The 121,896-nt window shown below is 40.3% G+C and overlaps 5 protein-coding genes across 6 annotated transcripts; 3 read left to right on the forward strand and 2 right to left on the reverse strand.

The window, feature by feature from the left end:
* Window positions 1-17,257: 17,257 nt before the first annotated feature.
* Window positions 17,258-29,345, reverse strand: prodhb (proline dehydrogenase (oxidase) 1b). The gene is made up of 14 exons (XM_058636468.1): window positions 28,960-29,345; window positions 27,780-27,982; window positions 25,284-25,318; window positions 25,058-25,195; window positions 24,047-24,111; window positions 23,811-23,927; window positions 23,641-23,714; window positions 22,924-23,005; window positions 22,473-22,565; window positions 21,437-21,583; window positions 20,111-20,286; window positions 18,864-18,962; window positions 18,668-18,756; window positions 17,258-17,448 (listed from the first exon to the last, which is right to left on the reverse strand). Exons 1-14 carry the CDS (start codon window positions 29,332-29,334, stop codon window positions 17,258-17,260), a joined length of 1,884 nt encoding a protein of 627 aa, XP_058492451.1. The 5' UTR covers window positions 29,335-29,345.
* Window positions 29,346-30,757: 1,412 nt separating this feature from the next.
* scarf2 (scavenger receptor class F, member 2) lies at window positions 30,758-50,294 on the forward strand. 2 transcript variants are annotated; one of them, XM_058636466.1, is made up of 11 exons: window positions 30,758-31,470; window positions 33,871-33,929; window positions 34,016-34,117; window positions 34,852-35,371; window positions 35,917-36,135; window positions 36,689-36,817; window positions 37,161-37,264; window positions 38,921-39,035; window positions 39,266-39,363; window positions 45,334-45,483; window positions 46,768-50,294. In XM_058636466.1, the coding sequence occupies exons 1-11, from the start codon at window positions 31,361-31,363 to the stop codon at window positions 48,006-48,008; spliced, it is 2,847 nt and encodes a 948-aa protein (XP_058492449.1). In that variant the 5' UTR covers window positions 30,758-31,360; the 3' UTR covers window positions 48,009-50,294. The 2 variants fall into 2 exon arrangements, with proteins under 2 accessions (XP_058492449.1, XP_058492448.1); XM_058636465.1 differs by having other exon boundaries at window positions 30,761-31,470; window positions 45,331-45,483.
* A 9,059-nt stretch (window positions 50,295-59,353) lies between these two features.
* Window positions 59,354-61,961, forward strand: selenoe (selenoprotein e). The gene is made up of 4 exons (XM_058635285.1): window positions 59,354-59,848; window positions 60,280-60,356; window positions 60,774-60,852; window positions 61,609-61,961. Exons 1-4 carry the CDS (start codon window positions 59,738-59,740, stop codon window positions 61,750-61,752), a joined length of 411 nt encoding a protein of 136 aa, XP_058491268.1. The 5' UTR covers window positions 59,354-59,737; the 3' UTR covers window positions 61,753-61,961.
* Window positions 61,962-62,066: 105 nt separating this feature from the next.
* zgc:112294 (transmembrane protein 17A) lies at window positions 62,067-65,755 on the forward strand. Its single transcript, XM_058635286.1, has 4 exons — window positions 62,067-63,014; window positions 63,486-63,592; window positions 63,822-63,935; window positions 64,129-65,755. Exons 1-4 carry the CDS (start codon window positions 62,867-62,869, stop codon window positions 64,447-64,449), a joined length of 690 nt encoding a protein of 229 aa, XP_058491269.1. The 5' UTR covers window positions 62,067-62,866; the 3' UTR covers window positions 64,450-65,755.
* A 13,248-nt stretch (window positions 65,756-79,003) lies between these two features.
* LOC131463938 (calcium-binding protein 7) lies at window positions 79,004-121,105 on the reverse strand. The gene is made up of 5 exons (XM_058636096.1): window positions 120,174-121,105; window positions 83,242-83,385; window positions 83,019-83,131; window positions 81,708-81,858; window positions 79,004-79,219 (listed from the first exon to the last, which is right to left on the reverse strand). The coding sequence occupies exons 1-5, from the start codon at window positions 120,277-120,279 to the stop codon at window positions 79,089-79,091; spliced, it is 645 nt and encodes a 214-aa protein (XP_058492079.1). The 5' UTR covers window positions 120,280-121,105; the 3' UTR covers window positions 79,004-79,088.
* Between the last annotated feature and the right edge of the window lie 791 nt (window positions 121,106-121,896).

Here is a 121,896-nt window from a genome sequence, read left to right on the forward strand (position 1 = left end):
ACTCCACACATTTGGAGAATCTCTGTCCATGATATTAATTGGACACCAAGGTGCCAACAAAACTGGAAATTAAATTAGAAATTTACTTTCAGCCTGACAAATTAAAAAGTAGAAGTTATGTTCTCAATGGATGGAACCTTTGAATCTTTATTGTTCATTTCTCTGGCAAGCTGTGCACTCATTTAGTGTGTTTGGCATCCATAAAGTCCTTGTCCTCAATGCACCCGTACAGCCTAAGTAATCACATGTGGCGTGATGTGATACAGTATGTATAGTACAGCGTTGGCAGATTATGCATGTTAGCATGTCATACTTCCTCTGCGAAGGCACTAAAGAGAGGCGAGCACAGCTGCACAGCACTAATATGGTAATCGCTTCCAGCCACCCGGAACACTCAAACACTCCACCACCTGCCATTATTGACAGAGATGTGATGAGCCTGCAAGCATCTAAAGTGTTAACTCAACCAAAAGGTTTTGAATTGCATGTAACATTCCATCAGTTTAATCTGACATTGCATTCCTTTATTAATAAGCTAGACTAGAAATATATTACATTTGGGGCGGATATGTTTAACAATTACAATTAATGGATAATTATCTATCAAAAATGCTGAATCAAAGAAATGTGTTTGTGTGTCGGATGTAAGAGGATTTGCCTTCCCAAAAGGGAAAAGAATACATCAAAAATAAAGTCTGTGTAATTAGCATATCATTGATTTTTCTTTCCATTTTTTAATATAAAATATTAAATTGCTAAATGAGCCTCTGAAGTAGTCAGTGTATTTAATATGGCAGTGATTTGGTGAGCTGTAGATGTAAGGAACCATGAAGAGTTGCCCTTCTGATACAGATGTGTGACTATACTTTCGCCCCATCCATCCGTCCATTTTCTACCGTTTTATCCTCCACATGAGGCTCGCGGTGGCCAATCTCAGCTGACACAGGGTCACATAGAGACAAACAACCATTCATTCTCGCACTCACACCTACGGTCTATTTAGAGCACAGGTGTTGAGCTGGCGGCCCGCGGGCCATGTGGCTCCCAATCAATTACATGCAGCCCATCACTTAATATCATGTTATAATGAAAACATAGCCCGCGACCTCCTCAGAATGTAATACTAACTATATTGGCCAGCAATATTTTCACAATTGTTAAATGTATTACATTCAGCAGTAAATGACATACAGTAAGCTTATTTAGTGTTTTAATTACAGTAGTCCATGTTGTTATTTACTTCATTTCACCTTGACTAACATTTCATAGTTTTTCATCATAAAAGATTTATTTTATTTATTTCAGATATGTTTTTATCGCGAAGTATGCATCATTCCACATCAAACCAAAGACCTTTGCTTTGAAATATATCTTTAATGCGATATCATGATGGAATGTTGCGTTATACTTTTACGATTATATTGCTTATTCGCTACCCAACAGCTTTTTTTTCCCACTTTTTTTCTCCAGACCGGCCCCCTCTTGACCAGACTAAGTCCAGTCCAATTTACCTAATCCCCATATTGCATGTTTTTGGACTGTAGGAGGAAGCTGGAGAACCCGGAGAAAACCCATGCACACATGGGGAGAACATGCAAACTCCATGCAGGCCATTGTTTCGACCAGATCTCTAACCCAGGTCTTCTTGCTGCAATGGCAAGAGTGCTAACCACTACACCCACCGTGTGGCCTGCTATACTTCCATGTTATATATTATTTTATTTTAGGCAAGCACATATTTTAAAGCAGGTAGCACGGTAGTGGGGTGATTGATACTGTTTTCCCACAGCAAAAAAGCAACGTAAAGCAATCCTGCCACAGGTTTCTTATATTTTAATAAAACCTTAGTTCTGGCCATATTATTGTATTTTCTTATATTAACTTTTATTCCGTCTTTACAAATTCAACAGGGATTTTCTTTTCATGCAACAAAATGTGAATAAGAGTGCATTGTTCCCTGTCCACAGAGAGTTATATTCCTACTAAAATCAGCATATGCATGCGTACCTGATCCCACATTCTACTGTATTTTCCTCAGACATGGATGGATGACAACATTTACGTGACTATTACGTGACACGCCATACATTCAAAGGTTTTTCAGATATTTATCTCTCCCTGGACGCACATGTATTCATTTGTTCATGTATTTGCGCAGCTTTGAGGTGCAATTTGAGGAGTGCAACATGTGAATCCCAACACTGTGCTTTATGTGCCCACTCATGTATTCTCAGTGTGAAGTCGTTGGCGTGTGAGGAGGATGTCATGCTTCCTGTATTGGTTCACAGCTAAATATATTTGGTACAGAAAATAAACAGCACAAAAGCAAATAAAGAAGGAAGTGTTTTGAACGTATACTCCGGGAATTAACATTCAGTAAAAATGTGGAAGATCACGTGTTTTCAAAGTACACACATTTTCAATAAATAAAAGTCAGTGTCTCTGGCCTGTCAGATGTTTAACAGCTGCAGATCAACCATTTAATTTGTCATTCGGATGTTTGATGGGCCAGCCATTCATGTTATTGGGAGGTGGGGCACTGTGTGTTAAAGCAGTACTAAATTGCTGCTCTTGGGCTTCTCCTGCTGTTGCCTGGATCATTTGAGTGTCACATGTGGTTGTTCTGATTCTCATTCAACAAAGGGACAGATAGAGATGGTTTGTGGGGGTTTGTTTGAGAAAGGAGAGAGAGAGTAAAAGAGAAGGAAGAGGAATTATACACCAATCAGTCACAAAATTAAACCCAGTGACTGGTTTAAATGTTGCGGCTAATCATACTGAGGGTTTATTCAGTACATAAACTAAATTAAGGAAGCGGAAGTATAATAAAACCAAAATGATTAAAGGAATGAAATCAAAGAATGAACACAGGGTGAGGATTTGATAGAGCTGGCCACACGTTATGCAACACACACTAATGCAGATCAGATGGAGTGCAGATGTGCGTGGGTGTGGGTATTATGTCGTAATGTGGCCATTAGATAGATTTAATCACACGTTGCTGTGTCAATTAAAACTTTTCATGAAGATATATTTAAAAGCAAAAGTGCATGAAGTGTGGTTAGTGAAGTGGTTAGTGAACCAAGTGTGTCGGGGCAGGGGGTTCAAAGTCCCTTGAAACATCTTATAGAAAAGAAAACCCATCTTTACACAAGTCTTCAATTAAAGTTGGTCACAGGACCCAAACCCAGCATAATGAAAATGCCACCAGTGTCTCACGAACAGGCCACAACAGAATACTGTAAGAACATGGAAGTAATGATGAAAATTAGCCTCCAGCTACCCTGTAGGCAGGAACATCAGACACTGCATCTCCTCTATTTCTGCCATTTCTTCTCTCTACTGAGACTAGAAAAGGTCAGAATGGTGTCGGGAGGAAAGCAGTTAGATGCCTCTGTTGAATCAACACTGATTGACTGACTCATATGTGGGTGATTGCTTGGATGGTTAATTCATGGGGAAATTGAATAATTGATTTGAGGAGTAATTAGTTCATACATTCATTAATGCCGTGATTTTCCTCCCCCCTGACTATCATGGAGTCAGAAATATTTACAAGCCTTTCCGGTGTTTACTTACACACAGAAGAATGATGTTCAAAATGCTGTACTGTGCGTGTGATTGTGGTCTCTAAAACAAGAAAGCGTGTCTTTGCATGCTGTCAGTAGCAACATTACATTTTTTTTATTTTTTTTATTTAACTACAGCTAGCAAAATGATGATGCACGACTTTTCAGAATTTAAGCTGGTATTTGTACACTAAACTTTGCCAGTATGTGGCCTGGTAGTGGGCCAGCTGTGCTGTATACAGACAGTTTGAGCCTGAGGTTGGTAAGGAGTTAGTAGGCAGCGGAAGTGTCATCGGACAACAAGATGGAGATTAATCTCTGGACTTCCACGCAGCTGCTGGATAAACCTGGCCTTGGTGAAACTGAAAAGACCCACACACATCTGTACCATCTGCTTTGTGGCTCAACCCCCACCACTTGCCCTCTCACACAAACACATCCACCCTTATCCCTCACTCAGCCTCCTCTCTTGCCCAGGCTTGCATATTCGCACACTCCCGATTCTCAAATGCCAGTGATGTTGTCAAACATTTAAATGTCAGGCCATCTTCTACCAATACCAGCTGCATCCTGCATGTGGAGTAAATAATAGGAACACAGATAGGCCATAACCTAAACACACACTCTCTCATGCAAGCACAGTATCTGATGTCCTGAGAGGGTTAATCCCTTCCTCAGCTCTGATTATTTTTTCAGCGGGTTCTACTTCGCTGACGTTGAGGCAACAGATGACCTTTTAATCTGTGTCATTTTTTTGTCATGTTTTCCAACACGCCACAGCTAAGTTCAGCATTTTATACATGTGACCTCTTCAGAGCTCACATGAATTGTCCAGGATTTCACTGAATGCAAGGACTCCGTTTTTTAGTTATTGAAGTACATTTTTCTGTATTTAATGTTGTAATTTCCCAGCGCATCATCACCTGCATCAGCTATGAAGAAGAAATACAGTGTTCCCTGTACAGTGTGCACTTGCTTTTAGTAATAGTCAGAACTCAAAAATATGATTTAATTTATATATATATATATATATATATATATATATATATATATATATATATATATAAAACAAGCCAGGCACACTTTGAACTTTGAACTATGTAGTTAGTTGGCTTTTTAATCAGAATGCCTATAGGTTGTGCTGAAAAAAAGAATATAGGACACTCTATGTTGCATATTCATATAGCCTGTCTACGTTTAATATAGTAATGGAAAAAAAGCAGCCCAAATGCTCTGTGTTCTTAATACAAAAATTGTTAAATAAAACAAATATGCATCTCTGAATGAAATTAGCCAAAATAAAATTGGAAATACATAATGTTTAATATGTATAGTTTATCCAAAGATTCAAAAATTCAAAATCATACTCTATGAAAAATGTATTATATAAGGGAAAATTAAAACTGATGCACTTCTCACAAACAGTTATCCATACATGTACATAAAAAGTATGGTGGTTATTGGTGTAGCCATTTTTATTTTTGTATTAATGTGAATATTGTTTATATTGTTAGGGTAGCTGAGCCATTTCACTTTCTGCACATGGAGCTCATTTCTCTGTCTGTTGCTTCTGTAAACAGCAGGTGCATCACTTTTCAACACCTGATTCAGCACTGCACCATTTCACCATGGACAAAAAGTGTTCAAATCAATGTCACGCATTCTTCCTCCGAGTGACAACCTGCCACCTACATCACCCACAATCCAACTCAACTACTGACATTTTGGACAGAGAGTCCGAGTGTGTTGTGCTAGTAGCAAGTATTGTAGCCTCAAGGCGCTGGTCTCAAACTGTGGTAAGGGTTGGGCCACAGAAATTGTAAGCTCCCTTAATCTTCCGTTCTTGTGTAGCAATCACATTTTGCTTGCACATTGCTTGATTAGAAAAAAATGTCATCACAATTGTGACATCACCTATTGCTGCATTACAATGAGCCATTGTTTCACCATAATTACCCATTATGACATCACTAAATATTGCACCAGTCACTTTGTGACATCATGCAACCTACTGCAGCCGACCTTCAGTGATTGTTCATTAAAGGGTCAGTGTATATTAATTTGAATTAGTGACATCTAATGGTGAGACTTCAGAGTGCCTCACTCCTCCCTCCCTCCCCTGAGCTTGCCAGGGAAACGTGTTGGCGTTGGAACAGAAAGTATCAAACACACTCACGTTTATGTGAGTGAAAGCATTTACCATCATCTGTGTAGTAAACTCCTGCGTCAAACAAAGCATAAGTCATCACTCACACGACATCACGTGCCTTTAAGTGATATCTCCAGAGGCATCAGCTTTACTCAGGTCCAGTTCAACAATGGCACTGCAGCAAAACCACAGACTCACAGTCCCTGGAATAAAGTGCTTCTCATTCTGTTACGATATTTCAACCGTGGAACATTTCAAATATTTCCCACAACTATTCCTGGAGCATGAAAGAGTGTTACTGTATCTGAATATGGGACTCGCCAGCGTCCTCAGGGACTGAGTCACCGATTCATGTGTGATGGGGCAAATAACAATAAATCAGGAGAAACACTCTTTTGGCATCTGCCCCTACATTGGCAGATTTCATTGGGAAAAAAAAAGCATGAACCCTCCTGGAAACCATCCAGTCCTCATGCTAGATCAAACAAAATTTGGTTTAAGGTTAAGTACATGATGTGACTTGATTCACTGGTCAAGGATTCATGTTCCAAATTTGAGATTCTGGCTTCTCACTGGGTACAAATGGAACAGGCTTATATGGGGCCAGGTGATACTTGAGTACAGAAATGTTGAAATGCATGCCTGTGGTTTAGTTCATACGTCATGCTGACTCAAACTGGAGGTGTGCATGTTTCACCAGAAATAGGCAGATGATGAACAGACCTCTGCTGACAGGTGGACGTGGGAAATATGAGCGTTTATATGTTTTTGCTCTGTATAGCTGTGGTTTTCTTTATCTTTACTTGTCATAGATTTGAATGTTGTGGCAGATTGATGTATAACAATTAGCAAGTGATGAATGCAAAGTCAATTTTAATTATTAATAAAGGAAGGAATTATGCATATTAGACTGTGGAACATGTGCAGCTGGTAATGACAGGGATGGACTTGTTTCCACAAGGTGTTAAATGATGATAATAGTGTGACAAGTGTGTGTATGTGTGTATACCTTTAGGTGTGATAGAGTTAAGGGAGGAAAATTGTAAAACAAGTATAGGTGAGGTGTGTGTGTGTGTGTGTGAGTGTGTGTGTGTGCGTGCGTGTGTGTGTGTGTGTGTGTGTTTTATTAGTATGCGAAAGAGAGAAGGAGCGAGACAGGGGGAACCTTCCTGAACTAGTCAGGCAGAGAGATTTCTAAAGCTCCCTCTAAAACCAACTCAAGGTCATCTCAGGTTGTTAGAGCAGAGACTGTTATCTGCATCAACTACTGCCTAGCCAATATCTGCTCTGCCTTCTGTTTTGTACACATATATATGCATATATATATATATACATATATATATATACATGTACATACATATAGTTTTTTAATCAGTGCTGTGTCCCACAATCCTCCGCAGTGATGAAACAACTAAAAGGAAGCATGAATTGGGATGATGGGTTAGAGCCAGATTCATTTATGTGTGAGCGTCCCTGTCAGTGAATATTTCTGGGGTTAGGATTATGTGTGGAGAAGAAAAAAAAAAGAAGACAGAGCGAGATGTGCAGATACAGACAGATGCAACTCAGTGTTCATGATTTACATTTAGAAATAGCCACATCTCATTGCTGCTTCTCACTGTAGCTGTGCCAGCTGCAGGAGAAATTCCTAGCGCCGGTTCTTTTTCAAGCAGAACTAAGGAACAGTACTTAAATACATCCTATCCAAAAGCATCTATATGGCAATGTCAAATAAACTGAGATAATGACTATTGTGGCGTCCTTCTCTTTGCCTTTTTGGTTTCATTTTCCATTAGCATTTAAAGACCCAAGAAAATATTGTTCATACATTTTTGTTTTTCTTGTTTGCTTTTAAAAGGAGAGCAGGGCCAGCAAATGAGAAAGTATCCCCAGGAGCATGTGTTTCCACAATGACGTTACCGAACCCGTGATTAAAATTCATCCATTAGACTCCTTGCATTAAAGTAAAAGGCGGTCTAAAAAAAATGTCCTCAGCAACACGTCAGGATGTAAAAAACAATATGTTTAGCAGCTCATTATGCTGTGTTTGAAAGCACATGAAAAGCATTAGTCGTGTTTCTCTGTCGGGCTCATGTGGGCTGGTGGATCTCATTATTCTCTGGACCGCTTGCAACAAGATAATCAGACCTACGACTCTTAAAGATGACATTATTCAAAACCCACCATTTTCCCTCTGTCGACATTAAAATGTTGGTGAAACGTGTTTGGATGTCACTCATGATTAATATTGCTCTTGTACTTTTAGAGGATGTTTCAGTTTGATCTGCACTAGAAAACAGCAAAATTAAATTTTAACAAATCGTGAAAAAAAGGGGGAGAATATTAACGTTCTTGGTGTGACAAAAGCCTTGCTTTGTCTCTGTGTGACTTCATTGATGAAGCACTGCATTAGTAACGCCCTAGCTTCAATCAGTTAACAGCCACATGACCACAATCTTTTAGTCAAGTTACAATAGGCACTCTTTCACACCACTGTCACTGGCCGCCAACATGGTTCAAATTACAAGGAAGCAAAGGGGAGCTCTCCTGAAAGCCTACTTTGAGACATTAAGGGGGGCCTCTAAAACATCGTTCATTTTTGTGTCACGGGTGACAGACTTTGATTTTCTGTACGACGAGGTTCCTGAAATAAATAGTAAAACATATCAATATGTGTTATCAATATCTGCACTCAGATGACCAAATCACCCGTTGAGCACAGGCCGAGCTGACAGACACACGGGTGTCGTGGTTGTAAATGACAGCAGAGCAGAGCCATCAGGACCAAGTCTATCTGTGTTTTTACATTTGTTTTTTTTTTGTTTTTTTAAATATGATAAAAATGTTTTTTTATGGTATTTGTCCTCTTCAATGCAGATTTGTATAAATCAAACTAAGCCAGGAAGTCCTAATCCATATTTCTGGCAGAGACATGTAAGAGTCATTAAATGTGTAGCTTTATGCAGCAGGCAGGACAACAACTTTGGCAATCACTTCTAGAAAACAGGTATCATGTGTGCAGTCAGGGATTGCTATAACAGGGAATCTTTTGATCACCAGCCACAAATAAGATGGTAATGTGGATGCAAAGCACGGTACAACATTTTTTATCTCCTCTAAGGAATAAGAAGGCTCTGTGGCTAAAAAGCCTTGGTGTCTATGTCTGTCCATTTCACTTTGTTGAAAATAAACCTTCAGAAGACCATCTGGTACCAGAGAAGTGACGCTGCTTTGGGACACAGGTGAAGTTGAGGCTGAGCTGGCATCCTAATTAAGTTAAAACCGGGTTTTATGGCCAACTTTTATTGATTTATTATTGAACAAGTTATTATATATTATTTAATCTCATTTGTTCATTCAACCCGAGTGACAGTGCACAATGATATAGTTGTGTAATTAAAACAGGGCTATATTATCCCATGATTGGCACTAGCAGCCCCATGATCCTCTTATGGAGGATAAAGTGGTAGTGTTATTATATATTGCCCATATCCATTTATTATTGCATTTTATTCATCTATCCTCACCAAGTAGCACAAAGTAATAAACCAAAAAATCATCATCATGTCATCTTCCCACTCCATAATATTACATGTCTGTGGAACTGATCTGACGAGTGTTTCCATTAAGCAGATTTGATCTGATCACCGTTACGTGGAGTTGTGCCACACATAAACAAGAAGTTGGACCAAGCTTAGTTACTTCCACATTCAAAAATAAGGTCGATAGTGGCCCGAATAAAACAGGACACAGGGCACCACAAACTCATCAGGAACTTCTATTCATTACTGATGGTATGAATAGAAGTCAAAGCAGGGTTATTTTGATATGTGCAAACAAATGGCACATAGGAACTTCCGCATTAGAGTCACCAACTCAGTGACTCTTACTGCTATTTACACTACATACAGCCTATGCTTGTAAGCTTTCACTTTCAATGAATGGTTGTGTTTCCCTTGCAACTCATGTGTATGTGTTCGTATCTTATTTTTCTCCAAAAAATGGAGCCTCATTTTATGTACAGTGTGTCCGTTGCTGCTTGATGCAGCCCACAGTGTGCTGTGTTGTGCAGTGAGTTTCTGGACGAAGGTAGGAAAGCCAAGTGGGGCAAATAGAGTTATGATGATCTTTACCATGAGTGATAATAAGCACTAAGCAAAGCCTCGCCTGGGACCATGCACAAGAATACAAACTAACAGTTCCACATGCTCACGCAGACACACACACACGGTCACAAAGCAAAATGCCAGCAGATAACAACACGCTGCCTGTGTGTTATCAGTCCAAGCGTTCAGGGAAATCAGCACACAATCCTACCCCCAGGAGCCACATTTGTGAACCCTCATAGGCTGTTATGACGATACTAGAGCGAGTCCTCCTCCTCTCTCTCTCTAACTGCTCTATTCTTTTATCAGAAACTCAGATAGATATTTGTGCTCTGAAACCTTTCCTGCGGCTCAGAGACGGGGGCTATGGACCGAGGACTGCACTGGTGCTAAGGCACCGTCCCCACCACCCCCACCACCCTGTGGTTGTTAGCTGAAGCCATCTCGCAGAGAGAAGGAATAGGAAGACCAAAGAAGAGTAGGAAAGAGAGAGAGGGAAGATGAGGGCTGAAGCAATGCATGTGTGTGTGTGTAAAGAGTCGACAAAGTTGAACAGTAGAGTGTGAGTGAAGTTTTTACAACCATGTATGTGTGTGTGTGTATATATATTTATATGTGTGTGTGTAGAGAAGAAAGACAGTTGTACTTCCACAGATGAAAGGAAGGAAATGTGACTCTCTCTCTCCCATGTGTCATAACTCTGTCTTTTTGAATGAGGGTTAAATCCATCAAGTCAAAGTGGAAGAGCAGTCTCTTTTTCTCTCTGTATCCCCTCCCCCTCTGTCCCTTACCACCCCACACTCCCATCCAACCATATGCAACTATTTTCTTGCTTATTCTCTCTGCTTCTCTCTCTCTCTCTCTCTCTCTGTAGCGTCCTCTTTGATCTGATTGTTTCTCTCCCTCTCGCTGGACAAAATCAATCTGCCACCGGCAGATCATCGCGGAAACGACACGTGGACACGTGTGTCTCAGCCGGCCCGCATGACACATGATGGTTGTTTGTGCATGCCTGTGTCAGTGCTCCTTAACAACAGTGGCAGCAGTCTCCATACCACACTTATGAATAAAGATGATATTAATCCTTTAAACACGAAGGGGGGGATTACTGTGTTTACCACGGTGCATGTCTGTGGAAATGGGGCACTCTCACCCAGTGATGGTGGAATGTCCGGACTTCCAAGACACTTTGTGAAATGGTAGAAGAGAGAAAGAAAGAAGTGCTTCTGTGTGTGTGTGTGTGTGTGTGTGTGTGTGTGCATGCTGACTGAGTATGGATGTAAGCCTGCAAGACGTTCTCTTATGGAAAATAAGAATATATTTTGAGGATTCTATTTTTAGCACAGGCTCTGTCAAACCATTGCATGTGGCTTAAATCTGCCCCCAAACAACATGCCAATATGTCCTCTGTCTTCTTAAAATCCTCATCCCTATAAGGCAGTATATGGGAAGGAAATTAGAAATAAATTAAGTGGAGCCAGGCAAGCAATCTCCTAAAAAATAGGTCAGTTTGAAAAGCATGATGAATTTTCATACAGCTTTTTAAAAGAGCTTTTTAGGACCGAGGATTGTGGAGGAGAAGACACTGCTGAGGATCTTTTTCTCACACACTTTGATACACAGCTGGGTAGAGGTTCATTGAAAGGCCACAAAGAATAATACTGCCCCCCAGTGTTTGCCACTGGGACATGTGTATTTTATTTATACCTACAGGCTTGTGTCCAGAGACTCACCTACTGAACATTTGGCAAGGCAGAAACACGTGGGTTCCCTTTCTTCGTATAAAAACTGTGATCGTGGCCTGTAGGTGTACAAAACAGGAGACGAGCCTGGATGAGATATCACCCCACCTTCCGACACCTTCTTTCAGTAGTCCTGAGAGTCACAGCCTACACAAACACAAGGGAGCGGGAGAAAGTGAAGATGTAAGCTCCCTTACCCAGAAAATTAGTACTCCGCCGCTTCACGTCCAGCCTGAGGTTGTGTAAGAACGGGGAGGCGTTTTCTGACTCATCATCCCAGAATAAAACAAGGATTTATTCATATCCTGTTTGGAGAAGGATCAAATAAGTTACTACTGCTGACACGGCTTTCGTTCTATAGCTCTTCTTTTAAACTCTATAGTTTAGCCCCCTATAATCTACTACTCTACATATTTGGTAACAGGTGGTGTTATTTAAGTGCCAAAATAGTCTCATTTACAAAAAAAAAAAAAAAACACAACTTGTTTCATTTACAGTATTTGTCCACTGTCCACAGAAGAAGAAATGCCCCACCCGGGTGCTGTGGTCTCACTCTGCTTTCATCTCAGCACCGATGGTTGAGTTGATGTTCCTCCTGCTGTTTCTGGCATGACAATTAGATCCCTAAACCAAGGAGAACCATGCTGCGTTTGCCTGATAGCATGAGCTCTTCTACAGGCATTCACAGACATTGAATAACACCTGCAAAGAAAAAGACAGAAAGCCTCAGGCAGGCACACTTGGTGGTATTACCAACCAGACAAATGCTCACACCACTCAGCATTGTGGGGTTGCTTGTGGAAATCTTTTTTTTAAACAATTGAATCCAACAAATCCAAGTTGTCATGTATGCATGATGAAATAATCACACATGTGTGCATTTTCTGACCTGCCATTGATACTGTGTTACTACAGTCATGCTACGCATCTTGCATGTCAGGTCAATTTCTCCTCAGCTGTAACTCTGAAAAACAAACCTTGACGGCGTTTGGCGTGGACATAGAGACCTGCACTTCACTACCTGATATATGCACACATATCATAGGATGTGATCTTTGTGCTCCTCCAGTAGGATTTACTGTATGTCTTACCTTTATACCAGGCTTTAATGTCTATATACAGTATATATCCACTCCCACAACAGACATGGCAGGATAGAATTCAGTCGTGTACACATTCAGGAACAAATAAACACTCAGCCGCACACAGTAACAGGATGTTCTTACTCGTAGACCAAGTAGCCAATCTATCCTGTGATAGAGGATTGTTCTCTTTCTTATTAAAAGAACAGGTGGCCATGAGATAGCAGTCTCATTTTTCACTGCTGCTGCACTCCGTGATTCCAAACTAATGATCAAAATATTGAGCCGCTTCAAATCATCTCTCACCCCAGTCTGATAGATATGAGAAGTGATGGGTGTAGGAGAGAGTGTGTGTGTGTGTGTGTATGTGAGTGTGTGTCAGCAGGTGTGTTTGTGTGTGTGCGTGTGTGCATGTTGCACATTAACATGATTTCCCCGGGCTGTGTTTGCATGTTCTCATACGGTTATGCATGTGTATGCCTTCATACGTGTGTGTGTGTCGCGGCTAAAGTGGGAAGCCTTGAGGGGGAATATAAGGACAAGGTTGCTGAGGCAGAAGACGTGACAAACCCAATCATTTGTTCTGCTCTTTTCTAGTGACATTCTCTGAGTTGTTTCCTTTTTTTTTTTTTTTTTTTCACACTGAGAAAGCCCCATCTTTTTTTTTTATATCCATTTGTGCTGCACCAAGCCTATCACTTTCAAAGGGGGAACACTGTGAATCTCAAAGAGATGAGATGAAAGCAGTATCATGATCTATAATACATGGGTGCCATTCATTGCCACAGAACAAAAGGTTCGCTCTATGTGTTGAGGGGTAACAGAAGAAATCAAGTCATCCACCTCAAGGATTGGGAGTGCGCCATCATGGCCATTCTGCTTTAAATTCCCCTTCGACAGGTTTCCTCACCTCCAAATTGGTGCGATTGCTAAAACACAAACCAGTCACCGATGACACACTGACTGGAGGAAAAAGAAAATAATTCAAGGACGTGTGACAACTGTGATATATGGTATTTGGACTCCTTTTATCTGTCACAAAACCTGCGATAACTGACATACACATGGATTCAGAAGATTTGGCAGATTATTTTAGTGATTTGCTTTTGATGACACAGCGATGACACATAAAGGTGGCACAATGTGACACTTTGGTGTGGGGAACAGAAGTGTCTTTCCTCATGCTCACTTGACAGTGTGTTCCGACTGGAAAATAGAAACTTTCTAGCTCCCTATGTCTCGCCTTCCCTCCCATGCATTTTTGATAATTTATGCTACCTTCATCTGCACTATTGGGACAGATGAGATTAGTCATCGCCTGTCCCATCTGTTGTGTTTACGACTCATTTGTTTACTCGCTGGTTCAGAGGGATTTTCCTTCATTGCGGAACTGCATCCAGACTCTGAGGTCGTCTAAACTGAATGATTAATTTAATTGCTCACTAAGTACCTATGATGAGCAACACACATTCTCCCTCATAGTGAAATACAAATTCATGGAAAAAGGTCATATGTCAGAGCCAAAGGCAGAAAAAGTTTGGTTGTGTGAATTTGAAAAACAATAACAAAAACAAAAACAAAACAGGATTAACAAGTCTGAAAATTCATTCAACGTGTTTTCTAGTTTCAGTTCTGAGAACAGTATCTGCAAAAATGACACATGGCTTGATAGGACAGGTGGTTATGTGAAGACACGACTGCAAGAGTTTCACATTATTTACACAAGTAGTGCAGACGCAGCTGTGGAGACATTCACAGTCAAATGAAACTGATGAAATGCAAAGTTGTCCACAAAGATTTTCGACAAATGCCAGCAGTAGTCGTTTTTGCAAACTTCCATCAAGTTGTCTTCCACAGACTCATGATTCACAACCCACGCATGCATCAGTTTTCTTATACCAGCTTGTACTAATTCTGGGTCACAGCGAGGACGCTTCGATTTATATATTGTCTTATATAATCTTGTAATCTTCTATAATGTTGTATTATGATGATATCTTGTCCCCAGAAACCTAAGACTGGTGTTGTTTACGTCTACTTTTTAAGACTTTAAACTTGAAAATGTATTGAGCTTGTGTTGACCTTTGGAGATCAATCAACCTCAAATCTGGCACAAGGAAGCAGACGGTACAACAATGTTAATATGTATTAGTCATTCCGGCAGAACTTTTACAAAGGATTGCTAATTAGTTTACTTGGGTAGTTGCTGTGTCTTGCACTAATTTCACAGTCATTTCTCCTTATTTTACACCAGAGCAAAGATAGCCCCAGGTGTTGTTATAAAATATTGACATGAGTTGCAGCATTTATGATGCAAACTGACTGAGTGCATTTGAGTCCCAGTGTCGAAATGATGTTGAGAGGGTGCTGCAATGTCAGCAAATGCAGTCTATTGTCGAAGTGTTTTTCCCCCTATCTCAAGATATATAACCTACTTACATTTGCCACAGCATGTAACTAATGGACTATTCAGTCAATGGTTCAAGTTCCAACTAAAGTGAATGAAAACTTCACTTATGACTTCATGTTTACTTGGGAGGAAAGACATTACTGACAGATAAAAACTCCATTTACGTCTTTGCAAGAAGTTTTATTATTATTTTATTTTTTATTTTTCTAACCTGGCTTCACCCTTCTGGCATGAAATAAAGGTTTAGCATTATCACATATGAAGGATTTGATTCCAGGCACAGCATTGTTTTCTTTTTATTTGCCACTATGAGCCACTAATCTCTCAATTTGCTATCAAAAGATAAAAACACACAATAGTCCTGGCTGCCTCAAAGACATTGTACTCCTTATTGTAGGTTTGTCTACAGGCGCACAAACACTGGTTGCAGATTAAATAGCTGCTGGATTACAACAGCTGCAAGGCAATCCATTCTATGCGCCGCAGTAAAAATTACAAAACCTGAAAAACAATGCTTTGAAAAGCTGCTTCCCTGGTCTCACTGAAATCACAAGGACCCAAAAAGAAATAATAAATCCATACCAGGTGGAGCCAGCAGCAAAGGAGCCCAGGACAAATCTATAATCCATGCTCTCCTTCCCATCTTCCATAATATAATGTCAGTATTATTTCCATAAAGTCAATTTGCCTCAGCTGTGTGGTATATTGAGGTAAGAAGTAATAATAAGGGCTCAAAGAATATGAGCCCATGCTGGTTTGGTCAAACATCTTGAGGAATCTGGACGAACAGTTCCACAGTGTAACATGTCCTCTAAATCACATTTGTGGCTGAAGTTAACCACAGAAACTTTCACGCCTTTAAGAAGAAACATGTTGGCAAACGTATACTCAAAGGCACATCTTTTATCAAAAGTAGACTTCGTTCTTAATTAAGCTCAGCTCTGTGGTGCATGCTTTGCCTCAGTAGAACATAACAGCCACTAAAGTTTCTTCTGAGTAATGATTAATGCATCCAATTTCTGTGATCTGCACTGAGCGCAGCATCATGGGTAATTAAATGATGGTCGACAGAGCACTCACTGCTCTCATAAAATGACAAGCCCGTAATTATCACGAAGCTTGGTTGCCCTCTGCCTCAAATACTAATTGTGTATCAATAATCAAGTGGAATGTCACAAAATTAAAACCCCGAAACAACCTGAGCTGTGCAAACCGCTCGCAGCTACAATGTCGTTGTCAATAACATCTAGCCCTTCTCCTTTTCTAAACTATATTTTCACTTTACATTTGGCTATTAATACAATATTCTATTTCTTTATTCATCAATAGAACAGGTCTATAAATTGATAAACAAGGATTACCTGCTTTGAACATTAATATTAAAATTAACAATTTGCATAATGTTCACCCATCAGTATGCAGGACCAAAAGGCAACCCACTAATTTATTATCCTCTTGCAGATTGTGTTATTAATAAACAACATTCCTGACTTACAGGCAGCTGGGAAAGAAAAAATGTGATTCATTCGCTGACTACTCAACACTGTATTCTCTCTTGTAACACTTCAGTGACCATTAATATAACTTCCCCCGGCGAATACAATAACAAAGAAAACGCATTTTTGGAAGAATAGGGATGTGCTGAGAGGAAACCATTCATATTCCTTTCTCACTGATTCACAAATGGGCACGTCTGCCACAGCAACGTCAAAGACATCACACAAATGTACAGGGTAGTGTCTAAAAAAACAGCAACATCGGAGGTGGAATATTGATGTTTCCTTTACTGCTTTTTAAATCAAGCTCTTATTTTTATTATTGTTGCCCCTCTCCATGATAAATAGGGTGATAAAAACAGATGCCCACCCAAGTCTTGTTGACATTTTAGTGAGTCCTTTTGGAGCCGTTAAGATGCCCAGTTGAGGGACACCACAGTTAGATAAAGGGAGTGATGCTTATGGATACAGAGGCAGAAGGGGAAAATAAGTGAGAGTGCATGGACAGTGTATGTAGGCAGGGGTAGACGTGCAGGTGGATTGTATCAGTGAGGAACAAGAGGAACAAAGTGTGGCAAACAAAAAGGTGCATGTCCGGGAAGAGCCGTAGCACAGAAGAGACGGAACAGACATCAACCGGTAAAGATTTTGAAAAATCTACATGCTAACAGTCTGTCCTCTCAGTCTCTCTTCTTCTGTGTTGTCAGTACACAGGTCTGTAGAGAAGCTCCCCAGAGGTGAGCCTGCGTTTCAGCTCCTTCCACAGCAGCTCTCTCTCCTTTTGGGTGCCTTTCATGAAGCCTCTGTTCTCCTGGGCTCTCCGTGACAGGTAAGGCATGACCTCATTTATCGGCCCATAGGGGACATACTTGTAGACGGGGAAGCCTTTCTGGCCTAGGGGTGAAGTGGACGGGATGGGAGACAACGCATAAAGAAACGGTAGTTTTGTAGAATGGCATGAGGACGATAAACATAGACAACATACTTGCACTTTTCTAGTCGTCTGCAAAAAATAAATAAATACGAGTCATGATGTTAAAATGTGACATTTGATTGACAAGGCTAATTACAGGTGCTGCATAAAAACTTATACACTCTGGACAAACTCCTGCGAGCACATCACAACTGGACATCTATTTGATTGGCTTCCACCATTCTCATCAGCCAGTTTTCAGCACCCTCAGTTTAGCTTATTCTTATCACGTCCTCTGTCCCCAACTGGAGTCAAAACTTCTGAATTCTGATTAATTAAATTGAAATCGCTAAGAGATTTTGTTTTCATCTATGCAATTTTGAAACAAATCGTGAAACTGAATGAACACTCAAGACATAATAGCGATGCTTGTTCTGTACAATGAAGCTCGAACTGCTGCATCGCCTGAGTAAACGACAAAGAAACACATGTCTATTTACATCAAAAGTGGTTTTGTTGGTTTTAACTTGAGTCTCTCATTGACAGATAAACACCTGCAGCTGCTGTCTTTAGCCGACAAACCAAGTGGCAGGAGCCGGCAGCAGTGCTTTGTGAAGACAGCTTGTCAATACCAAGGTGTCTCAGTTCATATGTCACATCATGGGCTGCAAACTGACTTGTACATGTACACCTCAAAGACTCCAGTTGGCCCGTGTTTCGCCTGTGTAACTCAAAGGTTCAAGGGGACTCAGCTGAGAGATGTGGAGGAGGATAATGAACACTGATTCTGACTGTCTAATCACCAGTAGGATGGGAAATATTGTAGCTGTGTCCCAATCCAGGGGTAGTTTCCTTCTTAGGACATGGTGTATGCGGCTTACCGAAGCAGTGGGCTTCATTGGCTGCAGAGACAGAAATGAGATGGTCTGGTCTATGGAGGAATTAACTATGGTGTCACCAGCTTGCCCCACCTTTACTACTGTCACTTAGCAACAGAGCTGCAGCCAGATGCATTTCAGACTACTAATAACACTCGATGCATAACGATTTTAACAAAGATTCACATTTTAAGGGGCCTTTGAAGTGGAATAGATGAAGCGAGGTTCTGTGGTATGACCCCTGAATTGGGAAACTTGGGCTAAAATTGGGCTACTGTGTGTGTGTGCATGTGTGTGTGTGTGTGTGTGTTGTGTTTCTTACCCAATGGGAAGCTGATCTGATCACACATGCCCAGCAGCTGAGCAAAGTACACCTTGTTCTCCGTGGGTACGAGACCCAGCTCATTCATTCTATATGAGAGGGGGATACAATTAAATCCTAGTTTATACGGATCCAAATCTCTATAGAAAATCAATAGTGTTTTCGACACTGTCCTTGGATAGAAAAGAAGTGGTACCTCCTTAAGGTGTGTTTCACTGTGTCTTCATTATGGGAAGCAACCATGACATTGGCATTTCTGCGGTGTGCAATCTCATCCAGCACATAATCTAGACACCTTACACAAGCAAAGACACACAAGGAAAACACTTTGTGAACTTTTTCTATAACGTTCACAAAAGTTAACTAACTATTTTGATAACCGATCAATGGGAAATTTGTGGACCAAACAACACATGTGAGACCTTTGCATTTTGAAGTTTGATAACACAATTCTCTGCATTAAACAACAGTTCATCCAGACAGTAAGTGACATATTAATTGATCATTAAAATAATTGATACTTTAGTTGTAGTTGCATACAGTAGTTATATATTTTATAGAAAAATATAAACTGTATAAGATATGGTGTATTGTATGCACATTGTGTTTTGCATTGTTTTCAAAAGGCTTTAGTATAAATTGCTCTCATTAGTATGGGACATATTGTTTGGTGGGGGGACTACCGTTCACAAAACTAAACTGTAAAAGTATCCCTAAACACCACACACATTTTTCAATGGAACCAATCCATTCTCGAAGGGACCTCAGCAGGAGTTAATATGCATGCACTTTACTCCTCCACCGTCAGCAGATTTTGAATCAGACTTCATGCTGGACTGTATCAGCCGAACTTTGTATCTGTCCTATGTTGATATTTACTTCTGAAATCTGATCGAGTGCTTGAGGAGCTTAGCCTTTCCTCCCTTTTGTGCAAAACATGTCGATATCCACAGGGTGAGGCCTTTGATGTTGCCTTACTGTAGATGTGTCAGAAAAAAAAATGGGAGCAACCCTTGAGCTAGATGATTTCTGCAACTTGCACACAGGTGACTCAATGGCGTGGAAGCTTGCTGACACAAGATGATAAACCTGAGAAACTTCAATTGAAGGACCACTTCCTTAAACTTAAATCCCTGTTCGGTTCACTGCAGCAGAATTGTGCCTGTAAGGAGGCTGGTTTAGGTGTACATGGGAAAACCAGAGAGAAGAGAAAGTGTTTGGAGTGAGTTCAAGAAAGTAAACTTCAAAAGTGTTTTCTATCAGTAGCAAAAGTCTATATGGAGGACAGTTTAAGACTTACTAAGGGGTGGAACTTGCAGGGTAGCTCATGATACAATAGAAGGGCCATAATAATGATAATGATACGGCCTTTCAGAGGTGATTGGTGTATCATTTCCAGATTTGGACACCATCAGCACCAATAAGCAAAGTCCTTGCTCCTACCTGTGGTACATTCTATTAGTAGACTCATAATCCGGGTTGATTGGGTCTTCATAGCCAATCTTTCGGGCCCTTTCTCGCTCCAGATACATGTAGGCTCCACGTACCAGCTTGGCAGCAAAACGCCAACGCTCACGCCGTGACAGTTCTACATCCATAGTCACGTTATGATAGGCTTCCTGTGAAACAGCCAATGCTTGGTCAAAACCTAGTATATGTGTATATATATATATATATATATATATATATATACAAAAACTGTATATAGTGAGTGTGTTAAAGACTCCAAACTGTTCAACACCATAGCATATTAGTGATATCATGCCCTCTTCAACTCAATCAGACATGATACAGACTGTGCTGATGACTTTGTTAAGTGCAACACTGGCGACAGCCGTCTGTGTTTGTTGAGAGAAAAGTGCTAGATCTGTCACGAGGTGATTTTTTAAAAAAAGAAAACAACTGTCAGTACATCATGGATAACACGGACTTGTTTAGCAAAAGGTTAATTGGAAACATTTTTTACACAAAGTTTCACGGCGGTAAATGAAATGAAGAAGCACCAATCAGGTCAATCAACACCCGATCTGTTCTCCCTGACTTAGAACACCAAGCATAAAACAATCAAAGCAAAAACCGGAACAACGGCAATATAAGGCAAAGTCTCTGTGATATGTAAAAACATTAGTAACTGTATGTTGTACTTCCACTGTCAGTCAAACAGGACTGTGTTGACATTGGTTTGTGTTTGTTTCTGCTTACATGATTATGAATGAAAAAAAAAGCATTCACAACAACTTGTCTCGATTAATTACATCGGCGGCGAACCAGCAGTGCATCTGTTATCACAGCAACTAATTATGAGAAATATAGGACACACAAGCCTTGTCTCATTGTCTTTTATATGAGCATTCAATAGGAAATGTAATAAGAGGAACAAGGGCCTTTCTACATGGAGTTTGCATGTTCTCCAGCTTTCTCCCACAGTCCAAAAACATGCAATTGGACACTGTAAATTGACCCAGGTGTGAGGATGAGAGGGAATGGTTGTTTGTCTCTGTGTGGCCTTGTGCTCGACTGCGACCTGTGTCACCAGTGGCCCTGTAACCCTCATGTGGAGGATAAAGCAGTAGAGTTTAGTTTTCTCTTGAATATTAACCAGTATTAATCTCCTCTTGGCCTGTTGCTGTTCTGATAATGTTTAAAAGCCCCACTACTTTTTTACATTTATATAAGTGTTATGACTGTTGTAGCTGCAAGATTTGTGTGCACATTTGAAGACAGAAACATTTGAACATCTAGTTGTGTTTGCCAGCTGTGAGCTCTTACCTTCAGGTAGCATTGGTACGTGTTAAAGACGACAGCCTTTTCTCGGTTATAAATCCTCTGCATATCTAATGTCAGTTTGCCGATGGCTGGCTGGAAGTAAGTTTGCTCTGCGTCTGCCAGCAAGCAAACACCTTTCCCTACGGCATGCTGAGACACAAAACATCTGATTCATTTGTATAATAACACCTAGCAGTGCTCACAACATTGTTTAATTAATGGTAGAATTCAACATATGCAATTTTTTTTTGTTTACAAGACAAATACAGGCTGAGGAACCATTCAGATGCAGTGCTGTACGGATCTCCTGCTGAGGCTGGCTACTGCTGGCTGGAGGCTCCTTGGCTACACACCTGCAACTTATCATCTTAAAACCATACCAGCACTCCTTTGTTTGATGACCACATGCCTCCAGAGCTTCTGCACCAGTGCCACGCCATCGACAAAGTCTGAATTTGAATAAATCTTACTGAACCATTTCACTGTCACGGTGTCCTCTTCAGGCTTACAAGCCACTCACTTTTTTTTGGGGGGGTGGGGCTGCAACAATTCATCTGTTAATTATTCATCAATTACTAAATAAAATGTCAACTATTTTGAAAATAGATGAATCACTTATACTGGGTTAAAACATTGAGCCTATTTCGTAAAGATAGATATGTTGTGGTTTATTGCGTCTATACGACAGTAAACAAAACAAAATATTCGAGAACACTGTCTTTTTGACATTTCAGCAACATAGTTTTTCACACGTTTATGATGCTTTTTGTGCCAAACTACATACATATTAATTAGACAGTTTGAATGAACTCACTCACTTTTTCGCTGTGTGCGCTGAATGAGGCCAGAAAAACAAGTGTGTCACAACAAACCAGTACAAAACTGCTCTTCCTCTCATTTGTAAGCTCTTATTACATGTCTCCATTAAAAATAATGCTCAGGCAAAAGGTGTTGCATCTGAATGGCCCCTATTTGTTTTCTGCAGATAGAAAATGTCACATTAGTATGTATATTAGCATACAGCAATTTTTCTTTTTACCTTAGCTAAGATGTCCATCCGCTGCACCGTCCTCTTCAACTGTTCCTCCTCCTCTGTGGTGAAATTCTGCAGCAAAGGCTCCAGCATCCTTAGCTGAGTGAGCAACCAGGAGGAATACACACCATGAGACACCAATGATCCAAAAATCACACAGCATGAAACCTATTAATATATCTTTACTTGTCTGTAATCTTGGGTCAACAGACGTGTAATTAACACAGGCCTTGTGTTAAACCCAGCACTGTTATTAGCCAATATCTACCATTACTTAGCATCACTGTTATCCATCATTGGGAAATGAGGTGCTGCTGAATCCTCACATCTCCCACCTGCTTTTTCACTGCATAATGTTGTCCTTTCCACTGTGTTTAATTCATAGTGGATCTATATGGGTCTATTGTTAACTTCAGCTCAGTTGTTTCCACTTAAATCAGTGTGTAATGTGACTGACCTTTAGATTTGGAACAACCAGGAGGTCCGGCACCTTTGCTCTGTGATCTAATAAGCTGTTCCAGTCAAGCACGTCAATGATTCTGTCGGTGAAAGGACACAACGGTATCATAGCAACAAAGGAATACACCCTGTATGATCACTCTGCAGCATCAAATGTCCTTAAAAACAAACTTTAAAATATGTAATGTTGCAAAAAATATTTGTGTTCTTCCCTTAGTGTCAGAGCGACTAAACAGCCAAAGTTTGTTTATAAAAAAAACTTGCATTAACATATTTTCTAAGTCTCTTGATATTTTTTTTCCTTAAAAAAGCAATATTGTTTATTTTGTTTCCGTGGTGGACAAATAATGGAGAAAAAAAAAAGATACTTTAATATATTTCCAAGATGTGCAACACTGAAATTATTTACTTACATGATTACACTATACTCATAGATTTGATTGTATGGGTGGGCAATGAAACAATAACAATATTTATTTCAGTATAATCTTGACAAAAGTAAAAGTTAAATATATGTATCAATATCATGTGTATACATTGGGGTTATTTTCTGTCTAATGTTTCTTTTCTCCTCATAAAGAAGTTTAAGAGGTTTCTGCAACTTTAATTCAGGAGCTAAAATAGTTATTTGATTATCAAACTAATTACTGAGTCATGATTACCTTCTTGGCAATATAACTCAGCCCTACATGCTTATATGAGTTGTTTTTTTTACCGTGAGTTTTCCTCTTTCCTGCTAGAAAACCAGCCATAGAAGTCACCTTTTGCACCCAGTTTGGTCAATAATTCCTGGATAGACATTAAAATTAAATTTAAAAATGTTGCATACAATAGCAAATACTTTATTGTGTGTAGTTAGGTCTATAACACTGTATTTAACTGTACCTGTAGTTGGTTTAGGTCCACCCTCTGCTCCAAGACTTCCATACCATATTTCCCCTGCTGCAATGCCAGGAAGTTGAAAAATCGCTGCCATTTCACAAGGACCTCTGACAATTTGATCTGTTACATAAAATACAAGTATAAATAATAATAATAATAAGTGTAAGTCTGTCTTCTCAACATCGTCCACAAGAGTACCAGCTGCTACATGGACCATTTAATCCAAAGTTACAGCATACCAGAACCTGAGGTTGACCTAGAGCAGTCATTTTGATGGCAGAGAAAGCGTCCATTGAACTCTCACCTACAAGTCAATCAGATAAAAACATTAGCATGATTATAAATACATGTCTAGGGATTGCATGGAATTGCAATACACAACCAGTCCACATGACCAGCGGTTGACGGAAAACAATGTTTTCAATAGTTATGTAGCAAACTATATACATATCTAGCTTGTTAAAGGTTTTAATTCTGTAAAAGGTATTGCTAGAAAAGAATGCTTAGGGATCAAGGCTCTCTGTCCTGAGCACACCCTTCTTACGCCAAAAGAATGACTTCCTTTTTTAGGTTGCGTTGCACCATTTAGCAGGGGTGAGCATACACAGACATTTGGGGCAAAAATTAAAAGGGCACCCTGTGGCAGACGCCACTAGTACACTTAAGGCAGGCATGGCCAAAGTGTGGTCTGGGGCCAAAAGCAGCCCGGCCCTGGGGAATGAATTTCAGGTGGACCTTTACATGGACCTCCACACATTATTGTTTAATTAATTTATACAGCAAAAATATAATTTCCTCTATGGACACCCTTTGGGACACTGTCATATAGAACATAACAGCATCCTTTTTGATGGGAAGGACACCCATGGGAACCGAAGTTACAAGGGCATCTTATAGCACACTGCATCACTTTTCTCTCCTAGAAAGGCACTCCTCTTGAAACAAAGCATTTTTTTTGCACCCTGTGCACACCACTGTCATTTAGGTATTAGTTACAAATACTGGAATAGTGACCATTCCCCCCACAGGCACATGTATGGGCAGCTGCTAAATAGAACAGCCAATAGGAGCTCCCTCTCTTTCTAAATTGCCTAGTCTATGAACCTTAAGTCTCTCTCACATCACTTGATATACACTAAGGGGTTATCAGGGAGTTACTGATCAGTTGCACCAAAAATTCATTGCTGACTGCCAATCCAGACACGATGTACAAATGTATGAACAATTTAGTTTGATTCTTCTTTACTTACTAGAGGCGCTGATGCATTTGATGAAGATTTCCATATTCTGGTCACATTTGCCCTCATTGCTGCATACTCCAGTCACTCCTCCACGACGGTCCCCAGATTGTTTATGCTCTTTAAAATCTATCTCTCTGTTGTTTTTGCCTGAAGGTGAAAACACATTTCCGCACCTATTACTTCGACTTACATCATACACTGAGTACACAAATGAGAACAAAACAAGGCAGCTTACCTATGCTCTCGTTTGCTGCAGAGGACTCACACGAGCTAAATTAAAGGGAATACAGGACGATGAAATTAGTGAACACGCTGCGCTTGAGCAATATTATAACTGTACAGACCTTTGCATCACGATTTCAGCAAGATGTTAACAGTTTAGAGTTCAACTTCAAAACTAGGTTATGTCAGAGGCTCATATTGTGTATAGCAAACCTATACATAAGGATCAGCCACTGCATTAAACAAAGGTGACTGGAGTTAGTGTTGCAGCTGAACTGCACTGCTGTCAGTCTGCTGACCCTACAGCGAGGGCAGCTGTAGCTTCACTCAACACATGAATAAGTCACGCTGAGGACGCTCATGTAACTGAGCAGATGACTGAACAGTGAGTATGCAGGACATCAGAGATGCCACCGGGCTTCAGAGCTGGGGAAACACAATGTTCTCTTAACATGCCATGCCATTTGGCAGAAGTGCAGATCAAACTATAATGTGGTTTTTGACAGAAAACTAATACCCATTTTTTGGATTACCATAATCTAAAGCTGCCATCAGCAGAGCCACTGTTTGGCCATGTGCGTCATTCTTTACAAACAGCCTACCTCACCAGCAGCCTTTGCGTAGTTCAGTCTGTTGCTTTTTACTATTGTCTTGAATTAAAAATCAATGAAATGTTAAAACATGCATATTAGTCACCAATTATCTTACCACATTTCAGAGTTCTATCCTCACGTGTAAGAAATGCATTATTGTTATTATTGGCAGCTTGCTCACAATAATGTCAGAACAGAGGCTTGCATTATTCAAATCCAAACTGTAAAATGTGTATTATTTATAGCCTGTGTATCTGAAGGCTGGCATGCGAATACCCTGCTCTCAACATCAAACCAGGACTTGCCTCTTGTTCCTGATCTCTTCATTCTGTTACAAGGAAATGACTTATGGTGTTGTTGCCATCTTGACAGATCAGTAGAGAGGCCTGTCAGACCCTCTGCTGCCTGAACTCAAGCTGTCTTAATGCACCTTGTCCTCCATCCTCACGGTGTGTAGGTGCATGTCTGCCAAATAAAAGCTCTCTAGCCTGAGGTTTGATGCCTGTTTTGATGAGCAGGAGGCGCCATGACAATCTAAAGCTTCGAAGTGATATCTTAGTTGGAAAACAAACAAACTCCACTGAGTTAAAGTAGTTGTAGAAAAATAGTTGATTGTTGATGTGACAAATGACCAGAGGCAGTTCCTCACAACACATCATCTCAAGGGACATGTATGTGCAGTTGCTAAGTCTAAAAGCCAATAAGAGCCCCATTACTATCGAAGCTGCCCTGTGATTGGTCAAAATCGATCATCATGGGCCAAATTTCCTGAGGGCTAGAAATGAAGCCGGGGTGCAGAAGTCTATTTCCCTCTCACATCACTTGACCACATCATGTTGAAAGACTATATTTGCATTATAGATCAATAACGCTGGAGGCTCCATCACCTTATAGAATTTAAACAGACATAGAGTGACCTTTCAGGCATAATGTGACATTGCAATCAGGTGTCACTCTGCATCATCTAACTCAAAACTTGATTCTTAAATACCCGCTAAAAGATTTTATGCACTACATCTGGTCTTAAGAGAAATAGAATTGTGTGAGACACCAAATGTCAGTATTTGTGTCTCTTTTTACATAATATGCTAAACATATCTGACAAAAACACTTTGCTTTACTCTGCAACTTGGCTGTGAGGCAGCCTCAGAGTGTCCACATTTAATTTTGGACTACATTATGTCCCAGTTGCTCATCACGCATGGATGCCCACAGCCAAACAATAGCTGCCCAGTGACGTTGCTTGCTTCAGGTTGGTGCTATTATCCAAGTTTGCATGAGCTCATGGGACAGACACCCACAGCCTTTTGCTTCCCATGTGACAGGATTCCTGACAAGTGAGAAATTCTCTCCAGCCAGCAGCGCCTGAAAGGGCAGCCATGACTGAGCCAACAAATCATGTTGTGATGAGTGTTTATTTCGTGGCTGTTACAAAATAAATCTATTTTTGACATCAAACAAGAGCAAAGTATTGAAGCTTATATATTTTTTTTAACTTAAACACTAGGCATGGGAAGAAATACAATTTTAATTTAAAGATTTTCCTAAAAAACTAAAACAAAAAAAAAAATCACTTTATCTTGCACTTGGGTAAAGAAAAACAATATTTTGTGTTGCACGTAGGACACATTTGAAATTGAAAAACAAGAGTCATGAAAAAGATAATTATAAATCAAGACATCCTGAATGACTGGAACGATGCAGGTACTCTTTTGTGGCACTTCAAAATAAATCCATAGGAATAGGATTTTCAAGTTAAATATTAAAACATTCCTTCCATTCACGGTTCTTCAAATCACCAGAATACAGCTACTGTGGGTGTTTTTTTATCACAATGCTTGATAAACCCAAACTCAAAACTGAAATGCATGCAGTAATCATCATCTACTGAAATGATAATGCTGTGACTTTCATACTTGCTCATTTCTGGCTTCTCCTGGCTGATATCTTTCTCCACACAATAGTCCAGTATGGAGCCAACACGGAAGGCCTGATTCTTCTGGATCAGTGGCCTGACAGCCTTCTCGTCTTCACCAGCCACAAACTGACCATAAAATGTTATTTTCATGAATTGGTTGAAGGCTCTCTGGCCCAGAAGCTTTTTACATAGATCCATTATCTGAACAGAAAAGAAGAAGAAGACATTACACCCACATTAGATGATAATTAATAATTCAAATGTATTCCATGTATAATTTAATGAATCATAATGTCCACAGAAAGTGCATGTTTAGAAAACGATATATGAAGGACAACAGGTAAGAAACTAAACGTGATGTTTCACAAGCAAATAAATTCAGATAAACCACATTTAAACAACTAGAACTGGCAAAAAGTGAAATAATTGAATTGAAGAGCTGTTGAGTGTTCATCACGTTTGCTTTCAAAACAAAGCTTTACACTCATGTCATCATTAATATTACAACGCAGAGAGAACACAGAATTACACGTCAGGTGTAGCACTGTAACTTTGATGCATCACACCTTATCCTGAATAGAAATTGACTGTTAAATTATGAAGAGTGCGCTGTGCCGCTCCACGTGCTCAATGTATTGATACTGCATGTAACTGTAAGGGTTGCGTACAACAGTGATGGTTGCTGGTCTTTGAAACAGAGAAAAGCTTATTTTAGGCCCAGTTATTTATACATGAATTCTGCCCTCTGAATAAAATTGCATCAGACAATAATATTTCATCTCATATTATGAGATAACAAACTTGTGTAGTTGATCACGTTCCAGTGCACTTTTAGTCGTGAAATGTAAATTCAACAGTGACAGTACAAATTGCACAATGTATTTTATTAATTAAATTTTGTCCTATGTTTTATGTCAATTGCAAAAATATAATACATGTTATAAGTATTTATTATTATACTTATTCCGGCATTATAGTACAAAAATGAATAATTGAATGCTGTCTCATTTAATTTTATTTTACCTCTATAACGTGGTAAATATTGAACTGGAGATTCACTTGAAGAATTATATCATAACTCAATCCACAGTCCCGATAGCAGTTCGATATTTTCCCAAACCATTCAGCCCGAACAGACAGACAGACAGAATAAAGTTTATGGTAAACGCCTCATTTACCTCTTGATTCTTATCTACCATGCTGTCATAGGAGCAGACTTTAAAAACCACCAAACCTCTGAGCAGCTCTAATGAGTCTTTGCTTTTATAAGACTCTCGGGTCAGGTCAAAGTCCACAGAGATCTCATTAGGAGCTGTGGTGGTGGAGGTGGAGGAGGTGGAGGAGGTGCTGAGGTTTCTGCTTTCACTCCCCGGTTGTTTTGGACAGTCCAGTCGTGCTGAATCCCGCTGAGTGTGGCTGCGGCTGCTGACATGGTCCCTCCGCTCTGTGTGGGACTGTGCAGTGAAGCAGAGCCTCCATCTGATCAGCAGCCAAGTACGGGGAATGTCCACCCCAGGCCGCGTCAGTGCCCGAGCGGCTTTGACAGAAAACATCAGCCAGGAGGAGGAGGTCGTTGTCTGCAGTGAAAAACACAGACGCCCGGACCCGGAGTCGTTGTTGGCCGTGAGCGACACTGTGTGAAACGGCAAGTGAGCGACTGTCACTCAAATTTGCATCAGGTGGTTGGTGGATCAGCTGTGATGTAATAACACACACACACACCCAGACACCCTGCACAGGTGCTGCTACTTCAAACACACTAACCTCTTGACTGAGTTAGTCTAAGCTGCAGATCACACAATTTCATTTCAAATACTCAACCACAGTGGCGTGCACAGACATTTGGAAGAGCAGGGGCAAACATTAAAAGGGCAACCACTGGGGCAGGCGTCACTAGTATATCATTTCATACATTTCCACACACCTGTGTATCTGTACAAGGACATCCTTTACAGTGCAGCATCATGTTCTATCACAGAGATTGGACATGCATATTCTGTATTTTGCTATCTAATACTTTACTTTTACTTGTGTGACCTTTTTGCCTTTACTAGAACGTGTATCTATTTTGCCACTATAGTACTCAAAGGACCCACGTTCAATTGAAAAAGGTATCTTAAAAGGAAAAGTGTTCTTAGCGGAGCAGACGGACTAGCGTTCAGCTCCATTGTTTTGCCTTCACATGTTGGCACACAAATAAGTATGGAAATGACTCTCTGAGTATGTTTACCTTTCAGCAGATGCCAACAATCTTATGCTTGAATAACTATTTTCGTTTTCGGCACTGCACATTCAATTATCTGTCCATTTTGTGTAAATTCATTTCATTCACAACATCAAAAAGCACCATTTATTCACAGAATTGTGAGACTGTGGTCAGAGCATTTGTGTTTTAATGGATTCTGGGAGTGACGTTTGTAGAGCCATTAATCACAGATTACATGAGTAGAACTAAATCGCAAACCTGTCATTTCATTGTGTAGATGTTTACTAATGAGTCAGCATTGCTCTAATAATAAAGTCATCGCATGTATTTTTGGTTCATAAGCATTAGCAGGATTTAAAACAGGAGGCGTCACATGCCAGCATTACTTTGTTCCTTCTAACAGATGGGGGAGCCATTGTTTCACGTGTAGATGCGCCTCCTTTATCACCTACACTCACAATCCTCCCTTTGTATCCATTAACCTAAAGCTTGATATAGTGTTTTAAATATAAATAAAAGGCACAACTTTTCACATAATAGTATCTAAGATGTCCAACAATAAATCCCAGAGGTGTAAAAATGCGCAGCTCTTTATGATGAAAATTGGAAGTATCATTACATAAAATAGCAATATTCTTTATTCTGATAATTAACCCCATTACTTTTTGTTTGTGTGTAAAGGACAGTTAGGCCACATCATCATCATAACCAAGGCCATCGCTGTGGACCTTGCTGCTGCTCACACAGGCGTATGCAAATTTGGTGGCGCACACATGGCGCACAAAGCCAAAGATAGAGTAACAAATCAGGAATTTCCCTCCTGCCACTCCTGAGAGCGCAGCAGAGGACAGAAGTTACGAGTTAAGCGCTTTTCCTCCGAGAGGACAAAGCAAGAAGGCAGATAATTTGCCTGTTTTATTATTAATAATAATATTTTAATTAATAATAATATTATAATAATCATCATCATCATCATTAGATCGTCTTGTAAGTATTACCACATAGTTTCCCGGGTGTCCACCAGGACATTACAACGTGATTTACGTCTGCGTAATCCTGGAGCCATCAACTTTTAGAAACTTTCATGGAATAAATGGCGCACTACAGGAGAACGACGCACACGAAGAAAAGTGTCATTTTCGAGTTTTGCCTTGGTGACTTCGCAGCTGAAGGGATACCGTTTTCTTTTTCTTGTTTAAGCTGCTGTTGAGGGCTTTTCGACGACCACAAGGATGTTGAGTCCATAAAGAAGCTGCATCTGGATTATGTGCGTGGAAACACAGTGAAAATCCCAGCGTCAGGACTTTTTTTTTTGGTGGAGGAACGAAATGCGGAGAGAAAACGGCGTCTAGAAGGATGCTGCTGCTTGTACAATGGAAGTGAAGGACTCTTTTGCCGTCGTTGCGGTGGTTTGTCTCTTCTTTTGCTCCAGTTTCTGCCAAGAACTCAACCCCAAAGGCAAGAATGTATGCAAAGCACCGGGGTAAGCATCTCTGCAGGAGAAAACGGGATTTATTACACATGGTTGAAAATAGAAATCAGTTCTGTGAGTAAGTTTTCCGCATACCACTCTTTCATCATTCCGTTTTATTTCAAGGTAGGACATTTTAAAAGTCAACAACGGAGTTGTATTTACATTAAAATAAGTTGTGTCATCTCTGTTCTTTATTTCTCTGGCTCAAGGAAATCGTGCTTTAAAAAGAACAAGAGATCATTATAATTGCACTATTGGCACGAATAGGTTGAGTCGAACTTAACCACTGATGTTCACTCTTCACGAGTGTTATAGTTACACTGTAATATCATTATATACATATATACTTTACTTTGACCTACTTTTCCTACAGTATCATTGTATAGCATGCATGCATGCAGGAGAAGGAGGAGGAGGAGGAGTCCATTGAAGAAAGCAGCCATACAGATGTGTACATCTGGAACTAGAGTGTTTTATCCTTCTGTAGGGGGCGCACCAGTTGACCTTCACAGCTCTGGAGGCACCATTTGGTGACACTGAGGTTTTTTGGAGAGCTTTCTGGAAGTTTATAAAACGTTCATTTCTACACATTCAAAATTCAAGGGCATCTGAAACGCAACACACACACACACACACACAGTCAATGAATGGTGAATGAGATGTGGTTGTTTTTGTTTAGAGGAAATCTATTTGCCTCTTTATTCTTTTTGTACATCATGTTTTTGATATTTTATGGTGTATATTGATATGTTGACAGTTTGTGTTGCTGTTGTTTTGAAATATGATTACCTTCGTCTCAGTGGGACTTCCTTCCTTGTTTGTTTGTTTGTTTGTTAGTAAACAGATTATAATTATGCATACATTTAAAGTGAACAGGTATTGACAGTCTCTGACTGATCATAGTGTAAGTTATCCAAAGAGTATTGCTAATATAGTCGAGCCTGTGTGTGGATGTCTGGTCACTATAGTTTAAAAAGGAAAACAGCCAAGGCAACAATTGCTGACTGACTAGAAATGGTTGGAGAGAAGCAGCAGAAATAGTCAAAGGGATTGTTTTTCAGGAACAGTTGTGTGTTAAAAAAACAAATACTGTCCTCACAGTTTGTCAAAGTATATTATGTTATACTACAGTGTGACCTCCATTGCACACAGTTGAAAATAAAAAAGAGCTATTTATGCTCTGTAGTCAAAAAAGCCGCTTACCTTTGACACAAAAGATGAAGCTGCCATGTCATAGATAAATTGTCAAAGAAAGCTGTATGTTTGTGCACTGTGGAGCTTTCAGTGTAATATTTTTAGCAGTTACTTCCACTGGTCTACAGGTTTGACATTTTGCCCTCTTTCCATTATTCAGCATCCACTGCAGTGCTTGTTTTCCCCTTTATGGCCATTGTGTTTTTATTTTTGTGTTTTGTATTGTGTTTATAGTCAGAATGAATAGGAGGAAGTAGTTCACAATTGATCATCACTACTCAGCTTTTCCAACATGTTTCGCTTTGCAAAATCAGCTGCTGAAATCTAGCTGGAATGGAGGCATATGTCCCGACTCAACCTCTTGACAGTGATTTCCTCAACAGTGATTGTTTTTAGTCTTGAATGTTCCCAAAAACATCTGGGTACAAAAAAAGGTGACGCTTAGAGCTGTGATGCAGAAAATACGCAGCTGAATAAGTATAAAAAGCCACCCTTGAAGTGAGTGCTGACATGATTTGCTGCCTGTTAAAGGTCAACAAGGATCAACTCAATACTTTCAACTGGAGTTCGTCAAAATATGAAGCCACATAGTTAAGTCCCGGTACATTTTATGTGTTAAAATTTGTCTAAAGGCTTATTTGCGCTCTCATTACAAGTGAAAACATGCAGAGGTTAAGCCTGTGACATCTTCCACGTGCCCATTTTAGAATAAAAAAGCTCCCTGTTCATTGACAGAAGACAACCTTCCTTCTCCAGATGCTGCAAGGGAGGCAGATGTAAAGCAGAGGCCCCCATACAGGTCATAGGAGTGGGAGTAAGAAGAGACACATCCATCCTTTCCTGACAGGCCGCAAACTTAACTGCAAAATGTCTCCTATGAATATTAATGCTCCTTTCTTAAATTTTCCTAAAAGGCTGGAGGGGCTGATAAACTGCATATGTGGAGGGTTCAGGGCCTTTTAAAGTGGCTACCAGTCACAGTTAGTTGTAAATGAACCCTGCTCACAAAATGTGTTAAGCACATGCGTCTTGTACGATTCTCTGCACACGTTTGCCAAATTTGGCAGAAACCACATCAATAAGAACTGTGAGATGAAGTGAGCATGAGCTGGGTGTGGATGTTGCCGCCTCGATATGTTTGTTTTGACCGTGTTTTAGTCCGGTGCTTTATCTTCTGCCCTCTCATTTTGGATATCATAATAATTTCTCTCCTAGGTCGTCAGGATTGCTGTGTTGCAGCGGCTGGGGGCAGCTAGGGGACGAATGCCTGACACGTATGTAACCATTACAGATCGCTAACGTCACACTGCTCATTGTGCAAGCCAGTTGAATAATGTGGCCTGTTCTTGTTCGCCCCCAGCGCTCTGTGAAGGCAACTTCACCTGCAAGGAAAATGAGGTGTGTGTCAGGCCAAATGAATGTCGCTGTCGCCATGGATACTTTGGAGCTAGCTGTGACACCAGTAAGAGATTGTTGATGTTGTTTTCTTTTACTATTACATTCACAATTCTCTCCTTTGCCTTTTAAATATGGTGTTGAAATGTCAAGTTGTTACAGACCTAAATTTCAACTTTACAGAAAGTAGCTTTTACTGGGGGTTTTCAGTCATGCGAGCAGCATAGTCCTGTCAAAGCCACTTTTCTACAATTAGCTTTTGTCTGCAGTGGGAATGGATACAATTTGAATTCGCTTCCAGGTCTAATGACTTCTGCAATAGACAGATTTTTATCAGCTCCAATTGGCAGTGATGCGTGACACCATGATGAACTTGAACTTGAATTTGTTTTTCTACTATTTCGTCTAAGTTGGCAGTCCAAATGCTGTCTCTGAGCTTTTACTGGCGTGATGTCATAACATCCATTATACTGTGTTCTAAAATCATTCAGTTGGTGCGGAGTTAAAAGTGTAACTACTGTAACGTTATCACTGGTCTTCATCATTTTTTCTACTCTGTTTTGTGTGTTCTGATTCTGCCCTGCAGGATTTGCACTGTGAGAGATGCAGACATCTCCACTGCATTTACCAAGTTTAATGTTCTTCAAAAAACATCATATACTTGTGAAAACGTGTTAGAATGGCATGTTTTTGACCAGTATTTATAGTGCCCACAAGATGAATTCACTCTCCTTTGCTGTAACATGCTCTCCAGTGCCACCAGTTGATGTTGACACTAATTTTGACACTCTCTTTTCATAGAGTGTCCCGCACAGTTCTGGGGTCCTGACTGCAAAGGGAAATGTATTTGCTACCCAAACGGCCAGTGCGATGACTTGACCGGCCAGTGTACCTGCAACCACAACCGCTGGGGACCCAACTGCGAGAATGTGTGCCTGTGCCAAAAGGGCAAATGTGATCAAGAGACAGGCAAATGCACATGCCACCCTGGCGCCTGGGGTCCCCAGTGCAACAACAACTGCTACTGCAGCATCAACTCCGTCTGTGATGCGATGACAGGTCGCTGCCAGTGCAACCCCGGCTGGACGGGGAGGAACTGTGCAATCCAGTGTAGTTGTAACAACTCACCGTGCGAGCAGTTCACGGGACGTTGCCAGTGCCGTGAGAGGCTGTGGGGCCAACGGTGTGAGCGATACTGCCAGTGTGTGCACGGTAAATGCAACCAAGCCGATGGCTCATGTACGTGCACTCCAGGCTACCGTGGAAAGTTCTGCAGGGAACCTTGTCCTGCTGGATTCTATGGACAGAACTGCAGGAACAGGTGGGGGGAAATTGGCAGAGAGCAAATGTACCATTTCAAAAACACAGGAAACATGCAGTTTTACAGATGCCTTACATTAAGGTCCCTTCTCTGATCCATATTATGGTGCAATTATGTGGTTTTGATATGAAGATTTAAGATTTAATACAAACTGCAGCTGATAACCATTAGAATATCTGAACATGTTACTTAAATGTAGCAATAAAACATTGAGATTTGGGAGTTGGTATTCACATTATCCCATAATCATCCAACATAAAAGTGATTCAAGTTAAGTACTTTACCTTCCATGGACCTGGAACATTCTGACATGATACAGTTTTTATATACCCAAAGAGAACAAAGTTAGAGTTCAGTGTTGTTTATCTCCCTCTTTAAATGGTCATTAGAGCAGCGATACAAAACATGCAAATACAGATGTCCTCCATCACGTTAAATTGTTTTATTACACGCAGATGAGCTAGAAGAATTTTTGTGTGAACAAACAAGACAAATCCTTGTCTGTTTTTTTTTCTTTTTGTTTTTTTGTATTTGGCTCACCACAGATGTGGACACTGCAAGGGCCAGCAGCCTTGTAAAGTTACAGAGGGACGCTGCATCACCTGTGACAGAGGCTGGAACGGGACACGGTGTGATCAGCTCTGCTCCAAGGGCTTCTTTGGCGAAAATTGCCAGGAAGTGTGTCCCACCTGTAAGGACGGTCACCACTGTGACCCCATTCATGGCAAGTGCTCCCACTGTAACCCTGGCTGGATTGGGGACAGGTAAGAAAACACACACTCAAACACAGTACATTTTCAGAAAGAAGCATGCAAACATGAATTGGTGTGAGACTCTTTTTTTGTGGAGCTATGTCATTTCAAAAGAAGATAAAGGCAGCTGTCAGGGGTGTTTAAAGGACCTGGGGGGGTACAATTATCCAGACCACCACAACACCCTGAAACACCAAACCAAACATTGAAAGTGATAGCATCTGCCATTAATGCATTAAGATTAATTGCTAAATTGCTAATCCATTTTTATACTGCTTAAAACTTATTTATTCAACATAACACAATCTGAACCACCACTGTCCTGTTTTAAAAACTTATATTGATAAAGGTTTTTTTGGTACAGTTAGAGGCCATGTAATAATGTAAAGTGTTTTTGTATGATCATGTAATCTCAGGGGCCCCCACTCAACATTTGGCCCCCCGGTAAATGCCTGCTTTGCCTACTTTCTTGCAACACAGATAGTCAGTGCCTCTATTTAGTACCTACTGTGACAGCGTTTTTTGTAAAAGACTGTGATTATGACGTTCCTCTCATGTGTCGTAGGTGCGAGGTGCGCTGCCCCAACGGCACATATGGAGAGAACTGTGAGAACAACTGCAGTCACTGTTATAATGGCATCTGTCACGTTGTCACCGGAGAGTGCCTCTGTGACCCGGGGTTTTATGGCACCTAGTAAGTCACAGAACCTTCTAAAATCTTTCTGTCTTTGCAGCACACTGTGTAGAGTAAAAAGGATCGAAGCCTTTCATGTTACATTCATCACACACTTAGATGTTTTGAAGGCGTGAGCTTGTGTCTTCAGGAATATCTTTACATAACTGGTAAAGCATGGTCTTAGAGTACAAAGTGTTAAATTCCCTAAGGCTTCCATCAGAGAGTAAAAAAAAAATGTTTGAAACACTGATGTGACCCTACTTATCCCCCATTCTTTCCCTCAGTGTCTCTCATTTGACACATCTGTCGCTTGGAACAGACATAAAACAGATGTTGTTTTTGTCTCTTCTCTGTATTCAAGCTGCAATATGACCTGTCAACCTGGCCAGTACGGAGTGAACTGCAATCAAACTTGCTCTTGCCATGACAGGGACTGTGATCCTGTGTCTGGGGCCTGCTATCTTCGTAAGAAAACATTTTTATATTAAGAGCCAGCACATGCTTTGTGGTCACGATGTTTTTCAGGGTTTTTTTGTGAACAGAAACAGGACCCAGTCTTTTTCTAAGACAAAACAGATCTGTTTTACAGAAACAGTCCGAACCCTCTGAATGTGTTTGTCCAAAAAGCCAGACAGCACCAGTGCAGTTTGTGTATTAAATGTCTAATAGTTGGCCGTGTACACCGAGTACCCACAAACACATCTATTCAGGTCAGTGTGTGTAGTGGGAAAGTTAACGTAGCGGGTCCTTGATACTGTTTCCAGACCCAGACCGGCGTTCTTTTTATGGCTGTGTTTGTTGGCTCTATTCCTGTCCAGCTAGAGGGAGAGAGGGGAGGGAAGAGAAAGAAAGAGAGAGAGAGAAGGAAAGGAAGGAAGAAGAAAGAAGAGGGGGAAGGAGAAAATGGAGAGAAAAAGAGACCTTGGAAGGGAGACAAAGAAGAAAGAAAAAAGTGGATGGCTTGGAAATAGATGACTGGAGGCAGCCAGGCAGGAAGAATATGATTTTGGAGGATGCAGAGGTAGCAGGGATTTTTTGTACGAGGACATAATGAGGAGGTGGTTCAATGATATTTCAAGGCCTCATCACTTTTAGCTTACCACATTTACAAAACTCACCATGCAACAATCCATCTCAGTGGATCATCTCTGTGAGCCTCCACTACTTGCCCAATTGAAAGTGGGTAGGAAACATTATTTTGAGCAATAATTTCATTATAATCTTCCAACACAATGTAAATCAAGTGATCTGAGAGAGGACTTATCCATAGCCTCTCTTTACGTCCTTGAGGAAATCCAGCCCATGATAGAGGACTTTAAAGATAGCATCGATTTCTAGTGTTGATGCATCTTAATGGGTACTGATGTATAACTGATGATGAAATAACTAGTTTAATTTGGGATCTGATGTAAAATAAATAAATAAATAAATAAAATGGCAACACAACTTGTCAACGTGCAGAGGGTTTCAGAGATGGACAGATTGCCTGGCGTCATCTGCCGTACATGAGATTTGTGGGTCTGTCCATGCTTGTGGGACGGACTAAGGACAGGGGGCCCCCATCCCAAAATGTTAGTATTTACAACCTGAGACTTGGTAGACTCACCATGTTCAATGTTTCTTTAAAATCCACCATCTCCAGTTGTATGCCATGGTTCTTTTCTTCTCCAGTATCTTGCAAGCACTTAATATCATTTAGCAATGCTGCACTTTTTATCTGGGGTGTATCTCACTCGAAGTGGGAGGGGAGCTATTAAATCATGGACTTATGGTGAAGGGTGTGTAGTAATGAGGGGTTTGAGGGGAGGAAGTTGCTTGCAAGAAATCAGTAATGAAAGGGTAAGCGGTCTTATGTCTTGTGAGAGATAAGATTAATAGTGAATTATCTGAAGTGAATTTCAGCCTGTTGAAACCAAGAAATCACTTCCCCCCTGAGATGCCTCGTGTCGTAGCAGCTTCTGTAAATCAGGTATTATTTTAGCTCTACGCTTCATAATATGAGCTAACTTTCACATTTACAAAAACAAGTAATCCGAATGTATTTTCAGTGACGGGGGGTGGGGGGGTCGCTTCCCTGTGCCAATGTGGCACACCCAGAATTCTCAACATCTCATTTTTTAGAGCCCAACCAGCGGATGGGTGTGATCGCGGCTGGAACGCTGGTCTCGTTTTTACTGATTGTCCTGCTCTCGCTGCTGTGCTGCTGCTGCCTGTGTCGACACAAAGATGACCACAAGTAAGTGACGGATACCGTTGAATAAATCATTTTAAAAATTTGTAGAAAATATATTTCTTTCTTTTTTTTTTAAGTTTGAAGTAAATATTGACATTGAGTGGCAATGTGATGTAGCCAGCAAGCCCTCAAAGGAGGCACCGGGCCAGGTTTAATATCCCTCTTTGTGAATCATTTGGATTTCCATAGCATCATCTCTTTTACAGTCCTAACCAAGACAACTCTACCAACAGCAAAAAAGCCAAGCGGATCCTGTGTGGACGATTCAGCCGAATCAGCACTAAACTTCCCCGTATTCCACTGAGGCGACAGAAACTGCCCAAAGTAGTCGGTAAGCCCCTAAACTCTTTCTCATGCCCCACCGCAGTGCTGCTGGATGCTGCTTTCGTTTATGTGATCTGTCTCTTGGGTGCGTGCAACATGGGCTGCTGGAGTCCAAATCCCTGAGTTAACTTTTTTAAAAGCTGACGCATTAACAACAGATGATGACATCACAGTGGGGTATGTCGTCGAATATGACAACAGTGAATTCAGTGTGTGACACAGACGGATGGCAATCAGAGTGAGCATTTTTACTCTAGTGCTACCTTTGTCTGCCTCTTAGATGATGAATAATGTTGAAAAGTGTATGGTGGCTGCCAGGCGAGTGTGGGGTTTCATTTGAAAGGAATGCACTGGTTTTAGAGCCCCTTATTATTCTTGGCACCCTCAAATGTCATGTGTTCATGTTATTACAACCCCAAACTGGGGCTTTTTTCTTCCCATTTTCTTTGCTCATTTCCATCATCTTTTCTGGGGCTAAGGAGGAGGCTGTGTTATTAAAAGAAGCCCAGTGGTTGTCAAAGGGGCCTCGGGTGGTGGTGAGTGATGTGCTATCAAAGGCAGCACTGTTTGGGTAGACACTGCAGCCCTCCTGCCCCATTTGGAGGACTCGTGGTGTGTGACAGATCTGTCTGTGACCTCAGTCATTACAATTTTTTTCGAGTAGTATAGTAGACAGAAAGACAGAAAAAAACTATATGTTGATCTTTTTAAACCCCACTGCACGTGATTATACAAACAAATCAATTATGTTATTATTACTGTATCTCTTTAATCTCTGTACAGTAGAATAAATCTTCTTATTTGAATAGTGCATGCAGTTGAAGGCTAAATGCACAATATTTTGAGCACATGCAATTCTTATTCTTATTGTACAAGAAAGAGCATATAAGAGCTTAGAGGACGATGGTGCAAAATATACAATACAATGTAACAAAGTGCTTAACAATAACAAGAAGAAATAGATAGCCAGACAAGGAATTGGATTAAAAGGGCATATAAGAGTACAGTCAACATCAATTAAAAAAAGAATGCTGCATATTTTCTGGTTTTAACTTCTCAGACATGACTGAGTGTCATTGTAAACTGAATGTCTTAAGGCAAAACAAGCAACATGAAATTGAGTGTGGTGTGGAAGGAGACATGGTTTATTTTCCTTGCATGAGCAGCACGTGGCTCTCAGTTGTCCAATTTAATATTTAAGCTAGAGTCTGTCTCCATTATACCTCACTGCAAACTACAACACTTGTAAGAGCCTGACCATGTGAATAGATGTGTCAGCCAGAGGCACAAAGTCAAACTCACTTTTTTGTTTTGCATTTACAATGCAAGTAAATTATAATATTAAGTCAAAATTGACAGATAACGAAGAAGACACTTAGACACAATAGAGCTGAAATCCAGCTTTTTTTTCCTATAACAAATTATTTACTGCCTCTTCTATTTCCTGGTTTTCCTTAGATACATGTTTGCTACTTTGTTTTTCTGTTGGTTTATCCACAGTAGGTCTGCCAGTTTTAAGAAAGTCTAAATCTGACCGGGGATACTCACTCCTGCGCACAGACACACATTCCAGAGGGGGCCCGATGGGGCTGGAAACAGGAAATGGTCAAATTTACCCCAGCCAATGATGATTTATCCACACCAGGGTCAGTGGCAGCAGATGTGGCAAGACCAAATGAAAAAAAAAAGAAGAAAAAACGAAAAAAAAAAACAATACGGAGGGAGGCGTGTGAGGATTCTGACAATGTTTGCCCTTTTGTCAGCATAGTTAGCCTCCAAACAAAAACAAAGTCACCAACTCACCTTTTAGCAGAACTATGACTGTGTGTAGTCTGGCATTCCATGCTAAACATATTTACTACATGTCCTACAATGTCTGTCATGTCTGTTCTGCATTCCTTGCATCCGGTGAATCCAAATGCTTGCCCCTGGGTCAGCACTAAGAGCACACCACCTGCCTTTTTTGTCCTTATTTATCCATGGGGGAAAGTTGGCTGGCTCGACAAACATATTTGCTATAACAACACTGAAAAAGACAAAACCCTTCTCACACAATAATGAACTAAAGAGTTGTTCAATAGTGTGTAGAGTTCAGTCATAAAACAATAACAATAATATATAAATATATGATGATGTTTATGAGTACACTTAACCTAATTAGTGCCTGTTGTTACTGTGCTAGTATCCAGCTAATAGCTTGGTTATGATTATTACTCTTGGCTATTAGATTATGTCCCACTGACACTTTAGATGTTTCCCTACTGCAACACACCTGATTCAAATAAATGGGTCATTATTGTTGATTAGCTGACCATTAGAATCAGGTGTGTTGGGGCAGGAAAACATCAAAAACATGGAGGGCAGTGGATCCCCAGGACCAGGATTCCTTGTACAGAAATCTTTATGAACTACCATAGTATTACTTTCCTATAACAAAATTGTTCCCACACTATATCTATATTGTTATTGTAATTATTCGTATAACCTCTGAGCTAGCCATATTGATTGTGTGATGCTTTTGTTTAAATTGTGTTTAAACAGGCAAACTAATAACACTGCTATTTCAGGCCTTGTAACCGGAAGGTTGCCGGTTCAAGTCCCCACCAGGTCGAAAAGGGCTGGGGTACCCCTGAGCAAGGTACCCAACCCCCATTGCTCCCCGGGCGCTACTCAGTGTGGCAGCCCACTGCTCCTAATTCTAGGATGGGTCAAATGCAGAGAATAATTTCCTCTAAGGGGGATTAATAAAGATAAATGATAAATTATAATTATAATTACTATTGACAACTAATATCCCCTACTCAGTGCCCATGACTTCCAGTGCTGGACCAGACATTTGAACAAGCAGCCTTTTCGTTGCAGCTGAGCTCTTAAACCTGTAGACTTCCACTGCCCCAGGTCTGTAAATGCAGTTGCTTCCCCAACCCCCACCAAGCAACTGTGGCGGTAGAGTTCTGCAGCTGGGACGTGTCAATAATGCCCTGTTGTGCTGTGGCCTCCAAGTAGGAATGGATCACAGTGGCATCCAGTCTGCAGTGCAATCTGCAATCTGTGCTAGACCTGCAGTCCGGAGGGAGCTGCTTTCAAGGATAACAGTTGTCCATCACTGCATACACATAATGCTGCAAAATGCCCATGTGTTAGCTTGTCGACTAACTTAACTTAACAAAGGTCAGATGCTCTACATTCCTGCATTGCTCAGCGCAGCCATGCAGCAGCAGCTTAGTTTAGTAGTTTACTTGCTTTGGAACGCACTGTATATCATCACTGTGTTCATTGTATGGTAAACACAACATCTTAAAATGATCAACACATAAATGGGGGTGCCCTTAAATGTAACAACCCTCCACATACAAATCCAGCACACTTGTCATGGTAGTTGTTTCCTTTTTCACACACTGTGCTGTGCAAAAAAAAGCAGAGACATGTTAGATCAGTGTTGACATTATCCACCCTGCAAGAAGCACAATTTTCAACAGGCCAACACTTCAGAGAGACAAAAAATCTCAAGAGACAAAATCTATTTACTGGCATATGGTGTTAGGCAGAAAGCTGGGCAAGGGAATCGAGAGAGAGAAAACAAAAATCAGAGCGTTTATGATGAAAAAAGTCGGTCTTGTTCAGTCTTAATGATGAGCGGAACCAGAGAGGAAATAGGTCATCTGCTAATGATACACAGTATGGTTTGAATGTTCTTGTTCTGGAGCACTTCAGAAGTGCATGGCTATCAAACACAAATAAGGAAAGATGCCTTATGTAGAATGAGATTACTGATGAAATACCAATACATATCCATAATTCCATATAAGATCACCAAAATCTGCAAAAACCGTGCCTCTGATCTCCTAAAGTATCTCAGTAACAGTCAACAACACCTGAGGAGCAAGATGTTGTTCCCAGCCAGGTCACTGCCACAGCTAGAGGATTCCTTGCATGGAGAGTTTATCTGAGGTCTAAACTAACGGATGGACCCATGTGTCTTCGGCCATATAGAATTATCTGATGTGGTCGGTCAACTCAAGGTAATGGCTTTTAGAGTTTGGGCGAGAACTGTTCATGCCAGATGGAAAGATAAACCATGTGTGTCCGTCAGAGACCACAGCTGTTGCAGGACTGACAGGTCAGCAGAATGCTGCTGTGTCTGAAGGTGGGGGGAGGAAGATGGAGAGAGCCGGAGAGAGCAAATGAGGGAGAAAAATGACTTGACCTACATTTAACTGCAAAAGAAGATGGCGAAAAAAAATAATTTTGTGTCCCAGTTTCCTAAACATCTGCATCCTAGAGAAGACCAAAATAACGATGAGATAATCATATCCTTATTAGCTTAGTCTACAAAGCCGACATTTTATTAGCCTCATTTTTAAAGCTGAAATACACAACCTTTTATAAAACTGTGTAATGGTGTATGCACTGTATATATTATATACAATTTCTGATTATTGTGACCCAATGACTTCTGACCTTGCTGTGTTTTTATGATAGTCACAAAACAACAGTACCACCTGGAACCGCTATAGAGACACACAAGTTGTTTGATGTGTCTTTAATGCAAACAGCTGAGTTGTTATAAATCTTCTCATGTCATTCAATGAAGTATATACATATATGTATATATATATATATATATATATATATATATATATAAAACATAAATATCAACAGGAAAGAAACAACTGCTAGCCTCAGTTTTCCAGTGTGCTTCAATCAATGTCAAGTGAATTTCTACTAGAGGACTTGAACTCAGCACTGCTAACTTTCCCTACTGACAACATCACTGAGACCAATAAGCTGATATATGCAGCAGCAGCATCCGTGATTATCTTGATGCTTGGCTACAAGATGAACAGCATAAGGAGCAATACCCTCCATGGAGAATAAGGCTAGAAGCTAAAAACGGTTTTATCCAACTACTGACCTATATCCTGCCACAGCACAACATGAGAGCTCCTGTCAGGCATTGTTACAACTAAGGTGACTAGGCACATGGTTCAATACATGAGCAGAGCCCAAAAAGGAATTGTCAGTAACACCAGGGGAGCCAAGCACCAACTACTAGTTGACAGGGCAGTCACAACGGCTGTGACTTAATGACCTGATGACTCTAGAGGCCAACTCAAAGCCCATCACACAAGTGAGCATCAAATGTGGAATATACCATCCCTGCTGTTCTGCATAGGCCTGAACCCCCTCAGCCAGATTATCACAAAGAGTGGCTTTGGATAGCGACAGCAACATTAACAAGAAGGAACATGAGAAGCTTGAGAAATACCAAGGACTGATAGAGGAGCTAGAGAAGATGTGGCAACTGTTGTCCCAGTAGCGATAGGGCTGTAAACTGCAAACCTGGAGAATGACTGGCTCCAACAGATTCCAGGAACAACATTTGAGATCTCTGTCCTGAAGAGTGCATTCATAGGAACAGCTAAGATACTGTGTGGAACCCCTGGGCTCACAGGCCACTGGTAGAGGACCTGAGCTTGGAGGATACACAATTTTTGTGTTTTTTTTTTTTTTATTATTTTAATAATTTGTATGTCATTTAATGCAATACCATTGTATCTATTACAATTTCATATATTGTGAAAGCAATGACATATCATAGCTAAGACTGTTTTTTTTGAACATGAATACAATATTTTGTAAATTACCAACCACATCTTGGCATCCTGCAATTTTTAAAGGACTAATTTGCATACTGTATCTCTTGGTTTACTGCTAGTTTGGGACACAATGAGCACTTGGTCCATTAAAACAATGCTGTTGATCTTTTGTTAATTGAGAATGTCTGTCTCATATGATGATCAGCTGTTTCTTTTCTACCGTTTAGCCTTACAGGATGAAACTAAATGACTCACTTAAACCAACATTTCTGCAGCAGTTGTGAGAATGAATGAGGACAGACTGTTATTCTTGTTACATTGTTCAATAGCCTCTAGCTGACCGTTTAGCTTCTGAATTTGTTTTCTGTTCTCAGTAGCCCACCATGATCCAGACACCTTTAACTGCAGCTTCATCGAACCCCCTTCAGTGGCCGAGCAGCCCTCCCCTACCTCCTGGTCATCCCAGGAGTCCTTCTCTTCCTTTGACAGTAGAGATGAGGGGCCAGTTTACTCTCTACCCCATGAAGGTGGGTCACTGTGAACAATAAATAAACAATTTAATTGACACGCAAGATCCACAAAATGCTGTACAATGACATCATCTGTAATCACAGAGATAGCTGAACTTGTATCATGCCATCTAGAAACATGTTTTGCTTGGAGAACACACAGAGTATAAACAGGAAATGGAATAGTCAAGTCAGCATATGAAACAAATCCAAACACTGACTAACTCCTTGAAGTTGGGTGGGAAACGCCCATTTGAACAGTTTCTAGTCTGAAAGACTGCAAGTGAGGTTTTGTTTGTGGATTTTCTTTTTGAAAATGTGTTTGATTGATGTATTTTTAGCAGTGTGATTATGTTTTCCCAGCCCTATGAGTGGTTCAAGGACTTTGAAACAATTAACTTTCAGCAAAACGCCTCTGGCACAAAATAATTACTCTGACATTATGAAAGGGTTTGGGATTTACAAAGATAGGATCCTTTTGAATTGGAACCTCTCCAGCTCTTAAGAATGTGTATTTAAATTAAATTAAGTGATACAGATATTATATTTTCAATAGCACATGTGTATTATTTTCTGGTGGGAATAAAATAATGTCTCATAGCTGTGAGGACCAAATGTATGACTGTATTGTTATACAGTAGGTTTCATCTAGGTTTTATCTCTTACTATTTTATTTACTAGAACAATACATGGTAAATACAAGTACATTACTTGTATTCAACAGTCAATAATTATACACTGCAGAATTAAAAACAATCTGTATAGCATCCAACATGTTTCAGTTAGAAAATAGGTGACCATGGACCATGCACCATAACAGTAACACAAATAGAGAGGGCAATTTCCCTACTGCTCTCCGCCATAACTCAACTTTCAATCTGCCCTCACCGTATTTTAGCAACAATCACTACTTACTCACTGGGATACACGTACATTTAAAAATGCTCATTAGCCGTTAGCTTATCAATGATGGCTCCTTCCTCTCTATCTTATGTCTCTGAAGTCAAACACAACTGTGAAAGTAAACGACATAATACAGCTTACAGACACTGTTACACAGAGGGAAAACTGGGTTATTAAAAAAGGACTTGTGACACACAATCTATTATGTCCTAAATAGGTTGAATCTTAACTGTCACTGTGTGGTAATTTATTATGTATTTTAATATATAATTTGAATATTTATCTGTTATCATGTCTGACGTTCTATTTCTTTATAAAGGTCAATTAATTTGACTTTAATTTTGAATATTGGATAGATAATCTTTGACTAATACCAAATGATCTACCAATAACCAACAGAATCTGTGAATGAAAGCAAAGAGAAGTGCAGCCCCAGCCCAGCAATGGATAAGCCAGAAGCCATCACCAATGAGGATGATGCAGGAGAGTATACCTCTCTGAAAGACACCAGTATCACAAAGCCAGAGGGCAATGAGCAGCCCCCGATCAAGTCATCTGACAGTGAAGGGTCCACCAGTGGTTCTGAGTCCACAACTGCAGCGCTCTATGCCCGCATAGCTCGCCTCTCCAAGCAGTCCAAAGAGGATGATGGAAGTGGAAAGAATTGGGATGGAACTCCTACACCAGAGGCCAAGCGCAATGGAAAACCACCACCTTCACCTGGTAAGCCAAAACCACGTCCACCAGACCCATCCACCAAGCCCAAGATATCATGGATACATGGAAATACTCCAGGGTCTCCACAGCCAGAACAGCAGGGGCAGGGGTGCATGAAGGCACTTGCAGTGCCTAAGGAGAAAAAGAGAAGCTCAAGTGATGGCTCAGCCAAGAGTGAGGAGCGTCAGAAAATGGAGGAAAGAAACCGTGAGCAACAGAAGAAACAGGAAGGAAAGGCACCAGATGCCAATGACTCCCCCAGTAAACATAAATCTCTGAGAAGTAAGAAGTCAGGGGACGAACACAGCAGTCCCAGTCACATGGAACACATTAATGGTGTAGTTCAGAATGCCCTGAAGAAGATTAGTAATTTCCACAGTTCCTCATCCGAGAAGAAAAGTTCAAATGACAATCCAAAAGAGACCTCTAAGGAGCCACCCAAGAGCCCCAAGGTAATCCATCCCCATATGAACTCTGAGGCTGCCACACTGCTGGCTGCTCAGCTCAAGGAGAAAACCCAAAGTATCAACAGGAACGAGGGGACAGGCTTGACAAAGACCAATGGTTTCTCAACACCAAAGGGAGCCCGGGAGAAGCCAACACCTCCACAGAAAGCCAAGAGGAACCCTTCCAGTGGATTGAGCCAACAGGGCTCCTCCAAGCCCCTGCTGCCCACCTCAAACAGCCTCCAGAAAATGGTGACGCCTGTTTCTTCTGACATGGGGACTGCTGAAACCAAGAGCCCAGAGAAGCAGGACTTGAATGGCTCAAGGTCAGGCGACCCTACGTTGGATACTACACCAAAGAAAACCCCAATGAAAAAGCCCCCACGGAAGAAAGGCAAGGAGGGTACTTTGGATACACCTGAAATCAAAACGCCACAGCAAAAGACAGCCATCATGCCACCACAAATAGTGAAGTAGGTGTTTTTAACAATAAACGGCACGAAGATTGTGACAAATTTCAAAAAAAACTTTAATGGATTTGTTGGAATTCGTCGTTTTTCAGACAAGGAATTTAAACTTTTCCTATGCGAGTGTGCTGTGACTTCAAGACCACTCAAGAGTGACAGATGATTTTAAATTGATGGCATATGGGTGAGTTGTATTATAATGACCTCTATACACAATTATATTACATTTCAAGAATTCATTTCTTCTTTTTTTTTACTATGTATCAATTTCACATCACAACCTGTGGCCAAGCCGGACACAACTGTGAAAACAGTGGCACTTATACATTTTTCATTATTCTTCTCCATCCCGCTGCAGTATGTCCACCACTATATTTATATATGAATTGCTTTTGAGGTTGCATACATATGATTTTCTATGCAGGAGTCAGAAGAAAATAGCTATTTTTATGAATGCTCTCCACAGGTACTACTAAAGGTACTAAAAGTAACAAGAACATTTGTATCCTCTAAGGATTGCAAGCTACTTTCACTTTTTTTTATTGCATTGGACCAAAATGCAGCGTCCGTTTTTTTGTTGTCAAGGTCATTCTTTTCAGATGAAGGATTTCTTAAATATTGTCAGTTGAGCTCAACACATTCACACTTTCATTGTGATTTGTTGGAGAACTTTGTCTTTAGCAAATAAAACACATTTTATCCCCTTCTCCCTGTTGCTAGCACAACAGCTTTTCAAAATTCTCAGAATCTCAGAAATGTTCTTCAATCAACGTAATTTTAAATCCCAAACTGCAGAAGTTATGTTCTTTGATTTTTCAGCTTCATTGGTATGTTCAAGGATCTTCCATACACTAAAATAGCATTTTGGTTCTAAGGTCTTAGGTCTCTGTTGTTTAGTTCCATCGCACATTTTATGTTGAAGGCCAAACAAGCTTTTTCATGTTTTTGCAGAAAATGGCTATTTGAAACCACTTCCATACTTTTGCTAACACCAAATCCCCAGAAAGTGCTCTTACTGTATGTTTTTACTCAGTCAGCTAAACCACTAAGCCAAAAATGATACCCACGCTATCCATGCCCTCACTTAATGTCATGCTAATGAATCACTTTGAAGTTACATAATTTCTCTCAATTACAGCCAAATCTGCAGTTTCCCTGCGCTGCATATAAGAAAAAAAATGGTACAGGTCATTATAATCCAGTAGTGGCTGTTTTAGTGTTGTTCTGTACAGGTGAGGAGGAGACCACCGTCTTTTGTTTTGCTATTTTAACTTAGAAAAGAAAGTAGGTCAGTACATATGAGCTGTGTTATCATTTCACATGTATTTGTATATGCAAATAGACTTTTAAGTGAAAAAAGAAATGTCAAAGATGTATGTCCAATAATGATCACATTACCTTAAGCTAATGTAACAAGGTGCTTTAATCTCAATGTTGTTCTTCTAGGTTATGAGACAATATGGTACTGTGCATTGAGTGTTAAAATCTGCCTCAACTGTGGACCAGTTTAAGTGGAGTTGACCTAAATGTTGTTACCAACTTTTATTCAAGTGATTATTCTAATACCAGTCAGCCAAAAAAGGTAAGCCTTTAAGTGGGACAAAGCTATTTTAAAAGTAGCACTTAAAACATGAGCTTTGGCAATGTGCCAGGAGGTTAAACATACATGAAGGTAATATTTTGGACAAATTTATATTTTACATTCAAGGCTGATTTGAACTAAATAAACCGTGGTTTTATATAATTTTATCAAGGTACATCACATTCATCACATTTCTTAGTGTTGTGTTGTTTTTCAACTTGTTCTACTTGTATACATTGTGTACTTTTTATTGTCCTTGTAAGCTGTGCTTATATGACTTTTTTGGTCCCATTGTTTTCTCTTTTTTTTGTTTTGTTTTGGTGTCATTGAACTGGCCTTCTTTTGCATTTGCTTTTTGTTTGGTATGTCACTTATTTTGGAGTCTGTAGCAAACCTACAGTATGAGTACCTTCCTCCTGTGAAGTTTACAGCAGCTTTGTCATTTTTTTCTCTGTTGATGCAATTGTTTGTGTAACACTTAACTCCATGATGCAGAGTGTAATTATATGGAATTAATTGCTGCGCAGGAATTCTGTAATCCTCTTGTCTTGTTTTGTTTTTTTTTGGTTGTTATTGCCTCACATTAAAAAAACAGTTCATACAGAAAGAATTGCACAGTACTACTATGATACCACTGTTGAAACCTTTGCATAATATACGTAAAACCATAACATTGTGTAGTTACAGTATGAAGAGGAAACTTTTTCTATCTGACTGGCCTGTGCATTTTTTCATAGGCTTATGGAGCATTTTTATAAAGAGGGGCCTGCTGCAAAACTAACTGTAAGGTATATTTTGTTTGTATTGGTTTGTTTTCTGCAACTTTTATTTCCATTTGTGTATGGTCATTTAATTAATATTTCCTTATTTACCTCTTTGGAATAAAAAAAAAAAACGCAATACATGTAGCTGTAGTCAAATCAGAATTTAACAATTACTCCTGGATATACAGTGACAGCCATAATGTTTGTGCCCATGGGGTCATAACCTCTTGTTGGCTCCTCACAATGTCTTATTCCTGTGTACATTAACACAAATAGAAATAAGGTTAATGGAAATATATTTTATAATACACCACACACATGTATTCTCTCAATATATTCATACAGATTTGCCTTTTCATTCAACATTTGGCTTCTGAACTGTTGGACAAGGCCGGAGTCCTATGGAGGTGTTTTGTCAAAGAACCTGAAGGAACCAGGAGACTGTTGATTTGTAGGGGGCAATGATGACAAGAGCCCCTTTCATAGGAGGAAAACATTGGTAACTCTGTGCTGAGGAGTAAATCACATGCCACATATGCATCCTCTTTTAGCGGAAAAGAGGTATATAGCCAGGATCAGGCCACAAGGCTGTGAAGGCGGATGAATGGAAGTAAGGATGGCTGGATGGGTCATGTGATGGTAATTGGAAGCAGACAACAAAGCTTTGTTTTGGATTGTACTCTCTCTCTACACGGTATTCTACGTGTGTAACGAACGCATGCATGTTCGATGAGGTCTTGAGTTAAGTTTTTGAGTCTGGTTTTAAATTCATTCAACATGCCTACTTTGATGCAGTCTTTTATTAAGATTGACAATTCTAATATTTGTTTTTCATAACACACAAGACTAAAATATTATCAACATGTTAAGGCGTGGAAGTAACACTTTGCAGTATTGAAACAGAGCAGATTTCTGGACCCAAATGTCTGGGTATTCACATATGATGAATGCGGTTGTATATTGTATATATTACAGGATATTTTATATTGCAGGAGCGCTTGGCTTGAACATGCTGGGGGCAGGACGCTTGTCCACGTGGTTGCTGTGAATTTTCTGGATTTGCCACTGCATGGTTCTCATATTGGCTCATGGCAGAACACGTCGCAGACAATTTGGTCTCTCATACACAGTGCTTAACAAATGTGTTAGACCACCACCCAAAGCCAAAGCTGCTCTAAATTAATGGCATTGGTAATTATCAAAATGTTTTTTTTTTATGTTTCTGTAATGATTAATACACCAGCATATAGAAGTTCTTTAACCTAAATTATATATTTTTTTAATGCTAAAACATAATTGTTCTTTCAAATTTCAAATGTACTGTTTTACAAAAAAATGAAAAATAGTAAAGCACTTGATTGATTAAGATGTACAATTATAGTTATTTGCACTTCTCTCTTGTTTTTATGACAGGTGGTCTAATAAATGTGTTAAGTGCTGTATATTGTGTCCTGACAATTTTAGGATTGTCTCAATGAGAGACAGTAGTGTGCTCCTACTTTTATGTTATTTTGTAAATACTTCAATTAATGTGTATAACATTTTTTAGTCGAATATTTTATAGTTATTTTACCTCTTTGAAGCTATATTCCATCACAGGTTTCCTCAGACCTCACACACAATCCTATTGTTTAGTTTTTAGGTTTTTTTTTCAACCAAATCCATATTCAAAGCTCAACATCTCATTTTGAGTACAGGACAATGACTTGAGGTCTGACTCATTGCCAGGACGTAGAGGAATGTTGACACAACTGCCTTCATCTGCCCATCCTCAGCTCACAGATGGAGAAGATCCTACCAACACATGCTCTTTTTTTAATCCCTGACATGTTGTTGGAAAGTCACAGCTTGGAAATGAGCATTGCGTGTCAACACTGCGCAACATTTCAGGATAAACTGTGCTGATTGATCATGTGTGTCATTGCTTGTGATGGATTTATGTGCCTGCTGCTTTTAAATTGTTCTAAATGGAAGAGGTCTGTGTGTATTTTTGGAACTTGGCCTTTTCATATCCCCTCCCATCCCCCTGCCGTTTTCTGAGTGTCATATTTTGCTCATTTTATTGACTTGGTATTGCACATTGACGTGTGAAACGTAAAATTGCTCTGACATGGTGGCACAAAAGAACACAAAGAAGTGACTGTACAATATAACGCAATGCATGTTGAAGAAGTCAGGGTGAGTAGTGTGGGAAGGGGTTTCAGTGACATCTCAACTGCCAGTCTAAACATAACTTGGAGCGGGGGCACCCTGGTTGTGCCAAATCTATAGAAACTGCAAGGCTTTAAAACCGAGGCCCTATGAGTCAGCCAAAAGCTCTGGACTCCAAAACCCGACTCCATTCCATGTGTTTCCATGGCAACATGAACAGATTGGAACCACATCTGGTAGCCATTTCAGTCCCTGCGAGGAGAGGAAGAAAGAAATTTATGAGTGAGGGGGAAAAAGACAAATATTTTCTGCAATGCAAAGCAGAAAGAAATCGGAGTCGAGTTACACTTAAAAGAGCTTGAAAATATTGATTCCTCTGTGGACTGACTTGACAACAATTTTTCAGTGCCCACGTGAATTCAGCATTGTGGATTAAGCTTATTTAAACAGATATTCAGGAAATAACAACTTCTATTAGCATATTTGATGCAGCAATAAGGTAATGGGTAATGTGGTAAAAGTAAAAGTCTGAGGTTTTCATAAGAAAAATTAAATATCTTTTGTTCTAATCGTTTTACTGTCTGACATACATGTGTGTCTGTTCTGGCCAAGATTTCCTGAAATGCTGTCATTTCCCTGGTTGATTCATTGCACCAGACATGGCCAGGCGAGATTAGAAAATGCTGTTTTCTTCTGTTATCCGCGTCGACGCGCTGTCTACGAAGAACACTGTCTAATTGCAGTTCCCCTTACACGTTCAGTGTTGTTTCTCAGCCCTTTGGAAATGCCAGCATCGAATGGAACTATGAAATGACATTTACTGGAAATGGAACTGGTGCTTTTCTCAAGCCAAAACCGCTGAGAACTGAGGTCAGTGCGCAACCAGAAGACGGGGGAAACGCCAGCATCAAATGTGTGTTTATAGATTTCCAGTGACATCTACTCACTCTGTGATTTAAGACTGTCATTATAATAGAGACACAAAAGTCCTTTTGCAGTTGCACAGAGTTACAATGTGTAAATGGACAAGTTAGAAGTAAATCCACCTCGAATCCAAAAAAAGATGCTCAGAAGAACAATTGAAAGGATGAAATTAAAAAAGAAAAACATTAAATCCACTTCATGTAACAGTCACATGAAGTCAAAAATAGACATATTTGCAAAGGGAGGTCCAACCTGTGCACTCTGGTGTAACTTCACTGGTTGGAAAAATAAGTTGCTTGATTGTCAGACCGTGAGAAAATGACTTTGAAATGAGAAATCCATTAGCTCAATAATTAGTTTCAGGTTTTCGCCCAATGCAGTATGATGTCAGATGTATTCAGTGTTTTGAGTCATATAGACAATATGCATATGAATTACCGCATCATGCAATAGGTACATGATTGACCCGAGTCGCTTTGAGGACAACAGCCAGAAGTAAAAAAAAGAAGTAAGTTAAAAAAGAAGGAAGAAGGAAAACAAAGGGCAGATCTCGTTCCCAGTTCCACCGCAGACAATGACTTTCAATGTTTTGCTGGGTGAAGCTTTGAAAGCAGGGCTGTCAAAAGAGGATGGGACGTATTGGTTGCATTTTTTTCAAAGTGCAGTATGCTGCAGATAGCTTCTTGAGACTTACAGAGCCTGTTTTTAAAGTTGGCGTATGAGACTAAAACCTACTATTAACTTTACTTTTTGCTGCATCCGTCACATCCCCAACTATACTTTGAGCCAGACTGACATATTATTATTCCAGCAGTGTTCAAACACAACGCTTCTCAAAGACACATACACACATGTTCAGTAGTTTCATAAATGTGAAAATACAAATCAATATAAATAGACAGAAATGTAATTAAGTCACATTTGCTCTTTTTGTCCAGATGGAGTTGTTTTCTTTTCTTTTCCCTCTCTTCTTGCACATTGAGGGGTGTGCAAGCCGTTGTCTGGGACTTCAAATTGCCCTGAAATGTTCCCTCTTTGTCAGCATAATTTTATGGAACGAGCGTATTAGGGGAGAAGATTTGGATGGCTAATAGGAAGCAGATCAGATGCTGTTTTTTCTTTTCTTTTTTTTCCTGTCTTTCTTTCTCTCTCTGCCTCTCTCTACTTTTCTTTCTTTCTTTCTTTTAAACCTCTCATTCTTTAGTTTTTCTCTGTAGCCCACTTATCTTCCCTCGTCTTTCATTCCCTCACACACCCATCCATCCGCTATCTGTGCAGTAAAGTGGGACTTCAGACTTCATAATGTGGCTTGAGGTTTCAGCTTTCACATAATTCCACAGGCTGACCCAAAGTTTTTTTTCTTCTTTCTGCTTCTCACTCTAACCTGGAACACTAGAGAGTGCGAGGGAGCGCGAGAGAGAGCTGCTTTATTATTCCACATTGTGGGATGGAAAATGAAAACGATCACAAGAGTAAATATGTCTGCACAAACCCAGGGAAAATACACAGATGGCTTGTGTTTTTATGCGCTGAACCCCAAATGTCCCGACAATCAGTCCTGTCTGTGGCCATCAAACTGTGTCAGCTTTGTTGTTAGAGATGTAACCGTTCATTCTTTTTTTTCTTTTTGCTTTGGCCTGTTACAGAAATACATGTGGATGCAGGATTACACATCTTTATCGTGCAAGAACATCTAACCTCTTTACAGATCCGCCTCTATTGCATTCCTGTGACTCAGACGCCTGGGTCAGGATTATTGACACTCTTCTTATCAGCGGTTTATTTGGTTGTTTTGGTTCGCTGTATGTGGGTGTAGTGCAGCAGCGTGTGTAGGGAAGTGTTAGCTATTCCGCTTGACTGTGGCTGTGAGTTGGTGTGTACATGACCCTCGCAGCCCTGTTCTACTTTGCAAGACAACACTTGAGTCATTATGGGGAGCCATGTGTTTCTGATTACCCCAGCACAGATTAGAGGGAGGGGAGCAGCGGCTGCTGTCTGCTTGCCCCTCAGCTACTCTGATGTGGCCAGCAACTGGACAACCATCGGGTGAACATTCCTCCACTTTTTTCACCCTCTTCCCACCTCCACATCCGCCATGATGTCACGATACCGAGCCAATCGCATCACCTTATCCTGTTCCCCATCGAAAACATGTAAACACTGAAATCTTTGTTACTCAGATTAGTCGTACTTGACCTACAAATCACGCTACATGCACCAGACTGTCACAGCTGCATTCTTCAAAATGTGACCACGGACAACTGTAAACACAGTTGTGGCTCTGCAGTGTGACTGTTAAAAAAAACAAGGAGTTTAGAAAAGTATGGTTTCTGTTGTTACTTCAACCATGTGATACTTATTTTACCTCCACAGGAAGAGTGTCGTTTGATCCCCTCCCTCCAGGCGAGGTCAAATGTCAACGACGGCTGCAGAGCAGCTGTCCCACAGAGTGTGAGGACAGTAACACTTTTGGAAATTAGCATTTTAAAGTTAGCGGTTCAATATAAATGTTTTGGTTTGTGTAATTGTATGTGTTTAAGTTTTAAATTAGTCAGATGAGAGTCAGCAGACTAGATGAGAATAGATGTTTACATGAAAGGGTCACTGGAATCTTTTCATGAGGTCAACAAACACACACACACACACACACAATGTAGATTGGAGATTAACAAATAATAATATATTTTTTTTTGAGGTGACTATAGTGCCTGTAGTGCCTACTGCATAATATACAGGTTTGAATAATGTCACCATGATAAGTGAATTGTGGTCCTTCTCTCTCACATTCACTGTCAACACAAAAAAGCTAATAAAGTGACTTGCAGTGACTCATTTTTGTCATATTTGCCTGTACATCACAGATCATCATCCGTGGGCAGCAGTGTTGCACAGCTCTCTGTGGCCCTGCATGGGGATAAGTAGAGCTCCATCATTTTAGGTCATAGGTTCAAGCTAACCACAAGCTGAATCAAATTCAGTACCGTTGTTGTACTTCATGAACACTATATTTGTAAATGTTACCAAGAGGCCCTGTTTTTTTGTTGCCTTAAACTATTTTTTTAATTTACATACAGCTTTTTTTGATCTAACCAATCATTTTTTTTTGTTTATCTTAACTATGATTTGTTGTTTTGTCATTCATTCATTTAACCTTTAAGCCCATTTTGAAGATCTGGCCAGGAAAATGAGTATAATGGTATTTGTAGTGGTCCAGGACCTTTTTTTTTTACATGAAATAAATTATCCATTATTAGTTATTCCATATTTAAAACAAAGAAGAGAAGAGTTTGCTTGGTTATTAAAACACGAAAGCTCTGAAGAAAAGCTAACAAAAATGAAAAATGAATATAGTTTTCTTAAATGAATATAGTTTTCCAGTTGGGGCCAGTATACTGAATAACCACCAGGGTGTGACTTATGTTTAACAATGTCAGTAAACAATTTCCTGAGGAGTCAGTGGTCTCAATCGGTAATATTTGTAAATTATGATGCACGGCACATATGAATAGACACCAGTGGCATGGGTGCCATTGATGTCTTTGAGCTTGAACCTTGAAACCTTGAAAACAGGAGTTCAGATTATTATGAGTGACAAGCTAAACCCAGTCTACTTACTGTAGAGTGGAGAAGCCTAATTGGCATTATATTGTTAATGAATGGAGCCTTCCACATGGCCTTCACCTTCCTCAGTGCGGCCTCTCTTTATGAGCAAACTAGAGCACAGCAGACAGACATGCAGCAGACTTCCCCACGTGCTCCTTGAGGCTCCTGACAGAAAAACACACACACACACACACATAAAAAAAATAACTTATATTGAGATTGTTCACCTATCCTCCTCTTGAATTGTGCAAACAACCATTCACTAGTGAAATTCCTCATTAGAGCCTTTTTTTCTGTCTCACTAATGTCTGTGGACTCCATAGCAGAGCAGACACACACACACACATACACACACACACTAATGTCCTGCTGGTAGGCTGCATCTGGAGTTTTGCAAAGACAGGAAGTGTGTGTGTGTGTGTGTGTGTGTGTGTGTGTGTGTCTGTCCTTATAGTAAGCTCTCAGAAGGAGGCATGATAACAGAGACGTGTTTCATTGTTTGATCTTTCGCCAAATGCAAGTGTTGCTTTTGGCAAAAAAAAAAAAAAGAAAAGAAAAGAAAAAGCTCAGCATATGCATGTTTTGCGAATGTTTTTAAAAATGGTCGCGTTTTCCCCCTCTGTCAGCGAATTATAACAGCATCCTATTTTTGACAGGCACCCTGTGATGTAAGCTGAAACATGCTGATGCCGAACACATATGGTGTACATGTAGACATACACACACACAACTGACTGTGGAGTCAGGCACAGCAAGATCACCCCACCCCCATCTGCTCATTGCGATTTCTCCTCTACCTCATCAGCTTTCTCTTTCTCTTTTTCTTTTTTCCTAACTCAGATATTTCAGCGCTGTTTTGCTTCTGGGTCAGAGATACATTGTGAGAAACAGGAGTGAACCTGTAAAACTTACAGATGCAAACGCACAATCGTACAGGCCCACGGATTTACGATGGCTGCCAGGGGGAGGAAACCCTGTTAAAAACAGGGGACTGTTTTACTGCCATTTGACACATTATCTCAAACAGCAGAGTGCAGGACTGTGAGCAGCAGAGCTGCTGGGTCTGGAACAGACAGAGACAGAGAGATGGCTTTGCTGCAGCATTCCAGGCAGGAATGGTTTATTTTTGTTGGAAAAATAATTGTCTGTGGCTAAGATTTGGATGTACATTTTACCCGCCAAACTGCCAGGAAGTGCACATGTGGCCGTTACGCCCTCTTGTGGTGACCTTCTTACAAGACAACTTCCATAGAGTGTACATGTTGAAAATCACAAAGGAATTAAACACTACATGTTTTGCAACTATGGCGATGGGGGCGGGCGGGCGGAGGCACGAAGCATTTATATACTGCTAAACAACCTTTCTGAGCACTGGAATTCACCTCTGGAACTTTTTGTAGGTGCTTCATTGTGCTTACAGTCTTTCAACCGTTTTTGCTGCTGACTCATTTTACTTGAGCAATGTTGCTGTTGCCCATCTTGACATAAAACAAACCACTTCCTATTGTGGCAACCCCTACAGGGGCATCAGCGAGGTCTGCGTTCACAAAACTTAAAAGACTTAAAAGAACTGTTTTGGTGGAAGCTTATTTACTTCTCTGGTGAGGGTTAGATTGTTAAAGGCCAGTTTGTAAGTCTTGAAAACACTTGCAATAACAGACTGCTTTTGAAGTACAAACATTACATCCAACCCTCTCCTGTCAGCCCTCTTGTCCAGAAATATGCCCTCTTTTCTGTAGCTGCCCCTAAACTTTGGAACGAGTCCCCACTATTGACCATTTTATCGCTTTTAAAGACCCACCTCTTCTACTTCGCCTTCACTGCACGATAGAAAGTCAACCCAGACACTTCTGTGTAGCTTATACCATTTTACTGTTCTGTTTTACTTCTATTTTTATTGATTTGATGTTGCTGTGTCTTAACATCTTAAATCTTTGGTTGTTGTTTTTTAAATGTGGTCTAGAAATAAAGTTGACTTGACTTGATCCTAAACACTGGAAGCTGTTGTATGTGAAAGTCGGAGTTTTGGCTGAACTTGCTATTCTTGCTATTATCTGTACATATACATATAAAAAAGTATATATACACACATATATATATATATATATATATATATATATATATATATATACTTATTTTCACTCTGTGTCCATTGTTACAGTATATGTTTCAAATCGAAGAAGAATTCAAGTTGACTCTCCATACTTTGTTTTTAATACACAAAGTCAATAGACATGTCTCTAAAGAAATGTACCTTCAGGTTTATGAAGCTGAATTCTGTGTGTCAGCAGCATGAGCGTGGGTGGCTCTCAGTGGCCATCAAGTACCAGCAGGTTTATTGTATGGGAAAAAGTGATAAGAGCCCAGATGCTGTGCAATTTGTGTGGACCCCCAATGACATCTAATGTGGAAGAAACTATAAACCATAAGGCAGGGGGCCCCTGCATGGCTTATGGAAATCAAAAACAGCCTATACAACAATGAGAGCTGACAAAAGAATAAAGAGCATGCGGGCCAGTTTTCTTGAGTGCAGAGATTAACAGGTATTTTAAAAGAGTAAGGAGAAAAACAACTGAAAGAAAAAATGGAACCCAGGTGTTCACTGCTCCCCTGCTGGAATATGTCATGGTCTTGTCCACTCTGAGAAATTGTCCAAGTGTGTGAAAGAGTCACATATTGTTGGAAAAAACTTTGGCAAAAGAAGTGAAAGATACCATGTGGCCCATTCTGGTGCTTACATTTACCCTCACTGTTTATGCAACAGAATCTAAGAATGACACTGCAATGGTTGAGGAAACGCTTGTTATAGCCAGAGGTAAACTGCTGGTGAGTACAGACTGAAATCCACACAACATAAATATCTGTAACGTTATCTGGATTAGATAGACAGACAAACTAGTACCAGATCCTTATGAGGGATTTTAAAGAACTTATTTATTATTAGGTTGTGTTTTTTTTTTACTTTTACAGTACATTGACAAACTGTTTGGTTAACACTTGGTTAACTGGTTAAAACAGGCAAGAGGGACCGGGTTTTTTTCCACATGTTAAGTCAAAAGGGGAAACAATATAACAACAACCAGCATGTGGGGAAATTGGTAAGATGAGGGATAAGCCACATGCTGTCGTATCAGAGTATACTGTATTCTGCAGAGATATAAAACCGATTTGTGGCAGCTTTGATTACATGCAGAACAAAGCGTGCACAAAGCCATTTGTCATGCTGTTTTAACAACTATCTGCTGTCGTCCTAACAGGCTCCCAGCGTGGTTGGATGAGGCATAAAGAAAATGCCCGAGCTTCATCTTTTTCTCATGGAGCGATGGGCTCTGTAGTATCCTTGTGCTCTTTGCAGTTTCCTCAGGCGTCCTGGTGAGGCATTGGTGACATTTCCTAAAAAAAGCAGTACAACGATTCTCTCGTGACCTTTTCTTGCAAAACTGGCAAGTTCCCTGTCAGCAGAAAAAAAATCAGCTTTTCCAGGCAGTAATGTTAAGTGTGTCTAATGATGTGACTCAAAGTTGGTCGTGTGTGTTAGCAGCTCAGACAATATTAGGTTTCCACTCTCAGTTTTAGGAAAGCCAGGGTCGGGCTATTGTTTAAATGTAAGGTTAGGTCACACTAAATGTTTGACACTTTTTTTCTGAAAGTTTTTGTTATTTTAAAAGTGCATACATGTTTAGTCTAGCCTATGACTTTTGCACAGCACTTCCTTCCGGTTTTTTCCCTTGATCCCTTGCTTCCTTTGTAGCCACAACTTGGAGTATGATTCATCAGAGGAGAAGAATCCACGTCTGATATTGTACAATGACAAGGACGAGGTTGTAAAGGTGAGTTGTGGAACAACCTGGTGATGGGGGTTTATGGAAAGTGCTATAGTCCAGAACACTGAGACATATTCATGTAAGTTTTAAGACCGCCGTATCTGATATCAGATCCTCCCTCACCCCGAGAAAGAGTGTTTGAAAGAGCTGCAAAAAACACGTAATGGCAAAAAAAAGAGGGAGGATAAAAGTCTATGCATGAAAATTTTGACAGCTGAGTATTAACTTTTATACTGAAACAGGATACATGGTCCCAATGTTGATATACATTTAATGCCCTGAAATTACTACAGTTCAGTGTTTCCCACAGACTTTTATTTTTATCAGTGTGGAAAAGCCCTTGAATCCACATTTAGGGCAGTACGGGACAATAAAACTCTCCACTGAAACCAATGATAATGAAGTTCTCCCTGCTGTGATTGAAAAGTGAACTGTTCGTTTTATAGCTTTCTTGAGTTGAATTTAGAGCATTTACTTTCCCCATAAAGCTTATGTGGGAGTTTTTCATTCTTTTTTTGTGTGTGTCTTTGGAAGACTATGTGTTATTACTATGTGTTTTTATTCGTTGCTTCATAATGTGGGCGGGAGCCCTTTGAAATGTTATAATTTGAATATGAATGAAGAGTGCTATCAACTTGCTGAACATATAAATGTAACTAAAAGTGCAGGAGGTAGTGGGGGGGAAAAAGAAACAAACATATGCTTTTCACCATAATGTGTGTCAGCTCTTGTGCATGTATTTTTTCCCCCCCGACACGTCAGACTGTTCCAGTGAAGAAAATGAAGGCAGATGAGATCAGCAGCCTGTTAGACTCACTGGGTTTCTACAAGAGGTCCCAGAAAGGGGAAGAGGTGCCTGAGGAGTTCCAACATTTCCCCCTGCCAGCCCCACGGGATGAGCTGTGATGACATCTTGTGGCCAAACTCTGCAGCTGCACCTGGTCTCATTAATGACGTGTGGGACCCCAAGGTTTAAAAAAAACCAGGCTCCATTCTGAAGACTTGCTGGCTAGGTGCTTTGTGTAGGGTCTAACAACCTGTGTCGTTCTCCTCTGGAAATAATTTGAATACTAACAACTAAGAATAAAAACAGCTGTAAAGCACCTCAACAATTATTTGAATGAGATTTTAATTGGTGCCTGCTTGGCAATGTAATGCATTTGTTTTGTATTATTGTGTTATGCAAACGATGTGTCCTTCCAAAACAGGATTTCAAGATACCATAACAAATATTCTTCTTAACTCATGACTAGGGTGATACAAAAATAAAATGCAGTTCACTCATTGTATTCGAGACGTCCTTTTCATAGCTGTAAGCGGCAAGAGAAATAATAGAAGATACAATACAGAGCTCTTTAGGCCATGGAGAATTGTGCGATTTACTTTAAATAAAGACATTGTTAAGGATCTTATAAATAATTTATATATTTTATTGAACCTGTATCGCCTCTGAATTTCTAAAGTAGGAACAGGGTTATAAGTCTAAAAGTCACATATATCCCCGAAGCATGGGTTCATTCATTGTATTCAAGTGTGTCTGCTTCATGTCACTTTATATTAAACAAGGGTATACTAAGAGAAGAAGGGTTTATAGAAAACACAGTGCTACCATACTGAAAACAGACATTTGACCTAGTTTTATCAGCATGCTAGACAAAATATATCCCTGTGTAAAATTCAGATTTTCATTCACGCATTATCCAGAGTTTAGTTTTCATCCACATTTTGTCTTCATATATAAATGTAAACTAAATGTTAAATTAGATGAATGCATTTAGTGAGAATAAGTGGCCACTAAATGACTGGCTGACAGCCACGCTGCTGTTCCGGCCTAATCCTAAACCCGCCTCCCTCATCATAATCTGATTAGCTGCAGTGTCTGCCAGCGAGTCTGTGCATATGTCCATTTGTGTCTCTTTGTGCCTGCAACTGTGCATGTGTGACACGCGAGACAAGCGGGATTAGCAGAAGACACTGAAACGCAAACACAGTTTAGGTCTTTAGTTAGGCTTGGTAACGGATGAGCAGATCTGTATCCACAATGCCTGTGTTTTATTCACCTGTCCATGAGAACATGCAGGTGGGCCTGGCCTACATGGGAGGCTCAGTGTTCACCAACAACAGGACAGCAGATAGTGACTTCACCCGGGAGCAGGAGGACACATTTGGTCAGTCACTGATTATAGTGCTGCTGTCTAGTTGCATAGGATGCATTTGTGTGTGTTGCTAATGCACCAGACAACTAGACATGTATGTAAAGCTGTAGTTTGTGGACTTTTGTTATTATTATGTACTTTTGTACCATACATTTAAAACTGGTAAGTTCCATTGCTGAAGCCGATCTGAGAAATTATCTCAGCCAAGCCATGAATCCATGGATGAAAGTTGCAAATCACATTATTGATGAATGATTTCAAATTCACTGCATTTCAGTCTGCCACAACAATAACACTGTGCAGTTTCAATGTCCTGGCTGATAGGTGCACATTTCACCGAGTTCACCATGCAGAGAATAAAATGTGCATTTCTCTTTTAATGCAGCTGTGTCCTGTGATTGTGCTGTAAAATGTCTGACTATAGAGAATATGGATCATGGATGCAATAGAGTTAAGTGTTTGTTGATGATATTTGTGTTGCAGGAGTGAATGAGTCAGTCTCTCACCTTCCCCTGCAGATGCTTCTGTACTTTAACATGTTTTACTTCCCCTGTTGGTGGTTCTCTGCTGTGTTCATGCTGGAAGTAAAGGTCAGTTGATGAAAGTTAGTCTGTTAGTTTGTCACACCACCAAAAAAACATTGGAAATGCTTATGTTTTACTGTATTTTAGTAGGAATTGTATTAATTTCTGGTGAATCCAGTTGTGTGAAATTGGAAAATTAAAACTGAATGACTTTGGTGCCACCTATTGATGAATTCTTACTAAAAAAAATAAAAATAAAAATAGAATTTGCTGTACTTGTGCGCTTTATTTGCAGTTCTATCATCTGCCGGGATATTACCAGGCTCTGCTTATAACTGGGATGATCCTCCTCACAGTGATTGAAGTTGTCCGACTTTATCTGGGCTTCATTGGCAACCTTAAGGAAAAGGTGAATCAAGCCAACATTTTCTCTGAACTACACCACAGAGCTCTTTTATCGTCTTGTCTCAGAGGAAGTGGCTCCTGCAAAGAATGCTGTGTAATCTAGCGTCTAGAGTTTGTGTGTGTGTGCCTGACTGCTATATATTTGCATTGCCTTCTACCAATCCAAATTCTCTCTCTGTTTCCCTGTTTGTCATCAGGTGCCAGAGCTCGCAGCCTTCTGGCTTCTGTCTTTCATGTTCCAGCTGCCAGTGCTGCTCTTCTTCCTGACTGATGAAGGAATTATCATCCTGCCTCTGGAGAGAGCTCTCCACTCGCTGTACCTCCTCTTCCTCCTTGCTCAGATCTTGGCTTCCTTCCTGGCACTCAGGACTATGACCCGAAAGCTCACCCTCCTCTTCCATCTGCGCGAGTTTGGCAAGGTGGAGAGTTTCCGCCACGCAGGAATGAGCCCTGTCTACGGGTTGCCCTACCATCGAAGTGTGCTGCCTGTGTCACCGACCCATCATACATTTCACTAAAAAAAAAAAAAAATCAGTCTTATTTTAAGATGTTTTTTTTATTATTTGGCATAGCTCTACACGATGGCTGTGAGACAGATCTGAAGATGCTGAGATTTTTGTTGGGAGTGAACAGGATGGACAGGATTAGAAATGAGCATATTTGAGGGACAGCTCGGGTTGAACAGTTTGGAGATGAAGTAAGAGAGGCAAGGTTGAGATGGTTTGGTCACGTGCAGAGAAGGGATAGAGATTATAATGGACTAAGGATGTTGAAGAAGGAGCTGCCGGGCAAGAGGGAAAAGAGACGGTTCATGGGTGTTGTGAAGGAGGACATGAGGAGAGAATACACCTCCATGAGTTGGAGGCAGATGATTCTCTGTGGCAAACTCTAAAGAGAGAAGCCGAAAGAAGATTTGCTTTGTTAAGAGCAAACAGTTCCTGTTCCTAAAACGTACGTATATATGTATATGTAATATGTACTTAAACTTTCACAGTTTGGGTTACTAATTAAATAGAAACATTCAAACTCACTGTCACACCTATGGGAAATGTAGTCCCTCCAAATTAAAGCTGCAGCAATGTCATCCTTTGTTTAAGTCTCAAACACTCAAGATCAGAGATAATCACAATATTCTCATATTTGGGCCAAATCTTCTCATATAAATCCAGATCCGGACATCCTCAGGAAGAAGCTTTTATTATTTGATATACAAAAGAATAAGGAAAACAATGATGCCAGACTTGCTGTTGTTGTTACTCAACAAAAGATGACATTTTTAACCCAAATGCAGCAGACTCTGTGAAATATTTATGACCACACAGTGGCAGTCAGTGACCATAGGAAGGATGGGGAGCATTTCACAGTGCTGCATAGTCCAATGAGAATAGATTATCATGCAGCACATGTCCTGATCAGGGAACCCTCTGACAGAGGAATAAAGGTTACGCATGTTCTCACTTGAACGCAATACATTATTTGGTAATCTATAGGTCCAGTCTGCATGGAAATCAAGTTTTGTCGTCTACACCTTTTTCTTTTTTTAATTCTTTCTTGACTTAAAATGATTTCTCACATGTTAAATGACACGTCTGTAGGCAGCATTTGTTGGTCTGTTTATTGTGTCTTTGTTAATGAGAAATTATTTGTGTCATATGAGGTTGTGCGAGAGACAGTGACTGTGATTCTCTTTCGACTCCACTTTCCACTCAGGAAACAACAGGCTGCAGTGGCTGCTGCTCTGCTCGTGGAAAAAAGAGGATGGTTATAGTGGTGGATGTGATGTCATTTACTGGATAAAAATGAAATGAACATCAGTTGATTTTTGACTTTTTTCCTTAACATCTGAAGAGAGGGGTTCAAATGTGTCTACGATTTGAGAGACGGACCAAACTAGTTTTAAATGATGCCAGTATTCTCTCACTTCAGTTTCAGATGCCCCATTTGTCTTGGATTCTGCCAACCTTGCAGAATGGAAGAAACTGCCACTATAGGCTTGGTTTTGGTTTGATGAAATACAATAAACCCGTAGGCAAAGACCAGGAGGAAAAAGAAAAGTTTACTCAGTTTTCAATTAAAAATAAATTAAGAATCTTGTATGTCAGCTAAATACTGCACCAAATTATTTGCAGTTCTCAAATAAATTAAATGGATCAGAGCGTAAAAGAAAAAAATCTATGTCCAAAGCTTGCACAAATACAAATGAGTTTTCTATGGAAAACATAGATTGTGTTTGGTTTTATTTAGAGCTTTACTGCATGGTGTGACACTGTATGCTAGATTAGTAAATGCATAATATACATGGTGCTCAACAAGGCAGGTGTGTTTGAACAGGGTTTCTCAATCCTGGTCCTGGAGACCCAGTGGCCTGCATGTTTTAGAAGTTTCCTTGCTCCAACACAGGTGATTCAAATAAATGGGTCATTATCAGGCTTCTGCAGCTTGCTGATGAGCTGGCCATTTGAATCAGGTGTGTTGGAGCAGGGAAACATCTAAAACATGTAGGGTCCCTAGGACCAGGATTGAGAAACCCTGTGTTAGAACGTGTCAGTTTTCTCCTCCTCGATTTTCTCCCTCCCCATTTAATGACCTGATTTGGTTCACCTGCTGACCCAGCTGCACCATGTCACTCATCATAGCCACACAGGTTGGAAAGATGAAGGTCTATTAAAACTGGGTCAGAAATGTGAAATAATACTTGAAGCAAGTGAAAGAGAAAGGCAGAAAAATTTAATTTTGGCCCATGTAGATGAACGACAACAACTCCCAGCATGCACTGCACTTGCTGCCCCACGATAGTCTCGCTGTCTCAAGCTTTGAAGCAGACAGCGCTATAGTTGTGTAAACACACAAATCCCCATGAGGAATTAAATATATAATAAATATAAAAATATAAAACAAAATACTCGCCGCCCGCGACCGGCGGCCGATGCTGGCCGCCATGCAGGCTTCTAGTTTTCACCCAGATGCAGGTCTTTTCCCTTGCAGCCTTATCAGTTTGAAAACTACATTCGATCATCGTCATTCTCAGTTTACTCTGCAGAGCAAGAGCCGGTTAGCATAACTGTTAGCAAAGATGGCAGACACTGTGTTTACATTCTGGGAATGAAGTCTTGTCCCCCTATGGGTGAGTCTAAATAGTGCAGAGCTGGCGTGGTAGTTTCAAACCTTGAACTGACGTTTAAGTCACGCGAATCGCATCATTTGACTCAGCGTAGGGCAAAATTGGAAAGAGAAAACATTTTTTTACAACTCAGTGGAAAACTGAGGGAGGGAAGCACAATTTAAAAAAAAAATACTCCTGCTATTCTAGCAATACAAAGCCACATGCAAATCGGTGAAGTATTCCTTTAAGGTCAGTTTCCAGTTGCTCCTGTTCCGACTGATCATTGTGTTTGTGTGCTCCTGTGTTGCCTGATTATTGATAGTGAAGACTGGTCTTATGTAACTATGCAAAGACTAACAAAGACTTTCCTCATCTAAGTGTGGTTTCAACATCAGAAGCCTTTTTTAGCAAATGTTTGAGTGCAAACCAGGGGCAAAGCTGCATCCTCATCATGGCAGCTGCTTCGATGAGTGAATTGCTTATGGAAAAAAATCACTTTCAGCATGTTTTCTTTCTCTTTGGCAAAGAAATAAAAGTGCATAAAGTAAATGTGAGAAACAGTGGCTCTATTAAAACTGCAGGCATCGTGTACAGCTGCGATCCTCTCAACCATGCTCTTGTTTGTTGACAGTAATTATACCATTAATCACTATTAATCTTAGCGTCACATTAATGTTTGGTCTAAACGCTCCTTGGACTTTGTTTATTTTCTCCTCAAAGAAATGTAAATTTGTGTTTATTTGTTTTTCAGGTTAACAGAAATATAGTGTTAAAATGTCAAATCATGTAAGTCCCTGCATCTTACGTACTTACATCTCTGTACTTTCAAGTCAAAGACGTTTCGTGTGGTCAGGTCTTGCTTTCACACTCCCATTCTACAGTGTGTACATTCATCAAGAGGCTCTGACCCATTCAGCTTCATTCTGGACAGGATTAACTAAAAAAGAATAGAAATCCACCCCTGGAGACTCTTTGGTTACATCTGAAGTACCTCATCACACCCAGTATCTCATCACATTGCCTCTCTTGTGCTGAACAATAGCCTTGTATAATCTGGGGACATAATGTTCTCTCTCAAGTTTAGTGAGAAACATACTGTTGCTTTCTAGCATCCCTTCTTGAAAGTGTTCTTTCAACTTGTGTTTCTTCTTCGGCACTATTACCTTTAAAATTAATGGGTGCAGCCCAGTGATTCACATTAAATGTGACTGATAAGCCACCATAATCGCTCATAGGAGGAAATATCCAAATGGCACAGCTACATTCTCATTTATGATGTTTTTCCTTTTTTATTTCGGTAATACCTTGAAATGGAGAGTGCTCACCAGACCTGCCAAGAAGCCTGGACGTGTTCCCATCCTCTTAGTTCCAGGTAGTTATATAATTAACCATTACCCTCACAAACTGTTGTGGTTCGGATTAAATTAACGTTGATGACAAGTACATGTCATGAGTATAGATTTAAGTCATGTCAGTCAAAGGACACATTATACAAACATGTTCTTCTTCAAGGAATGTAAAACAAATGTTCACATATTTTTTTTAAATCTCAACAATTATCTTAAAAGTCCACACTAATATACTGAAGTATATACTATAAATTGAGATTATGATTCCTGTGATATACCGTGTTCCTTTTGTTCCACAGACGTCGGTTGTTGTCCACAGATCATTTCTCTTATGGAGACCAGTTCCTTCCTCGTGCTGAACATGGAATGTACAGTTGTATTTTGACTCCCACACATACTCCTGCTGCTGTAAATACTCACTGGCCTACAGAGGAAGTGCTGCCAGATCACACCAGAAAGACACACTTTTTTCTCCAAATGAGAGAATAGAATAATCAGTTTAAATAATTCATACATATCCATAACATTCCTAGAGATCAAAACATAATAAAAAATAATAATAATAAGCAGAAAGAACAAATAAATTGTTAAAGATATTATACTGATTGATTCACAATGTAAAAAAAAGAAAGCTTGAAACTTTAAAGGTAAAGGAAGCTGCTTGTGGGCCTTGAGCAGCAGGGTGAATCTCTACACTGGCCCGGCTGCAACACAGTATCCTGTCGTTCTTTATTCACTGTACAGACAGGTTATTTATTTTTAAAGCATTTGCAAAGGAGCATTGCAAAGAAAACCTGCAGTCTATAGCATGCACAGTTCCATTGTCCTAGCCGAGCCAATTAGACGAGCCTTGACTCTGCCTGCACTGCAGCTTTTCCTCGGAATGCATGTTTCATTTGATTAGTGCAAATAAACAATTCAAAACCCGAGGGAGCAACAGACAGGGATAATTGTTGGATTATGTGATTTAATTGGATTTGTTTATAATAACGATTATAGCATTTGGCCCATGCAGACAATGTTTAATTTCATTTGGCCAGGTCTCCAGATACACTCCTCTGGGACTGCTTCATTTCCTTAAATATGACAGTACCAGTTTTGTAAATTCTAAAAAATATATGATAATAATTCAAAATGCATGACACTTTCCTCATTCTTTTTAGGACTAAAACTTTTAATTTGAAATGAAGACATCAATAAATCATGGCTCAGTGGTGAAAATGTACTTGGGTGATTTAGTCTCTTAACTGCAACAATATTCAAAGCAATTTAAAAAAAAAAAAAAATTATTAAACAGCTGAAGCTTCCATCGTTGGCCCACCTCTACCACCCATTTTCTATTTCTCCATAAGCAGCAACTGCAAGATAATATTCCCAAGAATACAGTGAGCAGCAGTTGTGCAGGCTCACAGGAGGTGTCAAGCTGTAAGCCTACTGTTAAGTCCTCTGGGATGATGTTCAATCTTTCTTACTCATTTCCCCTGACAGAATAGGACCTGGCATCTACAATGAAAGGGCAATATCCTAGTTGATGGGAACACATGTATGACTGTTATGTGATGCCATTGCTATGACCCAACTCTTTCACCACTCAAACGATGCCTTTTAGGGACACAGAATACATATTGCCCAATTACGGACTCTAAACGATACTGAGCCATGAAATTCAAATCTCATTCATAAGCTTCTTATATTGTATCCACTTTTACAGCCAGCGTGATCTGCAGGAAATGTGACATTAAACTGGCAGGCAGAGATATTGAGACTCAGATTGAAATTGGTGGTTGGATATTTTCAATTTGGGTCTGATTACCTGGGTGAAAGGAATGGCAGGGTGAGGCTCATCTTCTCGTGGTTTAAATGGCCACTCACCATGCAGTGCAGATGAATATTTTATCAGCAGCACCAATATTAAATCTGCAGTGCTTGATGGCACAGGAGGACTTGCTGCCTTTAGAGCAAAGCACATATACTGATATACCATGTATATGCAGAACTGTATATTATTTTGTCATCATGTGAGAGGGTTTTGAGTAGAGTAATGTGCATGTGTCCTATATTTGCTTTCTTTTCTCCACAAAAAACCAAACTGTGCAAACTTAAAAAAATGATTTGTTCCTTTGAATCGATCTATTTACTATTTTAATCAAATAATAACTTTATCAGCAATCCTTTCTATGCAAATATTGACAATAATGTATTGTTTTTGTATGCTTTTCTTTGCCATCATCCATCTTTCTTATCTTTGGGGAGTCACAAAGGACTAAAGATAACCCCCAGCTGACTGACAGTGGGCAAGTATGGGCAGGTTACACCATACAAATCCATCTTGCCTGTCAAACCAATTGTCTTCAATGAATTAAAAGGAGAAACACTTAAGGCAAAGTGTCTTTGCTATTTCCTCACTATCATTTCACAATCCAGCAACAACATTATGTGTTATAAATTGCAAATTCATTGGCACAATGCAGTAGAAGAACATTTTCAAATACAAAATCTGATGTCAGGTTGTATGTGCCTAGAGTACATAGTAAGGTTTCTTCTGCAGAGAAAGCATTCTCTATATAATTATAAAGAGAGAGACTGGATGCATATAAATGCATTTCTATACCATATATTACTTATATTATACTGTAGTTTAGTGTATTATTTAGTCTGTGAGATTCCCAGAGGATGAGAGCGCCAATATTAACTGGAATTTAATTTGCAGGTGCTCCACTGTGTTACAGAATTGGAGGCTGCTGAGCTTCTGCGAATTCCTCATAGGTGCAGTGTGATAGCTGAATGATTGAGCCGTCTCTAAGCTTACACACAGTTTCGGGAGAACAGGGTGTAGAAGGATGCCAGGCTTTTGAAATTAGCCTAATAACTCTAAAACCCCATGTTAATGCCCTCAAACCATCTCATGCATATTCTTAATGGTCTGCTTAGTATTTTCTACATGCGCTGTTAACAGCTTGAATTCAATTAAAACTGGAATTCATGGATCTGGGTCTGGGCCCTGACTGTGACGTGAATGGGGAACATGATAAATTGTAACCTGGCAAGACATTGTGAAGGAAATGAATAGCACTGAAATAAAAATGGTGAGAAAGCCCATGTCCATAGGTCATTTCAGCATGATGATGATCAAATGTCTAGAGACCACAGTGAGTGGTGTGTTAGTTTGAATGGCAGCACGAAAGGTAGAGGTAGGGGTAGAAAAAAGCTGCACCCGGTGCTACACAGGTTGCTGTGCTGCTCCTTCAGGCTGGTGGAGAAAAGAAATGCAACACTAACCGATGACAAAAATGAAAAATGGCTTTGGTGTCACAGAAATGTTAGTATTTACAGTGGTTTTAAAAAGATGTAAACAGCAAAGAACTATAAATGAGAATAAATACTGTCCTCATTTATGGACCACACTATGATCAATGTGTTCTTCCCTTCATTCTGTCTTTCTTTCTTGCAGCGGTAATGGCAGGAAACGGCATCACTCATCAATTTTGTGTATGATTGCCTGTTACATACAGTAGGGTTAGTCCTCATATTGTATTCAATTTAGAATATTACTGATTTGAACATTTTTGTCTCACAATGCAGATAATTAACCTATGCTAGTGTTTGTTTGTTTTTAAATATGGTAAAATTGTGTTTTCTGTTTGTGATCCTCTCATGAGATTAATACCACTTCCTCCATCTTTACAGCTCTTTTATGGTCTCATATCCAACCTACTACTTTATCCTCCACATGAGAGTTGCGGGGGGGCGAAAGACAGATCACCAGTCCATCACAGAGCCACATATGGAGATATCCACTCTCACACTCACACCTACGGTCAGTTTACAGTGTCTAATTTACCTAATCCCCATATTGCACGTTTTTGGACTGTGGGGGGTAACCGGAGAAACATTTCACATATGTGGAGAGCATGCAAACTCCATGCAGAACGGCCCTTGTTGCCAAGCAGGTCACAAACCCGGGTCTTCTTGCTGTAAAGACAAGAGTACTAAACATTAAAGATCCCATGAAGCCCTAAAAGTCCATAACAATCAGTTCAGCCACTGCTGAGAGCGCAGGGTTGGATTGTTTTCCTGAGCTCTACGAAGTGGAACGGCACTTCCGTTGACTAGTTATGTCACTGGCGAATTTCACCACTCCTCTAAACAACAGCGCCTCCTAGTCCGGCCACTAGAGTCCGGGCACATCCGGTGACATACTTTCAATCGTAGAAGAAGAACTACTCTCGTTGTAGCTGCTGAGCTCCGTACAACCGATACGCTCAGCAGCTACAACAAGAGCAGTTCTTCTTCTTCTACAGTTGAAAGTAGCAATATAAAGCAGGACACAGCACCAAACTTCACCTAAAGGAAGGAGCAGTGCCAACAATACGTATATAATTGATTAATTTACGACTCCCACTGTAAATACTTGAATACTTTTTTTTTACATATCCTTCTAATTTTGTCGAAGGTGTTGGTGCAATGTTTCGTTCTTCTTCTCTACTCTTATCTTTTCACTTGCACTACTAGAACTGTCCTTTAATCTCGTTGTACACTGTATAATGACAATAAAGGTGATTCTGATTCTGATTCTGATAACTGTCTTTGTGTGCTTGTTTTGTCGTTTAGCATTAGCGATAGCCAGCTACAGGCTAATATACAGGCTAAGCTACACGCTACACTTGTGTTTCATTTGCATGTGTGTTTTTCATCTCGGTAACCACAACGTTACCCATGCTACAGGCGTCCTGCAGCAGTCTCTCACTTGTCACTGTGTCTTCTGACTCTGGGTCAGACTCCGGATCAAATGCGTAAGGGATTACGGCATTACCTTTCCAGAGGGGGGCGCTGCGGGTCTGAGAGCTGACGTGCCAATTACGCCACTTCCAGGTAACTGGCCAATCACAAGACAGTGGGAAAGCTCTCGTTGGCTGGCCAATCACAAGACAGTCCGTGTTCTGTGGGTGTGGTTTTGGTCTGAAACAGGACGCCTGACGAGAGCGTCAGTGATGAGACATTTACATTGGCTCGTTTGTAGCGACTAGGACATTTTGTTTTACCATAGAAACAACTTCATGTTTGTAAGTACACCTCCATATCTCACATATAAGTGAGATAGAACCATGCTATGGCCGATTTAAACCAACCGTGTGCCCTGCTCTCATGTCCTTTGTCTTAAAAGACAACTTATGGATTTAAAGCTGGGGCCTGTGTGTTTTTTTTTTTTATCATCTTGTTAGTTGAAATCTTCTTGCCCAAAATAAACACCGCCAATTAATTCATTTGGGCTGCATCCTGAATGGCTGACACATCAGTTTTTTTCAATGACTGCCGCACCTACCTTGTGTTCTAGAAGCACATGAACAGAAGCTTCACTCCAAACCGTAGAGGTCTCAGCTGAGACGATAGTCAGCGAGTGAGTGACGGATAACATGACAGAGGAAATTCACAGTTTGTATCGGAGCCTGAATCAGAATCACAATTAGATTCAGAATACTTAATTAATCCCAGGTATAAAATGAGAAGACTGCCAGGGGATTGTGGGATGTATTGATTACATTTTGTCAAGGTGAAACCTGTCACTGCTAGCTTGTCCAGACTCACAAAAATGAACACTATAGCAGTTATTTCATTTTGGTTACCAGTCTTTCTTCACCTCAGGCATTCAGCAACTGATAAAAAGAAAATATTTTCCAATGTCTTTTCCCTCTGGGAATGACAAGACTGCTACTCATTGTGGCAACATTTGCAAACCTGTGAAGCATATCGAGTTGGAAAAATAGTGAGTGATCCATTCTCTTATAGCACCATTCTGAGAATCGGTTGTGAAAAAAATCCAAGTGCCAAAATCTTTCTCCTTCCAAATAGAAAAAAAGAAGATTTCAATGAGGAGGGACTGAAAATAAATTAATTAGTGATTGAAGAGAAGAGCGTATTGAGCCTTTCAAGCGTTTTTTTGGTGCTTTGACAAATTGGTATATTCGAGCCAAGAGTGGTTTGTGGCCTGATAAAGCTAAAGGATGAAGAACGATGGATCAGATGAGGCTGTGAAGACTTGGTGGAGGGTGCACATGGCAGACAAATGAGAGAAAGCAGAACGAGACGACGCATAAAAAAAGACAGTGATGGGATGATTGGCTAACAAGTTTGGTGTGATGCGGCGCTAAAGAGGCAGATGAGCCCAGCATACAACCTCTGAAAGCAAGGAGTGACAGAGCACACACTTGAGAGGAGATGAAAGCAGGAATTATGAGAATTAAGTTTACTCTAATTGAAACAGAGTAGTCTTCCTGACTGAACTTACAAATGTCTGCTGTGGAGCTTCATTTGTGTTTGTTGCGCTTCAGAGTGGCTTGTACAGAATGCCTTACAACAACCATATCTCTTTCTTCTCAGCAAGTCCCTTTTAAATTATGTTATGCAGAAGTGAGATATTTGACACTTACATTAATGTGCAAAAGGCTTTGTTGTTTTTAAGTCTGTAAAAATCTGTGATCATTGGCATTTGGTGCGGAATGATGTGATTTAGCGGTAATCTCATTGACTTAACTCTTTCTTGGATGTATTAGCGAACATATATGAGTTTACCTCATATATGACACAACGCCTGCAAGCAGGTCTTGAATAAACCTGGCATAATAAACCAAAGTAGATATATGTTGACATGAAATAGTATAGCAGACAAACAAAGGTGAACATGAAATAGGGTTCCACCACAGTTTTAATAGAGTTATGGCCGTGCAGTTGTTCAACTGTAAAGGGAGGTCATTTTTCTTTAGATTTTATTCAAATGTATTCTTCAAAACTGCACACATGTGTAAAGTTATTAAGAAATAATTATACTGTCTGATCATTATAGCGTAGCTAAAACAACAAATCTTTTTTTTTTTTTTTAATCATGCTTCAGATGATGTCCCAATTTTTACTTTCAGCAACCTCACTGTGCATCGCAGGCTGCCGTAGCTTGAAGCAACGGCACAAGATAATTGCATCTGCTATATACTGTAGAAATATCGATTTTGATAAGAGTTGTTGCAAATAAAGAAATATAAGAGATGATTTTGTTGGCATGTGATAGACGGGGGCTCAAAACACTGCTAAGCCAAAGGACATCTCAAAATGGAATAAAACAATCCATGGATTCAGCAAAGCTTGGAAAATCCATTTGACTGTATGGATTTCAATCTGAAATGTCAGAATGTCAATTAATGCCATGAAACTGATCCCCTAGCTTTTCACATAGGGTCAACTCAAGTGCTGTGATTGAGGGATTTGACAAATCGACAATTATTCACTGACATGGTTGGTTTGAATTTATTCATGTGAAATACCATCCACAGACATAGAAGACCATGAGGTGGAGTGACTGAACAGATATCACATGGTCAATAAACATTTTTGCAAGATCCAAAGACAAGTATCAAAGTACAGTTCAATGTAAATATAACATTCAATAGACTATCAACAAGTTCATACATTTTTTTTTTTCTTCTTCATATGTAAAAAGAAAATAAATATCAGTTTGTAAATTTTGCTCTGGTGATAAATAATAAATCTATGATCCAGAGTGTCTCAAAGAATAAGGCAACAAATTAAAGTATTAATATTCTATTATCAATGAAAATGTCCCCCTCACTAATGTCATAATAGAAAACGAATGAGACGACCTCACAATCTATTCCATCGCATTCTTGTCACAAAAATAGATACATCTATGGTAAAGTAATTCTTTATCTCTAAATGGATGAAACAATCATGGCGGTGAGTTATTGTTGTGCACTGAAAAACATCTTAAAGTGCAAAATGGAAACAAATGTATGATTTAATAATTTGGCTTTTTCTCTCTTCTTTCCCTCAGTGTTTTCCTCACAGATTTGACACTTCTGACAAATTGCCCTGGTGCATCAGATAATCATTATCCTGTCTGGCACTGGGCGATAGGGCAATGTAATTGTGTTGCCTCTGTAACATTCTGGCTTGGAGATCCAAGTTTGGGGAGCTGCCAATACTGATCCTAAAGGGGGATATTTATAAGATATTAATTATTTAGCTCTCTGTATGAACTGTCTTGGTTCGAGGGCATTTTTTGAAGGGCTTTGTTCTTTCTTTTAACTTTCCAAACACATGGCTGCACTGTCAAAAATTCTAATTTTTTTCCACCCAGTAGTTACATTTACAGAGTGTTAATGTCGGACTTTGTACATAACCTCAAAACTATAAATAGTTATGACCAGTGTTGTAGTCAAGTTAATAAACCTCAAGTCAGCACTGAGTCTCTAGGCCGACAATATTTGAGTCCCCAATGTAGAGTTGGGTTTCAAGATGGATTCCAGTGCTCCAGTTAGAGCTGAAATACAAATTAAAAAGTGTCCACATCAAAAACAAATTGAAAGTGTAACGAGAGTTTTATGTAGAATTTGTGTATGCAAATTACATGATTTGGGGCGTCTATTTAGGCTACCAACACTTTGGCGCTGTGAACATGTGCCCACATTTCCACACTCACTGGTTTACATACTGTAGGAGCATAATAATTAATGTTCACTTTGCATCAACAGTATATCATTATTATATCGCAGTGCTACAGCAGCATTATTACAATAATTCCATTTTGTAATACATTTCTGCATTTGTAATACAATTCAATACCAAAGCAACAAAAAAGGCAGTCCAAATACACAGAAGGTGACAGTATTAGATTACTGTTTCGTTCTCCTCCCTTTCCCTGATGAATCGGTACTGTGTCGTCCTGCTCAAGTTTTAGCTGCCGTCACTCTCCCTGTGGTCTCTCATTGGCAGGGGTGGGTGGAGTTGTTGCACAATGGTCAAGTTTCCAGCACACTGGAAGTGAGACTAGGTCTGTGTGGCGCGCTGGGTCTCGACAATTCCTGTCTCTAACTACTTTACACTGCCGATTGGGAAGGTTGGCCACAAATGTCAAAATTTGTTAACAGCAACATCATTAGGTTGAAAAATGCGCAGCGTGACCTAAACTTGTGTCCAAGCTGAGTCAGATCCTGAAAATTCAAACTCAGTTCTCATTCAAGTAGTCCTGGACCCTATCACAGGTTATTACTGAGCTTTGCTCTTGTTTTGTGGTCCAGTTGCATTGTCACAGATGTATCTCAAAGCTTTGGTTGAAGTTGGTTTATATGCACAAAACACGCAAAACCAGATGCAAGCACAACAATCTAAACTATACAAATTAATGAGGTGCAAAACACATATTAATGTTTTATTGCAACGGTTTACACGATGTGGCCCCTTGTGTGACTCTAATGAGACAGGCACCTTCTGACACTCGTGGGTTCCACTTATGTCTGATCTTTTTTTCACAGGAGAGGAGACGTGCTCCCTGTTGGAACATCAGAACCAGTGTCTCTGCTGTATTGCCAAAACCCTAATTTGAAAAGTGCAATAGAAACATTTCTGACCTCAACATCCATTGGGTTTTCTGTTGTTGAAGAATCATGTCAATTCATTGTGATATATCTATTTTACACACAGTTATTGTTCTACAGCCACTACTTAAGACAAACACTCCTGCACATTTATATAGCCAGTACCAGCTATATCTGTTTTGATTGATGCATATTATCTTAATGGTTGAGTGACACATCTTGAAGTCATTGGTTGCAGTAAGAGAGGCTCATCAGGTGCCCTTGTGAGACAAAAGGTCTGTAGTTCAGCAATCCCAAAATCCAAAATTATTTTTTTTTGAGCATGTGCTAAAGCAGCCCTTCTTTTTCATGCAGTTGTATGCTTTACTGTTTTTTTTTTTTTGCTGCTGATAACCCTGCACCACAAACGATTGCTCACAGTTGACATGAAGTAACTGAAATCAGCTCTGTTACACATTAATAATGGTAACTAACATTGATAAGAACTTTTTTTTTTACACAATGTGTCAAGACAACTGTTTAAATCCATGCACTTCATGCATAGATGATGGTAATCGTCTGAGGCCTGCAAAGGCTTAGTGTGGACACAGAGGAGATTCCAGCCAGTTACCTGTCCATTCACACTGGCTTCACCCCTGCACCATAGCTACTGCTCAGACCCAAGCCGTGTCAATGGCATTATCCACACAAGTACATGCAACTCCCTGCAATTCCAAGCTATTGTTGTTTCCCACTGGTTTTTCGAACAATGTTGCACCACATGTTAGATTCTGCACAAAGCTGTACACTCCACACCTTGCAGGAAAAAAAAAAAAAATATGTCCAGTGTCTAGAATACATTTTCTCCAGTGTCCGTACAATATGTAACAAGGTTTCTTTCTACTCATTTATAATAAACCACATGGTACACTGACAAATATACAACTGGACAGTCACTACACTTCTCTCTATAGCTGCCACCATAGTGAATGCAACACTGTTCAAATGCACATAGCTAATGAATGGGAAATGTTTTATTATGAAGAGTGATATGTATAGTCAGCTGTTCATACACGCCGTTGTCTCTTTGTGTGAGGTCCCGTTCTCCTTGTTGTTCTTCAAGCTGTTAAAATGTCTCTGTCACCAAGACAAATTCCTGCACATGTCGCATCCTTGGTGACCTCAGTTTCATGCAGTCATATGTTTAACAGCTGTATGATTGTCTGTAGTTTGTTTTCTTTGTTGTTTTTTTTGTTTGTTTTGTTTTTTTGTTTTCTTTTACACAGTCATTTTTCTGTAAAGGAGCCTTACGGTATTGGTGAAGGCTGAACATGCAGCAGCTTCTATTTCATGCCGCTTCGCAGCACTTGATTGGCTGCAATGAGCATGACGCTGATAATGAAAGCGATGGCAAAGGCGCATATCAGGCTCTTGCGCACGCATGTTTGCTTGACTTGCTGCGTCGGGCTGGAACCTGGGAGGGAAACGTGAGAAGAAAAGAGAAAAAAGGTCTATTGAATCAGGTGTTATTTGGTGATTGAACAAAATCTGATAGTATTGTCCAAATGAAAGAGCGCATCACAGAACCTTACAGTTACATAAATGCAATTATAAGGGATGAACACAGCCAATAAATTGTGTTTTCACACCTGTATGCTGCATAACCACATCTAGATTAAAATGCTGATTGGACCTTTGGAGCAACAAATTGAGTAGTACCTGACTGGTATATTAAACAATGCTCGGCAAAATACCACGTTCAAGAAAAGCAGAAGAAACAAGGCATTTAAAGCAACTTTCTTATACTCTGTTCAGCCTTTTTTCTGCACAAATGATTCATTCTCTGCTGATGATACTTATAGGTTTGTGGGGGGCATTGGAGGTAGTCCCTGATGACTTTGGGTGAGAGGCAGGGTAAAGCATGAACAGGGCATCACAGGCCCAAAATACAAACAACAATTCACACTCACAATCACACTTGTGGGCAGTTAATTCTCGAATATATTCTACAAGTCTCCAATTAACCTGCATGTCTTTGGACTGTGGGAGGAAGCTGTAGTAGCAAGAGAAAACCCACGCAGAAAAGAAGAGAACGTGGAACTTCACACAGAAAGGAACAGGGATTTAAACCTGGAACCATCTTGCTCAGAGATAAGTTCGACTAACTGCATTGCCATGTGGCCTGATTTCAAAATGCTTATAATTTGCTGTTGTTTGTGTCTTGCCAACAGTAAAAAAAAAAAAAAAAAAAATTAAGGATGGAATTGTTGGATGGGTTTGTAATGGCTACAACAGTCATTGAATCTACACATGATAAAATGACCACTAAAAGCCACATAAGAAGACGGTCAGTAAATTCACCATTAATGGAAAATTCCATTTTTGTTTTTTGTTTTTTTAATGAAGAGGTATTTTTAACTTTGCCACCGTGTGAACACTTTCCCTCAACGTGCCTTTGCTTCTGCTTCAGTTGGATTTTCTGCATTTCCGACAAGGACTTTCAAATGAGCCCCAGAGAATGGGGTTCTCCATGCAGAGTCTGTGTGGGTGGATGGAGCTTTAGCAATAGCGTAGTCATTTCTATTGGTGAGGAGGAAGCAATGGGGTGGATGGCAATGCCGTGGTTTTGCTGTGCACGGTTGCCCAAATTACTAAACAGCTGTCTGAAGAGTACACATCATGTCATACACTGCTGAGGGCTGCTTGTAGTGCATTATGATCTATTTTGGCTGGTGATGGGAGTAACTGGCATCTCTGTCTATAGCTGATTGCTAAATTTGGTACGAGACAATATGAAGGAAATCATAGTGAGGAATGTGGTATCTAGTATATTGTAAATCTGGTGACTAAACACACCCAGTTGATTACAGGGTCAAACTATAGGGGAAACTATAGGGACCAGGACCATCACAGGAGTCAGGAGACAGGCAAAGGGTGTCTTTAATTAGTTAACTCTTAGTACTCACACGGCACAGATCTGTGCCACAGGTGCACCCTTGGTAAACTGCTGTGGGAATAATACACAACTCCTTATATGGACATCCTGGGAGTGTGTGTTTACAGGTCACATATTGAGGCTTTATGAAATGCTTTTTTTTCCGTCTTTGTATGTGTTGTTGAGTCAAAGTTATGATTAATTTGATATAAAATGTTAAGACTGTTTTTTTCTTTTATTTTTGTTCATAAAAATGAGGCAAGCAAACTATAAACTGTGGCGTATTTCAAAATTCCAACAATTCAATCCGATTTTCACATTTTGTACTTTTTAATCTCAGTACTTTTTGCTCAAAATATATATTTTTTTTTATCAGATTGTCCAGGTCGTGCTGAATAAAAAGGATATAAGACACTCTATATTGCACATTCTTATAGCCTCTGTATATACTGTACGTTTAAAAAAAAAAGCAACCTAAATGCTCTGTGATTCCTGAGGTGATTATGACAGAGGTACGGCAGCATTAGTTGCAGTTTAATAAGCAATAAAGGTAATGTTATGTTATAATTAACATGATAATATGTTCAATGTCCAATGGAAAAAAGGGGGTCCTGAGATTCTGGCCCCATTATTTATGATCTCAGGGGATGGAAACAGTTTTTGACAATACATTTACACTACTATAAATGTAATGTTTGATCACACATGGTCGCTCGTAGCAGATGCTGTGCTCGAATATTAGAGCCATTTCACCCATATCATCAATAAGACAGCACATATTTATGACTTTCTTAACTTTTAGAAACCCACCTCCTATGATTTAATATGAAAGCAAATTGAATTTAAAAATGCTGCTTGAAGAGAAATAATTTTTAGAAAATGTAATAGCAGTCATTAAAATGCATGAAATTTAATACTCCACATGAGAAAAAACTAAATGTAAACTAAATGTAAATGTATTTAAGGAAGAAAATGAAGTGTATATAGTAACGGTTATGTGAATATAACAAAGGAGGATATTTCTTACTGTCTATATCCACTTGGCATTCCCCTGGATTCTCTATGTGGTTCTCCTCGGTCATAATGATGTTCTCGATGTCTTTCATGGAAAGGTGATCGCAAAAAGTGTCATATAGAAGCCTCTTCAGTTCCTCTACCGTCAGCTTCTGCATGTCACACTGGAGATATACACACACACACATACATGTAATTGAGCACAGGCTGGTGGGCACACACGCAAACACACACACACACACACAGAGGCATTTACACACATGTATTGAGGTGAGTGAACCATAAATAAAAGTGTATAGAAAAAGACACTACACAATTTCCCCAGCTGTATTCCCAAATGGAAAATATGTGGTTCATATGCTGGACAAAATATATAAAGGTAAAAAATACATAATATAATAACATATATTATATAATAACATAATGAAATGATGTTATTATATAAAGTGTGGCTGCTGTCGGTGTCAGTATGGTAATTATAATTACAAATATATTTGGGAGTGAGTAGAATTATAGTGGTGTAGTTGGCCCATTGAGCTTATTTTGAATCCCTATTCTGTGTATACTGGACTGTTGGTTTAATCTATAGTGAAGTTACCTGTTTATTTTGCATGAAAAATCATATTCTGCAAAGTAACTGTGAGATAAGTTATGATTCACAAATTGCAAATGAACATATATCGTAAAAAGGAACTTTTTTTTAATGTAAAATTTGCTTTGACTAAAGCAAAATAAATGTCTAAGATCAAAACCAAGATCAAAACCTATAGATTCAGAAGTGTATCTATTAGTCTTTTTCAGCTCAGCCTGAGCTGCAGTTAATCTGCAGGACTCTCAGTCAGGCTCTCGATCCAGCAGCACATTACTGATACTACTACCCTGTTATAAAATGTTACGTGAACAGCACTTTCAACAATCCCCCAGGTTTCTCCACTCTCCCAGCAGGTGGCTTTGGCTGTCATTCTTTTTCCGCGCACCGATTGCACTACAAATTCCCATAAATCCTTTCTGTTTTGCACCCGGGTTTGGAGCTTCGCTCCAGTGCTGTTATCACAACAACCAACGCGGCTTTGACATGAGCCTCCTTCCTATTAAATACCATCCCATTACCAAGGTGAGTGGTTGATTTATCTAGCAAGGTGTTGGTAAACAAATTTGTTGAGGTTTTAAGTTTATAGTGCCACACACACAAAGACTCAAGATGGAGACATTTCCTGTGAATCTAAACCTCTGAAGTGGAAAAGTCTGAATGTTTCTGCACTGGGACTCTGTTGGCTTGTCTTCTCTCTAATTGGGAGTAAATGAGTGACTGAATAACAAGTACCTTCCAAAAGACAGAGTCAAAGTCGGTGCCATTGAACTTGTCTGGCAACCCAGCTGCTGTCAGCTTCGGGCCCAGAAGAGTGACAAACTCCTCAAAGTCCACCTGGCCATCGCCTGCAGAAAAGAAGGATATCTGGTGTTGTTTTTATTGTTTTTTTTTACCTATCACTGCAGTCCAGTGCTGTTGGCAAATGAAGAGCAAAGCCCGTAAAATCAAAGCTCACCATCCATGTCCAGTCTCTGGATGATGACTTCCAGCTCCACCTCGTTTGGCATATAGCCGAGGGAGCGCATGGCCATTCCCAGCTCCTGCTTCGAGATGAATCCGTTCCCATCGCGGTCAAACACTTTGAAGGCCTCTCGGATTTCTGCAGAAAAGACACACACACACACACACACAACCACACAGCCACACAACCACACAAGTTTAGTCTTACAGCAGAGCAGAATATGAAAGTGGGAAAAGGTCCAGGCACTGAAGACACATTTGTTATGCCGCATCAATGCTTGAGTCATAGTCATATGTGGGTTGGGAGCTTAGGATAATAAATCCCACCAGCAAAATGGTGAAAAAATAGCCTAAATAAATAAATAAAAAGAGCTGAAATCAGGAGAAATGTAATTGATTTAAAGGCCAGTACATGCTGACCATTTTTTGTATTTTCCCATTTTTAATGGGGACAAATAAAACCTATGAATTTGCTCATCCGAAAAGCAACATTTGGTTCGGTTTCCCTACTGGACAACATAATTATAAAAATGTAAGCCTTCAATTTCAACTGTATTCCCAGTAAATGGGAATAACCTTATCTGGTTATTATTATTAACCAACTGTAAGTGAGGCACATTAGTACTGTGCTTTGCTTAGAGGTAGTTTACACAAATAATAATGATCATGTTAATGTTCATGATTATGTATATTATGAGCTGATGTGTTTTGTATGTCAGCCATTTTCTGTAAGGGAATCTACAGCTGTCAGGCAAATTATGAGAGAAAATTCAAATTTCATGGCGATGAATCCAACCTATGAAGACTTCTTCAACTGGCTGCCAAGATCTGAAGAGCTTTAATGCTAAAATAGCCCAGTGAGAAATAAGTTCTAGCTACATATGATGCTGAGAATGTGTAGAATTCTGCTGTTTTCCCTCAGCGTCATCAGCCCAGTATTTCCTGAACAGAATGCACAGACCATAAACAGCAGAGAAAACTCAACCCCTTTTCTTAAGAGGTATCAAAGCAAATGCAGTTAAATAGGTTCATTTAATGTGAAAGCTTAGATTTCCACATCATAAAACATCTGGAATGACGTATTACACTTGTAGACGGTAAAGAATGTTAAATATTTACTAAATCAAAGGGACGCAGATGTTTGTGACAAGGCTCAGTGAACCAAATCAAAACACCAATGTGTATGACAATTGGACTTGTTAGTGTGTGCTCTTTCTTAGTTTGATGTATCAGGCAGGTGGATACGGTTTGCAGTAAATCTGTGTGTGTGTGTGTGTGTTGTACGTTTGTTAGTAGGATTATGTGAAAACCGCTCACTGATTTTCTTGAAACTTTGATGGAGGGTGCTGTATGGTTCACGTAGGAAGAAAGCATGGGCAGGGGCAGATTTACTTTTTTACTTTCTTTGGCATTGCCAGATTAGGGGGTTTTCATGAATGTCTCAAGTAACAGTGCAGAAATGATGCATCTGTGCAGTGTTAATCTATAAACGCATTGGTGTAGAACTGAATAATGTTCCAGAATGAAGGTGTTGACAGAGGTATTCTTCATGAAATATAATTCAAGAATTAAAACTAGAAAAAACTGGAATTCAAACGTTCTACTTTTTTGGGGAACATAGTTTTAATGAGACAGGGTTGAATTAGATCTGATCTGGTCACTGATGGTCAAAGTGATGGTGATATGATAGATGCTTCAAGGTGTTTACATATTTGTTATTTAATGTATTCATTATGGTTGTGTTGGGGATCAGCTCATTCAAGATGGAGTCACATGCATCTTGGATGGAGAACACATGGCCCCTTGCTCAGAGACAAAGAGTGTCATAAAACTCAGTCAATAAAGATCCCTTATCTTCCACACATCAGTGGGAAACCCACCTCAGTGGTCACTTTTGGACATGTGACCCCCATGTAACAGGCAATACAAAAGCCAGGTTTCCCCTCCTTCTTTCTCTTTTCGCCTCTCTTTTTCGCTCTTCTCCATCTCACCGGAGGACACAGGCTCCTCTGCTCTCCCCTGCCCTTCTGGGTGCAGGAAGGACACAGACGTCAGCTCTTCGACTGAAGACCCTTCAGCACAGAGCTTAACAAGCTTCCAGCAGCAAGAGACCCTCTCTGCTGATCTTCGAGCAGGCCCGCTCACAGCAGCCTGCTATCCTCCCATCAGAGGCAGCGACACCAGAGCCTGCCTAAGGATCAACCAAGGATCCAGAGCCAGGTTAGCTCCAACTAGCTAACTTTGTGAGGAGGAACCTGAGCCACAGACACCAGAAACACAGTCAACCATCTACTGTTCCTGGACCAACAGACAGCACCTCAAAAGGACACTTTGGCATCTTTTAAGGACTTGGTAACGTAACTGGGCCTAGCATAGCATTACACTACTTGGCTAAGCATAGATGAAATGTTATACTGAGCTTACTTGCTCACATAAAGTGTTGTTGTAATGCCTAGATTTAGGTTAATATGATGTTAGTGATGTCCATGCTTCTTAGCTCTCAGCTCTAGATGTGCATGCTTCTAACCTCTCATCTAACCTGACATCTCACTTTAGAAAAGTAGTTAACCAAGAAACACAGCAGCCATGCGGTCAAGAAGCCATCTTTGATTCCGCCATCTTGTTGTAGTTTCTTTGTCAACCGCCATCTTGATTTGTAGTCTACCTCTATCTGACTTGACCATTTGACCTGCATACACACAGACTCTCTCTTTTTCACACACATACACTGTATATTGTTACATTTAGTAAATATTCTTGTTTATATCTTTGATGTCTTTTTAATAAATGTTTTATAAAATATACAGTCTGGTCTGATTAATATTGCACAAGTGTGTATATTGCCAACCTCTTCCCTGTAGAATTCCAATCCTTCAATTCACCTAACTATTGATGTAGTATTGTGATTTATCAATTATTAAGTTAATTATTAATCATAATCCAAATTGGTAGTCGGCTTAATTTATGAGACTGTTTTTGGAGGTTATGAATTAATGGTTCATTCAGAACCGATTGTTCTCCTCTGTTTGAGAGGAGTGGTGCCCCAATTTGAGTTTGACTCAACTTTTTATAAGAAATTAATTATTCCATAATTAATCAATTATTAATATTCTAAATTCATAACCAATCACGCCCCTAATCCCAACATAAATGGTGCCCCGTGTGAGGCAGGGTACTGTTGGCAATTTATTCATAATTGTGTAATATTAATTGACCATCATTTTGGTCAATACACCAGGTAGATTCCCCAGACTTTGACTGTGGCGTTTCACTAATCCTCGACTGGAGTAGACTTCAGTTATACAGGAAGTACCTTGAGTACAAATTAGGTTTACTACATTTAACAAAAAAAAAAAACATTTTGGTTATTGTTATCATATTGAGTCCTATGATTTTAACTTGTCTTTCAGCTTGCTAATGTTGCTAACTGTCCAGTTAACTTGATCTGTAGAAACTCGACACTGAAAATCTGGTTGTTAAATTAAGTGCTCTTTCTTTAAATAACACACAGCGTGCCACAACCCTGTGTCATAAAGCTTGTATTTTGTGCTGTTACTGCCGTGCATTTCAGCCAAAGTGAGAATTGAAATAGAGCCACAGTGTGCTATACAGCCCTGTGAAAATTGTGTACCTTGCTGTAACATTCATGTGTTTCAGCTTGAGTTAAGTTTAAGATATTTTCCCCTAAATATTTTCTTAAACCCTGCTCCCACATTTCTGAAGCCTAATATAGCTACTAGTCCGTGCTTTAGCTGCTTCAAAGAAAGCTCCTTTCCATGTGGTAGACATCTATATTGTTGTTAGCCAAGGGTAGCGACACTACACAGTGTTCCTCAGGTTAAAATAATAACAAATTGATTTGTTTGTTGTATTTTACAACTTGCTTAAACTCCTTCTTCTCTAGACCTAAAAATGGAGAATCCCTGTGTAGAACTGTTTGTTGCATCTCTTGCACAGAACCTAAAGACTGGTTATGTTGAGTTCATCAACAGGTTAAGTTTAAATGAGTGCAAAGAGGAAATAAACGCTCTCATCTATAACAGTGTTGATGCTAAGAATGCATCCAAAGCATCATTGTTGGAATGCTTGCTGCTGAATTTCCACAGACAGGCCAGCCTTTCACTTCAGAGCAAAGCATCTCTAGAGAAAGACGTTGAGTCGCTAAGAGTGCAGAATGCTTGCCTCCTCCAAGAGGTAAACAAGGCCAATAAGAAAGCTGTTCGCTATTTATTAGACCTACACTCTGCAGAATCAGATCTTTGCTTCCACAAGGAAGAATTGTTAAAGCTTAGATCAGAACATCTCTCGACACCAGAGTTGTCCAGCAGATGTGACTCTGGTTATTCGGACTCACAGCCTCCCTGTAGTGAGCGTTTAACTCCACCACACAAGAGTGGTGAAAAGTTACTCAATGAGCTTAACTCTTTGGGAACAAAGTCATATAGATCTGACATTTCTGATAAAGGCAGTTCAGTCTCTGGTAGAATTTCTACCCAGAACCCCTTTTATTCACACATGCATGACAATGCTTTCCATGCTCACCTCGATGGAGAGGGGGTTAGGTCAGTTCAGGACTATCCCTCCCCCTTTTCAGGCTCCTCTCTGCAGCATCATGGTGATAACAGCCATGCAGGCTTCACCTACCCCCCAGAGAGAACAGCAGGAGCACATGAAAGACATGCTCAGACCTCAGAATGTTTTCGTTTTAAGGTACTGGAATCTCTTGCAAAAGACATTGATCATTTTGATCCAGACAACTGTGATCACAACATTGACAACTATTTTACTGAGATAGACCAAGCCCTTATGGACCTTCCCTATGCAACCGGGAGGGAGAAGATTAAACTTGTAGAGAAAAGCAGCTCTAAAGCAGTCCGCAAGTTTATACAGGAACTTCCCCTCAGAGTTAGAAATAACTACACAGAGCTTCGTCAAGCTCTCATAGAAGAATTCTCCTCAAGTGTGGACGAGATTACTTCCATGGCTGCAGCCCTTCAAGTTAAACATACTCGTCGCGAACATCCGCGTGATTATTTCCAACGTTTGAGAAAGGTGTATTTTCAGGGAAGAAATGCCCCTAGCTTGGAAGAAAATCCAAATTTTAAGTCCCTGTTCGTGCGCAACCTTCACCCATGCATACGCACTCACGTTGTGTTTCAGACAAGCCAAGGTAAACTTTCCATGCTTGAGATAAAGAAGATATCTCAGATGGCTTGGGAATCGGTTGTCCCACCACAGGCGAGAGATAAAATCTTTAAACCTGACAGGTCAACTCCAAAAGTGTCACCCAGACAAACAATTTCAAAATCTCATCCTCACAACAGAACAAAGGGGGGTGACAAAAAGAAGCCCAGGGACAGAAAGCATAACCGCCATGTCCACTGGCTGCCCCGAGACAGGCACTCCCACAACAGAAGTTGTTGGAGACCATACTCAGAGATTCTGGCCCAAAGACATAATCAGCCACTAAATTACTCTGATGATGACCGCAGTATCTCAGAGTACAGTTCAGAACATGATCATGACCGATTTGACAGTAACAGTGAATCTCACCGCTTCTCCAGCTACAGGTGTTATAGCCCTAAGCCACAAGTTCCAGAAAGCTTTAGATACTAGAGCTCCACACTGGAACAAACCCTTAGGACACAATCCAATCTGTCCTGAAGAATGTCCATTCCTTGTTTATTTAAAATTTTTCTTAGTTTTATTAGATGAGTAGGTATCCGGATTTTGGTACGCACATATGACAATTTCAGTGATTCTTAACACTGTAATAACCAGACTTATTAAGTCACTTAAGAAAACTTTGTATTCTTGGGAAAACTTTGTTTTTTACTTTTTGTTTGTACCCTTCCAGCTGTAGGATAAGTTTTGTACACTAGTCAAGGACATCTTGTTATGACCATACAGAGCTAGTTATGATCACACTGATATCCATTTACAGTTGCCACTCTTGGTATTTACCATGTTAACACATCTAACCTTCCTCTTTTTACTAACCTGATAAAGATAGGTATTTTTGTACAATGCCATTTTTGTATGTTCTTCATTTGTAATATTACTGCTTAGCCAAATTAGAGTTAATCAATGCCCAGATGTTACAAAGTGAATGAACTGATTTTCCTCTGGACTGTACACTGTGCACTCAGGATCACACATGGAGTGAGATCCTGAGTCCAAGGGGGGATTGTTGGGGATCAGCTCATTCAAGATGGAGTCACATGCATCTTGGATGGAGAACACATGGCCCCTTGCTCAGAGACAAAGAGTGTCATAAAACTCAGTCAATAAAGATCCCTTATCTTCCACACATCAGTGGGAAACCCACCTCAGTGGTCACTTTTGGACATGTGACCCCCATGTAACAGGCAATACAAAAGCCAGGTTTCCCCTCCTTCTTTCTCTTTTCGCCTCTCTTTTTCGCTCTTCTCCATCTCACCGGAGGACACAGGCTCCTCTGCTCTCCCCTGCCCTTCTGGGTGCAGGAAGGACACAGACGTCAGCTCTTCGACTGAAGACCCTTCAGCACAGAGCTTAACAAGCTTCCAGCAGCAAGAGACCCTCTCTGCTGATCTTCGAGCAGGCCCGCTCACAGCAGCCTGCTATCCTCCCATCAGAGGCAGCGACACCAGAGCCTGCCTAAGGATCAACCAAGGATCCAGAGCCAGGTTAGCTCCAACTAGCTAACTTTGTGAGGAGGAACCTGAGCCACAGACACCAGAAACACAGTCAACCATCTACTGTTCCTGGACCAACAGACAGCACCTCAAAAGGACACTTTGGCATCTTTTAAGGACTTGGTAACGTAACTGGGCCTAGCATAGCATTACACTACTTGGCTAAGCATAGATGAAATGTTATACTGAGCTTACTTGCTCACATAAAGTGTTGTTGTAATGCCTAGATTTAGGTTAATATGATGTTAGTGATGTCCATGCTTCTTAGCTCTCAGCTCTAGATGTGCATGCTTCTAACCTCTCATCTAACCTGACATCTCACTTTAGAAAAGTAGTTAACCAAGAAACACAGCAGCCATGCGGTCAAGAAGCCATCTTTGATTCCGCCATCTTGTTGTAGTTTCTTTGTCAACCGCCATCTTGATTTGTAGTCTACCTCTATCTGACTTGACCATTTGACCTGCATACACACAGACTCTCTCTTTTTCACACACATACACTGTATATTGTTACATTTAGTAAATATTCTTGTTTATATCTTTGATGTCTTTTTAATAAATGTTTTATAAAATATACAGTCTGGTCTGATTAATATTGCACAAGTGTGTATATTGCCAACCTCTTCCCTGTAGAATTCCAATCCTTCAATTCACCTAACTATTGATGTAGTATTGTGATTTATCAATTATTAAGTTAATTATTAATCATAATCCAAATTGGTAGTCGGCTTAATTTATGAGACTGTTTTTGGAGGTTATGAATTAATGGTTCATTCAGAACCGATTGTTCTCCTCTGTTTGAGAGGAGTGGTGCCCCAATTTGAGTTTGACTCAACTTTTTATAAGAAATTAATTATTCCATAATTAATCAATTATTAATATTCTAAATTCATAACCAATCACGCCCCTAATCCCAACAGTTGATAAATCATGTCTGTTAAGAGCAGCAACTTCATGTATTATAGGTGTAGGCTGATGATGATGCCGCCATTCTTCACTTTTCAATTGTGACAGTCCCACTGCAGTAGTCGTTCAAAGATTCGCAACCCTGCAAGATGACTGTTCACAATCTGCCTCTACTCTCGCCACACTGGCTTCATAATTAAAAAATGGAAAAGTGGAGACACCTCATCGGAGCAGCAGAAAGACAACAGTAACAAAAACAAAAATAACTAGTACCGCGCGCGGTTCTGAACGGGTTCGAGCCGACCCACGCGGGTCGCCGTGTGCCACGGCTCCCCGCGTGCCTCGCGCTCTCACCCGTTCATTCACCGCGCGCGGTACTAGTTATTTTCAGTACTAGTTATTTTCAGCGGCGTCCCCGCGCATGTCGATCCAAATTTCAGGGGGGATCGGGCAACGTATGGCAAAGTTATAGGGCACTTCCTGTTTAAAATGGCCAACTTCCTGTTTGGTCAAATGCGCGTCCGTAAACGTGTTCAGGGAAGTTCCCTTGTCTTACATATCAAGTTTTGTTCAGATCGGACAATCTTAGAGTTTACTTCCTGTTTCAGGCATTCCACTTCCTGTTGGGAGGTCATCTTTTGCAGACATGCTCAGGACAGGTCCCTGGTGTCAAATATAAGCTTTCGTGCAAATCGGACAACGTACGGCAAAGTTAGAGGGCACTTCCTGTTTAAAATGGCCAACTTCCTGTTTGTCTCTGGAAACATGTTCAGGGACGGTCCCGTAACTCACATATCAAGTTTTGTTCAGATCGGACAATGTAAGACTTTACTTCCTGTTTCGGGCGTTCCACTTCCTGTAGGGAGGTGACCTTTTACGGACATGCTCAGGACAGGTCCCTGGTGTCACATATAAGGTTTTGTGCAGATCGGACAATGTACGGCAAAGTTAGAGGGCACTTCCTGTTTAAAATGGCCGACTTCCTGTTCGGTCAACGGCGTCTCCGTAAACATGTTCAGGGAAGGTCCAGTAACTCACATATCTAGTTTCGTGTCAATCGGACAATGTAAGACTTTACTTCCTGTTTCGGGCGTTCCACTTCCTGTAGGGAGGTGACCTTTTACGGACATGTTGAGGAAGGGTCTGGGGTCCCACATACTAAGTTTCAAGTGGATACAACAATCCCTGTTGGAGCAGCATCAAAAACTATAAATGTAATTCTGTGTGCTGTCACCAGGGGGCGCTGTATTTGAAAATGAACATTTTCATATAGACGTGTTCAGGGCCGGACTGTCATCAATCCTTGCAAGTTTGGTTCAGATGGGACCAGGATTGGCAAAGTTGTAACAGTTTGTTTTTTTAGAATTTTCTACCACCACCAGGAGGCGCTGTTTTCAAAATGTACCGTTTCAGCAACATAGTCGTCTTCAGCAACTAACCATCATCAACTATAGCAAGTTTGGTTGGGATCAGACCTTCCATCGCGAAGTTATAAGAGTTTCATTGTCTGTTATGAAAAATTATTATTATCTCCAATTTTGGCGCCCCCTATCTCGTACGCCATACAATATTTTAAAAAGCTTTTGATAACTTTTGATGCTCAACTCGTCCACATTGATCTCACCAAGTTTGAAGGTGATCGCACAAAAGCTCTAGGAGGAGATAATTGAAATACAAGCTGTCATATTGTCTACTGTCACCAGGGGGCGCTGTTTTCGAAATTGAATATTTTCATATAGACGTCTTTAGGGCCGGACTATCATCAATCCTAGCAAGTTTGGTTCAGATCGGACCAGGATTCACGAAGTTGTAGCAGTTTGATTTTTTGTCCCAAAAATCCGACTTTGCGTCGTTGCCATGGCAACACCGTTAAACGATTTGTCGTCATATTGATCACGCATCATCTACCATGTGTTTTGACTGTTGTCACCAATTTTGAGTGCGGTACGATTATCTGTGTAAAAGTTATTCCCGAAATCGTAAAAAAACTTTTTTTTTGTGTATTTTCTTTCACCACAAGGAGGCGCTGTTTTCAAACTTCACCGTTTTTTCATAGACGTCTTCAGCCATGGCCCATCATCAATCATAGCAAGTTTGGTTCGGATCGGACCTTCCATCGCAAAGTTATAAGAGTTTTGTTTTTCTGATGCGAAACATCAGAATCATCACGAACTTTGCCGCCCCCTATCTCGTGCGCCATGCGACATTTGAAAAAACTTTTGATACCGTGAGCTCCTCAACTGGTCCACAGGGACCTCACCAAGTTTGAAGGTGATCGCACGAAAACTCTAGGAGGAGTTAGTTCAAATACCATTGCTGCGAATTCGCCAAAATCGCCAAAAAATGGCCAATCAACCCAAGATGGCGGATTTCCTGTTGGGTTTGGATCATGGTCATAATGTAATTTTTTCTTCATCCTGACCCACTACACATGTGTACCGAATTTCAGGCATGTGCGATAATTGTGTTGGTCATGGTGAATTTGGACAGGTGGCGCCGCACTTATTGGCCCCTCCCACATTCAATTTTCGACACACATTCCCCGAACCTTTTTCAGACGTAAATTTACACCACGATTGATGCGGTCAGAAAAATCTGTGAGTTTTGGGGTATGGGAAAGGCCTCAAAAACGCGATTTACTTTAAGGAATAATAAGAATAATAATAATAAAAATAACTAGTACCGCGCGCGGTTCTGAACGGGTTCGAGCCGACCCACGCGGGTCGCCGTGTGCCACGGCTCCCCGCGTGCCTCGCGCTCTCACCCGTTCATTCACCGCGCGCGGTACTAGTTATTTTCAGTACTAGTTATTTTCAGTACTAGTTATTTTCAGCGGCGTCCCTGCGCATGTCGTTCCAAATTTCGAGGGGGATCGGGCAACGTATGACAAAGTTATAGGGCACTTCCTGTTTAAAATGGCAGACTTCCTGTTCGGTCAAGTGCGTGTACGTAAACGTGTTCAGGGAACTTCCCTTGTCTTACATATCAAGTTTTGTGCAGATCGGATAATCTTAGAGTTTACTTCCTGTTTCGGGCATTCCACTTCCTGTTGGGAGGTCATCTCTTGCAGACATGCTCAGGACAGGTCCCTGGTGTCACATAAAAGGTTTCGTGCAAATCGGACAACGTACGGCAAAGTTAGAGGGCACTTCCTGTTTAAAATCGCCAACTTCCTGTTCGTCTCCGTAAACGTGTTCAGGGAAGTTCCCTTGTCTTACATATCAAGTTTTGTTCAAATCGGACAATGTAAGACTTTACTTCCTGTTTCGGGCGTTCCACTTCCTGTAGGGAGGTGACCTTTTACGGACATGCTCAGGACAGGTCCCTGGTGTCACATATAAGGTTTTGTGCAGATCGGACAACGTACGGCAAAGTTAGAGGGCACTTCCTGTTTAAAATGGCCGACTTCCTGTTCGGTCAACGGCGTCTCCGGAAACATGTTCAGGGAAGGTCCAGTAACTCACATATCTAGTTTCGTGTCAATCGGACAATGTAAGACTTTACTTCCTGTTTCGGGCGTTCCACTTCCTGTAGGGAGGTGACCTTTTACGGACATGTTGAGGAAGGGTCTGGGGTCCCACATACTAAGTTTCAAGTGGATACAACAATCCCTGTTGGAGCAGCATCAAAAACTATAAATGTAATTCTGTGTGCTGTCACCAGGGGGCGCTGTATTTGAAAATGAATATTTTCATATAGACGTGTTCAGGGCCGGACTGTCATCAATCCTTGCAAGTTTGGTTCAGATCGGACCAGGATTGGCAAAGTTGTAACAGTTTGTTTTTTTAGAATTTTCTACCACCACCAGGAGGCGCTGTTTTCAAAATGTACCGTTTCAGCAACATAGTCGTCTTCAGCAACTAACCATCATCAACTATAGCAAGTTTGGTTGGGATCAGACCTTCCATCGCCAAGTTATAAGAGTTTCATTGTCTGTTATGAACAATTATTATTATCTCCAATTTTGGCGCCCCCTATCTCGTACGCCATACAATATTTTAAAAAGCTTTTGATAACTTTTGATGCTCAACTCGTCCACATTGATCTCACCAAGTTTGAAGGTGATCGCACAAAAGCTCTAGGAGGAGATAATTGAAATACAAGCTGTCATATTGTCTGCTGTCACCAGGGGGCGCTGTTTTCGAAATTTAATATTTTCATATAGACGTCTTTAGGGCCGGACTATCATCAATCCTAGCAAGTTTGGTTCAGATCGGACCAGGATTCACGAAGTTGTAGCAGTTTGATTTTTTGTCCCAAAAATCCGACTTTGCGTCGTTGCCATGGCAACACCGTTAAACGATTTGTCGTCATATTGATCACGCATCATCTACCATGTGTTTTGACTGTTGTCACCAATTTTGAGTGCGGTACGATTATCTGTGTAAAAGTTATTCCCGAAATCGTAAAAAAACTTTTTTTTTGTGTATTTTCTTTCACCACAAGGAGGCGCTGTTTTCAAACTTCACCGTTTTTTCATAGACGTCTTCAGCCATGGCCCATCATCAATCATAGCAAGTTTGGTTCGGATCGGACCTTCCATCGCAAAGTTATAAGAGTTTTGTTTTTCTGATGCGAAACATCAGAATCATCACGAACTTTGCCGCCCCCTATCTCGTGCGCCGTGCGACATTTGAAAAAACTTTTGATACCGTGAGCTCCTCAACTGGTCCACAGGGACCTCACCAAGTTTGAAGGTGATCGCACGAAAACTCTAGGAGGAGTTAGTTCAAATACCATTGCTGCGAATTCGCCAAAATCGCCAAAAAATGGCCAATCAACCCAAGATGGCGGATTTCCTGTTGGGTTTGGATCATGGTCATAATGTAATTTTTTCTTCATCCTGACCCACTACACATGTGTACCGAATTTCGTGCATGTGCGATAATTGTGTTGGTCATGGTGAATTTGGACAGGTGGCGCCGCACTTATTGGCCCCTCCCACATTCAATTTTCGACGCACATTCCCCGAACCTTTTTCAGACGTAAATTTACACCACGATTGATGCGGTCACAAAAATCTGTGAGTTTTGGGGTATGGGAAAGGCCTCAAAAAGGTGATTTACTTTAAGGAATAATAAGAATAATAATAATAACTAGTACCGCAAGCGGTAATTGACGGGTTCGAGCTTGACGGCTTTGCGAGTCCCCGTGCGTCCACGTCGCAGCGCGAGTCCTCTTCCTCATCTTCCGTTCATTCACCGCTTGTGGTACTGGTTATTTTCAGCTGCATCCCCGCGCAATGTCAGGCGTGTCCTTTTAAAATGGCCGTCTTCCTGTTGGGTGAAAGGCATGTCCGTTAACGTGTTTAGGGAAGGTACCTTGACTTACATAACAAGTTTCGTGTGGATCGGAGAATGTCAGACTTTACTTCCTGTTTCGGGAGTTGTACTTCCTGTAAGGAGGTCATCCTTTACAGACATGTTCAGGGCGGGTCTGAGGTCTGAGGTCTAACAGTGTGATTTCGTCTATAAGTTGTTATTTTTGTGAAAAACAACTGATGGTATCAGAATTGAAGCTGAATTTTAGAAATAACTAGTTATTTTTGTGATAGAACATCTGATGGTATAAGAATTTAGGGTGCATTTTCTCATTTTTCCCTCTCTTACTTTTTCTCTCTTCCCATTTTCCCTGTTTTTTTTTTCCTTGGCCCCTCTTGCAGTACCTTTTGCCCCATCTTTCCCTTTCAGAGCAGCATGAGAAACTGTAAATGTTAGATTTGATAGATTTGTAGGCAAATGCCTCCATCATGTGGCGAACAAAGGTTACTGCACTGACGAACCACACAGTAGAGAGGATCCTGTGTAGTGTTCTTATGTCAACACCATTGAACGATTTGTTATCATATTCAGCAAGCATCATCTACCATGTGTTTTACATGTTTTCATTCATTTTGAGTATGATACAATGAAATTTGTTAAAGTTATAAGGGAAATTGTGAAATTGTATTTTCTGTTACCACCAGAAGGCGCTGTTTTTAAAATGTACAGTTTTTGCATAAGCATCTTCAGCAAGATCCCATCATCGATCGTCACTAGTTTGGTTAAGATCTAACCTTTCATCGCAAAGTTATAAGAGTTTGTTGTTGTAGCGAAATACCAGACGTCATATTGTCTGCCGTCAACAGGGGGCACTGTTTTTGAAAGTGAATATTTTCATATAGGCATCTTCAGGGATTGACTATCATCAATCCTAGCAAGTTTGGTTCAGATTGGAATAGCATTCGCAAAGTGGTAGCAGTTTGTTTTTTGTCGCAAATATCTGACTTTGCAGTGTTGTCATTGCAACACTGTTGAACAATGTGTTATCATATTAGGCATGCATCATCTACCATGTGTTTTGAATGTTTTCCCAAATTTTGAGTTTGATACAAGGAAATTTGTTAAAGTTATCAGGGAAATTGTGAACTTGTACTTTCTGTTACCACCAGGTGGCACTGTTTCCAAAATTTACAGTTTTTGCATAGGCATCTTCAGCAAAAGCCCATCATCGATCATCACAAATTTGGTTAAGATCTGACCTTCAATCGCAAAGTTATAAGAGTTTGTTGTGTGTTGCGAAATACCAGACTTCCTAGTGTTTGCCACCACCAAGAGGCGATGTTTTCAAAATTTACAGTTTTTGCATAGACATCTTTAGCAAGGGCCCATCATCGATTGTCACTTGTTTGGTTAATATCTGACCTTCCATGGCAAAGTTATAAGAGATTGTTGTGTGTTGCGAGGAATTGTGATTTTCGCCAACTTTGCCACCCTTCTTCTTGTTCGCCATGATACTTAATGAAAAGATTTTGATACCTTTGGATCCTCCACTTGTCCACAGTGACCTCACCAAGTTTGAAGGTGATCCCATGAAAGCTCTATGACAATAGTGTTCACATACCATTGGTGCGAAATGGCCAAAATCAGCAAAAAATGTACTTTCAATCCAAGATGGTGGCTTTCCCGTTCGTTTTAGAGCTTCGGCTACGCTGACTTTTTTGACCGTCTGGACCTAAGGAACGCGTGAGTACCAAGTTTAGTGCATGTACATTAAACGTGCTCCTCAGGAGGACAAGTGTTAGGGGTTATAAGAGTTTTGTCTTTTGTTGTGAAGAATATGAATGAACGCCAACTTTGGCGCCCCCTATCTCGAAAACCATGCGACATTTAGAAAAACTTTTAGTATCTTTAGATCCTCAACATGTCCACAGTGACCCCAGCAAGTTTGAAGGTGATCCCATGAAAGCTCTATGACAAGTTAGTTCACATACCATTGGTGCGAAATGGCCAAAATCTTTAAAAAATGTACTTTCAATCCAAGATGGCGGCTTTCCTGGTCGTTTTAGAGCTTCGGCTACGCTGACTTTTTTGACCGTCTGGACCTAAGGAACGCGTGAGTACCAAGTTTCGTGCATGTACATTCAACGTGCTTCTCAGGAGGACAAGTTTTACGGGTTGTAAGAGTTTCGCCTTTTGTTGGGAAAAATATGAATGAACGCCAACTTTGGCGCCCCCTATCTCGAAAACCATGCGACATTTTGAAAAACTTTTAATAACTTTAGATCCTCAACTTGTCCACCGTGACCTCACAAAGTTTAAAGGTGATCGCATAAAAGCTCTAGGACTAGTTCATTCAAATACCAGGCGTCATAGTGTCTGCTGTCACCAGGGGGCGCTGTTTTTGAAAGTGAATATTTTCATATAGGCGTCTTCACGGGCGGACTATCATCAATCCTAGCAAGTTTGGTTCAGATTGGACTCAGATTCGCAAAGTTGTAGCAGTTTGTTTTTTTGTCACAAATATCTGACTTTGCATCATTACCATGGCAACATCATGCAACGATACGCCATCATATTGAGCATGCATCATCTACCTTGTGTTTAGATTCTTTTAACCAATTTTGAGTTTGATACAATAATCTCTGTAAAAGTTATTCCCGAAATTGTAAAAGTAACTCTTTTTTTTAGATTTTCTGCCACCACCAGGAGGCGATGTTTACAAACTTGACAGTTTTTGCATAGGCATCTTCAGCAAGGGCCCATCATCGATCGCCACAATTTTGGTTAAGATCGGACCTTCCATCGCAAAGTTATAAGAGTTTTGTTGTGCGTTGCGAGAAATTCATAATTTCCCCCAAATTTGGCGCCCCCTATCTTGAAAACCATGATACTTATAAGAAGCATTTTAATAACTTAAGCTCCTCAACTTGTCCACAGTGACCTCGCCAAGTTTGAACGTGATCCCATGTAAGCTCTAGGACAAGTTCGTTCAAATACCGATGGTGCGAAATTGCCAAAATCGCCTCTGTTTTGGCGTGCAATCCAAGATGGCGGCCTTCCTGTAGTATTCACAGGGAAGTTGTCATCGACTTTTTTGACCGTCCTCACCTAATGAACGTGTGTGCCAAGTTTCGTTCATGTATGTCAAACCTGAGAGCAGATGACCTAATAGAAGTTTTTTGCGTCAGTTTTTAGCCCCGCCCACTTTCATTTTTTGACGCACATTCCCCGAACCAATAATATACGTAATTTTACACCAGGTCTGATGGGTTCGCAAAATTTGGTGAGTTTTGGGGCATGGGAAAGGCCTCAAAAACGCGATTCATTTAGAGGAAAAATAATAATAAGAATAAACATCACAGTTACAATAGGGTTCTTGCAACCAAGTTGCTCGAACCCTAACTAGTACCGCGCGCGGTTCTGAACGGGTTCGAGCCGACCCACGCGGGGAGCCGTGGCACACGGCGACCCGCGTGCCTCGCGCTCTCACCCGTTCATTCACCGCGCGCGGTACTAGTTATTTTCAGTACTAGTTATTTTCAGTACTAGTTATTTTCAGCGGCGTCCCTGTGCATGTCGATCCAAATTTCGGGGGGGATCGCGGCAACGTATGGCAAAGTTATAAGGCACTTCCTGTTTAAAATGTCCGACTTCCTGTTCGGTCAAATGCGCGTCCGTAAACGTGTTCAGGGAAGTTCCCTTGTCTTACATATCAAGTTTTGTTCAGATCGGACAATCTTAGAGTTTACTTCCTGTTTCGGGCATTCGACTTCCTGTTGGGAGGTCATCTCTTGCAGACATGCTCAGGACAGGTCCCTGGTGTCACATAAAAGGTTTCGTGCAAATCGGACAACGTACGGCAAAGTTAGAGGGCACTTCCTGTTTAAAATCGCCAACTTCCTGTTCGTCTCCGTAAACGTGTTCAGGGAAGTTCCCTTGTCTTACATATCAAGTTTTGTTCAGATCGGACAATGTAAGACTTAACTTCCTGTTTCGGGCGTTCCACTTCCTGTAGGGAGGTGACCTTTTACGGACATGCTCAGGACAGGTCCCTGGTGTCACATATAAGGTTTTGTGCAGATCGGACAACGTACGGCAAAGTTAGAGGGCACTTCCTGTTCAAAATGGCTGACTTCCTGTTCGGTCAACGGCATCTCCGTAAATATGTTCAGGGAAGGTCCAGTAACTCACATATCTAGTTTCATGTCAATCGGACAATGTAAGACTTTACTTCCTGTTTCGGGCGTTCCACTTCCTGTAGGGAGGTGACCTTTTACGGACATGTTGAGGAAGGGTCTGGGGTCCCACATACTAAGTTTCAAGTGGATACAACAATCCCTGTTGGAGCAGCATCCAAAACTATAAATGTAATTCTGTCTGCTGTCACCAGGGGGCGCTGTATTTGAAAATGAATATTTTCATATAGACGTGTTCAGGGCCGGACTGTCATCAATCCTTGCAAGTTTGGTTCAGATCGGACCAGGATTGGCAAAGTTGTAACAGTTTGTTTTTTTAGAATTTTCTACCACCACCAGGAGGTGCTATTTTCAAAATGTACCGTTTCAGCAACACAGTCGTCTTCAGCAACTAACCATCATCAACTATAGCAAGTTTGGTTGGGATCAGATCTTCCATCGCGAAGTTATAAGAGTTTCATTGTCTGTTGTGAAAAATTATTATTATCTCCAATTTTGGCGCCCCCTATCTCCTACGCCATACAATATTTTAAAAAGCTTTTGATAACTTTTGATGCTCAACTCGTCCACATTGATCTCACCAAGTTTGAAGGTGATCGCACAAAAGCTCTAGGAGGAGATAATTGAAATACCAGCTGTCATATTGTCTACTGTCACCAGGGGGCGCTGTTTTCGAAATTTAATATTTTCATATAGACGTCTTTAGGGCCGGACTATCATCAATCCTAGCAAGTTTGGTTCAGATCGGACCAGGATTCGCGCAGTTGTAGCAGTTTGATTTTTTGTCCCAAAAATCCGACTTTGCGTCGTTGCCATGGCAACACCGTTAAACGATTTGTTGTCATATTGATCACGCATCATCTACCATGTGTTTTGACTGTTGTCACCAATTTTGAGTGCGGTACGATTATCTGTGTAAAAGTTATTCCCGAAATCGTAAAAAAACTTTTTTTTTGTGTATTTTCTTTCACCACAAGGAGGCGCTGTATTCAAACTTCACCGTTTTTTCATAGACGTCTTCAGCCATGGCCCATCATCAATCATAGCAAGTTTGGTTCGGATCGGACCTTCCATCGCAAAGTTATAAGAGTTTTGTTTTTCTGATGCGAAACATCAGAATCATCACGAACTTTGCCGCCCCCTATCTTGTGCGCCGTGCGACATTTGAAAAAACTTTTGATACCGTGAGCTCCTCAACTGGTCCACAGAGACCTCACCAAGTTTGAAGGTGATCGCACGAAAACTCTAAGAGGAGTTAGTTCAAATACCATTGCTGCGAATTCGCCAAAATCGCCAAAAAATCGCCAATCAACCCAAGATGGCGGACTTCCTGTAGGTTTCACGGGAAAGTCGTCATCGACTTTTTTGACCGTCCCCACCTAATGAACGTGTGTACCAAGTTTCGTTCACGTACGTTAAACCCGACATGAGTTGACCTAATAGAAGTTTTTTGCGTGACTTTTTAGCCCCTCCCACCTCCAATTTTCCACGCATTTTCCCCGAACGACTTTCAGACGTAAATTTACACCAGGATTGATGCGGTCACAAAAATCTGTGAGTTTTGGGGTATGGGAAAGGCCTCAAAAATGCGATTTACTTTTAGGAATAATAATAATAATAATAATAATAACTAGTACCGCGCGCGGTTCTGAACGGGTTCGAGCCGACCCACGCGGGTCGCCGTGTGCCACGGCTCCCCGCGTGCCTCGCGCTCTCACCCGTTCATTCACCGCGCGCGGTACTAGTTATTTTCAGTACTAGTTATTTTCAGTACTAGTTATTTTCAGCGGCGTCCCCGCACATGTCGATCCAAATTTCGGGGGGGATCGGCAACGTATGGCAAAGTTATAGGGCACTTCCTGTTTAAAATGGCCAACTTCCTGTTCGTCTCTGGAAACATGTTCAGGGAAGGTCCCGTAACTCACATATCTAGTTTTGTGTCAATCGGACAATGTAAGACTTTACTTCCTGTTTCGGGTGTTACACTTCCTGTAGGGAGGTGACCTTTTACGGACATGCTCAGGACAGGTCCCTGGTGTCACATATAAGGTTTTGTGCAAATCGGACAACGTACGGCAAAGTTAGAGGGCACTTCCTGTTTAAAATGGCCGACTTCCTGTTCGTCTCCGTAAACATGTTCAGGGAAGGTCCCGTAGCTCACATATCTAGTTTTGTGTCAATCGGACAATGTAAGACTTTACTTCCTGTTTCGGGCGTTCCACTTCCTGTAGGGAGGTGACCTTTTACGGACATGCTCAGGACAGGTCCCTGGTGTCACATATAAGGTTTTGTGCAGATCGGACAACGTACAGCAAAGTTAGAGGGCACTTCCTGTTTAAAATGGCCGACTTCCTGTTCAGTCAACGGCGTCTCCGGAAACATGTTCAGGGAAGGTCCCGTAACTCACATATCCAGTTTCGTGTCAATCGGACAATGTAAGACTTTACTTCCTGTTTCGGGCGTTCCACTTCCTGTAGGGAGGTGACCTTTTACGGACATGCTCAGGACAGGTCCCTGGTGTCACATATAAGGTTTTGTGCAGATCGGACAACGTACGGCAAAGTTAGAGGGCACTTCCTGTTTAAAATGGCCGACTTCCTGTTCGGTCAACGGCGTCTCCGTAAACATGTTCAGGGAAGGTCCAGTAACTCACATATCTAGTTTCGTGTCAATCGGACAATGTAAGACTTTACTTCCTGTTTCGTGCGTTCCACTTCCTGTAGGGAGGTGACCTTTTACGGACATGCTCAGGACAGGTCCCTGGTGTCACATATAAGGTTTTGTGCAGATCGGACAACGTACGGCAAAGTTAGAGGGCACTTCCTGTTTAAAATGGCCGACTTCCTGTTCGGTCAACGGCGTCTCCGTAAACATGTTCAGGGAAGGTCCAGTAACTCACATATCTAGTTTCGTGTCAATCGGACAATGTAAGACTTTACTTCCTGTTTCGGGCGTTCCACTTCCTGTAGGGAGGTGACCTTTTACGGACATGTTGAGGAAGGGTCTGGGGTCCCACATACTAAGTTTCAAGTGGATACAACAATCCCTGTTGGAGCAGCATCAAAAACTATAAATGTAATTCTGTCTGCTGTCACTAGGTGGCGCTGTATTTGAAATTGAATATTTTCATATAGACGTGTTCAGGACCGGACTATCATCAATCCCAGCAAGTTTGGTTCAGATCGGACCAGGATTAGCAAAGTTGTAACAGTTTGTTTTTTTAGAATTTTCTACCACCACCAGGAGGCGCTGTTTTCAAAATTTACCGTTTCAGCAACATAGTCGTCTTCAGCAACTAACCATCATCGACTATAGCAAGTTTGGTTGGGATCAGACCTTCCATCGCGAAGTGATAAGAGTTTCATTGTCTGTTATGAAAAATTATTATTATCTCCAATTTTGGCGCCCCCTATCTCCTACGCCATACAATATTTTAAAAAGCTTTTGATAACTTTTGATGCTCAACTCGTCCACATTGATCTCACCAAGTTTGAAGGTGATCGCACAAAAGCTCTAGGAGGAGATAATTGAAATACAAGCTGTCATATTGTCTACTGTCACCAGGGGGCGCTGTTTTCGAAATTGAATATTTTCATATAGATGTCTTTAGGGCCGGACTATCATCAATCCTAGCAATTTTGAGTCAGATCGGACCAGGATTCGCGAAGTTGTAGCAGTTTGATTTTTTGTCCCAAAAATCCGACTTTCCGTCGTTGCCATGGCAACACCGTTAAACGATTTGTCGTCATATTGATCATGCATCATCTACCATGTGTTTTGACTGTTGTCACCAATTTTGAGTGCGGTACGATTATCTGTGTAAAAGTTATTCCCGAAATTGTAAAAAAACTTTTTTTTGTGTATTTTCTTTCACCACAAGGAGGCGCTGTTTTCAAACTTCACCGTTTTTTCATAGACGTCTTCAGCCATGGCCCATCATCAATCATAGCAAGTTTGGTTCGGATCGGACCTTCCATCGCAAAGTTATAAGAGTTTTGTTTTTCTGATGCGAAACATCAGAATCATCACAAACTTTGCCGCCCCCTATCTCGTGCGCCGTGCGACATTTGAAAAAACTTTTGATACCGTGAGCTCCTCAACTGGTCCACAGGGACCTCACCAAGTTTGAAGGTGATCGCACGAAAACTCTAGGAGGAGTTAGTTCAAATACCATTGCTGCGAATTCGCCAAAATCGCCAAAAAATCGCCAATCAACCCAAGATGGCGGATTTCCTGTTGGGTTTGGATCATGGTCATAATGTAATTTTTTCTTCATCCCGACCTTCTACACATGTGTACCGAATTTCGGGCATGTGCGATAATTGTGTTGGTCATGGTGAATTTGGACAGGTGGCGCCGCACTTATTGGCCCCTCCCACATTCAATTTTTGACGCACATTCCCCGAACCTTTTTCAGACGTAAATTTACACCACGATTGATGCAGTCACAAAAATCTGTGAGTTTTGGGGTATGGGAAAGGCCTCAAAAAGGCGATTTACTTTAAGGAATAATAAGAATAATAATAATAATAATAATAATCCTTCCAGTTTCAAGAGGGTTCTTGCAACCTTGTTGCTCGAACCCTAATAATCTTTTGCATTTCAATAGGGTTCTTGCAACCTTGTTGCTCGAACCCTAATAATAATAATAATCCTTCCAGTTTCAATAGGTTTCTTGCAACCTTGTTGCTCGAACCCTAACAAGACTGAAATTAAAGGACGATATAAAGAGCAATCATCCCCAAACAACAATACAACTGTTAAAAGTGCAAAAGATGCCTCACACTGACCCAGAGCCTCAAGTTAAGGATAATGCAGATGTAAAGTTTCATAAAATAACATGTAATATTTGTAATGTCTTTATCTGAAATAAAAGGTTTGCAGGAAGAAATTGTAAATGAAAAGAATATACATTAGCAATTATATAACATTATAAATGAAAAAAAACAAAGCGTAAACACTGTTGCTACAAAATGTATACATTATCTCTGATGATATTGCTAATGTTAATATGTTTAAATAATAATAATGTTTAATCGAGTATAAAACATATATAAAATGAAATAGCTATATAAATTATTGGTGCAGGGAGAAGGGGCGGGTCCTGATAAGTTTTGACTTCTTCCTACTCTCCTTTGAACATGTATGATTTAGATTAATGATTAATTAATCTAATCTAATAATTGTTTTGTCATTTATATTTTATGTGCATGTTTCATGTTCAAAATAAAATAAATCACCATCATAAATTTCTTTGCCTTCTTTGTTTACAGTCAATTAGCCGCTGTCACGTGATCAAAGTGAAATACAATAAAAAACACTCTATCACGTCCCCGCAAAGCCCAGTGTTGTAAATGTGAATTACTGTTCCGATGATTTACAGCGACAACTGGCCGAGCCTCAAGCCAAAATGCACAGTGTGACAATTTGTGACAAATATTTTTTTGCGGGTGAACAAAAATATAATTGATGACAGAAAACAGTTTCCGTGTCATTGTGTGTATAACGTCCCCAGCAAGGCTTTAGAAAATGGTTGTAATCAAGCAAACGTCCACAGAACAGAAAATGTGCCATGGGAACAAGAGAACTTGGCAGTTTTAAAGTGTATTACATCTGGCCATGCAATTTATAAAACCATGACATTCTCAGCAGCTACTTTTCACATCGTTTTCCCTCTGCAAAATGTTCTGCAGGAGGTAAATTCTGAATCACAGAGAGGCTCGAGCCGTATGCTGTTTTCCTGCAGTGATCTTTGATTTCATTGTTTATAGAATAACAACACCTCAGTATCCACCTGAGGTCTCCGCTCCCTCTGTTTACTTTAGAAAGAGGGGGCTTCCCAGCAGACACTTGAACCTGTTGCAAACACAAACACTTAAAAACAGGGCGCCAAAACACTTTCGACAAATACTTTGTCTCCTCTATGGGCTTTATTTGTTGATCAAAGGTCAACGTGAACGAAAACATCCCGGTAGTGTACAGAACATTTGAAACAATAAAAGCTGTTTTTTTTCTGTGGAGTGACTTTATACTTATAGCACCTGCCTTTGCAGCAAGAAGACACAGGGTCGCGACCTGGTGTGAAAATGGGGAGAGGTGCTGCTAAAATAGACTTTTTTGTTGTTGAGTCTGTTTGTTTTGTTTTTTTTTTTTTTATATAATAACATGTCCGCGACCTTCATGTGGAGGATAAAGCGGTAGAAAATAGATGGATGGATAATAACATGTTTGCATTGTTGACTTAAAGCAAGAAGGTTCGGTTTGTGTGGAGTTTGCATGTTCTGCCTGTGTGTGGACTCTCTCTAGGTTCTCTGGCTTCCTTCCACGGTCAGAAAACAAGCAGAGGTGAAATGGACACTCTAGATGGATCATAGGTTTGAGTGTGAGAAAGAATGGTTGTTGTCTCGACCTGTCCAGGGTGTACCCCGCCTTTCGCCCTATGATGTCAGCTGAGATTGGCACACATCCCCCATAACACTCATGTGGAGGATAAAGCGGTAGACGATGGATGGATGGGACTTTATACTCTACATTTTTGTATCCAGAAATAAAAAAATAAATAATTACTGGCTGACCGCGTGATAATCAAATGTAAAAGCTGGGATCTAAACATGAATTTTATCAAACAAAAGATGCTGACTAATGTTTTTTTTTCCACATGCCGGGATAGATAAACTCTCAATGGGATATCACTTTTTCTTAATTATCCACAGGAGAAGCAACAATGCTCCATGTGCCCAAAATGCTTTAGATTCACACTACACCCCTGTAGTCACTTGTAAAAGATTAATTTTAAGGAAAGATTTATCTTCCTTCCTGCAAATGAGTGCGCTGCCAAAGTATAAATAAAAACATACAAAAATAAATAAATAAATCCTCCTAATGTCACCTCAGTCATGTAGCCTTGCAATTCAATTGACAAGTCTGTGTCTATTGTAAACAAATACACATTATATTGTTTTAAAAATATAAAAAACATTACGCCTGTCTAAAGACGCAACATGCATCACTCAGCTTTACAGATATATCTTGTTTTTATAGAAGAGCGATGTCACATTTCTTCTGTGTGTTGCTATCGAGCCTCTGTTCTGGTTGCCTTGTCTGCTTGTTTGTATTTGAGCACATTCTGGAAATTCTGGACCCTGTATATGAAAATACTGGATAAATGTGGTTGTTAACTGATGAGATCATTTGAAAACTATAAACCCGCTACAGTAACTCTCCATTTACTAACAGCTCCTGGGTCAGGATACACAACTTCCCATGTTGCAATTACAAGTTAACAAGTTTAACTTGAACGCAGCAAGACACAGTGAATTACAAACACATGCGTCATTAAAAAACAATATCATGCTGCAAATAAGTCGTATTTTTGCCGTTTTTCTCTTTTATTGTGTGGTGCATAAAATGAGAGGAAGCAATAAAACAATCACAAATTCCCAACGTCCATGGTGACATTATCAATTTGGTAGTTTTCTTTGAGCCACGCTTCAAACTATAGGGGAATGAACAAAAGAAAATAAAACAAACAAACCTGACATTTCAGAGGCTGAAACCAAACCGAGTTTGGCATTTTCATTGATTAAAAATTTAAATTAAAGTTGATTATATCAAAAATTCGTTGAAAAGATGACAATTCTCAAAGGTAATTGTACGTGCATTAGTTACTTGGTTCCTTGTTTATATAGATTTTTTTTCTTCTTTTTTGAAAAGTAGAAAAAAAGATTTAACCAGATTATTGCCAAAAATCACATCATAGATTATTTGTAAATCATCTTTCTATAAAGGACGGTTGGGGATTCTGCCTCTGATTCTGAGGTAAAGGGTCTGAACCTGGACTCAACTCTTCTTGGTGACTTGGACTCAAGACACTTTCAACAACAACTATGTCATTAAACGATGTGTCTTAAGACATATGTACATTGTCATTTCCTCATTATAAGAGTAAATGTCCTTTTTTCCCCTCAAAACATACTTGCTGTTGCATATTAGTTACATATAAATGTGATTTCTGGGAGATCAAGTTGTTTTTATGTTTGTTTATGTTGTGTTTTTAAGTGTTTGAAATCAATTTTTCTTATTTTTGCATATATTGTTTCTGTCTTCTTTAAACCCAACCTAACATGACTGGTGCTGGTGTTGCATCTTCCACTCAGGGAGGTGTGGATATTTTTGTTGAAAGTATGTGGTGTTTGCTTTGATGTTGGAGAGGTACTTGCTGGCCTTCAAAGATGCAAAGCTATGTGGTCCCACGTGGCGTGGTCTGACAGAAGATGAAAAGCCCAAGTTAAGATTGTGAGCCACGAGAGACAAACATCTGAAGCTGTACTCCCACAAGAGAAAGGTGCATTGCACTCTCGTTGCATTACTCTCCTCTATACATTGCTGTGTATGAATGAAGTGCAGCAGATCAGTGCCGCAGAATAGAGATGCCGGCAGTCGGAGAACTGTGTGCACAAGACAAACGCAGGATTCTCTTGCAAGTGGAACTAATTTGTGAAGGCAAATAGAGAACAAATACGCTCAGAACATGCATTCACTTTGTCTCTATTGTTGTTCTCTCGAGAAGATAAAGCCATGTTCATCTTGGGTTTCACACATCAGAAAAAAAACAACTCTCATCCTAATAAAGGACAGATTAAATGGAAAAGGTTGTTGATGCATGCAGAAAAGCTAAGCTTTACACCTATTTTAATTTAGCATCAGTAAAAGTGTTTTATTTTTGCCAATTACATGCAATGCACTTTGACCAGAATGTGCTAATGCCTTCTGTGGTGTCTTCCGAGTGGTTTTCCAGGCAGAGATCGTCCTTGCCTCAGTGAGACTTGCATCTGCTCGACACTGCTTTGGATCCATAATTGCAGCACACCCACTCTTTATGTAAGACCTTATGAGTGTGAGGAACAACAAAGCTTTGCTGTGTACATGTGTGTGAACAGTGGGACTATTTTTAAACACCCCTAGGAACCTTAATCCATCTTTAACTGGAGATGGGCCAGCCTGGGAAACCAAGACGATTTGAATATTACCATAACTGGATTCTAACAAGGCTCGAGAGTATTAAAAGAGGATATATGGCACTGTCTTAGTCATCTGTGTCTCAAGGAAAAATCTAATTTCTGGGTTAGGACAGAAACGTCTCCTTTAAAAACACTTTAACCTCTCCAACGCAACGGTGAAAAGACCATAAGGAGGAACTGAAAGAGGGAAATAAACATTAGAGAAGTTGGGGTGCTTTTTACCACAAAAAAACACTCCCTTAACCAGCTCCGTCACTCCCACTTGATCCTGAATGATTGGAGTCAGTCATTCTCCGATTCTCTTTCACTTTTCCCTTTCAAGCAGGAAAGGGGAATTATTGATCTGTCTCAATATTTTACCCTCCCTCTTATGTTTTCAAAGCTACAAGTTTTCATCATCACAGTCAATGCCAAGCTGAGCTGGATCCAATATCCACAAAACCCATGAGAAGCAAACAAAGGTCAGATGAATATGATGAGAAGCCTCTTCTTTGCTATGCAACTTACCCAAGACTGTGTCATCAGCTAGGTATGTACTCACTTATGGATGCCATTTCCATACGACTGGATTTTGTTATTGCCTATTTTCAACTTAGTAGTGTTCATCAAACGTAAGAAATATTACCTGTGCGAAAAAGCACTTCACCCTCCAGAACTCATTTCAGTTCATTTCACAGGTAATAAAGTCTGCTACATCCACTCCTTCACAGCAATCGATCAAAATGGAAATAAATGACTTAACTTCATCCTACCTGACAGCCATAATCACAGCACTTCATGATATTGCCGGCTAATCTGCGCCACATGCTTTCCAACAGAACCCAATTTGGCAAAGTAGGACGTCACAGCAGATTAACGCGACTGATGAAGACTTTGTGTCAAACGTTCAGAAAATTGGTCTCTATGATGTTAATGTGTCAGGACAATGACAACATTTTAGATTACTGTGTCTTGGCACGCACCTATATATATATATATATTCTCTATTCTGTAGCCTACAGCCATGAGTTCCCATTTAGATTAGCACAATGAAATAATACACAGAAATAACTAATTAGCCCAGTTAATAACTTGAACACCTCATTAAACAAACAAGACATAAGTGCTAATGTATGTCAATAGTGCTTGCAGGTGTAGTTAGAGAGAACCACATTATCTGTTAGCTATTATCTATAGTCTTGGTGCTAAGGAAGGGTAACCGTATTCTTGGAATCCATTGGCTATAGTGTCTGTTGACAAATTTGCCTGTAGGGCCAATAACCAATATTTTGGGGAAGAGAAGCAGACAATGATAGCTACCGGCGGGCTGCGAGCTGCATAAACCTTGCTGCTGTCCAGTGACTGTGAGACGTCAGACACAATAATCAAGCCGAACAGTGCCAAACTTTAGATCAGATAAAAAGACTTAACAATCCTAAAAACGGTTAATCTCCAAAAATTACCACGGAAATGTCTAAAATCTCAATATTTAACAGAGCCGGCATCACAAACCTTGCCGCTGTGTCAGACGGAGTCTGTGTTCCGGTCACGGAGGAAGTACTGAACAAATATTCTTAATTAACTGATTCTAGTGATTTGATTCAGTTACACTGAAAACTGCTTTACAAGTCACTCGTTCACTTTTTTTGTAGTGGAGATGCAACCTAAACTGTGCCGTGCCGTGCCGTGCCGAGGCGAGCCGGGACCATATAGGGTAGTGTGTTCCAAAGTTTAGGGGCGTAAGTAACAGTAGCATATGACAATCCAGCAGATGGCAGCACACTTGGACCAACGTACTGTATAAGTAATTGAGGGAAGAAAAAAAGACAACAATGGGTGGCTGGTTACAAAACAGCAAAGTAGTAGATTATAAAAACCATAAACCACAGTTGAATGTACACAGAAAAATCATTAAAAAAAAAGAGTAAAAATATGAAGATACGTCCTAAAATGTAGGTCCCTATTAAAACCTGTGTGTTCAATAGCCCTCAGTTGTGTTTAGCTGTCCCCTGTTTGTATACATATATAATCCCAAAGGATTGTTGTGGGGATGGGTCACTGTTGTATAGCTGAAGAAAATGTCACAGAATAATGAACATTTGATGTGTGGCTCCACAAATATGTGTTTTACACAGTTGAACATGACCATGTCACTGCAGTAAAGGCATTTTAATGGTTTCAAAGACAATACCTTGGAGTTTTTCTTTAACATGGTTATAACATTCCCATCCAAAGAGCACCTCTTATTGACTTAATGTGAGTCCAAGAATGGCTCCAACAAAGACTTTTCAATCAATACACAAACTGAAAACACAAAATGTCAAAAGAAAAACCTTTCAGAAGCAGCTTAACTGGACTGATACAACCTGTGGCTCAGCAGCTGTTGTGCTGGGTCACTTCACTCTCTGAGAACTGGCTCTTCTCTGCTTCACATCTTTATCACCATCTATGTCAAGTAGAGCTTTTTTCATATGCTGCTCATCTCATTCAGGCAGGTAATGCAACACAGAGGGCCATTCTAAAATCCATTTCCGCCTGCGTGTGCCCGTCTTCCTGGCAGATTGTGCAAGGTGACTCTCCTACATTTATGTGAATGGTAGGTGCACAACGTGGGATTTATTTTTCTTGACCTTATTATATTTAGCGGGATTTCATAATATAAGTCCACTTTCCCATTAAGAAGGACACATGCAAGCAGGATCCATTCAAAAGGTTTCCTCAGTACCAAACATCTCAAGAACCAGGTCCAAAAATGGATGGAATTGCCTGTCTTCTTTCTTTCTTCCTTTCTTTCTTTCTTTCTTTCTTTCTTTCATTTTTACCACATGTGCACTTACCCACTACACTCACTTTATGTCATGGGATTGGATGTTTTTTGGTGCCTTCAAATTGGGTCACGTTTGAAATATGTTCAAGATGAATCCAGTAAAATGCCCTGTATTTTATTTGAATGACATTGTGGGGGAAAAATGTTCCAAAGATAGTACACAAGTTGAGACATCTTTGCTGACATTGAATACAATGACTATACTGATACTAAGTGAAGTAAGTCTTACAGAGTTTGAAGGTGTTTGCTTTGTCTTTGGGAAAGTGTTGAGCCCTCAGTCTGTATTCCTTGTATTCTCACACGTTACTTAAACATTTGAACACCAAGCATATTGTGTTCAGCCATTCCCGTCGTGAATATACGAGCGCACCATTATTTCTAAATAATGTGTCGCAGGCTTTATAGGCACTTAACGTTGGAATAATTTAGCAATTACAGCAGTCAATGCTGTTGATGCTGCATGTCTTTCTTCTTTGTTCGTCATTAACAAAGGATGTCTTGAGTAAATGTTTGCCACGGTGTCAAAACAATCAGAAAGGAAGAAAGAAGAAATGGTTTGGTGTTAGCAGTGGCAAACCACTCGAAGCCAGACTGCGCTTTTCTCTTCATTCGTGTTACAATATTGTTGGTGAGATAATTATTTATTTATTATTCCTTTTTCTTTTCTTCTGGTAAAAGACAGGAGGGCTTTCTTCCATGCAAGGGAAAGCAAATTGTTTGTTGAGGGGATTCAATTTGAATGAGGTTTTTTTTTTCCCTACAGGGAAACAATAATTGAACTCATTCCCTGAGAGAAAGCCTTGTTTAAAGCAGTCAATAGCTGAAGCCAGCAAAAGCGACAGAAAGGTGTTTGGTTTTGGTAAACACATCTGAGTTATTCACACATGTCATGCTTCAGGAAATGAGCCAGCACATCCACTGCCATCATGATTGGTCATTTTGTTATGTGTTGTCCAAATCATCCTTTCAGCAGCATAAGTTTTATAATGGTCTCAGCTGACCCCCTTGGAAGTGCACCCCCACAACACCCACGGATTCTGCACCAGCGATACATTGTGTGTATAGTTTTCCGTCTTGCCGAGCAGATGCTGATGTCTTTAAATATCTTCATTTGTATTCGTGTAAGTATTTCCAAAGGAATGGAAGTCAACCCTCCGCCTCAGGGCGAAGACATGAGTCAATGTTTTCTGCTGCAGCTACAGTAGGAGTCGAGCAGCAACATCAAGATCCCCTCACAGGCATTTTATGCCATTAGGAACACGGGGATGTCAATGATTTTCTATGAGAAGCTGTCAGTCAAAGCATTTGCAGAGTCCCAAAACTGCCACAGGAAACACTAACATATGGTAAAACAGTGGTCCCACTTGCATGTCAATGAAAAGCAACAAAAAATGGAGTGTTGTAAAGTTTAAATGTCAAAAAGTTCTCACCTGCATACTTAGCCTACGTCTGAAGGAGACACCACCAGTTATAACACGACTAAATAGAGCATACATCCCATTTTCTCAGTCCAAAAACATGCAATATGGGATTAGGTAAATTATAAAATTATAAAACTGACCATGCAGGTGTGATTGTGAGAGTGGGTGGTTGTATATGTGTCCCTGTGATGGACTGTCCAGGGTGTACCCTGCCTATCACCCTATGTCAGCTGAGATTGGCACCCACTGCGACCCTCATGTGGAGGATAAAGAGGTAGAAGATGGATGGATGATGGATGGATGGATGGATTACAGGTATATTTCAGTGGAGGTGCAGATCACTGAGTGTAATCACCCAAATAATTGGACAATATAAAATATTAACCAGGATCAGCAAAAACATCACAACTCATTCACAGTTTTTAGGATTTATCGTCTGGTGACTACAAATGAACATGTGAAGGAAATCCATGTAGTGGTTATTGATAATTTCCAGTCTGGATCCTATTTGATCACCAGTGGTGACAGCACTGCTGAAACAGCTCAGTCGGGGTTTGATCTTGAGACAAGGAAATCCGCACTCAGTCTCCCACAAGTGTGAACAAATGAAGAGGGGGCTTTATAGACTGCATTGATTTTGATCACTGCAGCCAGTTACTCTGTGAGTTTCTAATGCTCCTTGGAAGATTTTGTCCATGCTGCGGTGCCCGTGACAGATTTGACTCCAGATTCACTTTCATGTTTCTTTGGTATGTACATGAAAGTGAGTGAGGGGTAGAATGTGTCGTTAATCATATTTATGGATCTATAACCTTGAATGTACACACTGACAATTCAACCAGTGAAGAATGTGATTTTCTGTCTAAATTTTCCTCTTTCAAATATGTCCATCAATACAAACAGTTTATTGTCTGTCTTTTCCTTTTTGTGCTGCATTTGGAGATTGACGTTTGCAAGCAAAAAAATGACTGAGGCTATAATTTGTGCTGTTACTTTGCTCGCAAAAAAAGATTAAGCAGCATATGAGTTGAGGGGCAATACATGTTTGAGCTCCATATTTCTGGCTTCTGCGGCTTTTCAAACTAATTGCATTGTTATAATGTTTCTGTTTTTATGTATAAAACTCAGCTATTAGAACAACAGCTGAATTGTTCTATTTTCTTAGCAGTGTGCTCATGTATGTTAAATGAATTCATTAGATTTTATTATTGGATATTCCCAAATTCATTAGTTTGAGGGCCTTAGGGTTTTGGGGTGTACGCCTCTATTCTGTAAGCAACGACATTGTATAAATAATTATTCTTGGACCAAATGACTTCCTAACAACAACCTTTTCCACATGTATTGTATGTATAGGTGTGTAACATTTTGTCATTTCATTTGTTTCTAATTCACTCACATTAGCACATTAAACATACAGTACTCTGCAGAAGTATTTTGCTATTATACTTGTTGTTTTGGCTATGATATAAAGATCATAAAGTATCATTATTTCTCAACCACTGCATTGGAATATATCCAGAAAATACAGGAAACATGTATGCAGTTTTCAAATAAATATTTCGGGAACAAAAAACACTTGAACAAGAGCACGACCTTTGCTCACTCAAACCAGGAGTGCAATTATTGTTATTGGTAAGAAAAAGGTCTTTTACATCAGGTTTATTCAAGTAATGCTTGAGTGTCACGTACACCTGCTGTATGCCTTACACTCATTGACAACTTGCTCATATATAAGATCAACTTTCAGTCACATCATTCCAATCGAAATGCCAATGATCACAGGATATGACAGACATAAAAACGACAAAGCCGGTGGTGCCGCCCTAAGACCTTTGCACAGTACTGTAAGAAGAACGTGAAAGACACTTAAAGAAGCCAGGATAGAGCTGAAGTGCAAAACTGAATTATCTGCTCTTGTTGGAAAATGCAGTTACTCTGCCCGTTTCCCCTCTTTTGCTTGTGCCTACAGAAAACTTCTGACGTCGGTTTACACAAGCCTCACTCTGGGATCTGTTAGTGCTGTTAAAGCTCTGCCCTGGGACTATTTTGAAGCTGCCTCCAACAGGGCTGTTGTTGGGCTGTGCGGAAGTCGGCTACCCACTTAATTTTACCAACAGTAATTTTGTCACGCTGTGCATTAGTGCATGCTTGCCTGTGTCTGTATTTTCTGTAGGCTGCAAGGGCTTATTTCCTTGTGAAGACATTTTTGGCTGGTTGTCACAACGTTTTTGGTGCTTTTGAGGGTTAAGACTTGGTTTTAGATTGGATTAGCTTAGATTCAACTTTATTGTCATTGCACATGTCACAAGTACGGGCAGCAAAATACAGTTAGCATCCAACCAGAAGTGCTTTAAGCAGTAATAAAATAGCATATGTTACAATATATACAGGGTGGTATATTTAAATAAAATAAAAATGACTATTGTTACGCACATTTACAGGCTATGAACAGGCTATAACTAAGACTATAATACAGTTGAAAGGTTATACAGTATGTACACGTGTGCATTGTGACTATAATGATGTACAGTGGATTATACAGTATATACAGAGAATGTACGTGCAATGATAGTGCAGAGGTTAGGGTTAGAATTAGGTTTAGGTTGGCGGTAGTTTTAAGGGTAGGGTTTGACATTTAGTTGTGATGGTTAAAATGGAACTTTGCAAGTCTGGTCACTTTTTCAACTTTTTCTCTACGGGGCTCCGCCTACAGTTTCTGAGTTCATATTTTTACGACACCACCATAAACATCCATCCATCCATCCATCCATGGTCTACTGCTTTATCCTCACTGATGCAAAAAATCCCCACTGATGCTCCCCATTCGTTTGTCCTCTCCTGGCCATGTGCATTCATTGTCATTCTTTTGCATGCTTCTCGCCATTCAAAAACAGCTGGACCAATGTTAACACAGGTGTGGCCCCTTGCATGATCTCTGCCACGATGAATGACTAAGATAACACTATCGCTGCCTTGATCTTACGAGCTGGTACCTCGCTAGAGGATGTGTGTGTGGTGCCATGAAGTAATTTGTGTTTCTTGCAAGACACAAGACTTCACAAGAAATCCGGGCATCTTGCTGATCTTGCAAGGCTAGTTTTCACTAACAGATAGTAGAGGGACTGGAGAGAGAAGGTTTGCTTTAGGGTTAGGTTTGACCTGGGGCTTTTTGTAGGGTACTCCTGCTTCCTGCCGTAGTCCAAAAACATGCAGATTGGGGATAGGGTCAATTGGATACCCTAATTAACCATATAGGTGTGAGTGTGAGAGTCATGGTTCATCTCTATAAGATGAACCCATAAAATGGGTAAGGGGCTTGGGAACACATAATGTCTACCACATGCAGAAGGCAGCACAAGAATGTGCATGTGTGTGTTTTAGAGGTGAGGAGGTATAATCTATATTGAGCTCCTCTCTCTTGTGTAGGAGGGGAAATGGAAAAATATGGAGTCCAATTCAATTTATGCTCTGCTCACATGATTGTACATTAAGGTACTTGCTACCAACCCCCACTAGCTACTATGGACACACACACACACACACAGGATTATCAAGCATGAGAAAAAAAGGGTTTTCTTCCGATTAAACCATTGACAGCCTCTTTGTCCTAAAAGTGTGCCGCCATTTCGTCCATTCTCTTGGTGGTCCAAGCCAGTAACTGAAAATCACATCCATGGCCAAGCGTGCCAGGCCTTCTGTCCTTGTACGTATGCTCTTCCACACACACCTTGACTAATGTGCAATTTCAATTTGTGACAAAGCCCTGTCTCCTTGACGGCAGAGCTGATGCATGAGACACTCCACACTTCCAGCCAGTTCTCATATGTCTCCCAAGAGATGATGACGAGACTAAGAGACTGTCGATCGAGCAGTGCAACTCTCATCAGCAAGCCGCTGATGAAACACCACACAGCTGTCTGACAGCTGACTGACAGGTCCTAGCATTATTAATTACATATTATAATTGAGAGCCTGTCGACTCTTTTAGTATCTGGCACATCAACAACATTAAGTTTTGTTGTGTGTGTTTTATTTTAAAAAACTGGCTTTACTACTACTTTAAAAAAGTGACACTCTTTTTTTTTCTGTGGTTTCATGATTTTCATGGTATTTCTCTCATTTACTTGCACATTAATTAAGCTGAACCAGAAGGTATTACTACTAAATGATATGTTATGTTTCTCTCTTTTTTTACCCACAGACAAAGAAGAGTATAGTAGTGGTTTTCGTTATGTTTGGGTTAATTAGATGTCAGAGAGGTCTGATAAGCATTACTTTAGAATTATGAAACCACAACAACAAATACTATCAGATTTAGCTTGGATTTCAGATGATAGGGCTGTGTGAAAGGTGCCGTCAGTATCAAGTTACTAATTCAAATACAGTAGAAATACAGTTACATGTAAAAAACTGAAGCAGATTGTTAAAGAAAAAGGGATTGTAATCAAATCAATGAAATAATCATTCTGTGTAAATTTCCAAATCACACTTTGCTTTACAGGCCATACATGATACAGCAGCCGCTGCCCTTCAAACCTTGGTTTGAGTAATTCACATCTCCCACAGAAAGACCCTTAAAACAAGTTAAAAGTAGTGGAAACCTCAGTAAAAGGAGGAATCTGAACGGAAATGCATTCATTAAATGTTGTAGGTACAGAATAGATGTATAATAATGTATAATATATATTATATAATAACAAATTCAGCTGCTCACTTTTATAAATAACTGACAGAATATTGCCTCTTATATATTTCAGTAACATTTAACACTCTACTCTGTCGCATTCATGTCATTCCCTTTTTGTGCTATGTGGCAGGAAAAGGCTTTGAATCTTCGGTGTACTCTTGGTGTCAACATCAGCAACATCAAACATCTGACATCCTTTTCACGGGATCACCATTGCTCACGGTAGCTGACAAAGACTCTCCCACTGTTGTTAACTTACTGTGCTCCTCTATCTATCATCTCAGCAAAGCTGCCTATTTCCTTTCCAGTGAGACTGTCATTATAAGTTAAGCACTAAAGCTCATATGTCACATGACTGCAGCAACAGAGCACAACTTGTTTTGAGTAATTAAAGTCAAAGTGAAATGTTGTCTTTTTATTGCACCCAAAGCTTCTAAATTTCAAGTGGGAGGCTGGAAATGAAACAGAGATGACTTAGTCTCAACAACAGAAAGCTTCCTCTTCAATGAGTGATGTATTAGTCACATGTCTTTAATTTTCTCTATGTGCTAAAAATGATTTTGAGTGCAAAAAAAAAATTGTCTGGAAATGATTTTCTGGAAACGAAACAAAGGAGCTGACGCAATGCTATAGTCATAGGTATGGCGTCATAGACAGATCCCTTTTGGTGCTGATATGTTGACACATCCCTTTTATCACAGGCAGGAGAGACATACGAGTAAAAAGTGCATAGGGATAATTGACACCCATGTGGCATTCACTGTATTCCAGTGCTATGATTCCTATCATTTTTTGGAGGTAAAACCAATTCATTATCTTTCTGCTTCATTTTTAACAGTGTGCAAAACTTCAGGTTCAATTAGCAATTCATTTCTGCTCTCCCCCTGGAATATTCTGCACCAGCACCCACTGACAGACACCTCACAAGACTCAGCTTGTCTGAAACTCACACACATACATGTCAGTCAGACCCTAATCAGAATTATAACACTTTTAAAGACACCTGGTGTACAGTGAACACTGCAAATCTGACTCTGAAGCAAAAACATCGTCAAAAAGGAGAGCAAAGGAGAAGAGTGAGAGAGATTTTTTTTTTTTAAATCCTTCAGTAGAGACATGTCAGCTATGTTACAACATCACTGCAGCTAAAAAGCAATGCTAGAGCTTTGGGAGTCGTGCAATGCCCAAATGACCTTTGCATGGTAATATACAGATGTCACAGGTTCACATCACTGAGAGCTCCAGGCAGCAATATACTCTCAGAATATATGGGAAAAAATTGCTCAGAATAGTTCATCATGTGTCTGCATGCTTGCTGGAGAGTATTACTTTACAGTATTTGTTGCAGAGAAGACGTGTAGACGTATGTAGAGTGATGAACGGTGATTTTTCGCAAAAAAAATGTTCCTCTTAATCAAGAGGAGAGTTACCAAAAAATATGTTGTTATCCACAGTTCCTGGAATGAATGTGGAAGGAGATGGAATATCAAAAAAAAAACTCCTCTTAAATGTTTGGTTATAAAAGCCATTGGGCTTCCATGAACCAAAATTCAGCTTCTGCCTCCCGTCAGAACCAGCTTATCTATGAAACAAGCAACACCACTTCATTTTCGTTTTGACCAAACACCCTCTGACCTAAGAGCGCATGTGACCCGTATTATTCCTCCACAACCTAGTTCAAATATTAAGACCAGGAGAGGAAATGTAGAATAAAAAAAAAAGAACAAATTTAAACAACATGTTTAAAACTGAAAATCAACTATTTTAAAATCTCTCCTCGCGGACTGAACCGTCAGATCTATAAGCGCTGTCCAAGGTGCTGACCGCGCGCCTGTTTGAATGCGCTCCACCGCATAGAGCGCACCACAGAATCACACACAGTGGCCCCAACTCCCGCCACAGGAGACTCGAAGAGCCGCACAGGTGAACACACGAACAGGGGCCATCTCACCTTCAACTTCGTCCTCAGGCAGGTTGACCGGTGCGCTGTACAGGATGTCAGGGATGGTGCAGATCCCCCGGTACATCAACGTGGAGGTGACTGGATGCATCGGCATGACTGCGACCTTTGGCTGTCACCTGCGCCCTCGACATACAGAAATGTCTATGGAGATGACCACAACTTCCGCCCACGGTCACCGAGGGAACGGAGAAGCAAGTGAGTGGATGGGAAGAGGGCTGTAGTGGCAAACGGTGGATTCCGCAGCGTGTCCGTCTCAATCTCGCTTTTGGTCAATTAATGGAGCGCAGGGACGAGTAGGCGGTCTCACCTCATTGCATTTTTGTTATTTGCTTGCAAGAACTAAAACACACAAAGTCACGAGAGAGAGAGAGCGAGAGAGAGCGAGAGAGAGAGAGAGAGAGAGAGGGAGAGAGAGAGAGAGACTACTCCAGAGCGAGATAATGCGCACACATGTAATTCACTATTAATCAAGACGAGCTCCACGTCTGTGGCAAAGCGAATGAGCGCTGGTGTCTGTACTGTAACCTGGTTAAACAAACAAAATTAAAAGTAGGTTACGAGTCCACTCACAGTTTGTATTTTTAGTTCCAGGGTTTTGTCTCCTACGAGTAAATTCGTGCATCCACTTGTTGGATACCTGCGCTCACTTGACCCTCTCAGTCCTCGAGATCCAGACCGCTTCTTGTAATCCACAGAAACGAAACACTTATAAATGATATTTATAAAAAAAAAAAATCCAAATGCGCGCTTCACAGGTGACAGGTCTGCGCGTGTTCGGACCCTTACAGACGATGGTGATCGCTCGGGAACGAGAGGCGCATTGCGATCCAATTGTTCCATGTGGAGGAGAAGAGAACTGTCATTTGTGAGCGGAGCCTCTCTGCGTGCATCACACAGTCAGACTCTTCTCTTTCTCTCCTTCTCTTTCTCTCCCTCACTGCCTCGCGCATACGAACAATATGTCTGGATGTAGACCGTCATCCTCCCTCCCTCCGTGTCTGTTTATTTATTATTCTCACCCTGAGCATTCCAAGTGTGATTGATGACCATGTATATGGTATCTGAATGGTTGATTTCCTCTTTCCGTGCAGAAGCTATAAGAAAAATGATTGCCCTTTGCTTAAATTATGATCTATAAGGATGGTGCCTGGACACTTACAACCCTAAAGCATTAGAGAGTTTGCTATAGCAGAAAAGAAAATGCATCTGCTGCTGATTTAGTGATTCGCCAGTAAAGATGAAATATTTCATATTTTGGGAAAGAGACGACTGTTAAAAACAGAGTAAAACAAATCTTTGCAGCTTTCTGTCTCGTCAGTTGTAGATTTAGCTGCAGTGTCTGCACATTCCTTTGACACTGTGATGCATTTTAGTTGACATGGATGGAATGCACTATAAATGAAGAGGCCAATACACAGCCATCGGTCTTGTTGATGACAATTTAATCTCTCATGTACAATTTTCCTGAAATGCACCACTTTGACAGTGTGAAGTGGGGTCGAAGTGTGGCAGCTTCAGTGATGATAGTCGAAGTGGGCATGTAAAGTGCTATACTGCTCCAGGGCCGACGTGAGGGAAACCTTCGGGGTTACTCCTTTTTCTCTAATACATTTTCAAGTAAAACTCAGAGAACCGAATGGCTGTGGCATTTATTGAGCACTTTTAACAGCTTACAACAGCCTGGAACATCACACACGCTGCACTGCTGTTA

This window comes from Solea solea, chromosome 8 (assembly GCF_958295425.1).
Source record: "Solea solea chromosome 8, fSolSol10.1, whole genome shotgun sequence".
Taxonomy (NCBI): domain Eukaryota; kingdom Metazoa; phylum Chordata; class Actinopteri; order Pleuronectiformes; family Soleidae; genus Solea; species Solea solea.

Bases quoted from the DNA above. Each gene is read 5' to 3' on its own strand.
- prodhb (XM_058636468.1), bottom strand. From the start codon at position 29,334: ATGTTTTCTGTCAAAGCCGCTCGGGCACTGACGCGGCCTGGGGTGGAC. The intron at 25,196-25,283 runs GTAAGCTGCCTT...TTTCACCTTCAG, and splicing joins TGCAGCAAACGAGAGCATAG to GCAAAAACAACAGAGAGATA. The intron at 18,963-20,110 runs GTAGGAGCAAGG...TGCTTGTGTAAG, and splicing joins ACTAATAGAATGTACCACAG to GTGTCTAGATTATGTGCTGG.
- scarf2 (XM_058636465.1), top strand. From the start codon at position 31,361: ATGGAAGTGAAGGACTCTTTTGCCGTCGTTGCGGTGGTTTGTCTCTTC. The intron at 36,818-37,160 runs GTAAGTCACAGA...TCTGTATTCAAG, and splicing joins CCGGGGTTTTATGGCACCTA to CTGCAATATGACCTGTCAAC. The intron at 39,364-45,330 runs GTAAGCCCCTAA...TTCTGTTCTCAG, and splicing joins GAAACTGCCCAAAGTAGTCG to TAGCCCACCATGATCCAGAC.
- zgc:112294 (XM_058635286.1), top strand. From the start codon at position 62,867: ATGAGCAGATCTGTATCCACAATGCCTGTGTTTTATTCACCTGTCCAT. The intron at 63,015-63,485 runs GTCAGTCACTGA...TTTGTGTTGCAG, and splicing joins GGAGCAGGAGGACACATTTG to GAGTGAATGAGTCAGTCTCT. The intron at 63,936-64,128 runs GTGAATCAAGCC...GTTTGTCATCAG, and splicing joins TTGGCAACCTTAAGGAAAAG to GTGCCAGAGCTCGCAGCCTT.
- LOC131463938 (XM_058636096.1), bottom strand. From the start codon at position 120,279: ATGCCGATGCATCCAGTCACCTCCACGTTGATGTACCGGGGGATCTGC. The intron at 83,386-120,173 runs GTGAGATGGCCC...TCTTTTCTGCAG, and splicing joins GCCTGAGGACGAAGTTGAAG to AAATCCGAGAGGCCTTCAAA. The intron at 79,220-81,707 runs GTAAGAAATATC...TTTCCCTCCCAG, and splicing joins ATGCCAAGTGGATATAGACA to GTTCCAGCCCGACGCAGCAA.